At 47.0% G+C, this 144,179-nt stretch overlaps 1 protein-coding gene across 1 annotated transcript; it reads right to left on the bottom strand.

Annotated features, from left to right (window-relative positions):
- Positions 1 to 33,750: 33,750 nt before the first annotated feature.
- On the bottom strand, positions 33,751 to 109,406 carry LOC143292152 (retinoic acid receptor beta-like). Its single transcript, XM_076602339.1, has 8 exons — positions 109,121 to 109,406; positions 94,297 to 94,466; positions 81,850 to 81,991; positions 76,199 to 76,383; positions 74,002 to 74,175; positions 71,753 to 71,957; positions 69,219 to 69,377; positions 33,751 to 33,859 (listed from the first exon to the last, which is right to left on the bottom strand). The coding sequence occupies exons 1-8, from the start codon at positions 109,404 to 109,406 to the stop codon at positions 33,759 to 33,761; spliced, it is 1,422 nt and encodes a 473-aa protein (XP_076458454.1). The 3' UTR covers positions 33,751 to 33,758.
- Between the last annotated feature and the right edge of the window lie 34,773 nt (positions 109,407 to 144,179).

Genomic DNA, 144,179 nt, shown 5'->3' with positions numbered 1-144,179 from the left:
TCACACACACTGTGCACCACCTCATCTCAATCAATTCACACACATTGTGCACCACCTCATCTCAAACAGTTCACACACACTGTGCACCACCTCATCTCAAACAGTTCACACGCATTGTGCACCACCTCATCTCAAACAGTTCACACACACTGTGCACCACCTCATCTCAAACAGTTCACACACACACAGTGCACCACCTCACCTCAAACAATTCACACACACACACACACACACACACACACACACACACACACACACACACACACAGACACACAGTGCACCACCTCATCTCAAACAGTTCACACACACTGTGCACCACCTCATCTCAAACAGTTCACACACACACACACACACACACACACACACACACACACACACACACACACACACACTGTGCACCACCTCATCTCAAACAATTCACACACACACACACACACACACACACACACACACACACACACACACACACACACACACACACACACTGTGCACCACCTTATCTCAAACAGTTCACACACACAGTTCGCCTTCTCTTTCCTCACACAGATCTGTACATGTTGTTTTTATGGCATGATTGTCATGAAGGTTATGGTGGTTATTGATCCTGATCAGTATGTTGATGGCGGAGGGGGTGTGGGGAAGAAAGAGTGGAGGAGGAGAGGGAGGGAGGTGAGGGTGGAAAGAAGAGGAATGGAGAGAACAGTAATAATCCTCCGTGTGACTTAATGAGATATTAATATTCCCATTGTAATCAGGTTACAGGGGAAGAAGGGGCGGCAGTGCCACGTGAAGCATGGGTTAAACCCACAACTTTGGTGCGTGAAGGGAGACATGGGAGGGGGTGGGTGGGTGAAGGAGGTGGATGGAGTGACATGAATAAGAGATTAGAGGTGGGGGGGAAGGAGATGGATGGAGTGACATGAATAAGAGATTAGAGGTGGGGGTGAAGGAGATGGATGGAGTGACATGAATAAGAGATTAGAGGGGGGGGTGAAGGAGGTGGATGGAGTGACATGAATAAGAGATTAGAGGGGGGGGGTGAAGGAGGTGGAGTGACATGAATAAGAGATTAGAGGGGGGGGGGGGGGTGAAGGAGGTGGAGTGACATGAATAAGAGATTAGAGGTGGGGGTGGTGGTGAAGGAGGTGGAGTGACATGAATAAGAGAGATTAGAGGTGGGGGTGGTGGTGAAGGAGGTGGAGTGACATGAATAAGAGATTAGAGGGGGAGGGGGGTGACGGAGATGGATGGAGTGACATGAATAAGAGAGATTAGAGGGGGGGGGGGTGAAGGAGATGGAGTGACATGAATAAGAGAGATTAGAGGGGGAGGTGAAGGAGATGGATGGAGTGACATGAATAAGAGAGATTAGAGGTGGGAGGGGGGGGGTGAAGGAGGTGGAGTGACATGAATAAGAGAGATTAGAGGGGGAGGGGGGTGACGGAGATGGATGGAGTGACATGAATAAGAGAGATTAGAGGGGGGGGTGAAGGAGATGGAGTGGCATGAATAAGAGAGATTAGAGGGGGAGGTGAAGGAGATGGAGTGACATGAATAAGAGAGATTAGAGGGGGGGGGTGAAGGAGATGGAGTGACATGAATAAGAGAGATTAGAGGGGGGGGGGGTGAAGGAGATGGAGTGACATGAATAAGAGAGATTAGAGGGGGAGGTGAAGGAGATGGATGGAGTGACATGAATAAGAGAGATTAGCGGTGGGGTGGGGGGGTTGACGGAGATGGATGGAGTGACATGAATAAGAGAGATTAGAGGTGGGGGGTGGGGGGATGAAGGAGATTGATGGAGTGACATGAATAAGAGAGATTAGAGGTGGGGGGCGGGGGGATGAAGGAGATTGATGGAGTGACATGAATAAGAGAGATTAGAGGTGGGGGGTGGGGGGATGAAGGAGATTGATGGAGTGACATGAATAAGAGAGATTAGAGGTGGGGGGTGGGGGGATGAAGGAGATTGATGGAGTGACATGAATAAGAGAGATTAGAGGTGGGGGGTGGGGGGATGAAGGAGATTGATGGAGTGACATGAATAAGAGAGATTAGAGGTGGGGGGTGGGGGGATGAAGGAGATTGATGGAGTGACATGAATAAGAGAGATTAGAAGCCAGAACCCAGGCCATGCTGGCACTAACGTGGATTGACAAAGGCCTGCTGCCAGATCCTCGTTAACATGCAGTCTCAGCAGCACATGAAATCCATTTCTCTCGTTTTTCATTTCCCCTCTTCTTTATTTCCTTTTTCCTCTTTCATTCCCCTCTTCTTTATTTCCTTTTTCCTCTTTCATTCCCCTCTTCTTTATTTCCTTTTTCCTCTTTCATTTTCCTTCGTGTTTATTTTGTCCTCTTGTTATGTGACAGTTTTCTTCTTGTTTTCATGACGTCGTTCATGTCGGGTGGATGTGGTCAGGTTTTTAAGGGTGGAAGCGGTTGGCTGTTTGTTGTGGTGTTTTGGGGTGTTTTTTTTTATTGTGTTGTTTTCTTTTATCTATGTTTTGTTGTGCGTGCGTGTATGTGTGCGTGCATGCGTGCGTGCATATGTGTGTGCGTATGCGACAGAGATAGAGAGGGGGGGAGGCAATGTAGATGGTGTTGGAGGATCACCTTTACATTTGTGCTTTTATTCCTCACCCAATGTCTGGAGGCTGTGTGGCTGTGAGGGCAGCACACTATATCGTCACTGAACGGCCGGTGGACGAAAAGAGAGACCTTACCCCCACTCCCACCCCGCACCCCCTCTGTTTTGCTGTGTGGGTTGTCTCCCTTCTCTTCCTCTCCTGCTGAATCAAACCAACAGCTGACCAGCAATGCACACACTTCAAAATGGAGCAGACTGTTTATGGGCTTCCCCCAAAACAACAACAACAACAAACAAACAAAAAAACAACAAACAAACAAACAAAAGAACAACAAACAAACAAACAAAATAACAACAAACAAACAAAAGAACAACAGCAAACAAACAAAAGAACAACAGCAAACAAACAAAAGAACAACAGCAAACAAACAAAAGAACAACAGCAAACAAACAAAAGAACATCAACAAACAAAAAGCAAACAAAACGAGAACAAAGCACAACAACAACAACAAACAAAACACCACCTGACTGTAGAGGCATGCTGCTTTCCCTTGTGACCTAAAGGAGGTGGACTGATGTGCTTGTGATCACAGTGGTCAAACTGTGTGTGTGTGTGTGTGTGTGTGTGTGTGTGTGTGTGTGTGTGTGTGTGTGTGTGTTCGTGCGTGCGTATGTATGTGTATATATATATGTGTGTGTGTGTGTGTGTGTGTGTGTGTGTGTGTTTGTGCGCGCGCGCGCACGTGTGTGTGAGACGTAGAGGTGAGTGCAGTGCGACACAACTCCATACAATGCAAGACAAGACAAGACAACATGATATAACACAACACAGCATCAGAACTACAACTGGTTGGTGTCTCCTTCATTGATATGTGGAGGAGTATTATGGGCTTATATTACTTCGGAACAGGCTGAGTTTTCGTATAGTACGACCATCTTGTGTGATATTGTTTGAGTGTTGATCAACCAGATTTTTTTTTCTGGAGAAACTGACACGTTCTCCTGACTGGAATATTAAGGGTATTGGTTTGATCAGAATTCTTCTGCAATTTAATGTCATTATATTGGCTTAGGATTATTGGGTGGGGGGCGGGGGAAGGCCGGGGGGGTGGGGGGGGGGGGGGGGGGGGGGGTGGAAGGGGGGGGGGGGGGCGACAAAATGCTGATGGTAGTTTTTACAAAACTTCTGTTGCGAAAACTCAATTGGTATTCAGGCTTTGGGTTTCCTGATAGCTGTGGGCAGAATTATGCATGTGGTGACGTCACTATGACACGTGACCACGGCCCCTATTCATGTCAGCTTAAGAAGAAAACAGCACGTGATTAACAGTTACAGATAATTAGTGTCATGACTAATGAACTGATTGCACAGGTCACAATAAGAAGAGAGAGTGTCATTACTCATGAACTGATTGCACAGGTCACAATAAGAAGAGAGAGTGTCATTACTGATGAACTGATTGCACAGGTCACAATAAGAAGAGAGAGTGTCATTACTGATGAACTGATTGCACAGGTCACAATAAGAAGAGAGAGTGTCATGACTAATGAACTGATTGCACAGGTCACAATAAGAAGAGAGTGTCATTACTAATGAACTGATTGCACAGGTCACAATAAGAAGAGAGAGTGTCATTACTGATGAACTGATTGCACAGGTCACAATAAGAAGAGAGAGTGTCATTACTGATGAACTGATTGCACAGGTCACAATAAGAAGAGAGAGTGTCATTACTGATGAACTGATTGCACAGGTCACAATAAGAAGAGAGAGTGTCATTACTGATGAACTGATTGCACAGGTCATAAGAAGAGAAAGTGTCATTACTAATCAATTGATTGCACAGGTCACAATAAGAAGAGAAAGTGTCATTACTAATGAACTGATTGCACAGGTCACAATAAGAAGAGAGAGTGTCATTAGTAATGAACTGATTGCACAGGTCACAATAAGAAGAGAAAGCGTCATGAATATCAACTGATATCACAGGTGACAATAAGAAGAGAAAGTGTCATGACTAACGAACTGATATCACAGGTGACAATAAGAAGAGAAAGTGTCATGACTAACGAACTGATATCACAGGTGACAATAAGAAGAGAAAGTCTCATGACTAACGAACTGATATCACAGGTCACAATAAGAAGAGAAAGCGTCATTACTAATGAACTGATTGCACAGGTCACAATAAGAAGAGAAAGTGTCATTACTAATGAACTGATTGCACAGGTTACAATAAGAAGAGAGAGTGTCATTACTGATGAACTGATTGCACAGGTCATAAGAAGAGAACGTGTCATTACTAATCAATTGATTGCACAGGTCACAATAAGAAGAGAAAGTGTCATTACTAATGAACTGATTGCACAGGTCACAATAAGAAGAGAGAGTGTCATTAGTAATGAACTGATTGCACAGGTCACAATAAGAAGAGAAAGTGTCATGACTAATCAACTGATATCACAGGTGACAATAAGAAGAGAAAGTGTCATGACTAACGAACTGATATCACAGGTGACAATAAGAAGAGAAAGTGTCATGACTAACGAACTGATATCACAGGTGACAATAAGAAGAGAAAGTGTCATGACTAACGAACTGATATCACAGGTGACAATAAGAAGAGAAAGCGTCATTACTAATGAACTGATTGCACAGGTCACAATAAGAAGAGAAAGCGTCATTACTAATGAACTGATTGCACAGGTCACAGTAAGAAGAGAAAGTGTCATGACTAATCAACTGATATCACAGGTCACAATAAGAAGAGAAAGCGGCATTACTAATGAACTGATATCACAGGTGACAATAAGAAGAGAAAGTGTCGTGACTAACGAACTGATATCACAGGTGACAATAAGAAGAGAAAGTGTCGTGACTAACGAACTGATATCACAGGTGACAATAAGAAGAGAAAGTGTCGTGACTAATCAACTGATATCACAGGTGACAATAAGAAGAGAAAGTGTCATGACTAACGAACTGATATCACAGGTGACAATAAGAAGAGAAAGTGTCATGACTAACGAACTGATATCACAGGTGACAATAAGAAGAGAAAGCGTCATTACTAATGAACTGATTGCACAGGTCACAATAAGAAGAGGTGTCATGACTAACGAACTGATATCACAGGTGACAATAAGAAGAGAAGGTGTCATGACTAACGAACTGATATCACAGGTGACAATAAGAAGAGAAGGTGTCGTGACTAACGAACTGATATCACAGGTGACAATAAGAAGAGAAGGTGTCGTGACTAACGAACTGATATTACAGGTGACAATAAGAAGAGAAGGTGTCATGACTAACGAACTGATATCACGGGTCACAGTAACAGAAACTGACTGAACACCCGATGTACAAACGTCCAACAAGTGGAAGACTGGAACAAACGAAGTCTTCAAATATGAAAAAGAAAAGAAGAAAAAAACAACAATAATTTTTTGGTGGTTCTAATTTTTTTTAAACATGTTTTACCTGATGAGGTTTCTGACTGGTTTCTCTGATTGAATATCTAATAATTCAGATATAAATGCTGTTGAAATTCCACGTAATCCTGCTCACATATTCGCTCTCGTGGGCATGCAGCGTCTTATTTATTTCCTTCCAGTATTTCTGAAAGAATTTCCGATATAATGGCTGTGTATTTAGTGGTGGTGTTGGAGTTTGTTTTTGTTCTTCTTGGTCTTCTTGGCGATGTCGTCATAGTTGTTGGTCTTCTTGGCGATGTCGTCATAGTTGTTGGTCTTCTTGGCGATGTGGTCAGAGTTGTATGTCTTCTTGGCGATGTGGTCATAGTTGTTGGTCTTCTTGGCGATGTGGTCATAGTTGTTGGTCTTCTTGGCGATGTGGTCATAGTTGTTGGTCTTCTTGGCGATGTGGTCATAGTTGTTGGTCTTCTTGGCGATGTCGTCAGAGTTGTTGGTCTTCTTGGCGATGTCGTCATAGTTGTTGGTCTTCTTGGCGATGTGGTCATAGTTGTTGGTCTTCTTGGCGATGTCGTCATAGTTGTTGGTCTTCTTGGCGATGTCGTCAGAGTTGTTGGTCTTCTTGGCGATGTCGTCATAGTTGTTGGTCTTCTTGGCGATGTGGTCATAGTTGTTGGTCTTCTTGGCGATGTCGTCAGAGTTGTTGGTCTTCTTGGCGATGTCGTCATAGTTGTTGTTGTTTATGTTGCTGTTGTTCCTGTTGTTGCTATTGTTGTTGTGAGCAGTTAATGTTGTTGTTTTTGTTGTGAGCAGTTAATGTTGTTGTTGTTGTTGTTGTGAGCAGTTAATGTTGTTGTTGTCGTTGTGAGCAGGTAATGTTGTTGTTGTCGTTGTGAGCAGGTAATGTTGTTGTTGTTGTTGTGAGCAGGTAATGTTGTTGTTGTTGTTGTGAGCAGTTAATGTTGTTGTTGTTGTGAGCAGTTAATGATGTTGTTGTCGTTGTGAGCAGTTAATGTTGTTGTTGTCGTTGTGAGCAGTTAATGTTGTTGTTGTTGCAGCATGGACGGTTCTCTTTGATTTGCCCTTTTTATGATAGATTTATTTTATTCATTCATTCATTCATCTGTTTACTTCTGTATTTTTGTCTATCAGTCTATCTGTCAATGTATGTCTGTCTGTCTGTCTATATAGGTACCAATTAATCATTCACACTCTGTACAATCAGCACAGACGATGTCTATATAGGTACCAATTCATCATTCACACTCTGTACAATCAGCACAGACGATGTCTATATAGGTAACAATTCATCATTCACACTATGTACAATCAGCACAGACGATGTCTATATAGGTAACAATTCATCATTCACACTCTGTACAATCAGCACAGACGATGTCTATATAGGTAACAATTCATCATTCACACTATGTACAATCAGCACAGACGATGTCTATATAGGTAACAATTCATCATTCACACTCTGTACAATCAGCACAGACAATGTCCATCATTCACACTGTGTACAATCAGCACAGACAATGTCCATCATTCACACTGTGTACAATCAGCACAGACAATGTCCATCATTCACACTATGTACAATCAGCACAGACAATGTCCATCATTCACACTGTGTACAATCAGCACAGACAATGTCCATCATTCACACTATGTACAATCAGCACAGACAATGTCCATCATTCACACTATGTACAATCAGCACAGACAATGTCCATCATTCACACTGTGTACAATCAGCACAGACAATGTGCATCATTCACACTGTGTACAATCAGCACAGACGATGTCTATATAGGTAACAATTCATCATTCACACTCTGTACAATCAGCACAGACGATGTCTATATAGGTAACAATTCATCATTCACACTCTGTACAATCAGCACAGACGATGTCTATATAGGTAACAATTCATCATTCACACTGTGTACAATCAGCACAGACGATGTCTATATAGGTAACAATTCATCATTCACACTCTGTACAATCAGCACAGACGATGTCTATATAGGTAACAATTCATCATTCACACTGTGTACAATCAGCACAGACAATGTCCATCATTCACACTATGTACAATCAGCACAGACAATGTCCATCATTCACACTATGTACAATCAGCACAGACAATGTCCATCATTCACACTATGTACAATCAGCACAGACGATGTCCATCATTCACACTATGTACAATCAGCACAGACAATGTCCATCATTCACACTATGTACAATCAGCACAGACAATGTCCATCATTCACACTATGTACAATCAGCACAGACAATGTCCATCATTCACACTGTGTACAATCAGCACAGACAATGTCCATCATTCACACTATGTACAATCAGCACAGACAATGTCCATCATTCACACTATGTACAATCAGCACAGACAATGTCCATCATTCACACTGTGTACAATCAGCACAGACAATGTCCATCATTCACACTATGTACAATCAGCACAGACAATGTCCATCATTCACACTATGTACAATCAGCACAGACAATGTCCATCATTCACACTGTGTACAATCAGCACAGACAATGTCCATCATTCACACTGTGTACAATCAGCACAGACGATGTCCATCATTCACACTATGTACAATCAGCACAGACAATGTCCATCATTCACACTATGTACAATCAGCACAGACAATGTCCATCATTCACACTGTGTACAATCAGCACAGACAATGTCCATCATTCACACTATGTACAATCAGCACAGACAATGTCCATCATTCACACTATGTACAATCAGCACAGACAATGTCCATCATTCACACTGTGTACAATCAGCACAGACAATGTCCATCATTCACACTATGTACAATCAGCACAGACAATGTCCATCATTCACACTATGTACAATCAGCACAGACAATGTCCATCATTCACACTGTGTACAATCAGCACAGACAATGTCCATCATTCACACTGTGTACAATCAGCACAGACGATGTCCATCATTCACACTGTGTACAATCAGCACAGACGATGTCCATCATTCACACTCTGTACAGTCAGCACAGACAATGTCCATCATTCACACTATGTACAATCAGCACAGACGATGTCCATCATTCACACTATGTACAATCAGCACAGTCTAACACAGAGAGGAAAGCCAGGTCTGACGACACGGGAAGTGTGACGTCAGCAGACAGGGTGGAAAAACCCAGAGAAACTGGGGGATGGAAGGGTTACCTCCCTGTCACTGGGTTATGCCACTTCCATTTTTTTGTTTGTTTTAGTATCACGGTGGTTCATCTAACACAGTATGTAAAAGAAATAGAGGTGTGTGGAGGTAGGTAGGAAGTGGAGGAGACTTTCGCAAAAGACGATGACATCATTATCAACACTGAGTTTTTGCGGTGGTGGTCTGGTTTTATTTATTTATTTATGTACGCTGATATTTGACTTCATCAAGTTTTTGCGCCTTATACATATTATTATTATTATTAGTAGTTCTTTTTTTTGTGCATTTATCTATCATTTATTTACTCTCTTTTTTCTCAAGGCCTGATTAAGCGCGTTGGGTTACGCTGCTGGTCAGGCATCTGCTTGGCAGATGTGGCGTAGCGTATATGGATTTGTCCGAATGCAGTGACGCCTCCTTGAGCTACCGAAACTGAAACTGAAACTGTCTTGGTGAATTTTATTATCTCTGTCTGTCTCTCTTTCACACACACACACACACACACCACACCACACCACACCACACCACACCACACCTATAGAACAGGGACTAGCTGAACGCTAAAACAGGTGGATATGATGAAGAAATGACAGGTATAATGACTGAGATGTCTTGAGGTGCAAATCGATTTGTGGCACGGTGTGAGACTGAAGGTTTATTCACGGCAGCATTAAACGTTCCCCTGAGTGAATGATGGCCTGTCAGCAGGGAAGTGTCACCATTGTTCTCTTTATCCACGGCTGTTTTTTGTCTGCCACAAGACGATCCAGTATTAAGGTTTGATGGTGTGTGTTGTGTGTGTCCATGATTAAAAACCCATTACTTCACACCACGCTAGCTGCTGCTTTCTTGTTCAAAGCCTCGTTGTGTTTTTGACCTCATTGGAGGTTTTTGTTGTGGCGCACGTGGACATTTGTCTTTCTTCCTTTTTTGTCATTGACGTAAGTTGTTTTCTTTCCATCTTTTATTCTGTGTGAACCTTTCTCTCCGTCTTTCCTTCTTCAGTTAGTTCCCCCTTTTCTTCTTTTTTGTCCTGATTATTTTCTGTCTTTCTTTCCGATATCTTTCTTCCTACATGTTTTTTCTTGTAATTTGTTCAGTTATTGGTCACCCTTTCCGTTCCAATCACTGTTTCAATCTTTCTTCTTATTTTAAAAAAAATATTTTTTATCTTCTTTGCTTTTTTGTCTTTCTTTATTCATTTTTCCCCCCTGTTTAATGTCTGTCTTTATTTATTTCTGACTTTTTTGCTTGTCTTTATGTTTTGATTCTTTCTTCATGCATTTTTCTTTTTTTTTTCTGTTCATGTCTTTCATCAATCTTTTCTTCTTTCTCTTTATTTCTTTTTCTTTAAATGTGTCTTTATTTATTTCTTACTTTGTTTTTTGGGTTTTTTTTTTTTTGGTAATGTGTTATTCGTTTCTATACTTTCTTTATCTATTATTTTTCTATGATTTCTTTGTGCCTTTATGTATTTCGTTTCTATACTTTCTTTATTATTTTTCTATGATTTCTTTGTGTCTTTATGTATTTCGTTTCTATACTTTCTTTATCTATTATTTTTCTATGATTTCTTTGTGTCTTTATGTATTTCGTTTCTATACTTTCTTTATCCATAATTTTTCTATGGTGCCTTTATGTATTTCGTTTCTATACTTTCTTTATTATTTTTCTATGATTTCTTTGTGTCTTTATGTATTTCGTTTCTATACTTTCTTTATCTATTATTTTTCTACGATTTCTTTGTGTCTTTATGTATTTCGTTTCTATACTTTCTTTATCCATAATTTTTCTATGGTGCCTCTATGTATTTCGTTTCTATACTTTCTTTATCTATTATTTTTCTATGATTTCTTTGTGTCTTTATGTATTTCGTTTCTATACTTTCTTTATCCATAATTTTTCTATGATTTCTTTGTGTCTTTATGTATTTCGTTTCTATACTTTCTTTATCCATTATTTTTCTATGATTTCTTTGTATCTTTATGTATTTCGTTTCTATACTTTCTTTTATCTATTATTTTTCTATGATTTCTTTGTGTCTATGTATTTCATTTCTATACTTTCTTTATCCATTATTTTTCTATGATTTCTTTGTGTCTTTATGTATTTCGTTTCTATACTTTCTTTATCTATTATTTTTCTATGATTTCTTTGTGTCTTTATGTATTTCGTTTCTATACTTTCTTTATCCATTATTTTTCTATGATTTCTTTGTGTCTTTATGTATTTCGTTTCTATACTTTCTTTATCTATTATTTTTCTATGATTTCTTTGTGTCTTTATGTATTTCGTTTCTATACTTTCTTTATCTATTATTTTTCTATGATATCTTTGTGTCTTTATGTATTTCGTTTCTATACTTTCTTTATCTATTATTTTTCTATGATTTCTTTGTGTCTTTATGTATTTCGTTTCTATACTTTCTTTATCCATTATTTTTCTATGATTTCTTTGTGTCTTTATGTATTTCGTTTCTATACTTTCTTTATCTATTATTTTTCTATGATTTCTTTGTGTCTTTATGTATTTCGTTTCTATACTTTCTTTATCTATTATTTTTCTATGATTTCTTTGTGTCTTTATGTATTTATTTCCCCTTCCCTTTTTTCTTCTTCTTGCTTCACGTTGGTCTGTGTTCTGACACAGCATGGATGACTGCACACAGCCACACCACACAGCATGGATGACTGCACACAGCCACATCACACAGCATGGATGACTGCACACAGCCACCACACAACATTGATGACTGCACACAGCCACATCACACAGCATGGATGACTGCACACAGCCACATCACACAGCATGGATGACTGCACACAGCCACATCACACAGCATGGATGACTGCACACAGCCACCACACAGCATGGATGACTGCACACAGCCACATCACACAGCATGGATGACTGCACACAGCCACCACACAACATTGATGACTGCACACAGCCACATCACACAGCATGGATGACTGCATACAGCCACATCACACAGCATGGATGACTGCACACAGCCACATCACACAACATTGATGACTGCACACAGCCACATCACACAGCATGGATGACTGCACACAGCCACATCACACAGCATGGATGACTGCACACAGCCACATCACACAGCATGGATGACTGCACACAGCCACCACACAACATTGATGACTGCACACAGCCACATCACACAGCATGGATGACTGCACACAGCCACATCACACAACATTGATGACTGCACACAGCCACATCACACAACATTGATGACTGCACACAGCCACATCACACAGCATGGATGACTGCACACAGCCACATCACACAGCATGGATGACTGCACACAGCCACATCACACAACATTGATGACTGCACACAGCCACATCACACAACATTGATGACTGCACACAGCCACATCACACAGCATGGATGACTGCACACAGCCACATCACACAGCATGGATGACTGCACACAGCCACATCACACAGCATGGATGACTGCACACAGCCACATCACACAGCATGGATGACTGCACACAACCATCACACAGCATGGATGACTGCACACAGCCACACAGCATGGATGACTGCACACAGCCACCACACAACATGGATGACTGCACACAGCCACATCACACAGCATGGATGACTGCACACAGCCACCTCACACAGCATGGATGACTGCACACAGCCACCTCACACAGCATGGATGACTGCACACAGCCACCTCACACAGCATGGATGACTGCACACAGCCACCTCACACAGCATGGATGACTGCACACAGCCACATCACACAGCATGGATGACTGCACACAGCCACATCACACAGCATGGATGACTGCACACAGCCACATCACACAGCATGGATGACTGCACACAGCCACATCACACAGCATGGATGACTGCACACAGCCACATCACACAGCATGGATGACTGCACACAGCCACATCACACAGCATGGATGACTGCACACAGCCACATCACACAGCATGGATGACTGCACACAGCCACATCACACAGCATGGATGACTGCACACAGCCACATCACACAGCATGGATGACTGCACACAGCCACCTCACACAGCATGGATGACTGCACACAGCCACCTCACACAGCATGGATGACTGCACACAGCCACCTCACACAGCATGGATGACTGCACACAGCCACCTCACACAGTATGGATGACTGCACACAGCCACATCACACAGCATGGATGACTGCACACAGCCACCTCACACAGCATGGATGACTGCACACAGCCACCTCACACAGCATGGATGACTGCACACAGCCACCTCACACAGCATGGATGACTGCACACAGCCACATCACACAGCATGGATGACTGCACACAGCCACATCACACAGCATGGATGACTGCACACAGCCACATCACACAGCATGGATGACTGCACACAGCCACCTCACTGACATCATCTGCCACTCCAGATCAGTCAACACGGACCGACGGACGCACGCCCCAATAAAAAGACACAGTCACACGTACACACACAAATAAATTCACACACACGGACTGACACGTGCATGCAGATAGATATATAGACACATATATATATATATATATATATATATATATAGAGAGAGAGAGAGAGAGAGAGAGAGAGAGAGAGAGAGAGAGAGATAGATTTACCAACTGATAAACACAAATTCATTGTGTCATTTTAATCACGGGACTTTATTCATGAGATAAGAAATAACCGTTTTGTATTTGTAACGCCAGCATTTCAAAAACTCTGTACATGCAAAAACAAATTGGGAACAATACCGGAGGCCGTTATTTCCTTGCACAGCAGTCAGCTGCACCACTTGGAAACTTGCACTCACAACAGCTAAAAGAAAAAGCAGCAACATGCACACTGATCCTGTCCCTGCTAACTGTCATGCCTCGCTTTGTGATCCCTCTCTGAGAAGAAGAGACAAGTCTACCATCCTGCCTACATACGTTCCTTTAACGTTTTGTGGTATAGTTGGTGGTTTTTGTTGTTTGTTTTTAAACACACAGACACATCAGTCACACACATATACACCAAACCAAACAGTGGCAGGATAATGTTTAACCATTGACATACGTTTGTTTCGGGACAAGGTGGCGGTAATTAACGATGTAGATATGAACAAACTGTTTCCATGACGTCATTGACATACGTTTGTTTTGGGACAAGGTAGTGGTAATTAATTAACGATGTAGATATGAACAAACTATTTCCATGACGTCATTGTCATACGTTTGTTTTGGGACAAGGTAGTTGTAATTAATTAACGATGTAGATATGAACACACTGTTTCCATGACGTCATTGTCATACTTTGGTTTTGGGACAAGGTAGTGGTAATTAACGATGTAGATATGAACACACTGTTTCCATATAGTCACTTTAGAGACTTGGTAAATATTGTGATTATTCAGGGTAAGGAGCTGATCTCCATTCCGAATCAGCCAACTGAATTCAGTGTCCAGTTGGTCATGAACGCTGTAAGCATCGTGTGTGTATCGTGGTCAGTCATGAACATCGTGTGTGTATCGTGGTCAGTCATGTCAGTCATGAACACCGTGTGTGTACCGTGTCAGTCATGTCAGTCATGAACACCGTGTGTGTACCGTGTCAGTCATGTCAGTCATGAACACCGTGTGTGTACCGTGGTCAGTCATGAACACCGTGTGTGTACCGTGGTCAGTCATGAACATCGTGTGTGTACTGTGTCAGTCATGTCCAGTCAGTCATGAACACCGTGTGTGTACCGTGTCAGTCATGAACACCGTGTGTGTACCGTGTCAGTCATGTCAGTCATGAACATCGTGTGTGTACCGTGTCAGTCATGTCAGTCATGAACATCGTGTGTGTACCGTGTCAGTCATGTCAGTCATGAACATCGTGTGTGTACCGTGTCAGTCATGTCAGTCATGAACATCGTGTGTGTACCGTGTCAGTCATGAACATCGTGTGTGTACCGTGGTCAGTCATGAACATCGTGTGTGTACTGTGTCAGTCATGTCAGTCATGAACATCGTGTGTGTACCGTGTCAGTCATGAACATCGTGTGTGTACCGTGTCAGTCATGAACATCGTGTGTGTACCGTGTCAGTCATGAACATCGTGTGTGTACCGTGGTCAGTCATGTCAGTCATGAACACCGTGTGTGTACCGTGTCAGTCATGTCAGTCATGAACATCGTGTGTGTACCGTGGTCAGTCATGTCAGTCATGAACACCGTGTGTGTACCGTGTCAGTCATGTCAGTCATGAACATCGTGTGTGTACCGTGGTCAGTCATGAACACCGTGTATGTACCGTGGTCAGTCATGAACACCGTGTGTGTACCGTGGTCAGTCATGAACACCGTGTGTGTACCGTGTCAGTCATGAACACCGTGTGTGTACCGTGGTCAGTCATGTCAGTCATGAACATCGTGTGTGTACCGTGGTCAGTCATGTCAGTCATGAACATCGTGTGTGTACCGTGTCAGTCATGAACACCGTGTGTGTACCGTGTCAGTCATGAACATCGTGTGTACTGTGTCAGTCATGAACATCGTGTGTGTACCGTGGTCAGTCATGAACATCGTGTGTGTACTGTGTCAGTCATGAACACCGTGTGTGTACCGTGTCAATCATGTCAGTCATGAACATCGTATGTGTACCGTGTCAGTCATGTCAGTCATGAACATCGTGTGTGTACCGTGTCAGTCATCTCAGTCATGAACATCGTGTGTGTATCGTGTCAGTCATGTCAGTCGTGAACATCGTGTGTGTACCGTGTCAGTCATGTCAGTCATGAACATCGTGTGTGTACCGTGTCAGTCATGAACATCGTGTGTGTACCGTGTCAGTCATGTCAGTCATGAACATTGTGTGTGTACTGTGTCAGTCATGTCAGATGATGGCCATCGGACCAGCAGAGGGGGCAGCTATCTGGCTAGAATTTGAATTTGTGGACAGTGTCTGTAAGAATGATAATGCAAATGAATATAACAAATAAAAAATACAAATAAATGACGACATACCAAATAATAATAGCAAAATCGCTGACACTAATGGAATTAAAAAAAAAAATGATATAAATATTGACCAATAACCGAATAAAGATAAATATCCTCCATTCACAGTTGATGAATCCAGATCTCTCCCCATGTCATGTACATAAACAATGTGTGACTTTGATCAGTCTTGTGATGATTCAGTGTAAAGAACTATTCTCGATTATCAGCCAGTCATAACTAAAATGCAGTTCAGATTCAGATACGAACAATATGAACATAGCTATGCAAATAAATAGGAGAAGCAAGTAAAACGATAAGAATTTCTCCTATTTCTCAACAGTTTGTGATAATCATGATCATCAGTGGACCATATATTGTCGGCCAAGGTCATTCGTGAAATATCCAATCTGTCTGTAGTGTGTATATCACGACAGGACCTCAAGTCAGACTTTTCGTTGTCCTGTGGAATTCATTGCGTTGGTATTGTGACATTTTGATATAATATACCATTTAAATAAAGAACAGTATAGATTGTGGTCACATTCATGAATAAATCGGTGCTTTTCAGTAATTTCTTTGTTTGAATCGATTTGCTTACTGATGGTTTTATTCCATCGTGACTGACAACAGTGGACATAGGGTGGAGGAGGAGGAAAAATGTTGGTTTTAACCAGTTCATCCCATCTGTACACACTGGACAGATACACTGGTCACACACACACACACACACGCGCGCGCACGCGCACGCACGCACGCACGCACGCACGCACACACACACACACACACACACACACGTATGGCAATGGTGACCCACACAAACAGCTAAGGCGCCGACATGCCCCCACCCCCATCCCCCCATCACATGTCTCCCCACCCCCACCCCCACCCCCATCACATGTCTCCCCACCCCCACCCCCATCACATGTCTCCCCACCCCCACCCCCATCACATGTCTCCCCACCCCCACCCCCACCCCCACCCCCCATCACATGTCTCCCCACCCCCACCCCCACCCCCCATCACATGTCCTCCCCACCCCCACCCCCACCCCCACCCCCCATCACATGTCTCCCCACCCCCACCCCCACCCCCCATCACATGTCTCCCCACCCCCACCCCCACCCCCCATCACATGTCTCCCCACCCCCACCCCCACCCCCCATCACATGTCTCCCCACCCCCACCCCCACCCCCACCCCCATCACATGTCTCCCCCCCACCCCCACCCCCACCCCCATCACATGTCTCCCCACCCCCACCCCCATCACATGTCTCCCCACCCCCACCCCCATCACATGTCTCCCCACCCCCACCCCCACCCCCATCACATGTCTCCCCACCCCCACCCCCATCACATGTCTCCCCCCCCATCACAAGTCTCCCCACCCCCCCCCCCACCCCCCACCACATGTCTCCCCACCCCCACCCCCACCACATGCTCCACCACCCCCACCCCCATCACATGTCTCCCCACCCCCACCCCCCATCACAAGTCTCCCACCCCCAACCCCCACCCCCCATCACATGTCTCCCCACCCCCACCCCCATCACATGTCTCCCCACCCCCACCCCCACCCCCCATCACATGTCTCCCCACCCCCACCCCCCATCACATTTCTCCTCACCCCCACCCCCATCACATGCCTCCCCACCCCCACCCCCACCCCCATCACATGTCTCCCCACCCCCCACCCCCCACCCAGCCCCCACCCCCCCCATCACATGTCTCCCCACCCCCACCCCCACCCCCATCACATGTCTCCCCACCCCCACCCCACCCCCCATCACATGTCTCCCCACCCCACCCCCACCCCCCATCACATGTCTCCCCACCCCACCCCACCCCACCCCCCATCTCCCCCACCCCCACCCCCATCACTGTCTCCCCACCCCCACCCCCACCCCCATCACATGTCTCCCCACCCCCACCCCCACCCCCATCACATGTCCTCCCCACCCCCACCCCCTTCACAGGTCTCCCACCCCACCCACCCCCACCCCCCATCACATGTCTCCCCACCCCCACCCCTCCATCACATGTCTCCCCACCACCCCCCCCCACACATGTCTCCCCACCCCCACCCCTCCCCCATCACATGCTCCTCCCACCCCCCCCACCCCATCACATGTCTCCCCACGCTCCACCCCCACCCCCATCACATGTCTCCCCACCCCCACCCCCCATCACATGTCTCCCCACCCCCACCCCCACCCCCCATCACATGTCTCCCCACCCCCACCCCCATCACATGTCTCCCCACCCCCACCCCCACCCCCATCACATGTCTCCCCACCCCCCACCCCCACCCATCACATGTCTCCCCACCCCCACCCCCACCCCCCATCACATGTCTCCCCACCCCACCCCCATCACATGTCTCCCCACCCCCACCCCCACCCCCCCATCACATGTCTCCCCACCCCCCACCCCCCATCACATGTCTCCCCACCCCCACCCCCACCCCCATCACATGTCTCCCCACCCCCACCCCCCCATCACATGTCTCCCCACCCCACCCCCACCCCCCATCACATGTCTCCCCACCCCCACCCCCATCACATGTCTCCCCACCCCCACCCCCATCACATGTCTCCCCACCCCCACCCCCACCCCCACCCCCATCACATGTCTCCCCACCCCCACCCCCACCCCCATCACATGTCTCCCCACCCCCACCCCCACCCCCACCCCCACCCCCACCCCCCCATCACATGTCTCCCCACCCCCACCCCCACCCCCATCACATGTCTCCCCACCCCCACCCCCACCCCCATCACATGTCTCCCCACCCCCACCCCCACCCCCATCACATGTCTCCCCACCCCCACCCCCACCCCCATCACATGTCTCCCCACCCCCACCCCCATCACATGTCTCCCCACCCCCACCCCCATCACATGTCTCCCCACCAAATATCAAATATTGAAAACTATCTAAAAGGTTTATTTTATGTTCAGTTTCCGTGTGAAAGCCTTGGAGAGACAGCTGCATGTCCATAATTATGCACTTTGTTTTCTGGGTGTACGATATGGGTTCACTGAAGTATTCTGCCTTGCAAAGAATTCATTTCTTTACAAGCGTCAACAAACTAAAAAAAAACCTCATCTTATTGCATCGAACATTCTCTGCTTCATCAACAGTGTCAGACGTTAGCAATCAGTGTGACATTTCCCCCAACAGTGTCAGACGTTAGCAATCAGTGTGACATTTCCCCCTGCAGTTGTGTGCTTCATCAACAGTGTCAGACGTTAACAATCAGTGTGACATTTTCCCCTGCAGTTCTCTGCTTCATCAACAGTGTCAGACGTTAACAATCAGTGACATTTCCCCCCGCAGTTGTGTGCTTCATCAACAGTGTCAGACGTTAACAATCAGTGTGACATTTCCCCCTGCAGTTGTGTGCTTCATCAACAGTGTCAGACGTTAACAATCAGTGTAAGTTCTCTGCTTCATCAACAGTGTCAGACGTTAACAATCAGTGTAAGTGCTCTGCTTCATCAACAGTGTCAGACGTTAACAATCAGTGTAAGTTCTCTGCTTCATCAACAGTGTCAGACGTTAACAATCAGTGACATTTCCCCCCGCAGTTGTGTGCTTCATCAACAGTGTCAGACGTTAACAATCAGTGTAAGTTCTCTGCTTCATCAACAGTGTCAGACGTTAACAATCAGTGACATTTCCCCCCGCAGTTGTGTGCTTCATCAACAGTGTCAGACGTTAACAATCAGTGTAAGTGCTCTGCTTCATCAACAGTGTCAGACGTTAACAATCAGTGTAAGTTCTCTGCTTCATCAACAGTGTCAGACGTTAACAATCAGTGTGACATTTTCCCCTGCAGTTTAAAGTCATACAGACCGTGGTTTTGTCAGTGTGTGTGGAAAACACGTGAGTCCGCTCCTGAGAGATTGTAAAAATGGGCGTTGGACGAGGAAAGAGAGTTCACAAGACCGCGCCATAATTTCACAAACACAGTGTGTGAATATTCAGTGGTCCCGTATGTTTTTACGGCCAGTGGGGCAGTTGGTTTGTTCAAGTTGGCCGTGCTCGGGGCTGGACATGGGAAAGCGGGTACTGTGAACTAAAGGAGACTGGTGGCTGTACTACTGTGAACATCGACAGTCAGGCCAATGTGTGACTGTTGGAAACACCAAATTTCCCGAAGCACGGACAGGGTAACTCAACATTGTGAGCGGTGTGAAGATCCCTCCCAACTGTGTACCAGTGCACAGCCTGTCTTGTCTATGTTTGCAAAGGAGGCCGTCATTACACAGTGTGTCTGTTTTACAGCCTGTCTTTGTTTGCAAAGGAGGCCGTCATTACACAGTGTGTCTGTTTCACAGCCTGTCTTTGTTTGCAAAGGAGGCCGCCATTACACAGTGTCTGTTTCACAGCCTGTCTTTGTTTGCAAAGGAGGCCGTCATTACACAGTGTGTCTGTTTCAAAGCCTGTCTTTGTTTGCAAAGGAGGCCGTCATTACACAGTGTGTCTGTTTCACAGCCTGTCTTTGTTTGCAAAGGAGGCCGTCATTACACAGTGTGTCTGTTTCACAGCCTGTCTTTGTTTGCAAAGGAGGCCGTCATTACTCAGTGTGTCTGTTTCACAGCCTGTCTTTGCAAAGGAGGCCGTCATTACACAGTGTGTCTGTTTCACAGCCTGTCTTTGTTTGCAAAGGAGGCCGTCATTACACAGTGTCTGTTTCACAGCCTGTCTTTGTTTGCAAAGGAGGCCGTCATTACACACTGTGTCTATTTCACAGCCTGTCTTTGTTTGCAAAGGAGGCCGTCATTACACAGTGTGTCTGTTTTACAGCCTGTCTTTGTTTGCAAAGGAGGCCGTCATTACACAGTGTGTCTATTTCCCCACTCCCTTTTGTTCAGAAAGAAGTCTGTGTTCATGTGTTTTTCTGACCGGAGTTTGTTCAGAAAGAAGTCTGTGTTCATGTGTTTTTCTGACCGGAGTTTGTTCAGAAAGAAGTCTGTCTTCATATGTTTTTCTGACCGGAGTTTGTTCAGAAAAAAGTCTGTGTTCATGTGTTTTTCTGACCGGAGTTTGTTCAGAAAGAAGTCTGTGTTCATGTGTTTTTCTGACCGGAGTTTGTTCAGAAAGAAGTCTGTGTTCATGTGTTTTTCTGACCGGAGTTTATTCAGAAAGAAGTCTGTGTTCATGTGTTTTTCTGACCGGAGTTTGTTCAGAAAGAAGTCTGTGTTCATGTGTTTTTCTGACCGGAGTTTGTTCAGAAAGAAGTCTGTGTTCATGTGTTTTTCTGACCGGAGTTTGTTCAGAAAGAAGTCTGTCTTCATATGTTTTTCTGACCGGAGTTTGTTCAGAAAGAAGTCTGTCTTCATATGTTTTTCTGACCGGAGTTTGTTCAGAAAGAAGTCTGTCTTCATATGTTTTTCTGACCGGAGTTTGTTCAGAAAGAAGTCTGTCTTCATGTGTTTTTCTGACCGGAGTTTGTTCAGAAAGAATTCTGTCTTCACATGTTTTTCTGACCGGAGTTTATTCAGAAAAAAAGTCTGTCTTCATAGTTTTTCTGACCGGAGTTTGTTCAGAAAGAAGTCTGTCTTCGTGTGTTTTTCTGACCGGAGTTTGTTCAGAAAGAAGTCTGTCTTCATGTGTTTTTCTGACCGGAGTTTGTTCAGAAAGAAGTCTGTCTTCATATGTTTTTCTGACCGGAGTTTGTTCAGAAAAAGTCTGTCTTCATGTGTTTTTCTGACCGGAGTTTGTTCAGAATCTACATGGGTGTTTCTGACGCAGTTTGCTTTATTAAGAATCGGCAGTGTAAAATATTTGACTGAGTTTGATATGAAAGAAGTTCGATCTTTATTATTTTTTGACAGGAAAGTATGTACAAAACAAAAGTTGTGTTCATTTTGTTTGTTGCCGAAGATTTCTTTCAGAAGAGATAATCTCTTACCCCTGTTGTTTCCGGAGGAAATGGGAGAAATAGAAGTCAGCCTTGTTTTTCTGAACGGATTGCTAAAAGAAATACTGTTTCACGATGTTTTTTGCGGGGGGTTGTGAAAGAGGTCTGTCATTCATGTCTTTAAAAAAGGAAACCCGGGGAGTTCAGAAAGAGAGTCTGAGGTAACAAAAGAGAATTTTGAGACGTTAGTTTGTTCAGAAGGAAATATTATATTATGGTATGTTATGAAACCCATGTTTGTTCAGAAATAATAATGTGTTCAGTTTTTTTGACGGCTTTGTTCAGAAAAACAGGATCATGTGTTGTTTCGACCGAGTTTCCCTTCATGAGAAAGAAGTCTGTCTTAAATGTGTTTTTCTGTCCAGTTAGTAGAAATAGAAGTCTTGTAAAAGTATTTTTATAAGACTGGGAAAACATTTGTTAGAAACAAGTGGGCTTCATGAAAGGAGTGACCAGTTTGTTCGAAAGAAGTCTGTCGTCATTGTGGTTTTCATGACACGAACTTTGATTCAAAAAAGAAAAGAACAGCCAAGACGTTTGTAACCATTTGTTCAGGAAATAAGACTATCAAATCATATGTTTTGCCCAGACCGAGAAGAGTGAGTCAGGAAAGAAGATGTGATGTGTTTTTTGACCGGAGTTTATTCAGAGGGAAGTCGTGTTATGTGTTTTACTGACCGGAGTTTGTTCAGAAAAAAGTCTGTCTTATATTTTTTCTGAAGGAGTGGTCAGAAGAGAATTCTGTCTTCAAAAATGTTTTTTGACCGGAGTTTATTCAGAAAGAAGTCTGTCCTTCATATGTTTTTCTGACCGGAGTTTGTTCAGAAAGAAGTCTGTCCTGTGTTTTTCTGACCGGAGTTTGTTCAGAAAGAAGTCTGTCTTCATGTGTTTTTCTGACCGGAGTTTGTTCAGAAAGAAGTCTGTCTTCACATGTTTTTCTGACCGGAGTTTGTTCAGAAAGAAGTCTGTCTTCATATGTTTTTCTGACCGGAGTTTGTTCAGAAAAAGTCTGTCTTCATGTGTTTTTCTGACCGGAGTTTGTTCAGAAAAAGTCTGTCTTCATATGTTTTTCTGACCGGAGAAAGGGGTATTTTCTGCACAGTTTCACAAGAGACAACTTTTGTTGCCTTCGGATCTTTAACAGTGTGCTTCCGGCATGGTGCTCCTTTCCTTGGACGAGGGCAGCATGAAGAAAGCCACACAGTGTGTAACCCTCGTTAACAGAGTTGTCTTGTCGTGTGTCAAATCACCTCCGTCTCCAGCAAAAAAACAAAAACAAAACATACATGGCGTGCTTAGCTCGACAGTCACACGTGTGTGCTCATTTAAGAACAGGCAGGCATGTAAACAAATATTTGAAACATGAATAAGATATATAACATATGAAAGATACGTTAACAAAAGATCAAATTTATTATTTTTTAAAGAAAAGTAAATGAACAAAACAAACAGCGGTTGAAATGCTATACCATTTTAGCTGAAGTGTTGCACGAACATGATTCATCTTGTGAGAGAGAGAACAATAAATCCTGACCCCAGTGTCAGTTTCCAGGAGGAAGGGGAGAAAGCGTCAGAAGTCAGCCTAAAAAAACAACTGATTTGCACGATGTGTGTGTGTTGGGGGGGGGGGGGGAGGGGGGGACGAGGGGGCCCGGGGGGTGGGAGCAGGGGGGGGGGCAGGTTTGGGATCGTCAGTTAAAAGAGACAGAGACACACGGAGAGACACAGAGAGAGAGAGAGAGAGAGAGAGGGGGGGGGGGGAACGAAATAAAGAGAATTTTGAGAAACGATTTAAAAAAAATCTAACCAACTGTTGCAAGACAGCGCAAATAATAATAATATGGTAATGGTAATGATACCAATTTATGATAACAACAATAATAATGATGATAATAACAATAATAACACACACGGCCTTGAACAAAGGCCTCTTGTCGTGCTGAATACAGGACAATCAATGTTGTTTCACTGTTACCACTGGTCATGGAGACCAGCAGAAAAGCCAACAAATCACTGACTAAACCCCTCTGCCTCCAGTTAGAGATATAAATAGAAACACTGTCTTCGTAAAACGTATTTTATATAAAGATGGGAAACAAAACATTTGTGGAAAACAAGTGGAGGAAAAATACAAGAAATGAAAAAGGAAGTGAAAGCGAAAATCATCGTTGATGACTGACCTCGTAAACTGCAAGACGTGTCTTGTGCACACTTGTTTTGGATGGGTTTCGGCCTCCACAGAAGCACAAACATAAATCAGCCATGAACAAACAAACAAACAAACAACAAAAACAACAAAAAAAGCCCCCCCAAAAGAAACGATTTGTAAAACATTTTGTTCTGGAAACCTACGAACATAAATCAAAAACGAAAGATTGTAAGCAATGCGACTAGAGAGAGAAAGAGTGAGTGAATGAATGAATGAATGAATGAATGATTTTTTAAAATATTTTCTGAGGGTAATAGATTCAGCATATATGCTGTTTTACATCAGCCCTCGAAAACAAACAAATAAACAACAGCAAAAAAAGAACAATAACAATGATTTTTTTTTTTAAAGAAGAAGAAAAAGGAAAAGTGAAGAAGAGAAAAATCACAGAAAACAATAATATCAAAGACGAGAGAAAAAAGGAGATAGCTGGACAGTGACACGCAGACAGACAGGCAGACAGATACAGACAGACAGACAGAGAGGGCGGATCGTTCCCATATTTGTTCATTTTACATATACGGTACATGTACGCTTACTCAAAAGATATATGTTGAAACTGATATCGAGAAGTTCATGGAGAATAAGAAAACTTGGTCTGTGACACATGTTTGAGAGAGAGAGAGAGACAGAGGCGAGGGGCGAGCCCACAAACACATGGACGCATGCACACATACACCTTCCTCTCCTTCAACACACAGACGCGCGCGCGCGCACGCATTGGTTTTTGTTGTATTTTTGTTTTGTTTTATTGTTGTAATTGTTTGCTTTTAAAATATCTTTGACATCAATGTACCTATTATGTTAAGTTGGTTTCTTTATTCATTTACATTTTTGTTTATTGTTTTCATCTCTCTCTCTCTCTCTCTCTCTCTCTCTCTCTCTCTCTCTCTATATATATATATATATATATATATATTCTGGTGTGTATATATATCATAATGAAATAAAGACGACCTTGCACAGTGTTTATTTTAAAAAAAGAAGAAGATGATTTCATGCACATTTTTGGAATTTGGTAGGTTTTGTTTTATAAAGTACTGCTGTCTACCTTAGCTTATTTCAGAACTCTTTGTTTCAAACAGGTGCGGTGCAGCGTATATGGATAAGTCCACACGCTTTGACGCCTCCTTGAAACTGAAAAAAATGTTGTTGTTTTTTTAAAGTTGCTTATTTAAAAAAAAGAAAAAAAAAGGATGTGACATATTTCCAACTGGATTCGTACATCGGTGAAGGAAAGAGAGAAAGAACGATAATTCATATACATTTGACATCATGGCTCCGAAACAGTCATTGTAGCGAAAGATCCACAACGAACGTGACAACAGACCAGTCAAACAATGAAATAAAAAAAGGAAATATTTCAGCATTTTGCTTGTCCGGCTGACGTGAAACAGTGTTCACACGTGTTCATAGCTTATACCTCCCATGTCACTTAAAAATATAAACCACTGTTCACACGTGTTCATAGTTTATACCTTCCCTGTCACTTAAAAGTATAAACCACTGTTCACACGTGTTCATAGTTTATACCTCCCCTGTCACTTAAAAATGTAAACCACTGTTCACACGTGTTCATAGTTTATACCTCCCCTGTCACTTAAAAATGTAAACCACTGTTCACACGTGTTCATAGTTTATACCTCCCCTGTCACTTAAAAGTATAAACCACTGTTCACACGTGTTCATAGTTTATACCTCCCCTGTCACTTAAAAATGTAAACCACTGTTCACACGTGTTCATAGTTTATACCTTCCCTGTCACTTAAAAATGTAAACCACTGTTCACACGTGTTCATAGTTTATACCTCCCCTGCCCTCTCCTGAAACAGTTGATATAAATGTAGTTGAACACACTCTGGTGAACGATATGGAACAGCTTACTCCCTTTTTAAAATCATGTCATTTGAAGCAAACTTTTTAAAAGCTCCAAAGAAATATTTGATGGAAAAAAAAAGATCCCTTTTATGTTTTGTCATGATTCTCCTTTGCCTCTGATGTTCCTGTCTGTTATGTATCCGTCTGTTTGGTATTTTTTCAGTCTGCTGACTCCAACCTTTTTTTCCCTTCCTTTCTGAACTTGTCCTTTTATCAGTTCTGTCTGTCTGTCTGTCTTCAGTTTATCTCTCGTTCTCGCCCCCACTGTCTCTCTTCCAAAATATCTTGTTAATGACGTAATGATGCTGCTTTCGTGTGTATGATTGTGTCGACGTCATGTATATAATTATGTTCATTTGCTGTTTGTCCGTATACTGTTTTTCCCCATAGAATTTGTGTCTTATCGCGCTGATTTTTCATGTGATACTCTTCCTACCCACCTCCCTATTTTCTTCCATTTTCTTGTGGTTTTTTTTTTTCCTTTTTTTTCTTTTTTTTCTGAGGGCAGGATGAAAAAAAAGCTGCACAAACTTATTCTTTTACCCTCAATACAGATCATTTTGACTTGATTTCACACACACACACACACACACACACACACCACACACACACACCACATACACACACACACCACACCACACCACACACACACACACCACCACATCACACCACACCACACAATTAACTATTCAACTCAATGAACACACCGAAATACCACTTGCTTAGAAAACGAGATAATACTTGCTCAAAAACACCGAGATAATGCTCAGAACACAAGATTATGCTCCTCAGAACACCGAGATAATGCTGAGATAATGCTCAGAACACCGAGATAATGCTCATTCACCGTTTCCAGTTATCGCATGTTGCTGGCAAACCAGCATTCATAGCTACCTTGGCCATCGTGGCTGATGATTCAAAAACAGTCAGTCAATAAACACAAATACATAAACCGTAACTTGCTCACCAAAGAGCAAACTCCAAGAAAACGATGATGACACATATCCAAGAAAACGATGATATGACACATATCCAATACCGCAGGCTGAGCTTCAGTAACGAAACAACTACACACTTTAGTCCTGATCCAAAACTGAACATACATTGAGTAAAAGCATGGCAAGGACAAAAAAAAAGTCTTTTCACCCACAATCTAAAACCAACTAGAAAATTTCAAACAAAACCCAAACATGGCACTGTAATACACACCCCAGTTTCTTATTGCTGCAAAACCTGGTGGTGTTGAAACTGTTCACATCTAAAGCAGCTAGCACTGATCCAGTCCTGACGTCCCTAACAGGGGCCTCGTGCCGTCCGTTGCTGTAATGTCCTCACACACAACGTGCTGTCAGTTGCTGTAATGTCCTCAACGGGCTGTCTGTTGCTGTAATGTCCTCACACAACGTGCTGTCTGTTGCTGTAATGTCCTCAACGGGCTGTCTGTTGCTGTAATGTCCTCACACAACGTGCTGTCTGTTGCTGTAATGTCCTCACACAACGGGCTGTCTGTTGCTGTAATGTCCTCACACAACGGGCTGTCTGTTGCTGTAATGTCCTCACACAACGTGCTGTCTGTTGCTGTAATGTCCTCAACGGGCTGTCTGTTGCTGTAATGTCCTCACACAACGGGCTGTCTGTTGCTGTAATGTCCTCAACGGGCTGTCTGTTGCTGTAATGTCCTCACACAACGTGCTGTCTGTTGCTGTAATGTCCTCACACAACGTGCTGTCTGTTGCTGTAATGTCCTCACACAACGTGCTGTCTGTTGCTGTAATGTCCTCACACAACGTGCTGTCTGTTGCTGTAATGTCCTCACACAACGTGCTGTCTGTTGCTGTAATGTCCTCACACAACGTGTCTGTTGCTGTAATGTCCTCACACAACGTGCTGTCTGTTGCTGTAATGTCCTCACACAACGTGCTGTCTGTTGCTGTAATGTCCTCACACAACGTGCTGTCTGTTGCTCTAATGTCCTCAACGTGCTGTCTGTTGCTCTAATGTCCTCAACGTGCTGTCTGTTGCTCTAATGTCCTCGCACACAACGTGCTGTCTGTTGCTGTAATGTCCTCACACACAACGTGCTGTCTGTTGCTCTAATGTCCTCAACGTGCTGTCTGTTGCTCTAATGTCCTCACACACAACGTGCTGTCTGTTGCTGTAATGTCCTCTCACACAACGTGCTGTCTGTTGCTGTAATGTCCTCACACAACGTGCTGTCTGTTGCTCTAATGTCCTCTCACACAACGTGCTGTCTGTTGCTCTAATGCCCTCACACAACGTGCTGTCTGTTGCTGTAATGTCCTCACACAACGTGCTGTCTGTTGCTCTAATGTCCTCTCACAAAACGTGCTGTCTGTTGCTCTAATGTCCACTCACACAACGTGCTGTCTGTTGCTCTAATGTCCTCACACAACGTGCTGTCTGTTGCTCTAATGTCCACTCACACAACGTGCTGTCTGTTGCTCTAATGTCCTCACACACAACGTCCACTGCTCACAAAATGGCGGAATAACTGAACGCAGAACTCAGCGAGTCGGGGTTTTCCTGGCCTGACTAACACTTGAGACGTGGTGTTGGCTGGGAGATGAATTGGGGGAGATAGGGAGAGTTGGGGGAAAAGGGAGCAGCCTTTCTAGGGGAGAGAGGGGCACGGGGGATGGAGGGTGGGGGGCGGCAGTGATCAGCCAGGTACCACCACTTCCACAATTATTGACCGCCCCCACACCCACACCCACACCCACCATCAACACAGTGAAGAGGAAGGCTCCACACACAATGCACGGAGAACCCAGACCTGCCTTTTCTGAACAACAAATCAACATGTGTCATGTTTGTCACCGTGTGTCCCTGACACAACAAATCAACATGTGTCATGTCTGTCACCGTGTGTCCCTGACACAACAAATCAACATGTGTCATGTCTGTCACCGTGTGTCTCTGACACAACAAATCAACATGTGTCATGTCTGTCACCGTGTGTCTCTGACACAACAAATCAACATGTGTCATGTCTGTCACCCTGTGTCTCTGACACAACAAATCAACATGTGTCATGTCTTTTACCGTGTGTCTCTGACACAACAAATCAACATGTGTCATGTCTGTCACCCTGTGTCTCTGACACAAGTGGCACCGAAATTCAAACAGTACACTCCAGTCATCACCATCATTTTCAGTCAGCAGTAGTGGTAGTAAGAGATACTTTCCAAAAAGGCATGCACAGTAAATATAATAACGAGCTGCAACAGTTGGCACACACACACACACACACACACACACACACACACACACACACACACACACACACACACACACACACACACACGAGACTACATCACAACAATTCGCCAGTTTCACCGTCGAAGCCAGAAACAGGATTGATGCTGTATCATTAAAAAAACAACAACAACAAAACAACCGGAGCCAATATCATAACGTTAATGGTTGACTTATTAACAAACGTGTGGTCGCATTGTCTGGCATGTGAGAACAGTGTCACCTGGTGTCACAAGACAACAGCTGGAGGAAGGTTTGCAACAAGAAGCATTGTCTGGCATCAGACACAGGGGGGTTATTTTGAATGTGTGGAAATGACCCAGTTCTACATCAACACACAGGGATAGCCCTCAATGTGTGGAAATGACCTAGTTTTAAATCAACACACAGGGTTAGCCCTGAATGTGTGGAAATGACCTAGTTTTAAATCAACACACAGGCATAGCCCTGAATGTGTGGAAATGAACTAGTTCTACATCAACATACAGGGAGAGCCCTGAATGTGTGGAAATGACCTAGTTCTACATCAACACACAGGGTTAGCCCTGAATGTGTGGAAATGACCTAGTTTTAAATCAACACACAGGCATAGCCCTGAATGTGTGGAAATGAACTAGTTCTACATCAACATACAGGGAGAGCCCTGAATGTGTGGAAATGACCTAGTTCTACATCAACACACAGGGTTAGCCCTGAATGTGTGGAAATGACCCAGTTCTACATCTCTGTACCAGTAATGACACAGTGCTGATGGTGAGGAATTCACTACTGTACCGGTCATGACACAGTGCTGATGGCGAGGAATCCACTACTGTACCAGTCATGACACAGAGCTGATGGTGAGGAATCCACTACTGTACCAGTCATGACACAGTGCTGATGGTGAGGAATTCACTACTGTACCGGTCATGACACAGAGCTGATGGCGAGGAATCCACTACTGTACCAGTCATGACACAGTGCTGATGGTGAGGAATTCACTACTGTACCAGTCATGACACAGAGCTGATGGCCAGGAATCCACTACTGCATTCCAGACCACAGTGAACACCCCTTTTCTGATGCTCTGTGGGTTTCATTCAGTCTGCCAGAAAGTCATGTTTTGTGGCAGTGTTTCAGCGACAGAACACCACAGACCACACCCCAACGCCGTCTTCGTGCTCGTGAAAAACCAGCACCCGATCCATCTTGAACTTCTGAAAAATCAACACGTGGTCCATCTGAAAACCAGCAAGTGATCCATCTTGAACTTCTGAAAAATCATCACGTGATCCATCTTGAACTTCTGAAAAACCATCACGTGATCCATCTTGAACTTCTGAAAAACCATCACGTGATCCATCTTGAACTTCTGAAAAACCAGCACGTGATCCATCTTGAACTTCTGAAAAATCAACACGTGATCCATCTTGAACTTCTGAGAAACCAGCACGTGATCCATCTAAAAAACCAGCACGTGATCCATCTTGAACTTCTGAGAAACCAGCACGTGATCCATCTAAAAAACCAGCACGTGATCCATCTTGAACTTCTGAAAAATCAACACGTGATCCATCTTGAACTTCTGAGAAACCAGCACGTGATCCATCTAAAAAACCAGCACGTGATCCATCTTGAACTTCTGAAAAATCAACACGTGATCCATCTTGAACTTCTGAGAAACCAGCACGTGATCCATCTAAAAAACCAGCACGTGATCCATCTTGAACTTCTGAAAAATCAACACGTGATCCATCTTGAACTTCTGAGAAACCAGCACGTGATCCATCTAAAAAACCAGCACGTGATCCATCTTGAACTTCTGAGAAACCAGCACGTGATCCATCTAAAAAACCAGCACGTGATCCATCTAAAAAACCAGCACGTGATCCATCTTGGACCTCCACATCTCCCCTGCCTCGTCACCTGGTCCTTACAACAAGACGCCCGACATCTGATTACATTTTTAACCAAATGGATTTTTAAGGACAAAATAAAAACCAACTGGGGATGAAAGAGCTCTTCACTCCACACACACCAAGCACAGCCTGTTTCTGAGGGCGGTGACCAACAACACGACACACACACCAAGCACAGCCTGTTTCTGAGGGCGGTGACCAACAACACGACACACACACCAAGCACAGCCTGTTTCTGAGGGCGGTGACCAACAACACGACACACACACCAAGCACAGCCTGTTTCTGAGGGCGGTGACCAACAACACGATACACACACCAAGCACAGCCTGTTTCTGAGGGCGGTGACCAACAACACGACACACACACCAAGCACAGCCTGTTTCTGAGGGCGGTGACCAACAACACGACACACACACCAAGCACAGCCTGTTTCTGAGGGCGGTGACCAACAACACGACACACACACTGTGATGTCATCTGCCAGTCTGGCTCTCTGAGATGGTCAGATGTGGACTGATCAATCCTCGTTATGGTTTGTTCTGCATGACCCTGCTGCCTTGAGGCAGATGGTGCTGAATGATGATTGGAACAGTCCTTCAGTCACTGCTCTGTGCAGGTGAATGATGATGACGTCACTCTCCTTCAGTCACTGCTATGTGCAGGTGAATGATGATGACGTCACTCTCCTTCAGTCACTGCTCTGTGCAGGTGAATGATGATGACGTCACTCTCCTTCAGTCACTGCTCTGTGCAGGTGAATGATGATGACGTCACTCTCCTTCAGTCACTGCTCTGTGCAGGTGAATGATGATGACGTCACTCTCACTCTCCTTCAGTCACTGCTCTGTGCAGGTGAATGATGATGACGTCACTCTCCTTCAGTCACTGCTCTGTGCAGGTGAATGATGATGACGTCACTCTCCTTCAGTCACTGCTCTGTGCAGTTCAGTCACTGCTCTGTGCAGGTGAATGATGATGACGTCACTCTCCTTCAGTCACTGCTCTGTGCAGGTGAATGATGATGACGTCACTCTCCTTCAGTCACTGCTCTGTGCAGGTGAATGATGATGACGTCACTCTCCTTCAGTCACTGCTCTGTGCAGGTGAATGATGATGACGTCACTCTCCTTCAGTCACTGCTCTGTGCAGGTGAATGATGATGACGTCACTCTCCTTCAGTCACTGCTCTGTGCAGGTGAATGATGATGACGTCACTCTCCTTCAGTCACTGCTCTGTGCAGGTGAATGATGATGACGTCACTCTCCTTCAGTCACTGCTCTGTGCAGGTGTTGGTGCTGTGGAAGGCTGATGTCAGACAGTGAGGCAGCACACTCAGGGCTGCTTGTGCAGTGCACGTGCACCACAGCTTGGCACAGAATGGCTAAACCCTGGCACAGAATGGCTAAACCCTGGCACAGAATGGCAAAACCCTAAGAAAAAGTAGAAGGCTTGTTGGTGAGGCCCTGCACTGAAGTGGCAGTGTCCGAGAAGAGCACTTTCCCAGTGGCAGTGTCCGAGAAGAGCACTTTCCCACAGAACGGCTGAAAACAGCTTGGTGCTCCTGAGCTGAAGTGGCAAGAAAAGGCAGGACCAGGTGTCTTCTTTGTACCTGTGTTTTTCTGACATCCCTGTAGCTGTTTTCCTGTGGTGTCTGAAACATGGCAGACAGAACACAGACATGCAGAGTCCTGGCTGACCCAAAACGTTGATGCAGAGTGCAGGGAGCTCTGTCCTGCTGCTGTACAGAGATGGTCCATCAGATGTTGCTGTGACACAGAACAAAACCTGCTCCTGCATGACTCCAACACGCTGTGACAGAACAAAACCTGCTCCTGCATGACTCCAACACGCTGTGACACAGAACAAAACCTGCTCCTGCATGACTCCAACACGCTGTGACACAGAACAAAACCTGCTCCTGCATGACTCCAACACGCTGTGACAGAACAAAACCTGCTCCTGCATGATCCAACACGCTGTGACACAGAACAAAAGCTACTCCTGCATGACTAATACGTTGCTAGAGCGGGGAAGCGGTCCATTTCTGCCTGACCAAACCCTGCAGCGTGCAGAGGGCCCGTTCAGCGTACCCCTCAGGACTGGTGGCGGCACTGAGAGAGGCTCAGTCCCACACAGGGCCCGGGGAAGAGTGAATGGTGTGGTGGGGGATGTCGTGGTTGTGGTGGCGATCTGGCAGTCTGTCAGTTCCCGGTCCTGGCAGCAGCAGCAGTCACCGGCGCCGGTAGCCAGAATGGTGGTGGTGGTGGTGGGGAAGAAGGAGGGTGGATGCAGAGGGGAGGGTGGGTGCCAGGGGAGAGGGCGGGGGTCAGGGGATGTAGACGTTCTCATGGCGGTCCAACATCTCTATGACGAGCGGGGGCAGCTCTCCGGGCACCTCCAGCCTTAAGTGCAGCACCCACTCTGCACCTGTTGGGACAGCAAACCACAGTGCCCGTCACTGCCCGGCCCTCACCCCCACCCCCACCCCCACACCACACTGACCAGTCACTGCCCCACCCCCACCCCCACACCACACTGACCATTCACTGCCCCCACCTCCACACCACACTGCCAAGTCACTGCCCTCACCCCCACCCCCACACCACACTGACCATTCACTGCCCTCACCCCCACCCCCACACCACACTGACCAGTCACTGCCCTCACCCCTCACCCCCACACCACACTGACCAGTCACTGCCCTCACCCACCACACCACACTGCCACCCCCACCCCACACCACACTGACCAGTCACTGCCCCACCCCCACCCCCACACCACACTGACCATTCACTGCCCTCACCTCCACCCCCACACCACACTGACCATTCACTGCCCTCACCCCCACCCCCACACCACACTGACCATTCACTGCCCTCACCCCCACCCCCACACCACACTGACCAGTCACTGCCCCACCCCCACCCCCACACCACACTGACCATTCACTGCCCCCACCTCCACACCACACTGCCAAGTCACTGCCCTCACCCCCACCCCCACACCACACTGACAGTCACTGCCCTCACCCCCACCCCCACACCACACTGACCAGTCACTGCCCTCACCCTCACCCCCACACCACACTGACCAGTCACTGCCCTCACCCCCACCCCCACACCACACTGACCATTCACTGCCCTCACCCCACCCCCACCCCACACCACACTGACCAGTCACTGCCCTCACCCCCACACCACACTGACAGTCACTGCCTCACCCCCACCCCCACACCACACTGACAGTCACTGCCCTCACCCCCACACCACACTGACAGTCACTGCCCTCACCCCCACCCCCACACCACACTGACCATTCACTGCCCTCACCCCCACACCACACTGACCATTCACTGCCCTCACCCCCACCCCCACACCACACTGACCATTCACTGCCCTCACCCCCCACCCCACACCACCCTGACCAGTCACTGCCCTCACCCCCACCCCCACCCCACACCACACTGACCAGTCACTGCCCTCACCCCCACACCACACTGACAGTCACTGCCTCACCCCCACCCCCACACCACACTGACTAGTCACTGCCCTCACCCCCACCCCCACACCACACTGACCATTCACTGCCCTCACCCCCACCCCCCCACACCACACTGACCAGTCACTGCCCTCACCCTCACCCCCACCCCACACTGACCAGTCATTGCCCTAACCCCCACCCCCACACCACACTGACCAGTCATTGCCCTAACCCCCACCCCCACACCACACTGACCAGTCATTGCCCCCACCCCCACCCCCACACCACACTGACCAGTCACTGCCCCCACCCCCACACCACACTGACCAGTCATTGCCCTCACCCTCACCCCCACACCACACTGACCAGTCACTGCCCTCACCCCTACACCACACTGACCAGTCATTGCCCTCACCCTCACCCCCACACCACACTGACCAGTCACTGCCCTCACCCCCACACCCTTCCCTCCACTCCATCCCATCTTGACCAAAACATCGCCCAGTCAACTCTGACACGTCAGACAAAAAGAATACAAAATAAAAACGATTCTTAAAAAGCGGACATACTATATTAAAAAAAAAGAACGGTTTTGTTAAAAGGAGGTAAAATAAAAGTAAATTGAAATACCATGAAAATAATAAAAACATTGATTAATTTGCATCATAGTAGTTCAGTAAAGGTGAAAAAGCACAGGTAAATTTCCCCCGTCTTCTTTCCAAAAAAAGAAAAAAGAAAAAGAAAGCTGCCTTTTAACAGAATTTTCAAATTTTAATTGGATGTTATTACTTCCAACAAAGGGTGTGTGTGTGTGGGTGGGGGGGGGGAGTACATTTAAATACCTGGGCAAACACTCATGCACGCTCACTTGCACGACATATATATATCGGGTGTCCGCAAAAAAAGTGAACCACTGGTTGACAAGTATTTTCTCAGTGATAGAGAAATCGAATTCATTGAAAATTTTCGCACAGAAACCGTAGGGTATCATCAACAAGTCTGCAAAATATCTAAAAGTTCGAACGCAAATTATGCTAATACTGTCAAATTCAAAACAGCATGTCAAACAATCCAATATCAGAGCTGTGCAATGTGACCTTCATCATGTTCATGCCAGCTGCCAGGCGTTGACATCTGTCAATCAGTGTCAGCCTAAAAATCTGTCAAGTCTCTTGGGTTTTTTTTAAATTTTATTTTATTGTCGTCTGTATCCAAAATCAGTTCTGTCCAAAGTTTCAGTTTGGAAGGATCAACCATGCCTTTGAGTGAAAGTGATAAGGTTACCATTGAAAACTGTTTCAAGGAGAAAGGTTGGGGTGGAAGAAAGATCATAAAGGAATTCCCAGGCAAGGGGTGGAGTCATGTCACTGTAAATAGACTTATCGCTAAAATACGCACTACAGGGTCAGTAGCACGTAAAATTGGCAGTGGGAGACCCAAGACTGCATGTTTGGAGGAGAACAAGGACCGTGTTGAGGAACTGATTCAATCCCAGGAGGAGAACCCAGGGACCCACAAATCTCTTAGAGAAGTCGCAAGCGATTTACAAGTGAGCAAGTCTGTGCAAAGAATGGCGAAAGAACTGGAGCTGAAGCCCTTCAAAAGGATATGGGTATCAAGGAGGGACCAAAATGTTAGAGGAAAAAGAAAAACTCGCTGCCGTAACTTGAATGACTGCTACTCGGTCACTGATGTGAAAAGGATCATTTTCACAGACGAGAAAGACTTTAGAGGATAGCTAAAAACCGCCAAAACAATCGCGTTTATAGGAAACGGAAACGAGAAATTCAGTCATCTCTCCTCTATCATGAGACTTCTAGATTACATTCATTTTATTGACACTGATAGAGCCAAAGTTAATAGTGAAAGCTACATTTAGTTATTGGATGACAATCTTCTCCCGGATTGTAGGCGTCTTTATCCTAGAAACAATTACGTATTTCAGCAAGATGGGGCTCCTTCACACACAAGTAGGGCAACGCAGGCCCATCTGGAGGAGGCTACGCCAGAATTCATCAAGAAGGATGAATGGCCTCCACAAAGTCCTGACTGTAACCCAGTGGATTATGCCATATGGGACTCTCTGAAGGAGAAAGTTTACCGCCTGGGGGTGGGGGTGGGGGGGTGTGAGAGACAAAGCTGAGCAGGCGTTAAAGGACAGGATAATAATGTCATGGGAGGAGAGATATCGGTGGAAGAAATACTTAAAAGCATTTCTGCTTGGAAGAAACGGCTTCGTTTAGTCGTGTAGGAAGATGGAGGCCACATTGAGCATAAACTGAAATAAGTGAGTTTTCCTCTGATATTGGAGTTTTCGACATGCTGCTTTGAATTTGACAATACATAATTTTTATCCGAACGTTTAGATATTTTGTAGACTTGTTGATGATACCCTAAGGTTACTGTGTAAAGATTTTCAATGAATTCGGTTTCTCTATCACTGAGAAAATACTTGTCAACAAGCGGTTCACTTTTTGGGGGACACCCGATATTATTATTATTATTTTAGTCTTATTTTCTTCTTCTTTTTTAATGCGTGTGCACTTGCCTCTGTGCACTTGCCTCTGTGCACGTTCAGCTTGGATGATTTCCTGGATGTGGAAGCTGTTATTTATGTACCACCCTCACGTCTAACGTTCAAGAAAACACAACGCATGCATCCGTTTCACTTTCGAACGCGAATGTTCCGCACTAAACTCCCCAACAACAACAACAGCAAACAACAAACAAAGCAGAAACTTCATTCACGACTTGAACTGACAAGTTAAATAAAAAATTAAGACAGCGCTTTGCAGGTCAGGTCATGTGTTGGTCACCCTTCTTTCATCCACTCCTGTGTTTGAAATGAGGCGGTGTTCTATATGGGTCACTCCTGTTTCATCCACTCTCTGTGTTTGAAATGAAGCGATGTTCTATATGGGTCACTCCTGTTTCATCCACTCTCTGTGTTTGAAATGAGGCGATGTTCTATATGGGTCACTCCTGTTTCATCCACTCTCTGCGTTTGAAATGAGATGAGGTCCTATGTGGGTCACTCCTGTCTCATCTCTGCGTTTGAAATGAGATGAGGTCCTATGTGGGTCACTCCTGTCTCATCCACTGTCTGTTTCACAATGAGAGGAGGTCCTATGTGGGTCACTCCTGTCTCATCCACTCTCCATGGTTTAAAGGAGATGAGGTCCTGTGTGGGTCACTCCTGTCTCATCCACTCTCCATGGTTTAAAGGAGATGAGGTCCTGTGTGGGTCACTCCTGTCTCATCCACTCTCCATGGTTTAAAGGAGATGAGGTCCTGTGTGGGTCACTCCAGTCTCATCCACTCTCCATGGTTTAAAGGAGATGAGGTCCTGTGTGGGTCACTCCTGTCTCATCCACTCTCCATGGTTTAAAGGAGATGAGGTCCTAAGTGGGTCCCTCCTGTCTCATCCACTCTGTCTCGCAATGAGATGAGAGATGTTTAGGATGTGTAGTTGGCGATGAACTGATGGCCTCCAATATTTCTCGCCCACTGCTGACACGTGCAAGGGACTAGAAGGCAGGGTATTCACAACGCCCGATGAACACTGCCTGGAAGGGTTCTGTCACCATCACTGGAGAGAACAGGCCTCCAGAAAACACCGTGACAGCCTCAGCTGGCATCTTCAGACCAAGAGTCACACAGCATGTTTCTGACCATCAGCACAGCACAGCCAGTGCCTGTGGTGTCACACACCAGTCGTCATGTCCCAGTCCACATTCAGAAACACTGCTTTCCGACATGTCTGCGGAGGAAGATGTTGGTGTGGATTTCCCTGATAGCCGTTCAACACTTTCTGGCCAACCTTTCTTTCCACTGATGTTGTATCATCACCGTCAGTCTGACACGTACTTCACTGAACATTCATGAGATCATCTTTTCTTTTTTTCCAGTGTCATTTTCTGCTAAGTTTGTGGGGATTCCCCTGTTGTCATCTTTCTCTGTTGTGGGGATTCCCCTGTTGTCATCTTTCTAAGCATCAAAGGAGAGCTCACTATTCAGACGATGACACAGTTAAGACAGACAGACAAACAGTGGAGACAGACCTCACTTGTCAGACGATGAACAGTTTTAAGACAGACAGAACTAACGATGGAGACAGACTCACTTGTCAGAGAATACACATCAAGACAGACAGACAACAATGGAGGACGAGCTCACTTTTCAGACGATACACAGCTACGACATACAGACAAACAATGGTACAGAGCTCCCCAATAACTTGTCCAGACGAAGACACAGTTAAGACAGACCAGACGACACTGGAGACAGACCTCACTGTCAGACGATACACCATTTAAGACAGACAGACAAAACCAATGGAGACAGACCTCAACTTGTCAAAGATGACACGAGTTAGAGACAGACAGACAAACAATGGAGTACCAGACCTCACCTTGTCAGACGATGACACAGCTAAGACAGACAGACAAACAATGGAGACAGACCTCACTTGTCAGACGATGACACAGCTAGGACAGACAGACAAACAATGGAGACAGACCTCACTTGTCAGACGATGACACAGCTAGGACAGACAGACAAACAATGGAGACAGACCTCACTTGTCAGAGGATGGAGTGAGACAGCTCCCTGATTGTGAAGGCATTCTTTGGAATGAACTTCCTCTTTCACTTCGTCAGGTCTCCGCACTCAGCTCTTTTAAGTCTGGCCTTAAAACCCACCTCTTCCCAAGATAGCCTCCCTCCCCTGCCTCTTCTTCGTATTCAGCTTCTCCAGTTTTACAGTTATGCGAGCTTGTGAATGACTGGTGTGAAAGCGGTTTGATTTGTCTCTGCACAAGGTTCAGCGCTATATAGACACTATTATCATATTACTCAGTGCCTTGACTGCCTTTTACGTCCATCGACATGGGGGTGTCTTTTTTTTCAAACGTTCAGGTTTCCTTCCATAGACAGTTCATAATACATGAGTGATATCTAATTAACGCAGCAACTGTAACCACTGACGATAATGCCATAACGTTGATAATTCTGTTGTTGGTGCGGGCGATGAAAATGATGTGCAATTAAAGACAATTCAGAATTCAGATGAGCATCTACGTTACGTAATTCTGTCGTCAGATACTCACCTAATCTTTACTAATCCGACTGGGTATCACACATGGATGTGCGTGCATACGTGTGTTTGTTTTTGTGCACCTAAAATGTAACATGTTCGTGTGAGTGTGTGTGTGCGTGGCTGAGACCTGATTGAATGACGCAGGAAACGAATGATGAGAACCCAATAACAGCTGTCAGACGCTCAGTCCAGGTAGGGAGCTTGAGATGGAATGGGGCTATAGAAGTATCCATGTAATCCCCCCTCCCCAACCCCCCACACATACAAAAATGTATGCGCGCGCGCGCGCGCGCGTGTGTGTGTGTGTGTCCCCGAATTGAGAAAATACGACTGACAGTTGTTTGAGCGAGGAGCCGGATGTTTGACAAAATGAGAACGAGAGACCTTTTTTTTCGAACTTTTAAAGGAAACAACAGAACGACAGTCTCAAAAGAGCAAGTGTAGGGTGAGAAAGACACGTTGGACGCCTGTGGTGTGACGGGGTGGGGTGGGGTGGGGTGATGCGGGGTGAGTGTGTGTGTGTGTGTTGGGGGGTGGGGGGAGGGGGGGGGGGTGGCGTTCAGACTACCGTGGGACACGTCAAACAATCATAAACATCAGGCCCGGTGTCATGCCCAGAATGACCCCACCCAAGTAAACCCTCTGGACATTCTGAGGACGGCATGAAAGACTCCACTGGTGAGTCCGCCCGGTAAGACGAACCCTGAGATGACTGCACGCCCCTTAACACGTTGTACCAAATTAGTTAGATAGAATATAATAGGATAGAACTTGTTGAACAAAAAGGGTGGAGTTAATTCGGGACATCCCCCAACACATTCCAGTCGTGGAACGGAAAGCCGTGTGTGATGGGTCAGTGTGGACTGCTGTCTGTTCCCTCCACACCATTCAGTGGTGGTATGGAAAGCAGTGTGTAGGTCAGTGTGGACTGCTGTCTGTTCCTCCACACCATTCAGTGGTGGTACATAAAGCAGTGTGTAGGTCAGTGTGGACTGCTGTCTGTTCCTCCACACCATTCAGTGGTGGTATGGGAAGCAGTGTGTAGGTCAGTGTGGACTGCTGTCTGTTCCTCCACACCATTCAGTGGTGGTATGGGAAGTAGTGTGTAGGTCAGTGTGGACTGCTGTCTGTTCCTCCACACCATTCAGTGGTGGTACATAAAGCAGTGTGTAGGTCAGTGTGGACTGCTGTCTGTTCCCTCCACACCATTCAGTGGTGGTACATAAAGCAGTGTGTAGGTCAGTGTGGACTGCTGTCTGTTCCCTCCACACCATTCAGCGGTGGTACATAAAGCAGTGTGTAGGTCAGTGTGGACTGCTGTCTGTTCCCTCCACACCATTCAGTGGTGGTACATAAAGCAGTGTGTAGGTCAGTGTGGACTGCTGTCTGTTCCCTCCACACTATTCAGTGGTGGTACATAAAGCAGTGTGTAGGTCAGTGTGGACTGCTGTCTGTTCCTCCACACCATTCAGTGGTGGTACATAAAGCAGTGTGTAGGTCAGTGTGGACTGCTGTCTGTTCCCTCCACACCATTCAGTGGTGGTACATAAAGCAGTGTGTAGGTCAGTGTGGACTGCTGTCTGTTCCCTCCACACCATTCAGTGGTGGTACATAAAGCAGTGTGTAGGTCAGTGTGGACTGCTGTCTGTTCCCTCCACACCATTCAGTGGTGGTACATAAAGCAGTGTGTAGGTCAGTGTGGACTGCTGTCTGTTCCCTCCACACCATTCAGTGGTGGTACATAAAGCAGTGTGTAGGTCAGTGTGGACTGCTGTCTGTTCCCTCCACACCATTCAGTGGTGGTATGGGAAGCAGTGTGTAGGTCAGTGTGGACTGCTGTCTGTTCCCTCCACACCATTCAGCGGTGGTACATAAAGCAGTGTGTAGGTCAGTGTGGACTGCTGTCTGTTCCTCCACACCATTCAGTGGTGGTACATAAAGCAGTGTGTAGGTCAGTGTGGACTGCTGTCTGTTCCTCCACACCATTCAGTGGTGGTATGGGAAGCAGTGTGTAGGTCAGTGTGGACTGCTGTCTGTTCCTCCACACCATTCAGTGGTGGTACATAAAGCAGTGTGTAGGTCAGTGTGGACTGCTGTCTGTTCCCTCCACACCATTCAGTGGTGGTACATAAAGCAGTGTGTAGGTCAGTGTGGACTGCTGTCTGTTCCCTCCACACCATTCAGTGGTGGTACATAAAGCAGTGTGTAGGTCAGTGTGGACTGCTGTCTGTTCCCTCCACACCATTCAGTGGTGGTACATAAAGCAGTGTGTAGGTCAGTGTGGACTGCTGTCTGTTCCCTCCACACCATTCAGTGGTGGTACATAAAGCAGTGTGTAGGTCAGTGTGGACTGCTGTCTGTTCCTCCACACCATTCAGTGGTGGTACATAAAGCAGTGTGTAGGTCAGTGTGGACTGCTGTCTGTTCCCTCCACACCATTCAGTGGTGGTACATAAAGCAGTGTGTAGGTCAGTGTGGACTGCTGTCTGTTCCCTCCACACCATTCAGTGGTGGTACATAAAGCAGTGTGTAGGTCAGTGTGGACTGCTGTCTGTTCCCTCCACACCATTCAGTGGTGGTACATAAAGCAGTGTGTAGGTCAGTGTGGACTGCTGTCTGTTCCTCCACACCATTCAGTGGTGGTACATAAAGCAGTGTGTAGGTCAGTGTGGACTGCTGTCTGTTCCCTCCACACCATTCAGTGGTGGTATGGGAAGCAGTGTGTAGGTCAGTGTGGACTGCTGTCTGTTCCCTCCACACCATTCAGCGGTGGTACATAAAGCAGTGTGTAGGTCAGTGTGGACTGCTGTCTGTTCCCTCCACACCATTCAGTGGTGGTACATAAAGCAGTGTGTAGGTCAGTGTGGACTGCTGTCTGTTCCCTCCACACCATTCAGCGGTGGTACATAAAGCAGTGTGTAGGTCAGTGTGGACTGCTGTCTGTTCCCTCCACACCATTCAGTGGTGGTACATAAAGCAGTGTGTAGGTCAGTGTGGACTGCTGTCTGTTCCCTCCACACCATTCAGCGGTGGTACATAAAGCAGTGTGTAGGTCAGTGTGGACTGCTGTCTGTTCCTCCACACCATTCAGTGGTGGTACATAAAGCAGTGTGTAGGTCAGTGTGGACTGCTGTCTGTTCCCTCCACACCATTCAGCGGTGGTACATAAAGCAGTGTGTAGGTCAGTGTGGACTGCTGTCTGTTCCTCCACACCATTCAGTGGTGGTATGGGAAGCAGTGTGTAGGTCAGTGTGGACTGCTGTCTGTTCCTCCACACCATTCAGTGGTGGTACATAAAGCAGTGTGTAGGTCAGTGTGGACTGCTGTCTGTTCCCTCCACACCATTCAGTGGTGGTACATAAAGCAGTGTGTAGGTCAGTGTGGACTGCTGTCTGTTCCTCCACACCATTCAGTGGTGGTACATAAAGCAGTGTGTAGGTCAGTGTGGACTGCTGTCTGTTCCCTCCACACCATTCAGTGGTGGTACATAAAGCAGTGTGTAGATCAGTGTGGACTGCTGTCTGTTCCCTCCACACCATTCAGTGGTGGTACATAAAGCAGTGTGTAGATCAGTGTGGACTGCTGTCTGTTCCCTCCACACCATTCAGCGGTGGTACATAAAGCAGTGTGTAGGTCAGTGTGGACTGCTGTCTGTTCCCTCCACACCATTCAGTGGTGGTACATAAAGCAGTGTGTAGGTCAGTGTGGACTGCTGTCTGTTCCCTCCACACCATTCAGTGGTGGTACATAAAGCAGTGTGTAGGTCAGTGTGGACTGCTGTCTGTTCCTCCACACCATTCAGTGGTGGTACATAAAGCAGTGTGTAGGTCAGTGTGGACTGCTGTCTGTTCCCTCCACACCATTCAGTGGTGGTGCCTGTTGAACGTCGCATGTGTGCAGTGTATTCAGGGCCAGCCAAAAATATTTGGGTCATTGGGGGCAGAGCTCCCTGCCCTAAAATGACTCCCTTGGGAGAGTTTCATTCCAGTGGAGTCAAAATAGTGGTGGGGGCCATTTCCAGGCGACACACCGGCACGTGACCGGAAGGATGGAGGAAGGGAAGCGAGACAGCGCCCCCTATCAAGGGAAAGATAACCCTTTATCTCTAACTGGCCACAGCACGAGGCAACCCGTCTACCGTATTCCCCCCGAAAAACCATTTGAAATGGAAGAAACGATGCGATTTCTTTTCCCCGGTTACACAAGAAGAAGACGGAAACATTGTAGTGTGTTGGTCGGTTAAGGGGAGAGGGAGAGAGAGGGAGAGGAGGGAGTTGAAACGACATGATAAATTGTGATTGTGGATAATGAAATAAGGTAAACAAGTGCTAATTTCTATTCTAGACATACAGAACAAAGTGGCATGCAGTGAGCGAGAGACAGAGACAAGTGAAGAAAGAAAGAGACAGAGAAATGTCATTTCCATGCAGTCACAAAAACAGCAGAAAGGCGCGCACGCACGCACGTACACACTCACACACACACACACACACACACACGAGCGCGCGCGCGCACACACACACACTCACGCAACTCATACACACTCACACACACTCACGCACACACTCACGCACACTCACGCACCCACTCACACACACTCACGCACCCTCACGCACACGCTTTATGTAGTTGACAATGACGGTAGGTAAGCTCAGATGGAATTAAAAAACAACAACAACAAACAAAACAACAACAAAACAGCTGCCCAGGTATCACCTGGGTCCAGCACCACACAGTCAGCGGGTTCACCAACAAATCAGACGAATAAAACAAACATACAACAACAAATACAACAATAAAAAGAAGAAGAATGAAATGATGAACGTCATCATCATCAACAAAAAGCCCATGATACACAGCAAGACCCAGCAAAGGGCACCACAATCACCACGCTGTTTACAAGCTTTATTCACTTATTCATTTTTAGTGCATGTTAAAGGACCCAAGGCAACATTTTTTGTCCCTGTAAAAAAACAGCACAGAAAAGTCCACTTTGCATATTGAAGATAATTATAAAAGCAAACAAGCAAACAAATAAAAAAAAGAGGAATTTCACTTTAAAAAAATTATGACGCTGAACTGAGGTGACGCATTGCTTTTCTCCAGTGGGACTTGTTAAAGTATTACGTGTGCGTGCGTGTGTGTGTGTGTGTGTGTGTGTGTGTGTGTGTGAGAGAGAGAGAGAGAGAGAGAGATACTTTTGAATCCCAGGTGTGGATGACAACGAAACCCTTGGTACTTTCCATTTGTGGCAAGTTGTATGACACATGGCAACAAGATAAAACCAGAATGTTATTCCCCCCCACCCACCCCCCACACACCCCTTCTTTCTCTGTCTCTCGCACAATAGAGTGTATCAGTATGTGCACGTGAGCGTACACACACCCCTTCTTTCTCTGTCTCTCGCACAATAGAGTGTATCAGTATGTGCACGTGAGCGTGCACACACACCTTCTTTCTCTGTCTCTCGCACAATAGAGTGTATCAGTATGTGCACGTGAGCGTGCACACACACCTTCTTTCTCTGTCTCTCGCACAATAGAGTGTATCGGTATGTGCACGTGAGCGTGCACACACACACCTTCTTTCTCTGTCTCTCGCACAATAGAGTGTATCAGTATGTGCACGTGAGCGTGCACACACCTTCTTTCTCTGTCTCTCGCACAATAGAGTGTATCAGTATGTGCACGTGAGCGTACACACACCCCTTCTTTCTCTGTCTCTCGCACAATAGAGTGTATCAGTATGTGCACGTGAGCGTGCACACACACCTTCTTTCTCTGTCTCTCGCACAATAGAGTGTATCAGTATGTGCACGTGAGCGTGCACACACACCTTCTTTCTGTGTCTCTCGCACAATAGAGTGTATCAGTATGTGCACGTGAGCGTGCACACACACCTTCTTTCTCTGTCTCTCGCACAATAGAGTGTATCAGTATGTGCACGTGAGCGTGCACACACACCTTCTTTCTCTGTCTCTCGCACAATAGAGTGTATCGGTATGTGCACGTGAGCGTGCACACACACACCTTCTTTCTCTGTCTCTCGCACAATAGAGTGTATCAGTATGTGCACGTGAGCGTGCACACACCCCTTCTTTCTCTGTCTCTCGCACAATAGAGTGTATCAGTATGTGCACGTGAGCGTGCACACACACCTTCTTTCTCTGTCTCTCGCACAATAGAGAGTATCAGTATGTGCACGTGAGCGTGCACACACACCTTCTTTCTCTGTCTCTCGCACAATAGAGTGTATCAGTATGTGCACGTGAGCGTGCACACACCCCTTCTTTCTCTGTCTCTCGCACAATAGAGTATCAGTATGTGCACGTGAGCGTGCACACACACCTTCTTTCTCTGTCTCTCGCACAATAGAGTGTATCAGTATGTGCACGTGAGCGTGCACACACACCTTCTTTCTCTGTCTCTCGCACAATAGAGTGTATCAGTATGTGCACGTGAGCGTACACAGATGAGGAGGTTCAGACAGAGACTGTGTACAAGACACGGGGAGTCAACTAAATCAGTAAATGTCTGTGTGTACAAGACCACCAATGACAAGTAAAGGTTAAACTAGTTCCACACAGCAATTCCAGACCAAATGAAAAGCAATGGATCAAGAGCAATTTTGATCATGTATGTCTGTCTGGATGTTGTTGTATTTACATCATAAGGATCGAAAGTTGTAAATGTTTGTTTGTTTTTTTAAAGCATTGGAACAATCATTGCCTCAAGCATGATTGGCTACATTTGACAACACACACACACTCAGTTGTGATAGGGAACCGTCAAATCACTTTTATCCAGAGACATACACCCTGGTTCATCATTCGGCATTGTGTGTGCGCGTGTGTGCGCGCGTGTGCGTGTGTGTGTACCAAGTTATGTATTCACAAAAACACATTCGCGCGTTCCTGAAAGAAAAATGTCTGACAAGAACTCCGCGAAATTGATGAAAGCAGTTTATTTGGCTGAACTGGAAACATGCTACTATAGTAATCGGTAGAAAACGTGTGGAGCAGTCTATTTTGCTCGCTTTTGTTTATCGGCCACAGTACAGGCAGCTAAGCCTGATTACATATATATATATAGTGTGGGGTGGGTAACCTAAAAACAAGTCTGGCAACAACTTAAGTTGTAAAGGCCCTTTTACTTTTTTCCTTCGTCTTAACCCCAGAGAGAACTGAGGTCTGACTTTTCTTTCTTCCTTCTCCATCCTCACACCACTGTTGTTGTCCTAAAATATGTTGGTTTTTTTTCCTAGATTTCATTAATTTGTAATAAATCATAAGTCGATGTTTTCTTCACCAATACCAATGCTACTGACCTCATATTTTCATATTCAGTAGTTCTTATTTAGTTATATATATATATATATATTAAAAAAAGGAAAAAAGCTACAGAATAAGACAGAATAAAATAAACAAATCTAGTCAGTCAATACACCATCAAATACAGCCACGGTGATCAATCACAATATTTACAAACAGAATGTCAAAACATGGGAAGTAACTCATGCACTGTTCAAACAAAACAAGAGTTTCACAACCGCATGTGAATAATTTTGTCCAGTGGAAAAAAGATGCAAACAGAATTTTTAAAAAGAATGTTTTGTAACACAGACTTGAAGTTGTCAGTTTTGTGACAGAAAAGAAAGTTCTGAAACACTGACTTGAAGTTGTCAGCTTTGTGACAGAAAAGAGAAAGTTCTGAAACACTGACTTGAAGTTGTCAGTTTTGCGCGACAAAAGAAATCCTTCCCACTTTCCATGGCGGCTGAACTTTCAGTCTCATCACCAAATGTGAATGTAACTGAATACATTTAATAAACCCAATGTAACTGAATACATTAATAAAAGTCAAAGAAGCCAGGATTCACCCCCTCTGACTTGGAAACCTTCACAAGACTAAGACCACAAGACTAAGACCACATTACTAAACAACATCGCCTTAAGGATTCCAACCCCTCAACATGGCCTTGATCAAGGATTCCCCCCCCCCCCGCTAACAAGGAACAACATGGCCTTAATTAAGGATTCCCCCCCCCTCTAACAAGGAACAACATGGCCTTAATTAAGGATTCCCCCCACCCCCCCTCTAACAAGGAACAACATGGCCTTAATTAAGGATTCCACCCCCTCTAACATGGCCTTAATTAAGGATTCCACCCCCTCTAACATGGAACAACATGGCCTTAAGGATTCCAACCCCTCTAACGAGGAACAACATGGTCTTAATTAAGGATTCCACCCCCTCTGACGAGGAACAACATGGCCTTAACGATTCCACCCCCTCTAACAAGGAACAACATGGCCTTAATTAAGGATTCCACCCCCTCTAACAAGGAACAACATGGCCTTAATTAAGGATTCCACCCCCTCTAACAAGGAACAACATGGCCTAAAGGATTCCACCCCCTCTAACAAGGAACAACATGGCCTAAAGGATTCCACCCCCTCTAACAAGGAACAACATGGCCTTAATTAAGGATTCCACCCCCTCTAACATGGAACAACATGGCCTTAATTAAGGATTCCACCCCCTCTAACATGGAACAACATGGCCTTAAGGATTCCACCCCCTCTAACATGAAACAACATGGCCTTAATTAAGGATCCCCCCCCTCTAACAAGGAACAACATGGCCTTAATTAAAGATCCCCCCCCCTCTAACAAGGAACAACATGGCCTTAATTAAGGATTCCACCCCCTCTAACAAGGAACAACATGGCCTTAACGATTCCACCCCCTCTAACAAGGAACAACATGGCCTTAACGATTCCACCCCCTCTAACAAGGAACAACATGGCCTTAACGATTCCACCCCCTCTAACAAGGAACAACATGGCCTTAAGGATTCCACCCCCTCTAACAAGGCCTAAAGGATTCCACCCCCTCTAACAAGGAACAACATGGCCTTAATTAAGGATTCCCCCCCTCTAACAAGGAACAACATGGCCTTAATTAAAGATCCCCCCCCCCCTCTAACAAGGAACAACATGGCCTTAATTAAAGATTCCACCCCCTCTAACATGGCCTTAATTAAGGATTCCACCCCCTCTAACATGGAACAACATGGCCTTAAGGATTCCAACCCCTCTAACAAGGAACAACATGGCCTTAATTAAGGATTCCCCCCCCTCTAACAAGGAACAACATGGCCTTAATTAAGGATTCCACCCCCTCTAATATGGCCTTAATTAAGGATTCCACCCCCTCTAACATGGAACAACATGGCCTTAATTAAGGATCCCCCCCCTCTAACAAGGAACAACATGGCCTTAAGGATTCCACCCCTGTAACAAGGAACAACATGGCCTTAATTAAGGATCCCCCCCCCCCTCTAACGAGGAACAACATGGCCTTAATTAAGGATTCCACCCCTCTAACAAGGAACAACATGGCCTTAATTAAGGATCCCCCCACCCTCTAACAAGGAACAACATAGCCTTAATTAAGGATTCCACCCCCTCTAACATGGAACAACATGCCTTAAGGATTCCACCCCCTCTAACATGAAACAACATGGCCTTAATTAAGGATTCCCCCCCTCTAACAAGGAACAACATGGCCTTAATTAAAGATCCCCCCCCCCTCTAACAAGGAACAACATGGCCTTAATTAAGGATTCCCCCCCCCCTCTAACAAGGAACAACATGGCCTTAATTAAGGATTCCACCCCCTCTAACATGGAACAACATGGCCTTAAGGATTCCACCCCCTCTAACATGAAACAACATGGCCTTAATTAAGGATTCCACCCCCTCTAACAAGGCCTAAAGGATTCCACCCCCTCTAACAAGGAACAACATGGCCTAAATTAAGGATTCCACCCCCTCTAACAAGGAACAACATGGCCTTAATTAAAGATCCCCCCCCCTCTAACAAGGAACAACATGGCCTTAATTAAGGATTCCACCCCCTCTAATATGGCCTTAATTAAGGATTCCACCCCCTCTAACATGGAACAACATGGCCTTAAGGATTCCAACCCCTCTAACAAGGAACAACATGGCCTAAATTAAGGATTCCACCCCCTCTAACAAGGAACAACATGGCCTTAATTAAGGATTCCACCCCCTCTAACAAGGAACAACATGGCCTAAATTAAGGATTCCACCCCCTCTAACAAGGAACAACATGGCCTTAATGATTCCACCCCCTCTAACAAGGAACAACATGGCCTTAATTAAGGATTCCCCCCCCCCTAACAAGGAACAACATGGCCTTAATTAAGGATTCCACCCCCTCTAACAAGGCCTAAAGGATTCCACCCCCTCTAACAAGGAACAACATGGCCTAAATTAAGGATTCCACCCCCTCTAACAAGGAACAACATGGCCTTAATTAAAGATCCCCCCCCCCCCTCTAACAAGGAACAACATGGCCTTAATTAAGGATTCCACCCCCTCTAATATGGCCTTAATTAAGGATTCCACCCCCTCTAACATGGAACAACATGGCCTTAAGGATTCCAACCCCTCTAACAAGGAACAACATGGCCTTAATTAAGGATTCCACCCCCTCTAACAAGGAACAACATGGCCTTAATTAAGGATTCCACCCCCTCTAACAAGGAACAACATGGCCTAAATTAAGGATTCCACCCCCTCTAACAAGGAACAACATGGCCTTAATGATTCCACCCCCTCTAACAAGGAACAACATGGCCTTAATTAAGGATTCCCCCCCCCCCCTAACAAGGAACAACATGGCCTTAATTAAGGATTCCACCCCCACTAACATGGCCTTAATTAAGGATTCCACCCCCTCTAACATGGAACAACATGGCCTTAAGGATTCCAACCCCTCTAACAAGGAACAACATGGCCTTAATTAAAGATCCCCCCCCCCCTCTAACAAGGATCAACATGGATCAACATGGCCTTAATGATTCCACCCCCTCTAACAAGGAACAACATGGCCTTAACGATTCCACCCCCTCTAACAAGGAACAACATGGCCTTAACGATTCCACCCCCTCTAACAAGGAACAACATGGCCTTAATTAAGGATCCCCCCCCCTAACAAGGAACAACATGGCCTTAATTAAGGATTCCACCCCCTCTAACATGGCCTTAATTAAGGATTCCACCCCCTCTAACAAGGAACAACATGGCCTTAAGGATTCCAACCCCTCTAACAAGGAACAACATGGCCTTAATTAAGGATTCCACCCCCTCTAATATGGCCTTAATTAAGGATTCCAACCCCTCTAACAAGGAACAACATGGCCTTAATTAAGGATTCCACCCCCTCTAACAAGTAACAACATGGCCTTCATTAAGGATTCCACCCCCTCTAACAAGGAACAACATGGCCTTAACGATTCCACCCCCTCTAACAAGGAACAACATGGCCTTAAGGATTCCACCCCCTCTAACAAGGAACAACATGGCCTTCATTAAGGATCCCCCCCCTCTAACAAGGAACAACATGGCCTTAATTAAGGATTCCACCCCCTCTAACGTGGAACAACATGGCCTTAAGGATTCCACCCCCTCTAACATGAAACAACATGGCCTTAATTAAGGATTCCACCCCCTCTAACAAGGAACAACGTGGCCTAAAGGATTCCACCCCCTCTAACAAGGAACAACATGGCCTAAATTAAGGATTCCACCCCCTCTAACAAGGAACAACATGGCCTTAATTAAGGATTCCCCCCCCCTCTAACAAGGAACAACATGGCCTTAATTAAGGATCCCCCCCCCCCTCTAACAAGGAACAACATGGCCTTAATTAAGGATTCCACCCCCTCTAACGTGGAACAACATGGCCTTAAGGATTCCACCCCCTCTAACATGAAACAACATGGCCTTAATTAAGGATTCCACCCCCTCTAACATGGAACAACATGGCCTTAAGGATTCCAACCCCTCTAACAAGGAACAACATGGCCTTAATTAAGGATTCCACCCCTCTAACAAGGAATAACATGGCCTTAATTAAGGATCCCCCCCTCTAACAAGGAACAACATGGCCTTAATTAAAGATCCCCCCCCCCCTAACAAGGAACAACATGGCCTTAATTAAGGATTCCACCCCCTCTAATATGGCCTTAATTAAGGATTCCAACCCCTCTAACAAGGAACAACATGGCCTTAATTAAGGATTCCACCCCCTCTAACAAGTAACAACATGGCCTTCATTAAGGATTCCACCCCCTCTAACAAGGAACAACATGGCCTTAACGATTCCACCCCAACAAGGAACAACATGGCCTTAAGGATTCCACCCCCTCTAACAAGGAACAACATGGCCTTCATTAAGGATCCCCCCCCTCTAACAAGGAACAACATGGCCTTAATTAAGGATTCCACCCCCTCTAACGTGGAACAACATGGCCTTAAGGATTCCACCCCCTCTAACATGAAACAACATGGCCTTAATTAAGGATTCCACCCCCTCTAACAAGGAACAACGTGGCCTAAAGGATTCCACCCCCTCTAACAAGGAACAACATGGCCTAAATTAAGGATTCCACCCCCTCTAACAAGGAACAACATGGCCTTAATTAAGGATTCCCCCCCCCTCTAACAAGGAACAACATGGCCTTAATTAAGGATCCCCCCCCCCTCTAACAAGGAACAACATGGCCTTAATTAAGGATTCCACCCCCTCTAACGTGGAACAACATGGCCTTAAGGATTCCACCCCCTCTAACATGAAACAACATGGCCTTAATTAAGGATTCCACCCCCTCTAACATGGAACAACATGGCCTTAAGGATTCCAACCCCTCTAACAAGGAACAACATGGCCTTAATTAAAGATCCCCCCCCCCTCTAACAAGGATCAACATGGCCTTAATGATTCCACCCCCTCTAACAAGGAACAACATGGCCTTAACGATTCCACCCCCTCTAACAAGGAACAACATGGCCTTAACGATTCCACCCCCTCTAACAAGGAACAACATGGCCTTAATTAAGGATCCCCCCCCCTAACAAGGAACAACATGGCCTTAATTAAGGATTCCACCCCCTCTAACATGGCCTTAATTAAGGATCCCCCCCTCTAACAAGGAACAACATGGCCTTAATTAAAGATCCCCCCCCCCCCTAACAAGGAACAACATGGCCTTAATTAAGGATTCCACCCCCTCTAATATGGCCTTAATTAAGGATTCCAACCCCTCTAACAAGGAACAACATGGCCTTAATTAAGGATTCCACCCCCTCTAACAAGTAACAACATGGCCTTCATTAAGGATTCCACCCCCTCTAACAAGGAACAACATGGCCTTAACGATTCCACCCCCTCTAACAAGGAACAACATGGCCTTAATTAAGGATTCCCCCCCCCCCCTCTAACAAGGAACAACATGGCCTTCATTAAGGATCCCCCCCCCCCCCCCTCTAACAAGGAACAACATGGCCTTAATTAAGGATTCCACCCCCTCTAACGTGGAACAACATGGCCTTAAGGATTCCACCCCCTCTAACATGAAACAACATGGCCTTAATTAAGGATTCCACCCCCTCTAACAAGGAACAACGTGGCCTAAAGGATTCCACCCCCTCTAACAAGGAACAACATGGCCTTAATTAAGGATTCCCCCCCCCCCCTCTAACAAGGAACAACATGGCCTTAATTAAGGATCCCCCCCCCCCTCTAACAAGGAACAACATGGCCTTAATTAAGGATTCCACCCCCTCTAACGTGGAACAACATGGCCTTAAGGATTCCACCCCCTCTAACATGAAACAACATGGCCTTAATTAAGGATTCCACCCCCTCTAACAAGGAACAACGTGGCCTAAAGGATTCCACCCCCTCTAACAAGGAACAACATGGCCTAAATTAAGGATTCCACCCCCTCTAACAAGGAACAACATGGCCTTAATTAAGGATTCCCCCCCTCTAACAAGGAACAACATGGCCTTAATTAAAGATCCCCCCCCCCCCCCTAACAAGGAACAACATGGCCTTAATTAAGGATTCCACCCCCTCTAATATGGCCTTAATTAAGGATTCCAACCCCTCTAACAAGGAACAAAATGGCCTTAATTAAGGATTCCACCCCCTCTAACAAGTAACAACATGGCCTTCATTAAGGATTCCACCCCCTCTAACAAGGAACAACATGGCCTAAAGGATTCCACCCCCTCTAACAAGGAACAACATGGCCTTAATTAAGGATTCCCCCCCCCTCTAACAAGGAACAACATGGCCTTAATTAAGGATCCCCCCCCCTCTCTAACAAGGAACAACATGGCCTTAATTAAGGATTCCACCCTCTCTAACATGGCCTTAATTAAGGATTCCACCCCCTCTAACATTGAACAACATGGCCTTAATTAAGGATTCCCCCCCTCTAACAAGGAACAACATGGCCTTAATTAAGGATTCCACCCTCTCTAACATGGCCTTAATTAAGGATTCCACCCCCTCTAACATTGAACAACATGGCCTTAATTAAGGATTCCCCCCCTCTAACAAGGAACAACATGGCCTTAATTAAGGATCCCCCCCTCTAACAAGGAACAACATGGCCTTAATTAAGGATTTCACCCCCTCTAACATGGAACAACATGGCCTTAATTAAGGATTCTACCCCCTCTAACATGGAACAACATGGCCTTAACGATTCCAACCCCTCTTAACAAGGAAGAACATGGCCTTAATTAAGGATTCCACCCCCTCTAACAAGGAACAACATGGCCTTAATTAAGGATTCCACCCCCTCTAACAAGGAACAACATGGCCTAAAGGATTCCACCCCCTCTAACAAGGAACAACATGGCCTTAACGATTCCACCCCCTCTAACAAGGAACAACATGGCCTTAACGATTGCACCCCCTCTAACAAGGAACAACATGGCCTTAACGATTCCACCCCCTCTAACAAGGAACAAGATAGCCTTAAGGATTCCACCCCCTCTAACAAGGAACAACATGGCCTTAATTAAGGATTCCCCCCCTCTAACAAGGAACAACATGGCCTTAATTAAGGATTCCCCCCCTCTAACAAGGAACAACATGGCCTTAATTAAGGATCCCCCCCCCTCTAACAAGGAACAACATGGCCTTAATTAAGGATCCCCCCCCTCTAACAAGGAACAACATGGCCTTAATTAAGGATTCCACCCCCTCTAACATGGAACAACATGGCGTTAAGGATTCCAACCCCTCTAACAAGGAACAACATGGCCTTAATTAAGGATTCCACCCCCTCTAACATGGAACAACATGGCCTAAAGGATTCCACCCCCTCTAACAAGGAACAACATGGCCTAAATTAAGGATTCCACCCCCTCTAACAAGGAACAACATGGCCTGAATTAAGGATTCCCCCCCCCCCTCTAACAAGGAACAACATGGCCTTAATTAAGGATCCCCCCCTCTAACAAGGAACAACATGGCCTTAATTAAGGATTCCACCCCCTCTAACATGGAACAACATGGCCTTAAGGATTCCACCCCCTCTAACAAGGAACAACATGGCCTTAATTAAGGATTCCACCCCCTTCTAACAAGGAACAACATGGCCTAAAGGATTCCACCCCCTCTAACAAGGAACAACATGGCCTAAAGGATTCCACCCCCTCTAACAAGGAACAACATGGCCTTAATTAAGGATTCCACCCCCTCTAACAAGGAACAACATGGCCTTAAGTAAGGATTCCACCCCCTCTAACAAGGAACAACATGGCCTTAAGGAAGGATTCCACCCCCTCTAACAAGGAACAACATGGCCTTAATTAAGGATTCCACCCCCTCTAACAAGGAAACTTTCACAACAACATGACCCCAGCAAAATGACAAAGAAAAAAGCTGTTCCAGAAAATACCTGACCCTTGTGTACACAACATCGTATTATAAAAACCATCAACATGCAAAATGATAACATCAATTCTAAAGAGTAAAACGGATAAAACTCTACCTGTAAAACTATTTTTAAAAACGTAAAAGAGACAAGTTAAACATGTATAACACATGTCTTCTGCATAGATTGAGACTTGGTTAAATATGTGGAGATTTTAAAAATTCTAAACAATATGAAAATACATAAAACAAGAAAAGAAATTTACACTTTATTTGTTGAACAAAAAAGTACATTCAATTTTCTATTACAAGAATCTGTATACTGCATACACATAATGTTCGGGATTCTAAAATCCCCTTTTCTGATACGTTCCAGAAAATATAATTATGAACCATTAAACCTAATCGAACAGTGATCAGCAAACTTGTGATTTGAACCAAACACCAGAGTACACCCTCAAAAAAGAAAATATCCAACCAGACTGTTATAACAGATCACACTGGGAAAGTAAAACCAAAACAGCTTCTTTTGTTTAGGCTCCGGTTCGCGACACTGAAATTCCCACATACCACATCAATGTTCATTTGAATTAGCTCGCCGCTCTTCAGGTTGAAACAATACCCCGATTTTGAGGTTAGAAATGGACCGATTCTGAGGTTAGAAATGGACCGATTCTGAGGTTAGAAATGGACCGATTTTGAGGTTAGAAATGGACCGATTCTAACGGTTTTTCCCCAAGAGTTGTTTTGGATCAACACTGATACCTTGCATTGATATTCTGATGCATTCTGAGTTTTCAGTTTTCATTTTGGGAAGAATTACGAAGCTGCACATTTTCTCCAACTCGGGGAGTGCTGTGTCATGTTGGTTCTCGGGTGGTACTGACGCTCAGCATCGTGACTGTGTGCCCACTTCAAAACACGTGACGTTAGTGACAGAACACAGCATCATGAGACTGTGTGCCCACTTCTCCAAAACACGTGACGTTGGTGCCAGAACACAGCATCATCACTGTGTGCCCACTTCTCCAAAACAAGTGACGTTAGTGACAGAACACAGCATCATCACTGTGTGTGCCCAGTTCTCCAAAACACGTGACGTTAGTGACAGAACACAGCATCATGACTGTGTGCCCACTTCTCCAAAACACGTGACGTTGGTGACAGAACACAGCATCATCACTGTGTGCCCACTTCTCCAAGACACGTGACGTTGGTGACAGAACACAGCATCATGACTGTGTGCCCACTTCTCCAAAACACGTGACGTTAGTGACAGAACACAGCATCACACTGTGTGTGCCCAGTTCTCCAAAACACGTGACGTTGGTGACAGAACACAGCATCATCACTGTGTGCCCACTTCTCCAAAACACGTGACGTTGGTGACAGAACACAGCATCATGACTGTGTGCCCACTTCTCCAAAACACGTGACGTTAGTGACAGAACACAGCATCACACTGTGTGTGCCCAGTTCTCCAAAACACGTGACGTTGGTGACAGAACACAGCATCATGACTGTGTGCCCACTTCTCCAAAACACGTGACGTTGGTGACAGAACACAGCATCATCACTGTGTGCCCACTTCTCCAAAACACGTGACGTTGGTGACAGAACACAGCATCATCACTGTGTGCCCACATCTCCAAAACACGTGACGTCGGTGACAGAACACAGCATCATCACTGTGTGTGCCCACATCTCCAAAACACGTGACGTTAGTGACAGAACACAGCATCATCACTGTGTGTGCCCACTTCTCCAAAACACGTGACGTTGGTGACAGAACACAGCGCGTGGTGGACGGGACTTGGCCCAGAAAATGGCTGTTCAGTTCCATGCTGTGAATCATTTCTGTTCCTCATCTTTGTCTTTCCTTTTGATTCTTCGTTTGTCCAGAATGATACATCACATTCAGGTAAAGGGCGACTTCGCAATACAAGAATAAAAACAAAAAGGGTTTAATTCGTAACGGCTGTTTTCTTTCACAGGCTTTGGACTTTAGATCAGAAAAGACAAAGACAATAGTTGTTGCGTGCTGCACACTTCTCAGTATCGATTTACAGTTATTGTTTGTTTGTTTTTAACCAGAGAGCCTGGAGAAATGACAGGAAAACACGTGACACTATCGATCTCCAGCTGTCAATCATTGTGAACAGCTGACGTAATTTCCTTTACGATGGCAGGTCCCATGGTGGGGAGGGGTACACAATAAACATGAAATTCAACATAAAGACCCAAAACCACGCCAGTACAAGTTGGTTTCTTAACGCTCTACTGGTTCAGAATCTAAGCACCATGATGATGAACATGTTTCCTGGAGTATTCTTGGCACACAGTATGTCTTTGACAAACGATTATGGCGACGGCTCACATTCCAACTGTTTGTAAAGATACCAGCAAATGGAAATGTCATCCAATGACACTAACTATTTGTTAAGATACCAGCATTTGGAAATGTCATCCAATGACACCAACTATTTGTTAAGATACCAGCATTTGGAAATGTCATCCAATAACACCAACTATTTGTTAAGATACCAGCAAATGGAAATGTCATCCAATGACACTAACTATTTGTTAAGATACCAGCAAATGGAAATGTCATCCAATGACACCAACTATTTGTTAAGATACCAGCAAATGGAAATGTCATCCAATGACACTAACTATTTGTTAAGATACCAGCATTTGGAAATGTCATCCAATGACACCAACTATTTGTTAAGATACCAGCAAATGGAAATGTCATCCAATGACACCAACTATTTGTTAAGATACCAGCAAATGGAAATGTCATCCAATGACACCAACTATTTGTTAAGATACCAGCAAATGGAAATGTCATCCAATGACACCAACTATTTGTTAAGATACCAGCATTTGGAAATATGATAGCTGTATTTGAAAAAATGTAGATTAAAAAAGAAAAAAGAAAAAAAAAGACATTTTATTTAGAAAAGAAACTAGTTGATTAAAAAAAAGACAAATTCTATAGCTCTGTGACATAGTTAACCATAGCGCATCAAACATTCCGTGTATAGCATAGTTCAGCATGACAACACTTCAGGCAGGAAAGGCCCATGGTAAACGGAGCTATCTACAGTGATCATGCACCGTCAAGAAACGGAGTGGGAGAGGTTACAGGCCTTGGTATATTTCATACAAATATATAAAGGCAGTCTTTACACAATATAAAAACAACAAAAAACACCGCAAGTCAATAAAAATGAAAAATGGTTCCAAGATGACTTCCTATCGCTAACCACCTTCCAAGATGACTTCCTATCGCTAACCACCTTCCAAGATGATTTCCTATCGCTAACCACCTCTTCCAAGATGATTTCCTATCGCTAACCACCTCTTCCAAGATGACTTCCTATCGCTAACCACCTTCCATGATGATTTCCTATCGCTAACCACCTCTTCCAAGATGACTTCCTATCGCTAAACACCTCTTCCAAGATGATTTCCTATCGCTAACCACCTCTTCCATGATGATTTCCTATCACTAACAACCACCAGTATAATTCTCTGGATGAAGACACTGCTACAACTGATGTATAGAAAACAACATGATCGCTGAAAGAAACAACATCCACCCGATAAAAGCAAGAACCAGTATGCATCCAATGTTTCTCCACACCTATACACACACTAAGCAGTCAGCGAGTTCACCGGGTGAGCTTTAGGTACTTCCATCATTTCAAAAGAATAAGCAACATACAGGCCTATCTCGGTCATAACAATGCACACAAAAGAACAAAAGCTCGCACCAAAAATATTGTCAGGAAAATAATAACCTTCAACCGGGTGAACATTTTGTGTTGTTTTAGAATCTTGGGTACAGCGACAATGTTTAACATTGGTTATAAAAAATATAGCATATGATTTTCTCATCAATTAAACACACACACACACACACACACACACACACACACACACACACACATGTAAACAGGATATATACTGGTGTCAGGGCATTACTTAAGAGCGTCAAGCCATAGTAACAGTCTTTTTTTTCTGAGAGCCCACGACATTTATACACACATACACTGCATCTTTGTCTTTTCTGTTTAACCTGTGCATCGGCTCTCTCTCTCTCTCTCTCTCTCTCTCTCTCTCTCTCTGTGTGTGTGTGTGTGTGTGTGTGTGTGTGTAAAGCGCTTAAATCCCTATCTAGTATGCCAGTATAAATTGGCATTGTTATTCTCCTCCTCCTCCTCCTTATCGTTATCATCATATCTTCCTCATTACACTCAGCAATTGTATCCATAGCATAAAGTTAACAAACTGAAACAAACCGGTAAAAGAGAAGAATGCTTCTTGTAAAAACCCCAAAAAACTGGTACATTTCAAGAACAAACTGCACATAGACAAAGAAAAGAACTTCAATGTGTGGTACGCAGTGCATCATGTTTTGTCAGCTGTTCAGGCATCCGTCATGTGGACGTCTGAATCCTGCATCACCTTTGGCATCTGCAGCAAGGTGGACAGGTGCTTCCCTAGACAGGAGGGAGGCTACACACATACACACACACACACGCACACACACACATACGCGCGCGCGCGCGCGCGCGCGCGCGAGCGAAGACAAGCATACAGTCACACCATTAATGATCTGAATCCATTAGTGTGAACAGAACAAAGTGTGTAACACTGAACAAGCCTGGTGTGTAATACGAGGCGAGTACTACACAGCAACGAGTGGTTTCAAACTGTATGTATGTACGTATATGTATATACACAGTGACCGCAACTACTTGAAAATATACAACTACTCAACTTGCTCAACAACAAACCAATGGAACAGTTCAATAACCGGGAAATGAAAAATAGAAGGTTTTAGAAAATGTTTATGTAGATATATATATGTATATATATGCATGGTTTCAATATACAACTGCATCATCAAAACTTTTCCAGCTGCTGAGGAATGCTACACAACAGCTGGTGACAAACTGTGTCCATCCCAAATACCGACATTTCTCAGCAAAGCCAATGCAGTTCATCACTGAGAACTGACCTCTGGCTGTCAAAAGAGTAGGAAGAACCCGTACACACAGCTCCCAGTTGATGTCACTAAGGGCTGAGCACAGTCACACACAGCTCCCAGTTGATGTCACTAAGGACTGAGCACAGTCACACACACAGCTCCCAGCTGATGTCACTAAGGACTGAGCACAGTCACACACACAGCTCCCAGCTGATGTCACTAAGGGCTGAGCACAGTCACACACACAGCTCCCAGTTGATGTCACTAAGGACTGAGCACAGTCACACACACAGCTCCCAGCTGATGTCACTAAGGACTGAGCACAGTCACACACACAGCTCCCAGTTGATGTCACTAAGGACTGAGCACAGTCACACACACAGCTCCCAGCTGATGTCACTAAGGACTGAGCACAGTCACACACACAGCTCCCAGCTGATGTCACTAAGGGCTGAGCACAGTCACACACACAGCTCCCAGTTGATGTCACTAAGGGCTGAGCACAGTCACACTAACACAGCCAACAGTCAGGGGACACCTATCCCTCTTTCCTTCACCTGCCTTATTCATTGCTCCACGCTTTTTTTGAGAAAAGGGGGGGGGGGGGGCTGGAAGATGTGTCTACTGTCTTTAAAAAAAAAATCAATTTTATTGTTGTTATCATTCTGACAGCAAAATATAAACGGATGGACTAATGATACAGCAGGATGACATGTTAATGCAACGACTACATGTTGTATACTTAACATTGTTAAGATCATTAATTGTTAATTATCATAATGACATACTCTTTTAATGCTGTTCCAGTCACTAATCTGAAGCGGAGAGAGAACAATCACTCCAAGACAGAACAGGGTTGGCTCTGATAGACGACTGACTAGCAAAGCCAAGTCACTGTCCACTCTCACTTTGTCGTTTAATGGTTTTATCTGTAATTCTCGTCTTACTAAAGCTATTTCCTAAAAGGAGGAGTTTGTATTATACTCCATGTTTGATGGTACATATACTTACCATGTCAAACTGAAGCAAACTAGGCCTATCGGTTTGCTCTGCTTGGCCAAATTTCACGCGGCTAACAGTGAAAGGCGATCCGTCTTGCCCGGTCCGCTCTTAGCCAATCAAACGCCTCTAAAAGCTATAAGTGCTGAATCATTCCATGGCCATCGAGAAAAATGTCCCATGAGAACCACGGCAGAGACGCAGGGACGGACGGGTGGGCATTCGACTTTGACATGGTAAGTATATTATCACCAAACATGGAGTATAATACAAACTCCTTCTTTTGGTGTCATATACTGTACCATGTCAAACTAATGCAGAATTTAAAGCAAATGGAGGAGGGCAACGCCTACTGGTTCGTATGGGGAGCCCTTGTAACTGAGACGGCAGTGTTAGCCGCGACAAAGGAAATCCCCTTGGAACCGTCAGCCCTGGTCATACGGAAATCCCTGAGGTAGAAGTTGATGAAGGGATTCTCAGACCGCCAGAAGGCTGCCTCCAAGACATGCTGCAGTGGCACCGAGTGCTGGAAAGCAGCCGAAGTAGCTATGGCCCGCACTTCGTGTGCTCTGGGATTAAGACAGCTGATATCCCTGTGAGCATGAGAGTAGGCTCTACGAATGACTTGGGAAACCCAGCGGGAAATGGTGCCTGCAGCGATGTCTTTCTTGTAATTCTCATTGAGGGAGATGAGCAGACGCCTCTGAGAAGAACGCCTATGGCGAGACCTATCCCAATAGTATTTGAGACACCGAACAGGGCAGAGATGCCTATCCTCATCGTCTTCAGTTTTACCCCAAGTGTTGGTCATGTCTATGTTGCTATGTCTTCCTACCATCATGAGGACTGTATTCACTTTTTCCCTAAGTGGTGGCATGCTGTGAATGCAAACCACGAATCGTAGAAAGACTGCATCAAACATCCAACAGGAGAATGCAGCCAAAACAAGGCGGCGATTTTTTTTTTTTTTTTTTTTTTTTTTTTTTTTTTTTTTTAGCGACAAACTGCTCAAACGGCATATGTACAAAAACGTGACAACGTTTCTTGGTGCTGCCCCGTCATCGGTTTTCCCAATTGCATTCACATAGAAAATCGCACTTTCGAACATTCAAATACATTCATTGGATAACTGCTATAAAGAATGATATAAAAAGGTACACACATGACTTGAAATATAAAGTACACACATGACTTGAAATATAAAGTGCATAAAGTGGGGCAACAGCAGAAAATAGTGCTCGCTCATGATGCGGGTTTTAACAAGGTCAAGGTCAGTTTGACTGACCATGTCAGTGTCTCACCACTCGACTTACCGGGATTGGTTTAATTAAAAAAAATCCGTGAAACGAGAAAGGCTTCAACATGAAGTTATAAGACACAACGGAATGACACGTGGGTTTATTACCTTCACCCACCTGTTACAACCAACAGAACTATACCTTCACCCACCTGTTACAACGAACAGAACTATACCTTCACCCACCTGTTACAACGAACAGAACTATACCTCCACCCACCTGTTACAACGAACAGATCTAATATGATGCACTGATCACCACTGAGTCAGCTTTCAACACCAACACCAGTGTGACAGGATCAACACCAGTGTGATAGGATCAACACCAGTGTGATAGGATCAACACCAGTGTGACAGGATCAACACCAGTGTGACAGGATCAACACCAGTGTGATAGGATCAACACCAGTGTGACAGGATCAACACCAACACCAGTGTGACAGGATCAACACCAGTGTGATAGGATCAACACCAACACCAGTGTGACAGGATCAACACCAACACCAGTGTGACAGGATCAACACCAACACCAGTGTGACAGGATCAACACCAGTGTGATAGGATCAACACCAGTGTGACAGGATCAACACCAACACCAGTGTGACAGGATCAACACCAACACCAGTGTGACAGGATCAACACCAGTGTGATAGGATCAACACCAACACCAGTGTGATAGGATCAACACCAACACCAGTGTGACAGGATCAACACCAACACCAGTGTGACAGGATCAACACCAACACCAGTGTGATAGGATCAACACCAACACCAGTGTGATCCTCGGAAACATCTAGACAGTGTTCTCTCCAAAGAAAAGTGTACTCCCCAAACCCAAAGAAGAAAACTGTTCTCCCTACAGAAAACTGTTCTAAAAAACCCTCCAAAAAAACTGTTCTCCCCCCCAAAAAAGGTGTTCTCCCCAAAGGAAACTGTTCTCCTCAAAGGAAAACTGTTCTAAAAAAACCCAAAAAAACCTGTTCTCCCCCCAAAAAAAAGGTGTTCTCCCCAAAGAAAACTGCGGCCCTTTAGTAGTTGTGTCCACAGTGCCAGGCACGACGTTTCAAGTCGGCTCTCTGTCTGCACGTGTTCGGACACGTTTCTGAACGAACCCACAATTACAGTGAAATAAAACTTGTGCTGAGTATCATCCATTTCATGGAAGTCACACAGCCTTTAGTTTTAGCCGCTGACGCACACACACAGTGTTTTGTTGTTGTGTTTTTCTTTGCTGTTCTTTGGTGGTGGTTTTTCTGGAGGTGATTTATTCCTCCCACACTGAGTCATACTTCTGATGTACAGTCTTTCGACAGAAGTGGAGGAAAGCGGTTTGGAACAGTCAGACATGTCTCCTCTTTCCCCTCACTCAGTTCTCTCTCTCTCTCTCTCTCTCTCTCTCTCTCTCTCTCTCTGTGTGTGTATCTGTCTCTTTCACTGTCACACAGATCGAGGAAGGAATACTTAATATTCGTGCCTTCCTTTCCAAACTGAAAATACACAGGCAATGGACAAGCATAACAAAAAATACATAGATTAATACGCAGCAAAAAAAGTGAACTATCATTTACATCTCATCCAATCAAAACAGCATGAAGCAAACAAAACATAAAAAGAAAAACAAAAATACTAGCACATGATTAGAACCGAGTGTCAGCTAGACGTGAGATACAACCATACAAGAACAAAATCCAGAAAAAACCAGGATGGACAGCATTCTGAGGTAGTGTGTGAGTGGGGTGGGGGTGGGGGGTAAAGACCTGAGGTAGACTGAGCACAATGGAAATGGAGTCCCTGAGAAATGGCCACAGGCTGCCGTCCTGAGCAAGTCGTGGAACATGACCGGTAATTCATTCACCCCCCACACCCCTTCCCTCCCCCCTCCACGCCCCCCCCCCCTTCTTCACCCAACCCTCCCCCAACCCTCACCCACAAGTCACACAGTTCATGTTCTGTTCGTCAGCCTTGAAAACCCCAACACTTATTCCTTGACAACCCATTATGTCTGGGTTCAGACACCAACACTTATTCCTTGACAACCCATTATGTCTGGGTTCAGACATTTCATGTTCAAGTCACCACTGGCTGCCTAAAATAGACATACGCAAAAGAACCGAAAAAATCAAGAACAAATCGGCCGCTTTTTCTAACTGATTAAAAAAAAACAACTTTTTTCAAATACACGCACCAGTGACTACTTAATTATTTTATTATGAAAAATATTTCTCCACTTTTCAAGGCTGACGAACAACAACCCCAAACATTTTGCCCGTCAGGAACACCCCAGGTTGGTGTCCACGATGAATGTCACAGGAAGGGTGACAGCTGATTGGTCACGCCCTTCCCTTATCTGGGCAGGAGGGGAGAGGTGGTGAGTGTGTGGGGGGAGGGAGGGGGGGACGGCAAGTGTGACAGCACACTGCAGAGTGCCGCTCTGTCCGGTCCCGTCCTGCACACCACGTCCACTGTCAGTCCTTTCTGTGCTGGAGGTGACAAAGTGTTCCTGTGTATCTGTCCACAGCCGTGCTGACGTCACCACGTGCTGACCACGTCACGTGCACACAGACAGCACTCAACCTCCGCCGTCAGTCAGTGAGGGAGGTGGACATGAAGGGGGTGGGACACAGACAAACCACCTCCCTCCCCACCCACCTCTCCCACCCCCCTCAGTGGGCGTCATAGTTGATCCAGTCCCCGGGCTCCATCTTCATGGCTCCGCCGATTAGCTGGCCGATGGACAGAGGGTTCGAGTCTGACCCCTGGCTGTGGACCGCGGGCTGCTCCAGGCCCTGGAGGCCCTGTGACGTCATCGGGGAGGCCGTGCTGTGGGCCTCGCGGACCTCCAGGCCTCTCCAGGCAGACGGGCCTGCCCCCAGCGGGCCGTTAGATCCGCTGCTGGAGCTGGTGCTGGTGATGCCCGGGTCATACAGCTGGGAGGGGGTGTGGGGAGGGGCGGCCCGCAGAGAGAGGGAGGAGGGGAAGGCGGGGCTGGACACGGGAGGGGGGTACCCCCCTCTCCCCCCGCCGTACAGGGCCACCCGGTCACCGTGACCCCCGCCCCCCTCCCCTCCCGCTCTCGGGTCAAAGTGACCCTCCAGGTCCCCCGTGGGGAAGAGGGAGGAGGAGGGGGTGGAGGAGGAGGGAGACTCCGACTTGACGTGGAGGAGGGAGGGCGGGGGGAGTGAGGAGGTGTCCCTGGAAGTAGGTGGGGGGAGGGCGGAGAGGAGCGCCCCCTGGGGGCTAAGAGAACCGTCTGCCTTGTACTGCATGGCCCGCTGTAAGCCCCGCATCAGCACGGCCCCCCCGCCCCCAGCGTCCCCAGAGTAGTGTCTGGCCCGGGGGCCCACGTCACTGAGGGTCTGCCTGCCTACATCACTGAGGGTCTGCCTGCTCACGTCACTGAGGGTTTGCCTGCTCACGTCACTGAGGGTCTGTCTGCCTACATCACTGAGGGTCTGCCTGCCCACGTCACTGAGTGTCTGCCTGCCCACGTCACTGAGTGTCTGCCTGCCCACGTCACTGAGGGTCTGTCTGTCTGGCGTGAGGGCCTGCCTCATGGAGTACGACATGAAGTAGGCAGGCGGCGCGGGGTCGGTGGGCAGCTGATCGCCCAGGAAGGAGGAAGTCGCTGCCTGCAGATCACCGGAGGAAGAAGATCCGGCAACGCCGAAAAAGGAGGATGGGTGGTGGTGGTGGAGGAGTCCCTGGCTGTTGGGGGAGGGGGTGGTGTGGGTGGTCATGGCGCCGCTAGGTCCCGCCACCTCCACCTTGCCCCACACCCCTCCCCGCCCCTCCTGCCGCACGTCGCTCTTGACGGGGTCCAGAATGCTGCTAATGCAGTCCAGGGCAAAATGCAGCACCTGCTTTTCACCTAGATGCAAAGGACGGAAAGCAGTAAGCCAGGCGGGGAGCAAAGCAACACATCTTTCTTCACACACACACAGTCCACAGCGCCACCCTCACTAACTCAACAATATACAAAGCTCTCTTTCTTCAAGCAGTGCAAAACAAACATGGCTGTGTGTCAAGTGGCAAAGAAAACCAAAGGAAATAAGTTACTGTGTTGTACACGTCAAGCACTTTGAAAGCTTGCAGCGACATCACACTCAAGCTAGGGGCTGTGCAAAAACTGAAGTGTTGAACATGAACTGGTATCAGCAAGGTAGCTTTACACAAATCGAGTGTAACCAGCATTCTTAAAATAGATGCAAAGGCAACGAACGAAAACAATGCAGCATGCCACGTCCACAGACATTCTTTGTTTTGGCAAGCAGTGTGTGTGTCGCATGAAAATAGCAACTGAAATTTACAGACGGGAGAGTAAAACAAACCCTGTTCATTTCCAATCCAGTGCACCATTCCACCAAACACAGTAAATAACAGAACGAAACGGAGAACAAAAATATGAAATTCAAGGTTGCATGTTAAGCAAACACCCCTTGTAAACAAACAGCAAGTGAATATTTTCTGGACATGCATCCCAGAATATGAGCAACAAGCGACACGTGAGCACAATGACCGACACAACAGACACGGCACACCAAGAGGCAGACCACGTGACCAGTGACAAACACAACAGACGGAAACCAAGGACACGGGGCTGAGGACACAGCACACCGCAGAGATGCAACGACACATGGAGGACACACTACTCAACACATGGACGACACACTCAACACATGGACGACACACTACTCAACACATGGACGACACACTACTCAACACATGGAGGACACACTGCTCAACACATGGAGGACACCCAACACACTGCTCAACACATGGAGGACACACTGCTCAACACATGGACGACACACTGCTCAACACATGGACGACACACTGCTCAACACATGGACGACACACTACCCAACACATGGTCGACACACTGCTCAACAAATGGACGACACACTGCTCAACAAATGGACGACACACTGCTCAACACATGGACGACACACTACCCAATACATGGACGACACACTGCTCAACACATGGGGGACACCCAACACACTACCTAACACATGGAGGACACACCACAACACATGGAGGACACCCAACACACTACCTAACACATGGAGGACACACTGCTCAACACATGGACGACACACTGCTCAACACGTGGACGACACACTGCTCAACACATGGACGACACACTACCCAACACATGGAGGACACCCAACACACTACTCAACACATGGAGGACACCCAACACACTACTCAACACATGGAGGACACACTGCTCAACACATGGAGGACACTCAACACACTACTCAACACATGGACGACACACTGCTCAACACATGGACGACACACTGCTCAACACATGGACGACATACTACCCAACACATGGAGGACACACAGCTCAACACATGGAGGACACACAGCTCAACACATGGAGGACACCCAACACACTGCTCAACACATGGAGGACACCCAACACACTACTAAACACATGGAGAACACACAGCTCAACACATGGAGGACACTCAACACACTACTCAACACATGGACGACACACTGCTTAACACATGGAGGACACACAGCTCAACACATGGAGGACACCCAACACACTGCTCAACACATGGAGGACACCCAACACACTACTCAACACATGGAGGACACACTGCTCAACACATGGAGGACACACAGCTCAACACATGGAGGACACCCAACACACTGCTCAACACACGGAGGACACACTACATGGAGGACACACTGCTCAACACATGGACGACACACTACATGGAGGACACACTGCTCAACACATAGACGACACACTGCTCAACACATGGACGACACACTGCTCAACACATGGAGGACACACTACATGGAGGACACACTGCTCAACACATGGACACACTACATGGAGGACACACTGCTCAACACATGGAGGACACACTACTCAACACATGGACACACTGCTCAACACACGGAGGACACACTGCTCAACACACGGAGGACACACTACATGGACGACACACTGCTCAACACATGGACGACACACTACTCTACACATGGACGACACACGACACAACACATGAAAGACACACTGCTCAACACACGGAGGACACACTACACAACACATGGAGGGGAGGACACACTGCTCAACACATGGAGGACATACTGCCGAGCACACGGCGAACACACTGCTCACCTTTGACGCTGATGCTCCGGAGGTCGGTCAACTTGATGAGGACCTTGGCGAAGATGTGGGGCCGGTCGGGGCGGCGGGAGCGGATGTGGTGTTTGAGGGCCTCCAACAGAGGCTCCTGCATCTGCTCGATCTTCTCCACTTCCGTCAGGCCGGACCGGTCTGTCAGACACACCCACCATGGTGATGAGGTCAGTGATGGTGAGGAGGATGGTGATGTGATCAGTAATGATGGTGAGGATGATAATGATGACCATGGTGATGTGATCAGAAATGGTGATGTGATCAGTGATGGTGATGTGATCAGAAATGGTGATGTGATCAGTAATGGCGAGGATGATGGTGATGATAATGACCATGGTGATGTGATCAGTAATGGTGATGTGATCAGTAATGGCGAGGATGATGGTGATGATGATAATGACCATGGTGATGTGATCAGTAATGGCGAGGATGATGATAATGACCATGGTGATGTGGTCAGTGATGGTGATGTGATCAGTAATGGCGAGGATGATGGTGATGATAATGACGATGGTGATGTGGTCAGTAATGGTGAGGATGATGGTGATGTGATCAGTAATGGCGATGATGATAATGATGACTGTGGTGATGTGATCAGTAATGGTGATGATGGTGATGTGATCAGTAATGCCGAGGATGATGGTGATGATGAAGATGGCAATAAAAAATCAAAACTACTACAACAACTACTCTTCTTATTATTACGATGATGATGGTAATAGTAATAACGTTGATGCTAATAATGATGATTTTTAAAAAAAACAACCACCAACCTCTGCTAAGACACATATCATACAATCATGAGCATACTGAATCAATAAATATGGGGTTACATGATTTCCTCAACAGCAGATATCAATCAGTTATTATTGTACAACCTATTATCATCAAATCAAGTTATCCGCGTTTGTGGGGTGGGTGGTGGGGGAGGAGGGGCTGTGGTGCGGGTGTGTGCTGATTATCTGGTTGTGGTTTTCCGCAATTCATCTTTATTCTTATCTTGTCTGTCTATTATAATCAATGTGCAGTATAGTAGGCTATGTTTATAATTATATTCAAATAATGTTTCTTAATTCTTTCTGTTTTTACATTAAGAATACTAGTTATTACCTGCAGTGTGTGGATGTATGTATGAAACGATGTATGTGATATTTTTTACGTTTGTATCTTCGTAATATTTGTAGGGGCTGTAGTTGGCTTTTACAGTTATGGTCCCCATGTTGTTTACTTGTCTATGTTGTGATAATGCACCTGACCAAATTTCTCCAGTTGGAGATAATAAAGTTATTCTTTTCTTATCTTATCAACATCGTTTTCATTATTTTGTTAATAACTAAATGCGAACTATTGACCATCTGTCTTAACCCAAAACCGAAGCTATTTTTTCTTACCAACCAAGGGGTAACAGGATAAACCAGAGACAGGGGATAAACCAGAGACACAAGGATAAACCAGAGACACAAGGATAAACCAGAGACACAAGGATAAACCAGAGACACAAGGATAAACCAGAGACACAAGGATAAGCCAGAGACAGGGGATAACCCAGAGACAGGATAAGCCAGAGACAGGATAAGCCAGAGACAGGATAAACCAGAGACAGGGGACAAGCCAGAGACAGGATAAGCCAGAGACAGGGGACAAGCCAGAGACAGGGGACAAGCCAGAGACAGGATAAACCAGAGACAGGGGACAAGCCAGAGACAGGGGACAAGCCAGAGACAGGATAAACCAGAGACAGGGGACAAGCCAGAGACAGGATAAACCAGAGACAGGGGACAAGCCAGAGACAGGATATACCAGAGACAGGGGACAAGCCAGAGACAGGACAAGCCAGAGACAGGATAAACCAGAGACAGGGGTAAACCAGAGACACAAGGATAAACCAGAGACCGGGGATAAGCCAGAGACAGGATATACCAGAGACAGGGGATATACCAGAGACAGGACAAGCCAGAGACAGGGGATAAACCAGAGACAGGATATACCAGAGACAGGGGACAAGCCAGAGACAGGGGACAAGCCAGAGATAGGACAAGCCAGAGACAGGATAAGCCAGAGACAGGGGATAAGCCAGAGACAGGACAAGCCAGAGACAGGACAAGCCAGAGACAGGGGATAAGCCAGAGACAGGATAAGCCAGAGACAGGGGACAAGCCAAAGACAGGATAAGCCAGAGACAGGGGATATACCAGAGACAGGACAAGCCAGAGACAGGGGATAAACCAGAGACAGGGGATAAGCCAGAGACCAGGGATATACCAGAGACAGGGGATAAGCCAGAGACAGGATAACCCAGAGACAGGGGACAAGCAAGAGACAGGGGACAAGCCAGAGACAGGATAACCCAGAGACAGGGGACAAGCAAGAGACAGGATAAACCAGAGACAGGATAAACCAGAGACAGGATATACCAGAGACAGGGGATAAGCCAGAGACAGGATATACCAGAGACAGGATAAACCAGAGACAGGGGACAAGCCAGAGACAGGATAAACCAGACAGGGCCCCACCTCCGCTGATGAGGCAGATGGCCGACAGAAGGGCGAACTCTGTCTCATCAGAGTCCATGACCTTCAGGGACCTGGCAAAGCTGAAGATGGTGGAGGTGAGCGGCCCGAAGCCCCCCTGCTCCAGGTCCTCCCGGTTCAGCCACGTGCCGTTGGAGAACTGGATCATGTCCTTCTCCGGGTTGTAGCAGTAACATATCCGTAATATCTGTCAACACGACACACCATCCGTAATACCTGTCACACCAAAGCACCATCCGTGATATCTGTCACTACAACACACCGTCCATCATGTCACCACAACACACCATCCGTGATATCTGTCACCACAACACACCATCCGTGATATCTGTCACTACAACACACCGTCCGTGATATCTGTCACCACAACACACCATCCGTGATATCTGTCACCACAACACACCATCCGTGATATGTCACCACAACACACCGTCCATGTCACCACAACACACCATCCGTGATATCTGTCAACATGACACACCATCCGTGATATCTGTCAACATGACACACCATACGTGATATCTGTCAACATGACACACCATCCGTGATATCTGTCACTACAACACACCGTCCATGTCACCACAACACACCATCCGTGATATCTGTCAACATGACACACCATCCGTGATATCTGTCAACATGACACACCATACGTGATATCTGTCACTACAAGACACCGTCCATGTCACCACAACACACCATCCGTGATATCTGTCACCACAACACACCATCCGTGATATCTGTCACCACAACACACCATCCGTGATATCTGTCACCACAACACACCATCCGTGATATCTGTCACCACAACACACCATCCGTGATATCTGTCACTACAACACACCGTCCATCATGTCACCATCCGTGATATCTGTCACCACAACACACCATCCGTGATATCTGTCACCACAACACACCGTCCATCATGTCACCATCCGTGATATGTCACCACAACACACCATCCGTGATATCTGTCACCACAACGCACCATCCGTGATATCTGTCACCATTGCGACATTAAAAATGAAAATATGAATGCACTGAAGACACACCCTTGACACACTGAGGACATTTAAAGAACTCTGTCACAACTGGAGCATACTGCATGCCTGTGCAGCATACATGGAATTGATTATATCATTCATCATTTCTGTGGACTTCTGGTGACTTACTGCTGGTGTCGAACGCTTTTTTGTAATCAACAAAGTTATTTCAACATACATTCCTCCCCGCCCCCCACTTTCTTTTCTTCTTTCTTCTTTTTTTTGGTCCAGTTTTCTTTATCACTGAAACTAGTGTCAAGATGTCATCGTTTCACTGTTCATATTCTGGTTTTGTTCCTTTGAAGATAGGCTATATAGTTTAACATTTCTAGCAATGAAGACGCCCGTCACATAGTAAAGATGTAGATATACAAGGACAGGGTACAAAATGTTCTTCTTGTTCTGTCTGTCAGGCATCTGCATAGCAGATGCGGTGTAGCGTATATGGATTTGTCCGAACGTGACGCCTCCTTGAGAAACTGAAACCTTTCACAAGGTTGCTGTTGTGGTGAACTGGTCTTCAACCCACTTCCGGAGACGCTGTGTTCACCAGTCATGTCACATCTTACAGACATACTGAACACACCTGGCTTATTTTCCTTTCCTTTTAAACAAAGGTGTTATTGTACATTTCCTGCAAATCTGCGTTGTTTCGCCAAGTTTATCAAATGGCTTTGTCAAAAGAGGGGTGAGTAAACTCTCCGTTCATTTCAAAAATTCTCCGCACACTTTGCCTGGGTCAGACTTTTTACACATTATCCAGTTCCTAATACTTCGGCTGGAGAGAGAGAGAGAGAGGAAGAAGAAGAAGAAGAAGAGATAAAGACAAGAGCAGACAAATTCATTAACAGGGCATAACAGCAAAAGCTCAAGTGGCCGTTTTGCAAGCCGCCCTCGACGGAGCAAAGAAGAAACAGCAGCACGTCATATATTACACAGACAACGAAAACCAACAATACACACACTTCACATTAATTGGGGTGAAGGAGGAAAAAACAGGCAGAAGACATACAGATGGACACACACACAGAGGTGGAAAGAAAGAAAGAGTGAGAGAGAGAGAGGGAGAGAGAATAATGGCGGGGGACGGGGGGCCAAACTATCAACAAGGCAGATGGAGACCGCATGAAAAAGACGTCACGCACGTTCACAAGAACACACACACACACACACACAGAGGCTACTGACCATGATTTCTAAGCACGCTGCCTTGAGAAGAGTGATTTGATCTGAGGTAGATAGTGTGAGAAAGCCGGGCAACTTCTTGGCGAAGTCCACAATCTTCATGATGCCAGCGGACGACAACTCTGTGACCTTCTCCCACAGGAAGCCCGCTGACTCCCCCTTGTTCCCTGCTGGGTCCTGCACAGAACATCGTCATCCCCGTCATCATTGTCATCGCTGATCTCCTGTGTCATCATCTTCATCTGAATATCATCTCCATCATCACTTTCATCTGGTTATCATCTCTGTCATCACCTTCATGTAATCATCATCTCCATCATCTGGTTATCATATCCATCATCTGATGATCATCTCCATCATCTGGTTATCATCACCATTATCATCATCATCACCACTGTCAACAACACAACACAACCCAAGCCAACAACCCAACCCAAGCCAAAAACACAACCCAACCCAAATCAACAACCCAACCCAACTCAACAACACAACCCAACCCAACAACAGAATCCAAGTCAACAACACATCCCAAGCCCACAACACAACCTAAGTCAACAACACAACCCAACAACATAACCCAAGCCAAGCCAACAACACAACCCAAATCAACAACCCAAATCAACAACCCAAACCAACCCAAGCCAAGCCAACAACACAACACAACACAAGCCAACAACCCAACCCAAGCCAAGCCAACAACACAAGCCAACAACACAACAACCCAAGTCAACAACACAACCCAACCCAACAACACAACACAACACAAGCCAGCAACCCAACCCAACCCAAGCCAACAACACAACCCAAGCCAACAACACAACACAACCCAAGCCAACAACACAACCCAAGCCAACAACACAACCCAAGCCAAGCCAACAACACAACCCAAGCCAACAACACAACACAACCCAAGCCAGCAACACAACCCAAGCCAACAACACAACCCAAGCCAAGCCAGCAACACAACCCAAGCCAACAACACAACACAACCCAAGCCAGCAACACAACCCAAGCCAACAACACAACCCAAGCCAACAACACAACACAACCCAAGCCAGCAACACAACCCAAGCCAACAACACAACACAACCCAAGCCAGCAACCCAACCCAAGCCAACAACACAACACAACCCAAGCCAGCAACCCAACCCAACCCAAGCCAACAACCCAACCCAAGCCAGCAACCCAACCCAACCCAAGCCAACAACCCAACCCAAGCCAACAACACAACCCAACCCAAGCCAGCAACACAACCCAACCCAAGCCAGCAACCCAACCCAACCCAAGCCAACAACCCAACCCAAGCCAACAACACAACACAACCCAAGCCAACAACCCAACCCAAGCCAACAACCCAACCCAAGCCAGCAACACAACCCAACCCAAGCCAGCAACCCAACCCAAGCCAACAACCCAACCCAAGCCAACAACACAACCCAACCCAAGCCAGCAACACAACCCAACCCAAGCCAGCAACCCAACCCAAGCCAACAACCCAACCCAAGCCAACAACACAACACAACCCAAGCCAACAACCCAACCCAAGCCAACAACACAACACAACCCAAGCCAGCAACCCAACCCAAGCCAACAACACAACACAACCCAAGCCAACAACCCAACCCAAGCCAACAACACAACACAACCCAAGCCAACAACCCAACCCAAGCCAACAACACAACACAACCCAAGCCAACAACCCAACCCAAGCCAACAACCCAACCCAAGCCAGCAACCCAACCCAAGCCAACAACCCAACCCAAGCCAACAACCCAACCCAAGCCAGCAACACAACCCAACCCAAGCCAACAACCCAACCCAAGCCAACAACACAACACAACCCAAGCCAACAACACAACCCAAGCCAACAACACAACCCAAGCCAACAACACAACACAACACAAGCCAACAACACAACACAACACAAGCCAACAACACAACACAACACAAGCCAACAACACAACCCAACCCAACCCAACCCAACAACCACCCAAGCCAGCAACCCAACCCAACCCAAGCCAACAACACAACCCAACCCAACCCAACAACCCAACCCAAGTCAACAACACAACCCAACCCAACCCAACCCAACAGCACAACCCAAGCCAACAACCCAAGTCAACAACCCAACCCAAGCCAACAACCCAAGTCAACAACCCAACCCAAGCCCTGCCCAGAATGCAGTGCAGACATGACGTACCCCGGGTGAGAGTTGAGGCGGGGTGTGGGTGTCGGGGTGGGAAGGGGAGGTGGTTCTGTGAGCCTCCAGGACCTGGCGGATCAGCTGGTGCTCGTCCTCTGTCACCTCCTCACTCCCCCCTCCACTGCCCACACTGCTCTCCGCTCTCTGCGGCTTCCGCTTCTTGTTCCGGTCATTCCGCACAGCTACACACCACACGGAGCACACCACACATAGCACACACCACACACACCACATAGCACACCACACATAGCACACACCACACAGAGCACACACCACACACACCACATAGCACACCACACATAGCACACCACACACACCACATAGCACACCACACACCGCACACCACCACACCACACACACACAGAGCACACACACACACACACACACACCACAAACACACACACACACCACAAACACACACCACACACACACACACCACAACACACACACACACAACACAAACACACACCACAAACACACACACACACAACACACACACACAACACAAACACACACACACAACACAAACACACACCACACACACACACAACACAACACACACACACAACACAAACACACACACACCACACACACACACACCACAACACACACACACACAACACAAACACACACCACAAACACACACACACACAACACACACAAACACACACACCACACACACACACACACACCCGACAGAGTTGTCATGATCATCATCATAACAATGGTGTTTGTTATAATAATGATAACACTTCAAACAGTAATTAAAAAAAGAAGTAGAACTGGGGGTTGTGGTAGCAATAGTAGTTGTAATATCAATGATAATAATACTGGTTTAGTCATGTACATGTCTCTAGTGTATACAATCACAACAACAATAATAATAACAACAACATGATGATGACGATGATAATGATGATGATCACTGTAAGTTTCAATGTTATAATTTCTCGTGAGAAATTAACATGTAGCATAGCTCACTAAACAAACCAGAGACAGAAAGAGCAGATGATTTGTGTTTGGGTTGCATGGTGGTTTTCCAAATCTCATCACTCCTGACAACTGACCGGAAACAGTCATAAAAGCAGAGAGAAACTTGGTACAGCTCGTCATACATTGATTTACTTATTTCTTTGACATCAGACATTGATTTACTTATTTCTTTGACATCAGACATTGACTGACTTATTTCTTTGACATCAGACATTGATTTACTTATTTCTTTGACATCAGACATTGATTTACTTATTTCTTTAATATTATACATTTATTTACTTATTTCTTTTAGATTATTTCATTTAGTATTCAAAGAGATCATATTAAAATTACATTGAGATCACGTTAAAATTACATTGATCCATATGAGAACATTTTATATATTTCAGAACAATTAACAGTTATCAACATCATCATCATCATCATCATCATGTCATGGCTTCAGCCAGAACAGGTGTTGCTATTCTTTTTTCTTTTCTTTTTTCGTTATAATTAATTATTGACCTAGATTAAAATGGACATACAAGGGCCCGGAAGGTAATACGTATTATATTTCTGTGAATATTACGGACAAAGACCTATGATAATCTTGTGTGACATGACCAAGATAAAGGAGATTTTTATCGTGACCTGCAAAACATAAAATAAAATAAGATAAAATAAAACAATATAAAACAAAAATAAAGCTGGCATTGGAAACAATCTTGGTGGTGACTGAACTCGTGTCATGTATACGTCATGACCTGTGACATTTCTACACATTAATTATGGATAGTGAGTAAGCAGGAGAGCACATGAATATGATAAAAGGTCTTAGTTCTGTGAAAACAATTATACACACACACACACATATATATATATATATATTTTTTTTTTTTTTTTTTTTTTTTTTTTACATCGCAATAAAGAGATTTATATAGGGCAAAGAAACAAACTACTCCAGCAAAGATTGAATCAGTTCTCAATATTTGATCTTTCACCAACAAGTGACGGTATCAAGACTGGCTACATCACGTATCATTCCATCAACACACTAACTTTAACACAGGAATTGTTTTAAAAACAACAACAACGTGAAACAAGCAAACAGAAAAAGAGAAGGCATTATGCAAATGCAGCACTTGATGTCTCCAAGAGAAACTGTTGAAGGTCTCCAGGATGCAAGAAAAGGTGGAACAGACGATAAATAAGGATTAAGCACAACGCCTTTCAACCGCGATAACTTCATGAAAAAAACCCATTAAAAAACGAACACATCTTGTCATTTCAAACCAATTACTTTTATAAGATTGATTTATTATGAAGATTAAACACTGATGTTCAGAAAAAAGAATAAAGCTAAAAATAAAAAAAAGAACATAAAAAAGATCTTTAAAAATAATAACAAAAACCCTATCTCCCTGTCTCTCTCTTTCCCTCTCTCTGAGTGAGCGCGGTTGTCTTCCCCTTGTTTTGTTTGTTGAAAATTAACTAAAAATCGAAGCATGTAAAACTTCAACTGATGAAACTCATGGAATAGTATTCTGTATTAACATTTGTAATTACAAAAATACTATTAACTGAAATCGACACTGCGTCTTTGAAAATGAAGTAAACCTGTTACACGAAAAGTCGAGCAGTTAAAAATCATTCTTTTGGAGGAGAAAACGAAAACAATTGACAATCGTTATGAACAGAGACAGAAAAGACATACAGAGACTGACAGAAAGACGGAGTAAGAGACAGAGATAGGGGGTGGTGGGAGGGATGAGGATGACACTTGATTTTGTGAGTACCGGTACTTCACAGTAGATTCGGTCTGTATTTGTGAGTACCGGCACTTTACAAGCTGAGTAGATTCAGTCTGTTTTTGTGAGTACCGGCACTTTACAAGCTGTGTCGATTCGGTCTGTATTTGTGAGTACCGGTTCTTTAAATGCTGTGTGGATTCGGTGTTTTTTGTGAGTGCAGGTACTTTAAATGCTGTGTAGATTCGGTGTTTTTTGTGAGTACTGGTACTTTAAATGCTGTGTAGATTCGGTGTTTTTTGTGAGTGCAGGTACTTTAAATGCTGTGTAGATTCGGTGTTTTTTGTGAGTGCAGGTACTTTAAATGCTGTGTAGATTCGGTGTTTTTTGTGAGTGCAGGTACTTTAAATGCTGTGTAGATTCGGTGTTTTTTTGTCTTTTTTTCAACCACAGGTAGCTCTTGGTTGAAACTCCAATTTAGGAGTGAGCTTTTATGTGAATGGCCGTTTTTACCCCGCGCGTTTAGACAGGCAGCCACACTCCGTTTCCGGAAAGAGATAGTGGAAGTGAAGGGGTCTGTCCATCCACGGACTACTTCCCCCCCACCCCTCTCCCCCCTACACACGGCGCCCTGTCCACACATCTCGTCAATAAATAAATTAAAAAAACCAAACCTAAACAAAACAATAATCCCCCCTCTCTCCTGACATGTGCACGTTCTGTCTCTACAGTTCAGCTGTGGGCACAATTCTCGTCGCCTTGCTTTCTTTGGGGACTGAAAATACATGCTGCACTTTGTGTGTGTGTGTGTGTGTGTGTGTGCGCGCGCGCCTCCAACAGGGTTTGACAAAAAAGAAAAAAAAAAGAAAACCGAAATACACATCCTAAATAAAATGGAAGACAAAGATCTCCATGTTTGTTTGTTGTGGTTGTTTTCTTTTTTCTTCCTTTCGGGGGATTTCATCTCTGCTTCATAACACCGGAACAGTTGGAGTTTGCGGAAAACAAGTAAAGAAAAATCCTTTCAAAATGTGTGCCCCCCCACCCCCCACCCCAGGCCTAAGAGCTGCCAATCTGACGGGGGCTTAAAACCTCATTAAGTCACCCGATTCCCGCTCCCCGCCCCTCCCCCACCACCCAACCCACACAGCAACAAGCTCCTCCCCCTCCCTGGCATCAGCCAATGGGAGACAGGCTGACATGATCTTTTCTAGTCGGCGTTTCGTTTGCACCACCACCACTTCTCCCAATGCTCTGCTGGGACAGAAAGAGAGAACACAACAGCGAGGAGGACGAGTGAAGGAGAAGGAAGGGGGTGGGGGGAGGGAGGATATTTTCAATATAACAAATGCAGTGTGCATGAAGTGTGAAGCGAAGAAGCCAGGCAAACCCCGATGGCAGTGACATGACTGATGCTGTGAATGATGGCCAATCGCCTTCTGTAAAATACATCAGCCGCGGGAATTCCAGTGTGTGGAAAATCCAAAATCCCCAACCCCCTCCCCGCCCTCCACGCTTTCTATAGGAACCACATAAATTATCAACTTCTAACCCCAAACAGGACGCAGCTGAAATGGTAACATCCCTTCCCAAACTGCCATCAATTCCGAGGGAGATTTTTGGGCCTTCTTTTCTTCTTTCATTTTTTTCAAAGTAAACCATTTGCTTGGGGTTTTCCAGCACTTTGTGACTGCGTTGTGTCGTTCTGACAGCTCAGAAGTTTGTGTCGTTCTGACAGCTCAAAAGTTTGTGTCGTTCTGACAGCTCAAAAGTTTGTGACTGCGTTGTGTCGTTCTGACAGCTCAAAAGTTTGTGTCGTTCTGACAGCTCAGAAGTTTGTGACTGCCTTGTGTCGTTCTGACAGCTCAAAAGTTTGTGACTGCGTTGTGTCGTTCTGACAGCTCAAAAGTGGAACTTGGGGAAGTGTTCTTCTGTGACAGCCGCGGACAGCAGGCTGACATCAGTCACGTTCTGATGCTGTCTGTCATGGCGGGTTGATGCTGGAGGTTGATCCCACGGTCTGCCGGCTGAATGGACAGCTGCTGGCTTGCTTGGTTGCTTGCTTGTCTGCTTGGTTGAATCCCCCCCCACCCCCCATCACCCCTTCCGCCCTACTCCTTCACATCCTGTTCTATGAACTGGTAGTGGTGACGATGGTGGTGACGGTGATGGTGATGATGATAATGATGGTGGTGGTGACGATGGTGGTGACGATGATGATGGTGGTGACGATGATGATGATGATAATGGTGGTGAAGATGATGATGATGATAATGATGGTGGTGACGATGATGATGATGGTGGTGGTGGTGATGATGATAATGATGGTGGTGACGATGATGGTGATGATGATAATGATGGTGGTGACGTTGATGGTGATGATGATAATGATGGTGGTGACGATGATGATGATGGTGGTGATGATGATAATGATGGTGGTGGTGAGGATGGTGATGATGATGGTGGTGGTGACGATGGTGATAATAATAGTGGTGGTGAGAATGATGGTGACGATAATGATGATGGTGGTGACGATGATGGTGATGACGATGATAATGATGGCAGCGACGATGATGGTGATGATGATAATGATGGTGGTGGTGGTGATGATAATAATGATGGTGGTGGTGGTGACGATGGTGATGATGATAATGATGGTGGTGGTGATGATGATGATAATGATGGTGGTGGTGACGATGATAATGATGGTGGTGGTGACGATGATGATAATGATGGTGGTGGTGACGATGATGATGATGAACATAAAGATGACGACACATACTTATTTTCATTTCCTCTAATGCATACATACAGACTTTCTTACACTAATATTGACAAGCATGCCCTCTCTTTCATCCACTGTCTCTCTTCTTTCCGTCTAACAACACTTCCAGTGAACAGACGTCAAACTGATGACAGACGTACCTTCCTTGGACATGCCGGAAGCCAGGCATTTCTGCAGCCGGCAGTACTGGCACCGGTTCCTGGTGACCTTGTTGATGGGGCAGTTCTTGTCCTTGTGGCACGTGTACTGCATGTTCTTCTGCACGCTGCGCCGGAAAAAACCCTGTGACACACAACACACGTGTACTGCATGTTTTGCTCAGGACAAAAGGCTAAGACTAGACAGGAGAGGACAGGGACAGACTAGACATGAGAGGACAGGGACAGACTAGACAGGAGAGGACAGGGAGAGAGGCTAGACAGGAGAGGACAGGGACAGACTAGACATGAGAGGACAGAGACAGACTAGACAGGAGAGGACAGGGAGAGAGGCTAGACAGGAGAGGACAGGGACAGACTAGACAGGAGAGGACAGAGACAGACTAGACAGGAGAGGATAGGGACAGACTAGACAGGAGAGGACAGGGAGAGAGGCTAGACAGGAGAGGACAGGGAGAGAGGCTAGACAGGAGAGGACAGGGACAGACTAGACAGGAGAGGACAGGGAGAGAGGCTAGACAGGAGAGGACAGGGACAGACTAGACAGGAGAGGACAGGGACAGACTAGACAGGAGAGGACAGGGAGAGAGGCTAGACAGGAGAGGACAGAGACAGACTAGACAGGAGAGGACAGGGAGAGAGGCTAGACAGGAGAGGACAGGGAGAGAGGCTAGACAGGAGAGGACAGGGACAGACTAGACAGGAGAGGACAGGGAGAGAGGCTAGACAGGAGAGGACAGGGACAGACTAGACAGGAGAGGACAGGGACAGACTAGACAGGAGAGGACAGGGAGAGAGGCTAGACAGGAGAGGACAGAGACAGACTAGACAGGAGAGGACAGGGAGAGAGGCTAGACAGGAGAGGACAGGGAGAGAGGCTAGACAGGAGAGGACAGGGAGAGAGGCTAGACAGGAGAGGACAGGGACAGACTAGACAGGAGAGGACCCATGACGAAAGAATACAACGACACTTTTGTTTTCTTTCTTAATCCAGTCAATCATGAAAGTAAACAAAACCAAAATTCTTTGCACCAGAATCCAACCATTCATGATAAACAAACCATTTACAAAACACATAATCAGAGAGAGAGAGACAGAGAGAGAGAGGAAGAAGAAGTGACGGCGAGCCAGAAAGCTAAAAGGATCTGATAGTTATCACTCCAGCTTTTTTCCCGATGAATGCAACAAGAGGATACCAAATGCCACGTGTTATATTTCTCCATCAACACTGGAAGCCCCAGCCTGTGTGAACCTCACGATAGGATGAGAGACATGATGGAATCTTTACATCATAGATATATCATCATGGCCGGGAAATTTCCCGTGAAGAAAGTTCTTTTCGTGAAATGTTTTCAGCAGATAATTGACAGGAACAACTGTGGCAGAGGATCGAATAGATAAGCCAAAACTGAAAGAATCCAACAAAAAGAGCAAGAAATAATAATAAACACACCAAACAAAAATGCTCTTGTTCAAAATCTTATCCTGCGATCTCCATAACATGTGTCCCAAACTTTGACGAGTCGACACTGTTATCTGCATTCAGCCAATGGCCGCCATGAACCACGTGATCCAAGAAGACGTATGACGTAGCTTCAACCAATCACAGGTCGCGCCTTGCAACACCAGCCAACCATTGTTCCGGCGAGAAGCTTCTCCCTCAACTCGCACAGAACTGTTCACCACACCCCTCCAGGTCTGCTGGTTGTGTGTCAAAGCCTGGGTCTCTGCACGTGGTTTCCCTGTCCATTCCGCAATGCTCATTCTGGTCAAGCTGCTTCTCTCGAAACGTTTATACCGGCCGCCCTGTCATAGTTTCATTTCCAAATATTTCCTTAACTGAGCAACAGGTCCAGTCTGTATCTGACGACCCGATGACGAGACAGCGCAAATGGCTATTTCGTCAACGTCGTAGCTGCTGTAATGAAGAAAATGGAGACGTTGGTTTTGAATGGGACAGAGGCAGAAGAAAGAGGAAGAGAGGAGCACACAGCGGAGAGATGGGGGATGGTGGGGTTGGGGGGGGGGGTAAGAAAGAAGGACGTGAAAACAGTGAAATGAAAAGACAGAAAGACAACCGGCTGTCGTTGTCCCCCCCCCCCCCCCCCCACACACACACACACATGTATCAAGGTCTTTTCCTCCTCCTTCCCCCAAGTTTATGAACAAGTCAGACACTTGCTGCTTTTCTTCTTCTTCCGTTTCCAGCAGCACATGTCGTGCGGCAGGTATGAACCAGTCCTCATACATGTCGTGCGGCAGGTATGGACCAGTCCTCACATGTGATGCGGCAGGTATCAACCAGTCCTCACACATGTCGTGCGGCAGGTATCAACCAGTCCTCATACACATGGTGCGGCAGGTATGAACCAGTCCTCACATGTGGTGCAGCAGGTATGAACCAGTCCTCACATGTGATGCGGCAGGTATGAACCAGTCCTCACACATGTGGTGCAGCAGGTATGAACCAGTCCTCACATGTGGTGCAGCAGGTATGACCCAGTCCTCACATGTGGTGCAGCAGGTATGACCCAGTCCTCACATGTGGTGCGGCAGGTATGAACCAGTCCTCCCACATGTGGTGCAGCAGGTATGACCCAGTCCTCCCACATGTGGTGCAGCAGGTATGACCCAGTCCTCACACATGTGGTGCAGCAGGTATGACCCAGTCCTCACATGTGGTGCAGCAGGTATGAACCAGTCCTCCCACATGTGGTGCAGCAGGTATGACCCAGTCCTCACATGTGGTGCAGCAGGTATGACCCAGTCCTCACATGTGGTGCAGCAGGTATGACCCAGTCCTCACATGTGGTGCAGCAGGTATGACCCAGTCCTCACATGTGGTGCAGCAGGTATGACCCAGTCCTCACACATGTCGTGCGGCAGGTATGAACCAGTCCTCACATGTGGTGCAGCAGGTATGAACCAGTCCTCCCACATGTGGTGCAGCAGGTATGAACCAGTCCTCCCACATGTGGTGCAGCAGGTATGAACCAGTCCTCCCACATGTGGTGCAGCAGGTATGAACCAGTCCTCACACATGTGGTGCAGCAGGTATGAACCAGTCCTCCCACATGTGGTGCAGCAGGTATGAACCAGTCCTCCCACATGTGGTGCAGCAGGTATGAACCAGTCCTCCCACATGTGGTGCAGCAGGTATGAACCAGTCCTCCCACATGTGGTGCAGCAGGTATGAACCAGTCCTCCCACATGTGGTGCAGCAGGTATGACCCAGTCCTCACATGTGGTGCAGCAGGTATGACCCAGTCCTCACATGTGGTGCAGCAGGTATGACCCAGTCCTCACATGTGGTGCAGCAGGTATGAACCAGTCCTCACACATGTGGTGCAGCAGGTATGAACCAGTCCTCACACATGTGGTGCAGCAGGTATGACCCAGTCCTCACACATGTCGTGCGGCAGGTATGAACCAGTCCTCACATGTGGTGCGGCAGGTATGAACCAGTCCTCACACATGTGGTGCAGCAGGTATGAACCAGTCCTCACATGTGGTGCAGCAGGTATGACCCAGTCCTCACACATGTGGTGCAGCAGGTATGACCCAGTCCTCACACATGTCGTGCGGCAGGTATGAACCAGTCCTCACACATGTGGTGCAGCAGGTATGAACCAGTCCTCACATGTGGTGCAGCAGGTATGAACCAGTCCTCACACATGTGGTGCAGCAGGTATGAACCAGTCCTCACACATGTGATGCGGCAGGTATGAACCAGTCCTCACACATGTGGTGCAGCAGGTATGAACCAGTCCTCACATGTGGTGCAGCAGGTATGAACCAGTCCTCACACATGTGGTGCAGCAGGTATGACCCAGTCCTCACTCGGACACCGCCCTGATACTGAACCTGAACCTGCACACTGCTCCATTGTCAACCTCCATCACAATTCATCCTGTCCATGTGGTGTACTGAACCTGAACCTGCACACTGCTCCATTGTCAACCTCCAGCACAATTCATCCTGTCCATGTGGTGTACTGAACCTGAACCTACACACTGCTCCATTGTCAACCTCCAGCACAATTCATCCTGTCCATATGGTGTACTGAACCTGAACCTGCACACTGCTCCATTGTCAACCTCCAGCACAATTCATCCTGTCCATATGGTGTACTGAACCTGAACCTGCACACTGCTCCATTGTCAACCTCCAGCAGAATTCATCCTGTCCATATGGTGTACTGAACCTGAACCTGCACACTGCTCCATTGTCAACCTCCAGCAGAATTCATCCTGTCCATGTAGTGTACTGAACCTGAACCTACACACTGCTCCACTGTCAACCTCCAACAGAATTCATCCTGTCCATATGGTGTACTGAACCTGAACCTGCACACTGCTCCATTGTCAACCTCCAGCACAATTCATCCTGTCCATATGGTGTACTGAACCTGAACCTGCACACTGCTCCATTGTCAACCTCCAGCACAATTCATCCTGTCCATATGGTGTACTGAACCTGAACCTGCACACTGCTCCATTGTCAACCTCCAGCAGAATTCTTCCTGTCCATGTGGTGTACTGAACCTGAACCTGCACACTGCTCCATTGTCAACCTCCAGCACAATTCATCCTGTCCATGTGGTGTACTGAACCTGAACCTGCACACTGCTCCATTGTCAACCTCCAGCACAATTCATCCTGTCCATGTGGTGTACTGAACCTGAACCTACACACTGCTCCACTGTCAACCTCCAGCACAATTCATCCTGTCCATGTGGTGTACTGAACCTGAACCTGCACACTGCTCCATTGTCAACCTCCAGCACAATTCATCCTGTCCATGTGGTGTACTGAACCTGAACCTGTATACTGTTCCACTGTCAACCTCCAGCACAATTCATCCTGTCCATGTGGTGTACTGGGGGGGGGGGAGAAAGAGAAGGTGAAGTGGGTGATGAGAGAGAGAGGGGGGGGGAGAGAGGAGGGTAGAGAGGGAGAGAAAGAAATCGAAATCGAAACTTTTTATTGAGGGAAAAGGAATAGGCACTTATCGGCCTGTTTTCATCCTACCCTCGTAAAGAAAACGTATAAACTGATCTAGGAAATACAAGAAGACTGAAAAAAAGGAGGAAAAAACCACATTGCATGGCAACAACAACCAGAACAAATAAATGGCATAGAAAATACAGTTCCCCACAAAGTAACACAGTATGCTTTTGTGTGAAGGACAGAGGGAAGGAAGAAGGTAAGGGAGGAAGAGATACGAAGAAGGAGAGAGAGGAAAACTGTTGAGAGAGAGAGGAAAAGGAAGAGAGGGAGGAGGGGGGAAGGAGGAAGGTAAGGGAGGAAGAGATACAAAGAAGGAGAGAGAGGAAAACTGTTGAGAGAGAGAGGAAAAGGAAGAGAGGGAGGAGGGGAGAAGGGAGGAAGGTAAGGGAGGAAGAGATACAAAGAAGGAGAGAGAGGAAAACTGTTGAGAGAGAGAGGAAAAGGAAGAGAGGGAGGAGGGGGGAAGGAGGAAGGTAAGGGAGGAAGAGATACAAAGAAGGAGAGAGAGGAAAACTGTTGAGAGAGAGAGAGGAAAAGGAAGAGAGGGAGGAGGGGAGAAGGGAGGAAGGGAGGAAAGAAGATAGACAAGTAGACAAGGATATTGAGAATACATCATTTGTTTATCAGTCTCAGTAATTCCAAGGATTCGTAGAACTTAGCTCTGACATTAGATGTTTATGATAATTATAGTCTTTTGAAGACACTGAGACTGGAGTTTATATTAAGTGTAGATGAAATAGAATTCCATAAATATCCACCAGAGTATGTGAGACTTGTTTTATAAAGATCAATTCTTGGCCGAGGCAAGGTTATTTTATGTGTGTGACGGTGACTGTTTACTGGAAAATTACTTATGAGAGAGGGTGGGGAATAACCTGATAATATTTTGAACATAAATATGGCTTTATTATATTTCAGTTTAATTTTCAATGGCAATATATCAAGTTCTTTGTTATCAGAAAACATATTAAGAGGAAGATTTTAGAATAACTAATTTAAGAGCACGCCTATGAAGACTTAGGAGTGGTTTTAGGATGTTATCACTCGCTGAATCCCAGACAGTTGAGGCATAGTTTATATAAGATTCAATGTAGGCGTGGAAAAATATTTTTCGAGTATGTATATTTAAGAAATGTTTTATTTTAGAAAGTTGATACACCTTTTTGGAAATAGTTTCACATAACATTGATATGTGATCAGACCAGATCAAGTTGTTATCAATAATTACCCCAAGAACCTTGTGACTGTCGACTTCAATGATTTTGCCATTTAGAGGAGGAGAGGGAGGGAGGGAGAGAGAGGGTGGAGAAAGAGAGACAGGGGGGAGGGAGGGAGGGAAGAAGAGAGGAGAGGAGGGAGGGAGAGAGAGAGACACTCAGAACTTTTAATGCAAGGTCACTGACTTGTATATATATATGGCTGCATGTGTTGTAAACAGACACACACACACATACACGCGCGCGCGCGCGCGCACACACACAATCTCTCTCTCTCTCTCTCTCTCTCTCTCTCTCCCTCTCTCTTGCACTTTTAATGCTTGTGTCTTATGGAAAGTATTGTATTTGTCTGAAATGTATTTTCTTCTGGTTCGTTGTTCGTTTTCCTCATGGTGTGTATGTATCAACAGTAAACGCCGTTACACATGGAAAAGACAGAATAATGGCAACAGCTTGTCCAGTGTGCTGTGCTCATTTTGGACTCACTTGTGTAAACAAAGTGAGTCTCTGTTTTAACTCGGTGTTCGGTTGTCTGTGTGTGTGTGTGTGTGTGTGTGTGTCCGTGGTTAACTTTAACATTTTCTCTGCAAATACTTTGTCAGTTGACACCAAATTAGGCATAAAAATAGGGAAAAAATTCAGTTCTTTCCAGTCATCTTGTTTAAAACAATATTGCACCTCTGGGATGGGCACAAAAAAAATTAAAAAATGAAGCCTAATTATATGCAAACTGCATTTACTGTTATATTTATATTTTTTTTTGTATTCTCTAAACTTGGCACTTTGATCTGATATTCTGACCCAACAACAAGAGCAGTCATTATTATCATTTTTTGTTCAAACAGGAATTTCTTTTGCTAAGCATGGAAGTTTTATTTATTTTGCAAACGTTTGGTGCAGATAGTGAAAAAGGGAAAATACTCTGTAATTAATGCTAGGGGACTTAATTTGCTTTAAACTGATCTTTCTCATCTTAAACATTACATTTTGAAATTATACAATATACAAAAAAAGCTTGGATTTTTTTTTAAAAGTGTATCACAAGTGAGTCTCTTGTTTTCTCTGCTATCGCTGTGTGACTGCCCCAGTGTGCTGTGTTACTGAAGTTCTCTGCTATCGCTGTGTGACTGCCCCAGTGTGCTGTGTTACTGAAGTTCTCTGCTATCGCTGTGTGACTGCTCCAGTGTGCTGTGTTACTGAAGTTCTCTGCTATCGCTGTGTGACTGCCCCAGTGTGCTGTGTTACTGAAGTTCTCTGTTATCGCTGTGTGACTGCCCCAGTGTGCTGTGTTACTGAAGTTCTCTGCTATCGCTGTGTGACTGCTCCAGTGTGCTGTGTTACTGAAGTTCTCTGCTATCGCTGTGTGACTGCTCCAGTGTGCTGTGTTACTGAAGTTCTCTGCTATCGCTGTGTGACTGCTCCAGTGTGCTGTGTTACTGAAGTTCTCTGCTATCGCTGTGTGACTGCCCCAGTGTGCTGTGTTACTGAAGTTCTCTGTTATCGCTGTGTGACTGCCCCAGTGTGCTGTGTTACTGAAGTTCTCTGCTATCGCTGTGTGACTGCTCCAGTGTGCTGTGTTACTGAAGTTCTCTGCTATCGCTGTGTGACTGCCCCAGTGTGCTGTGTTACTGAAGTTCTCTGCTATCGCTGTGTGACTGCTCCAGTGTGCTGTGTTACTGAAGTTCTCTGCTATCGCTGTGTGACTGCTCCAGTGTGCTGTGTTACTGAAGTTCTCTGTTATCGCTGTGTGACTGCTCCAGTGTGCTGTGTTACTGAAGTTCTCTATCGCTGTGTGACTGCCCCAGTGTGCTGTGTTACTGAAGTTCTCTGCTATCGCTGTGTGACTGCTCCAGTGTGCTGTGTTACTGAAGTTCTCTATCGCTGTGTGACTGCTCCAGTGTGCTGTGTTACTGAAGTTCTCTATCGCTGTGTGACTGCTCCAGTGTGCTGTGTTACTGAAGTTCTCTGCTATCGCTGTGTGACTGCTCCAGTGTGCTGTGTTACTGAAGTTCTCTATCGCTGTGTGACTGCCCCAGTGTGCTGTGTTACTGAAGTTCTCTATCGCTGTGTGACTGCTCCAGTGTGCTGTGTTACTGAAGTTCTCTATCGCTGTGTGACTGCCCCAGTGTGCTGTGTTACTGAAGTTCTCTGCTATCGCTGTGTGACTGCTCCAGTGTGCTGTGTTACTGAAGTTCTCTATCGCTGTGTGACTGCCCCAGTGTGCTGTGTTACTGAAGTTCTCTGCTATCGCTGTGTGACTGCTCCAGTGTGCTGTGTTACTGAAGTTCTCTATCGCTGTGTGACTGCCCCAGTGTGCTGTGTTACTGAAGTTCTCTATCGCTGTGTGACTGCTCCAGTGTGCTGTGTTACTGAAGTTCTCTATCGCTGTGTGACTGCCCCAGTGTGCTGTGTTACTGAAGTTCTCTATCGCTGTGTGACTGCCCCAGTGTGCTGTGTTACTGAAGTTCTCTGCTATCGCTGTGTGACTGCCCCAGTGTGCTGTGTTACTGAAGTTCTCTGTTATCGCTGTGTGACTGCTCCAGTGTGCTGTCTTACTGAAGTTCTCTATCGCTGTGTGACTGCCCCAGTGTGCTGTGTTACTGAAGTTCTCTGCTATCGCTGTGTGACTGCTCCAGTGTGCTGTGTTACTGAAGCTCTCTGCTATCGCTGTGTGACTGCCCCAGTGTGCTGTGTTACTGAAGTTCTCTGCTATCGCTGTGTGACTGCTCCAGTGTGCTGTGTTACTGAAGTTCTCTGCTATCGCTGTGTGACTGCTCCAGTGTGCTGTGTTACTGAAGTTCTCTGCTATCGCTGTGTGACTGCTCCAGTGTGCTGTGTTACTGAAGTTCTCTATCGCTGTGTGACTGCTCCAGTGTGCTGTGTTACTGAAGTTCTCTGCTATCGCTGTGTGACTGCTCCAGTGTGCTGTGTTACTGAAGTTCTCTATCGCTGTGTGACTGCCCCAGTGTGCTGTGTTACTGAAGTTCTCTGCTATCGCTGTGTGACTGCCCCAGTGTGCTGTGTTACTGAAGTTCTCTGTTATCGCTGTGTGACTGCTCCAGTGTGCTGTGTTACTGAAGTTCTCTATCGCTGTGTGACTGCTCCAGTGTGCTGTGTTACTGAAGTTCTCTATCGCTGTGTGACTGCCCCAGTGTGCTGTGTTACTGAAGTTCTCTGCTATCGCTGTGTGACTGCCCCAGTGTGCTGTGTTACTGAAGTTCTCTGCTATCGCTGTGTGACTGCCCCAGTGTGCTGTGTTACTGAAGTTCTCTGCTATCGCTGTGTGACTGCCCCAGTGTGCTGTGTTACTGAAGTTCTCTGCTATCGCTGTGTGACTGCTCCAGTGTGCTGTGTTACTGAAGTTCTCTATCGCTGTGTGACTGCCCCAGTGTGCTGTGTTACTGAAGTTCTCTGCTATCGCTGTGTGACTGCTCCAGTGTGCTGTGTTACTGAAGTTCTCTGCTATCGCTGTGTGACTGCTCCAGTGTGCTGTGTTACTGAAGTTCTCTGCTATCGCTGTGTGACTGCTCCAGTGTGCTGTGTTACTGAAGTTCTCTGCTATCGCTGTGTGACTGCCCCAGTGTGCTGTGTTACTGAAGTTCTCTATCGCTGTGTGACTGCTCCAGTGTGCTGTGTTACTGAAGTTCTCTGCTATCGCTGTGTGACTGCTCCAGTGTGCTGTGTTACTGAAGTTCTCTATCGCTGTGTGACTGCTCCAGTGTGCTGTGTTACTGAAGTTCTCTGCTATCGCTGTGTGACTGCCCCAGTGTGCTGTGTTACTGAAGTTCTCTGCTATCGCTGTGTGACTGCTCCAGTGTGCTGTGTTACTGAAGTTCTCTATCGCTGTGTGACTGCTCCAGTGTGCTGTGTTACTGAAGTTCTCTGCTATCGCTGTGTGACTGCTCCAGTGTGCTGTGTTACTGAAGTTCTCTGCTATCGCTGTGTGACTGCTCCAGTGTGCTGTGTTACTGAAGTTCTCTGCTATCGCTGTGTGACTGCTCCAGTGTGCTGTGTTACTGAAGTTCTCTGCTATCGCTGTGTGACTGCTCCAGTGTGCTGTGTTACTGAAGTTCTCTATCGCTGTGTGACTGCCCCAGTGTGCTGTGTTACTGAAGTTCTCTGCTATCGCTGTGTGACTGCTCCAGTGTGCTGTGTTACTGAAGTTCTCTATCGCTGTGTGACTGCCCCAGTGTGCTGTGTTACTGAAGTTCTCTGCTATCGCTGTGTGACTGCCCCAGTGTGCTGTGTTACTGAAGTTCTCTGCTATCGCTGTGTGACTGCTCCAGTGTGCTGTGTTACTGAAGTTCTCTATCGCTGTGTGACTGCCCCAGTGTGCTGTGTTACTGAAGTTCTCTATCGCTGTGTGACTGCCCCAGTGTGCTGTGTTACTGAAGTTCTCTATCGCTGTGTGACTGCTCCAGTGTGCTGTGTTACTGAAGTTCTCTGCTATCGCTGTGTGACTGCTCCAGTGTGCTGTGTTACTGAAGTTCTCTGCTATCGCTGTGTGACTGCTCCAGTGTGCTGTGTTACTGAAGTTCTCTATCGCTGTGTGACTGCCCCAGTGTGCTGTGTTACTGAAGTTCTCTGCTATCGCTGTGTGACTGCCCCAGTGTGCTGTGTTACTGAAGTTCTCTGCTATCGCTGTGTGACTGCTCCAGTGTGCTGTGTTACTGAAGTTCTCTGCTATCGCTGTGTGACTGCTCCAGTGTGCTGTGTTACTGAAGTTCTCTGCTATCGCTGTGTGACTGCCCCAGTGTGCTGTGTTACTGAAGTTCTCTGCTATCGCTGTGTGACTGCTCCAGTGTGCTGTGTTACTGAAGTTCTCTGCTATCGCTGTGTGACTGCTCCAGTGTGCTGTGTTACTGAAGTTCTCTATCGCTGTGTGACTGCTCCAGTGTGCTGTGTTACTGAAGTTCTCTATCGCTGTGTGACTGCTCCAGTGTGCTGTGTTACTGAAGTTCTCTGTTATCGCTGTGTGACTGCTCCAGTGTGCTGTGTTACTGAAGTTCTCTGCTATCGCTGTGTGACTGCTCCAGTGTGCTGTGTTACTGAAGTTCTCTATCGCTGTGTGACTGCTCCAGTGTGCTGTGTTACTGAAGTTCTCTGCTATCGCTGTGTGACTGCTCCAGTGTGCTGTGTTACTGAAGTTCTCTGCTATCGCTGTGTGACTGCTCCACACGAATCTGGGGTCTGGGTTTGTATGTTTTGTTTTTTGTTTGTTTGTTGTTGTTGTTTTTTAAATGTGGGGCCGGTTCCCAAAGCCGACGTGTGGATGTGTATCACGGGTTTTTCACAGAATTCCGACGCCGTCTGGTGCCGCTCCCCTCCCCCCCCCCTTTCAATAAAGCCCCCCCCCCCCCCCCCCCCCCGGAAGGAAGTGGCGGGGCTGACTGACAATTTGTATCTGCCACACTTCGTCAGCTGACATGGGTACAGGGGGGGAGGAAGCGGGAACAGGCCTCGGATTGGAAAGATACACCATGACTGCTCCTCTCTCTCTCTCTCTCTCTCTCTCTCTCTCTCTCCTCTCTCTCTGTGTAAAGTACACCTCAATGAAAAGACAAGGGGGATGGGGGGGGGGGGGTTGGGGGCGGGGCGGGGAGAGGAGTGACAGAAGGGACAGGAACAGCAGGGAGAGAGAACAGAGAAACTGAAGGACACAGTGACTGCTGTACAGACAGACAATAATTATACAAAACAATTATGTCTATGAGAGAAATTGTTGACAGACGAACATGTAGACAGACATACAGGTAAACAGGCAGACGGGCTTACTGACAGACACAGGGACATACAGACAGACGGACAAATAGGCATATCCACAGACAAATGGAAAGACACATACCGGCAATCATTCAGACAGACAGACAGACATACAAAGGGGCACACAGGCGGACATACAGACATGCAGACGACCACATCGACAGACACGTCACAATAAAAAATATATTTAAAAGAGAAACTGCTGACATGTGGACATGCTGTCAGGCAGACTTACACACGGACAGACATACAGACGGACAGACATAAATATTGACAGACATAAAACCAGATACACAGACACACAGACGGACGGACAGGCATACAGACAGACAGACGTAGAGAGATATACAGACAAAAAGACAGAGATATACGCAAAGAAACAATCACGGACAGACAGAGGAACACACAGACAGACAGACAGACAGACAGGCAGCCCTCACCTTGCAGCCCTCACAAGAACTGACGCCGTAGTGGTACCCCGAGGACTTGTCGTTGCAGACGACACAGGGTTTGTACACCCGGGGTGGGGGCGGGGGGGAGATGCCGTGTTCCATCCCTGACGGACTGTGTAGACCCCCGTACATCCCCCCATGGCTGTCGAACAGTGACCCTGTAACACCGAGTAACACACGTTACACTGACCCTGTAACACCGTCATAATAACATTACTCTCACTGCTCAGACAGAGACAAACAGGCTGTCGAACAGTGACCCTGTAACACCGAGTAACGAGTGTTACCCTGACTGCTTTAACACAGGCTGTCCAACAGTGACCCTGTAACACCGAGTAACGAGTGTTACCCTGACTGCTTTAACACAGGCTGTCGAACAGTGACCCTGTAACGCCGTGTAACACACGTTACACTGACCCTGTAACGCCGTGTAACGAGCGTTACCCTCACTGCTTTAACACAGGCTGTCGAACAGTGACCCTGTAACGCCGTGTAACGAGCGTTACCCTCACTGCTTTAACACAGGCTGTCGAACAGTGACCCTGTAACGCCGTGTAACGAGCGTTACCCTCACCGCTCAGAGACACAGGCTGAGGAACAGCCAGCCCGAAAGGACTCTAAGCGCCGTGTTGACTCCATTGGAGTCAGTCCACATACATTTCCTTGGAGGTTTTTTATTTTTATTTATTTTATTATTTTTGTTTTTATCAAACTCCATCCCATACTGCTTGGAGTATTTCTAACGGGTTTTGTTCCTGTATGAATATCTGTAATGAAAAAGGTGTTTTATATATTGCACTTTATCACAATGACGACACATCCTGAGGGGGGCACTTGGGGCACAACCAGAACACACCACCCACTGTCCCCAAAAGACTCCGTGCAGTTATTTCAGGATCATCGGCACTGTACCTTCATCCTGGTTTGTGTGTGTGTGTGTGTGTGTGTGTGTGTGTGTGTGTGTGTGTGTGTGTGTGTGTGTGTGTTTGTTTTTTTATTGTTTTTGTTTTGTTTCGTTTTCTGTGATATACTCGCTTGTACTTTGAGATGAATCTGATTACATTTGACTCTGAATGGCCAAAAACCACTTCAGGACAAGGGTTGGGGTTTTCCCAGCTCCCTCCCCCACCTACCCCCCTCTGGAGTCTTTTCAGGCCTTCCACAGAATGACTATGGGGATACCCTGGGGGTGGGGTCATTCTGGGATAGGACACCGGCGGTGTAGCCAGAAAGAGACACGTACCCTCCGTGGTGAGGCCACAGGCAACCTCCCCCCCCCCCCTCCCCTGTGAACCCCGTGCTTTAGCAGGGCAAACACAGACCTGCACTGCACTGCAGTCTATCGTCATTTTTATTTATTTATTTATTCTTCTTTTTTTTCTTTTTTTTCTCAAGGCCTGACTAAGCGCGTTGGGTTACGCTGCTGGTCAGGCATCTGCTTGGCAGATGTGGTGTAGCGTATATGGATTTGTCCGAACGCAGTGACGCCTCCTTGAGCTCCTGAAACTGAAACTGAAACTATCGTCAGCCCTGTCTGACCCAAGGGGGACTGGGGCTGTCGCTGTCACGAGAACTGAAGTCTACAGAGGTGACCTGGTCTGGGTGTTGTACGGGCTTGGAGCAACTGTCTGAATGTTGTGCGCGCTCCACTCGGTGACTCTTTCTCCCGAAAACTCTGTGCGTGCGAGGGCGCGCGCGCGCGCGTGTGTGTGTGTGTGTGTTTATGCACGCACACGCGTGCGTGTGTGTATGTGCGTGCGTGTGTGCCCCCCTTCCTCCTCTGGCCGTCCGTCGCCCCCCCTCCACCCTCTCTCTCTCTCTCTCCCTCTCTCTCCCTCTCTCTCTCTCTCTCAAATTTGGGAACCACATGGATTGATGAATTCCAGTCCAGTCTTTCTCACGAGTGGCTGCTTGTGGAATGAAACGTTACCAACTCAAAGCCAACACGGTTAAAAGCATGTCTGTCTTTCAAAACACATGTCCTGCGTATCTCATGGAAAATCTGTAAATGTGCTTGGTGTTGTTATGAATATATAATGCAGAAAAAATTATCATTAATATTGTGTTTATGCATTTCTCTCCAGCTCTCTCTGCGTCTGTCAGTCTGTCTGTCTGTCTCTTTCTGTTCTTTTCTTTCACTCCGTGTCTTTCTCTCTCTCTCCCTCATCACTCTATTGTCTATTCATGTGCTAGTTCCATGCATATATGCTTATTAATGCATATGAATATGTGATATCAATGTTAATTTTTTTTTCGTATTTTTGCTATCGTGAATAATTTTTTTATAATTTTTATGTATTATGTGAAACCCATGTGTTGGGTGTTGTTTTTTGTTGTTGTTTTTTTGTTTGTTTGTTTTTTTTGCTATCGTCGTTGTGTGTGTGTGTGTGTGTGTGTGTGTGTGTGTGTGTGTGTTGGGTGTTCAGTTGAAGTTATTGGCATTGTCACCAGCAGTGTCAAAGGCGGATTACCGTCATCACATCTGTTCCAGTGCTTCGGGCTGATCCCCTCTCTGTCTCCCTGCATTCTATCTGTCAGTCATTTCCATGCGTGGAGTGACATGGCAGTTGGATCAGTTATTATCAGCAGCAAGTTCACCGAATTCGTCATAAGCCTAAAGCTGTGATCATCGTGAAGAAAAAGCAAACTGCCAGCTTTGGGCAGCGGGCAGTCCTGTCGCTCCGCTCCCCATTGCTTCATTGTCAACTGTGCAGGGTGGTTGAGACATGGGGCAGACTCCTGAGGAAGATGATTTCCTCAACAATGGCGCGCGCACACACACACACACACACACACACACAGCAAATGGCCTGCACACACACTACAGCAAATGGCCTGCACCTCTCATCACCACCAACACAGTCACAGACAGACAGACGCACCCACTAACAACACAACCCACAGACTGATGAATTACGACTAACAACAGACCCCTAAGCAGACGAAATAACACAACAAAGACTAATAAACTAAACCAACAACAGACCCTAAAACAGACGAAATAACACAACAAAGACTAATAAACTAAACTAACAACAGACCCTATAACAGACGAAATAAATACACCACACACTGATGAATTATAACTAACAACAGACCCCTAAAACAGACGAAATAAACACACCACACACTGATGAATTATAACTAACAGACCCTAAAACAGACGAAATAAACACACCACACACTGATGAATTATAACTAACAGACCCTAAAACAGACGAAATAAACACACCACACACTGATGAATTATAACTAACAGACCCTAAAACAGACGAAATAAACACACCACACACTGATGAATTATAACTAACAGACCCTAAAACAGACGAAATAAACACACCACACACTGATGAATTATAACTAACAGACCCTATAACAGACGAAATAAACACACCACACACTGATGAATTATAACTAACAACAGACCCTAAAACAGACGAAATAAACACACCACACACTGATGAATTATAACTAACAACAGACCCTAAAACAGACGAAATAAACACACTACACACTGATGAATTATAACTAACAACAGACCCTAAAACAGACGAAATAAACACACTACAGACTGATGAATTATAACTAACAGACCCTAAAACAGACGAAATAAACACACCAATAAACTTATCCTGTGAACAGCGGAGCGAACAGCAGCAGCTGGTCAATTTTTTGTCAAGAACGGGGTTCAAAATGGAGGAGGGGAAAGAAAAAAGTCCCAAGACAGGAATCCATTTCATTCCCTTGAATACAGCGACTGATTAAACGGTGGCTGACTCTCCATCTGTGACGCATACGTCCATAATTTTCCACCCGGTTGAACTGCGGGGATGCAACATGGCCACATGGACATCAATGCCTTCACCTTACAACCCCCAGAACTGACAGGTGCTCTCCAGGTATCAATGGTGCATGATTGATAACTGGTAAGGATGAACATCCCCCATGGCCTAAAAAAAAGGTGCAAAAAAGGTAACAAAAGGTGTAATAAAGGTATCAATGGTGAATATTAGTGACAGCTACAGGCGTTCATCCTTCATGGCTAGGAAAAAAGGTGTAATAAAGAGAGCAACCGTGACATATGAATAACAGGTAGAGGGCTAACCAAGTAGAACACGGGAGGAGGGAGGGAGACAGTGGGGAAGGGGGGGATGGGGAGGGGGGGGCAGACAGAAAAAGGGAGGGAGACAAGGAGGAAGGAGACAGAGACAGGTGGGGGAGACTGAGACAGGTGGGGGAGACAGAGACAGGTGGGGGAGACAGAGACAGGTGGGGGAGACAGAGACAGGTGGGGTGAGACAAAGACAGGTGGGGGAGGGGGGGGGGGAAGAAAGATTAACAATGTAGTCCGGTTGCCAAGTGACGATTTTGGGCTTGACCTAAACAAATTGGTCCCAAAATGTCAGCGGTTTTGAGCTCTCCCAAGATCACATATCCAACAGATGATATATATATATATGCATATGTATATATGTATCTGTGTGTGTGTGTGCGTGTGTGTGTGTGTGTGTGTGTGTGTGTGTGTGTCCATGACATCAGCACACTATCAGCACGCATCACAAAACGTATCTCCCAGTGTGGACGGCCCGCCTATCTTGGCAGATGACACCTTTAATTACTGAGCTCCAATCTTATATCAAACTATCTCTCTCTCTCCCACCCCATCCCTCCCTCTTTCTCTTTCTCTCCCTCCCTCCATTTCTTTCTCTTTCAGTCTCTTTCTCTCTCTCTCTCTCTTTTTCTCTCACTTTCACACACACACACACACACACACACACACACACACACACACACACACACACACACACACACACTCACTAACACTAACACACACACAGGTCAGGTCTGAAGAGCAAGAGACTGTCAACAGTGTCAAGGTGGAATTCACACCTGTCTGACGTCACAATAATCAGGTGACGACAGAGGCCAAATGAACACGTGACCTAGCGGGCCACGGCAAAGAATGGGGGTGGGGGTGGGGGAGAGCTGGGGAGGGGAGGAGGAGGACATACACATGGTTCGCTTAGTTTTCCTTAGTTTCTCACCATTGGTACTCCCGGTACAGGTCGTGTGTGTGTGTGTGTACAGGTTCTATGTGTGTGTATGCGCGCGTGTGTGTCTGTGTGTGTGTGTGTCTGTGTGTGTGTGTGTCTGTGTTTGTTTCTAAGTGTTTGTCTTTGGGATGAGAACACAAACCAAGGTCACATGCGCAGCATGCTCACTGCGCACGAAAAGAACATTCGGTAATGCAAGGCAATACAATACAACACAATACAATACAGTACATTACACTACATTACAACACAATACAATTCATTTCAACGCATCACACCAAACTCCTTAGCACACCCCGCATCACACCAAACTCCTTAGCACACCCTGCATCACACCAAACTCCTTAGCACACCCTGCATCACACCAAACTCCTGGTGTCAGGCCACACCCACACACTGTCAAGTTATCAGACAGATGGTGTGGGTACTATGGTGTCAGGCCACACCCACACACTGTCAAGTTATCAGAGATGGTGTGGGTACTATGGTGTCAGGCCACACACTGTCAAGTTATCAGAGATGGTGTGGGTACTATGGTGTCAGGCCACACCCATACACTGTCAAGTTATCAGAGATGGTGTGGGTACTATGGTGTCAGGCCACACACTGTCAAGTTATCAGAGATGGTGTGGGTACTATGGTGTCAGGCCACACTCACACACTGTCAAGTTATCAGAGATGGTGTGGGTACTATGGTGTCAGGCCACACTCATACACTGTCAAGTTATCGGACAGATGGTGTGGGTACTGTGGTGTCAGGCCACACCCACACACTGTCAAGTTATCGGACAGATGGTGTGGGTACTGTGGTGTCAGGCCACACCCACACACTGTCAAGTTATCAGAGATGGTGTGGGTACTATGGTGTCAGGCCACACACTGTCAAGTTATCAGAGATGGTGTGGGTACTATGGTGTCAGGCCACACCCATACACTGTCAAGTTATCAGAGATGGTGTGGGTACTATGGTGTCAGGCCACACACTGTCAAGTTATCAGAGATGGTGTGGGTACTATGGTGTCAGGCCACACTCACACACTGTCAAGTTATCAGAGATGGTGTGGGTACTATGGTGTCAGGCCACACCCACACACTGTCAAGTTATCAGAGATGGTGTGGGTACTATGGTGTCAGGCCACACCCACACACTGTCAAGTTATCAGAGATGGTGTGGGTACTGTGGTGTCAGGCCACACTCACACACTGTCAAGTTATCAGAGATGGTGTGGGTACTATGGTGTCAGGCCACACTCACACACTGTCAAGTTATCAGAGATGGTGTGGGTACTATGGTGTCAGGCCACACCCACACACTGTCAAGTTATCAGAGATGGTGTGGGTACTATGGTGTCAGGCCACACACTGTCAAGTTATCAGAGATGGTGTGGGTACTATGGTGTCAGGCCACACACTGTCAAGTTATCAGAGATGGTGTGGGTACTATGGTGTCAGGCCACACCCACACACTGTCAAGTTATCAGAGATGGTGTGGGTACTATGGTGTCAGGCCACACTCACACACTGTCAAGTTATCAGAGATGGTGTGGGTACTATGGTGTCAGGCCACACTCACACACTGTCAAGTTATCAGAGATGGTGTGGGTACTATGGTGTCAGGCCACACCCACACACTGTCAAGTTATCAGAGATGGTGTGGGTACTATGGTGTCAGGCCACACACTGTCAAGTTATCAGAGATGGTGTGGGTACTATGGTGTCAGGCCACACCCATACACTGTCAAGTTATCAGAGATGGTGTGGGTACTATGGTGTCAGGCCACACACTGTCAAGTTATCAGAGATGGTGTGGGTACTATGGTGTCAGGCCACACTCACACACTGTCAAGTTATCAGAGATGGTGTGGGTACTATGGTGTCAGGCCACACCCACACACTGTCAAGTTATCAGAGATGGTGTGGGTACTATGGTGTCAGGCCACACACTGTCAAGTTATCAGAGATGGTGTGGGTACTATGGTGTCAGGCCACACTCACACACTGTCACGTTATCGGACAGATGGTGTGGGTACTATGGTGTCAGGCCACACACTGTCAAGTTATCAGAGATGGTGTGGGTACTATGGTGTCAGGCCACACACTGTCAAGTTATCAGAGATGGTGTGGGTACTATGGTGTCAGGCCACACCCACACACTGTCAAGTTATCAGAGATGGTGTGGGTACTATGGTGTCAGGCCACACTCATACACTGTCAAGTTATCTTCTTTTTTTTCTCAAGGCCTGACTAAGCGCGTTGGGTTACACTGCTGGTCAGGCATCTGCTTGGCAGATGTGGTGTAGCGTATATGGATTTGTCCGAACGCAGTGACGCCTCCTTGAGCTACTGAAACTGAAACTGAAACTATCAGACAGATGGTGTGGGTACTATGGTGTCAGGCCACACTCACACAATGTCAAGTTATCAGAGATGGTGTGGGTACTATGGTGTCAGGCCACACACTGTCAAGTTATCGGAGATGGTGTGGGTACTATGGTGTCAGGCCACACTCATACACTGTCAAGTTATCAGACAGATGGTGTGGGTACTATGGTGTCAGGCCACACCCACACACTGTCAAGTTATCAGAGATGGTGTGGGTACTATGGTGTCAGGCCACACTCACACACTGTCAAGTTATTAGACAGATGGTGTGGGTACTATGGTGACAGGCCACACCCACACACTGTCAAGTTATCAGAGATGGTGTGGGTACTATGGTGTCAGGCCACACTCACACACTGTCAAGTTATCAGACAGATGGTGTGGGTACTATGGTGTCAGGCCACACACTGTCAAGTTATCAGACAGATGGTGTGGGTACTGTGGTGTTAGGCCACACCCACACGGTCAACTGATCCGCCTCGGGTGGAGAATTGTCCGGGGGGGAGGTGGGGGGGGGGGGTTGTGGGGGATAACGAGGGCAGGGGGTGGGAGTATCAAATAACCAGCAAACAATACGAAACAAAACAACAAATTACGCGCATTTTATGATTTCTATCACTCATCTTTCACTCTAAGCTAGTCCATAAAAAAAACATAATCTCCTCTACAAGGCCCCTCCCAATCCACACAACTCCCAGTTCATGTGTCCATGACATCACCTGTCAATGCTCTCCCCACCCCCTCCCCCACCCCCACCCACGGCCTGTTTTCAAAGCCGACATGAGGCCGGAGCACAGGTGAGCGGGGTCAAACGGTCAGCCTGACAACTGACCGACACGACCTAACGGGCCGGACACAGGAAGGCCTGAAAAGTGACCACCCATCCACTGTGTGCTGGCCACGCGGTCAGTCAGCCCGCTACTGGTGTACCACGTGCTGTGGGCTTCACTGGGCTGTCAGTCAGCCTGGTGTACCACGTGCTGTGGGCTTCACTGGGCTGTCAGTCAGCCTGGTGTACCACGTGCTGTGGGCTTCACTGGGCTGTCAGTCAGCCTGGTGTACCACGTGCTGTGGGCTTCACTGGGCTGTCAGTCAGCCCGCTACTGGTGTACCACGTGCTGTGGGCTTCACTGGGCTGTCAGTCAGCCTGGTGTACCACGTGCTGTGGGCTTCACTGGGCTGTCAGTCAGCCTGGTGTACCACGTGCTGTAGGCTTCACTGGGCTGTCAGTCAGCCTGGTGTACCACGTGCTGTGGGCTTCACTGGGCTGTCAGTCAGCCTGGTGTACCACGTGCTGTAGGCTTCACTGGGCTGTCAGTCAGCCCGCTACTGGTGTACCACGTGCTGTGGGCTTCACTGGGCTGTCAGTCAGCCTGGTGTACCACGTGCTGTGGGCTTCACTGGGCTGTCAGTCAGCCTGGTGTACCATGTGCTGTAGGCTTCACTGGGCTGTCAGTCAGCCTGGTGTACCACGTGCTGTAGGCTTCACTGGGCTGTCAGTCAGCCTGGTGTACCACGTGCTGTAGGCTTCACTGGGCTGTCAGTCAGCCTGGTGCCTTCACTGACTGCCTGGTGCCTTCACTGAATGCCTTCACTGACTGCCTGCTGCCTTCACTGACTGCCTGCTGCCTTCACTGACTGCCTGCCTGCTGCCTTCACTGACTGCCTGCTGCCTTCACTGCCTGCCTGCTGCCTTCACTGCCTGCCTGCCTGCTGCCTTCACTGACTGCCTGCTGCCTTCACTGCCTGCCTGCTGCCTTCACTGCCTGCCTGCTGCCTTCACTGACTGCCTGCTGCCTTCACTGGCTGCCTGCTGCCTTCACTGACTGCCTGCTGCCTTCACTGACTGCCTGCTGCCTTCACTGACTGCCTGCTGCCTTCACTGCCTGCCTGCTGCCTTCACTGACTGCCTGCTGCCTTCACTGCCTGCCTGCTGCCTTCACCGACTGACTGGTAAAGGGACATCACTGTGCTGACTGATGGTAAAGGGACATCACTGTGCCTTCACTTTAACCTGCATCCCGTACTTCTGTGTACATTCAAATGACGTGATATTGCTGACCAAAGCTTAAATGTGATCCCAAGAGGAACAAGTCCAAATAAAGCATGGCGACATATCCTGACCTGTCAGTAAGTTGACAACCCTCCTCTGAAAGCAGCCTCCTTAACATCGGTCAGGGGTCAATCCCTTTCGTGTGTGTGCGAACAGGTACAAAAGTTCAACAGCGCGTTAAAGAGCCACCGCGTAATCCGTGTCAGTGTCCAGTGGGTTATGGAAACACGAACATACCTTTGTCATGCACACACCCCGAAAACAGAGTATGGCTGCATACATGGCGGGCTTTAAAAATAGGTGACACAAGTAAAAATATCACTGGAATGCATGAGTGAAGGTGGGATATTATATTGTATTGTACAGTATTATACTGTATTGTGTTGAATTGTACTGTATTGTATTGTACTGTATTGTACTGTATTGTATTGTACTGTATTGTGTTGAATTGTACTGTATTGTATTGTACTGTATTGTGTTGAACTGTACTGTATTGTATTGTACAGTATTGTACTGTATTGTATTGGATTGGATCATAGTGTATTGTTCTGTATTATGCTGTATTGTATTGTATTGTATTACTTTTCGTCATAACATATATCTCGGTGTGAAATGTGAACTGCTCTTTTTTCTGTGTCGTCAAAGTGCATGCTGCACACGCAGCCTGCTTTATCGCCCCATCAGAATGACTAGCACCCAGCCCACCACTCACAGAGGGGGGACTAAAACTCCTGGTCCCAGCATGGGACTGGAACCCGAGGACACTAGTTTCCTAGCTGGATGACTGACCACTGGGCCCCCGCTACATCTATCTGTAGAGATTTGAACACAGTGATAAGGGAGGGGAGTGTGGCAGCTTGGCCATTGTCAGACACAGGAATGGAGGGGGGTGTGGCAGCTTGGCCATTGTCAGACACAGGAATGGAGGAGGGGGGTGTGGCAGCTTGGCCATTGTCAGACACAGGAATGGAGGAGGAGGGTGTGGCAGCTTGGCCATTGTCAGACACAGGAATGGAGGAGGGTGTGGCAGCTTGGCCATTGTCAGACACAGGAATGGAGGGTGTGGCAGCTTGGCCATTGTCAGACACAGGAATGGAGGAGGGGGGTGTGGCAGCTTGGCCATTGTCAGACACAGGAATGGAGGGTGTGGCAGCTTGGCCATTGTCAGACACAGGAATGGAGGAGGGGGGGGTGGCAGCTTGGCCATTGTCAGACACAGGAATGGAGGAGGGGGGGCAGCTTGGCCATTGTCAGACACAGGAATGGAGGGGGGTGTGGCAGCTTGGCCATTGTCAGACACAGGAATGGAGGGGGTGGCAGCTTGGCCATTGTCAGACACAGGAATGGAGGAGGGGGGGGTCATGTTGACAGCCACCCCTGGCCATGTCAGCTAAGTTCTGAAGTTCTGAAACAGAGAGGGGAGAGAAAGAGAGAAAGGGGAGAGAGACAGACAGACAGAGAGAACGAGACACAGAGAGAGACAGACAGACAGAGAGAACGAGACACAGAGAGAGACAGACAGACAGAGAGAACGAGACACAGAGAGAGACAGACAGACAGAGAGAACGAGACACAGAGAGAGACAGATACAGAAACAGAGACAGAGAGAGACACCGACAGACAGAGACAGAGAACGAGACACACAGATTGACAGATACAGAGACAGCGAGAGACACAGACAGACAGACAGAGAGACACAGACAGAGATGTGGATGGTACAACAATTTGGCGATGTTTTCCCGCAGAGAGCAGCCCGAAGTTCACAATATATATATATATTGTGTGTGTGTGTGTGTGTGTGTGTGTGTGTGTGTGTGTGTGTGTGTGTGTGTGTGTGTGTGTGTGTGTGTGTGTGATCTCCAGTCCTTCAAGTGCCGGTGCTGGGCAGTCCAGTTTATCAGGATCCGTCCAGAACTTTGACAACTGATTGGGCCAACCTGTTTTCCTTGGGGTCCATCCGTAAAACTCGTGTCCACAAACAACGCAGTTCTTCACTACAATGATCACTGTCACAACATCCCACTTGTTTACCACCCAACTTCTAAATACATGTCATGTTTCTATCATATCAACAGCGCTATCGCCACTCTCTAAACTCGATGGCGTGGGTTTGAGAAGCCGCCTTTCAAAACTCGCGCAATTCTGTGAAAGCAGTGCTTTGAAAGCATTATTCGTCCCGAAAATATCAATGAAAAATACCTAAAAGTTCAAATAACTGGATAGCCGAACTGAGGCGTGACTGAATTTGTAGTGCATAAATATCAACTTAATCTGCTGAATCTTAATAATAAGAAGAAATGATTTTAGTTTAGTCTGTATCATTCTATGAATGTTAACATTTTTTTTAAAGAAATAAAACACACACGTTATACATGATAATCATGGAGATAGCGGAGAGGTGTGTGCGCCATTCCTTCAACTGCTGTCAAGCAGGCTTTTAATATTTATATTCTCACTCTACATATCCATCGCTACAAAAAAAAAAGAGAGAAATTTCCATCAGACAAATGTGACTTTTCACCTCAGATTTTCCTCCAGTGGGATTTCTTCAGTACACAGCGAATGTGCGTGCGTGTGTGTGTGATAGACAGATCGGAAGATAGACATACAGATATACAGGGAAAATAACACATGAAAGTAAAATGTCGACCACAAAGCTGTAATAATAATAATAATAATAGATAAAATAAAATAAATCAAAACAAAAGAAAAGCTATTCAAAATACAATTACACGAACAACTTTATCCCCATTCGCATAAGATTTTTTTTTTTTTTTTAAACCGGTTCACCATGTTTTTTTTCTTAACTAAAGCCAATAACCTCGGATTCTGAAGCAAGATATCTTTCAGCTAAACGATCATTTCTGTTATCCATACAGGACACATATCTTTCAGCTAGATAATCATTTCTGTTATCCATACAGGACATATGTCTTTCAGCTAAAAGGAGGAGTTTGTATTATACTCCATGTTTGGTGTTTACATATACTTACCATGTCAAACTGATGCAAACTAGGCCTATGGTTTGCTCTGTTTGGCCAAATTTCGCGCGGCTAACGGTGAAAAGACGCCCCTCTTAGTCTGGCCCGCTCTTAGCCAATCAAACGCCTCTAACAGCTATAAGCGCTGAATCATTCCATAATAATCATTTCTGTTATTCGTTCATCGACAAACGAAGGTGCGGAGGGTATTTGTAGATATAAAATCAACATACAAGACATATATCTTTCAGCTAAATAATCATTTCTGTTATCTGTCATCAAACGAAGGAGCGGAGGGTAATTGCAGACAGATACAGGACACTCCAACAACGCCTTTTTTTCGGATAAAATGTAAAGGGGACCAAACGACATCCACAATCTCTCCCTCCCCCCCCCCCTCCCTCTCTCCACAGAACGACAGTAAACCTCTTGGAGTAATGGAGTTCCTGGAAACGACACGTCTCCACCACTACCTGCTAATGGAAGTGTTAGCGCCGTTCCATTGACATCGTTTTTTCCCTGTTGGTTTCAACAAATTCATTAACTCTTAGGAACAGCACAGCACAAAGCGCTGCAGCCCTGACGCCAAACTCCTGGCTTCTCTGTACACTTCATTCATTGTAAATGGTTTCGTTTTATCACAGACCTTTGTCGGTTTTTAGGAATTATTTTTCAAAGAATAAGATTATTTTGTCCTTTGTTGAAGATTATTTTTCAAAGAATAAGATTTTTGGGAGTCCTTTTTTGACTTGTTTTGGTAAGAAGTGGTGTGATTTGTGTTGTGTATGACTTAACCCTATCAGCCTCTCTGTATGACTTAACCCTATCAGCCTGTCTGTATGACTTAACCCCTGTCAGCCTCTCTGTATGACTTAACCCCTGTCAGCCTGTCTGTATGACTTAACCCTATCAGCCTCTCTGTATGACTTAACCCCTGTCAGCCTGTCTGTATGACTTAACCCCTGTCAGCCTGTCTGTATGACTTAACCCTATCAGCCTCTCTGTATGACTTAACCCTATCAGCCTGTCTGTATGACTTAACCCCTGTCAGCCTGTCTGTATGACTTAACCCCTGTCAGCCTGTCTGTATGACTTAACCCTATCAGCCTGTCTGTATGACTTAACCCCTGTCAGCCTGTCTGTATGACTTAACCCTATCAGCCTCTCTGTATGACTTAACCCCTGTCAGCCTCTCTGTATGACTTAACCCCTGTCAGCCTGTCTGTATGACTTAACCCTATCAGCCTCTCTGTATGACTTAACCCTATCAGCCTCTCTGTATGACTTAACCCTATCAGCCTGTCTGTATGACTTAACCCCTGTCAGCCTGTCTGTATGACTAACCCCTGTCAGCCTCTCTGTATGACTTAACCCCTGTCAGCCTCTCTGTATGACTTAACCCTATCAGCCTCTCTGTATGACTTAACCCCTGTCAGCCTCTCTGTATGACTTAACCCCTGTCAGCCTGTCTGTATGACTTAACCCCTGTCAGCCTCTTGCTCTCTGTGCTCTCACTGCCTTCCTGCATTGTCACCACCAGGCTATATCTTCTTTCCCACACAATGGCAGCTCAAAATAACTCGAACTGTATATACCCTGCAGAGTGTTCCTTTTCAAAAGCCAAGACACTGATGGTGAGTTTGGAAACAGAGAAGTTTGGCCCACAACTGAAAACACACCTTTCTTATACATGTCCGTGAATAATACCTGCGCAGTCGTGTGGGTGGGTGTCTGTGTGTGTGTGTGTGCGCGCGCGTGCGAAAAGAGAGAGAGAGAGAGAGAGAGAGTGTGTGTGTGTGTGTGTGTGTGTGTGTGTGTGTGTGTGTGTGTGTGTGATGGATAGACAAGGCATCAAAGAGCACATCAAAGCACACACAAACCAGATCAAGGTCGGATAAGAACGCTGACACACAAAGACACAAAGCTCAAAACAAAGCAACAACGCCACAGACAGCAAAAAGCCAGGGAGATGGGGGAAGGGAGGTAAGGCAAAGGAAAAACGACCACCCCACTCCCCCGAAATATTAATTCCATGAATGAGGAACTCTATCAACAATAACGCGATGAACCACTCACTCAGCAGACCAGAGCAGTTACAGAGTATGGGAGGGGGAGTTTCAGTTTCAGTTTCAGTAGCTCAAGGAGGCGTCACTGCGTTCGGATAAATCCATATACGCTATGCGTTCGGACAAATCCATATACGCTTGGGAGGGGGAAAGAGTGGAGAGGTGCCGACTTGACAGCACGGCAGCTGACATGGAACAGATGCCGGTCACACGGAGGACCTACAGTATGGCCACACACACACACACGCACACACACACACACACGCCCCCACCGACCTGTGAAGAACATCTCCTCAGTGCCCTGCAGCCCCCGGCAGCAGGAGAAGCCGGCAGAGGAGGGAGACACATGCACGCCCTGCATGGCCGTCACGCCCTCAGGGTCCCCGCTGTAGTAGGCCCCGCTCCCGCACCCGCCGCCGCTGCTGTACCCGGGGTACTGCTGGCCGTAATACCCGTTGTTCTGGGGGGTGCCCATGGCGCCCCCACCTCCTCCCCCTCCCCCCCAGCCGCTGCAGTCGAACCACTCCATCTTGCGCATGCGCGGAGTGGCGGAGGGCAGCATGGGGAGCGGTGGTCGTCACGTCTTCACTTGTGGCGGGATCCACCTCACACCCTCACTTCTACTAGATCAACCTGACCTGCCCTCAATTCTGGTAGGGATCCACCTCACACCCTCGATTCTACCAGGTCGGACCTCACCTGCCCTCAATTCTGGAAGGCCGATCTCACTCACACCCTCAATTCTGGTAGGCTTTTATCACACACACCCTCAGTTCTGGCCAGATGGTCCTCACGCCCCCAGTTCTAGCAGGTTGGACGTCACGCTCTCCACTCTGTCTGGCTGATCCCAGCTCACTCTATTCTGTCTGGCTGATCCTAGCTCACTCTATTCTGTCTGGCTGATCCCAGCTCACTCTATTCTGTCTGGCTGATCCCAGCTCACTCTATTCTGTCTGGCTGATCCCAGCTCACTCAGTTCCGTCTGGCTGATCCCAGCTCACTCTATTCTGTCTGGCTGATCCTAGCTCACTCTATTCTGTCTGTCTGATCCCAGCTCACTCTATTCTGTCTGGCTGATCCCAGCTCACTCTATTCTGTCTGGCTGATCCCAGCTCACTCTATTCTGTCTGGCTGATCCCAGCTCACTCTATTCTGTCTGGCTGATCCCAGCTCACTCAGTTCTGTCTGCGTGGACGTGACGTCAGTGGTGCTGTGTGTCCAGGACAGGGCCCCTCGTGGTGCCTCAACTCCGTTCTGCTGCCGACCACCAGGGTCCCCGACTCACTGTGCTGTGTGTCCAGGACAGGGCCGACCACCAGGGATCCCGGTCCTCACTGCCTGGGTGGGCACTGACCTCTGGCTGTCTGCACCACTCCCCGAACACCACTCCACTCCACTCCCCGAACACCACTCCACTCCACTCCCCGAACACCACTCCACTCCACTCCACTCCCGCTGTTCTCTGTGACGTCTCCTCACACTGCTGTCACCTGCTTCACTCACACACTTTCCTTCCTCCACATATCGACACAGAATGCTCCTTTTTGCGTGAGGTCCCGCCCTACCTGTTTTTACCGCTTCGTTAACTGTTGCACGTGACAAGACAGCGCATGCTCACCGTGCTGAGCTTCTCACGGGCTTTGTACGGTCCTCAGTCCACGGGCTGAAAGAACCGTCTTGGTGAAGCAGCCCGGACACCTTCCATTCGCTGTGTCTGCCAGTCAGCGTGTTGAAGGCTGGTCCTCAAGTCAACCCTGCAGCCTTCACTGAGCAGCCGCCGAAGGGGAAATGACAATCAATCATTGCGCAACAAAACGCTGCACGTGCCGAGACAGTTCACTTCAGCCTGGGCGGAAGAAGGAGGAAAAAAGTCTACAAAATGTCAAAGTTCAAACGTGCGTAGGAGCAGACTAGAAATAATGATGAAACTCAGGACATGTGTGACAGGTTAACGCACAAAGTGATAACCAACTTCGTTTGGGTTTTTTGTGGGTTTTTTTTCTTTCAAGACAAAACAAGGCAACGTCAGACTGTAGCGGTCTGAAGGCAAAGAGGAGAGGCCAGGAGAAGGAGGGGGTGGGGGGGGGGGGTTGATGCACGATGATTGGTCCTGAAGGCAGCGTCCTGAATGGCTGCCTAGCGAGGGGCCCGGATACGTCACACCCACCCCTCACACAACACCCCACCCACACGTGTCCCGGGCTGGTGGGCAGTGAAGCGGAAATCCAGGGGAGGCTTCCACAGGCTGTAGCCTGAAGAGGACGCTCAACGAACCGCCCTGACTGTCGGCTCCGTGTGACAGCGATCAATCAATCAATGCGCCACTGCCGCCACAACTCGCTCTTCTCTCACTCGCTCGCCACGCCGTGGTTTTTCTTTCTTTTGTTGTTGTGTTGTTTTCACTTTGCTGATCCGTCGATGTCGTTCTTAGCGCCACATCCCCAAGAAGTTGCTGTGAAGGTTTGCACACCTGTGTGTGACGAGGGCTGTGTGTGACGAGGGCTGGGACAGAGAGAGATGGCAGGGCGTGATGACGGCTGTGTTTCACGTGCTGACCACCAACACACCAACACATCAACACAGGCCTGTAGCCAACAACCAGGTCCACAGCACGGGCAGTACAAGGTTAGTTAGAGAGGCAGCGTCAACAGGCACACTGCCAACTGTCACTAACGGTACTGTCACACCAGTCCTGTCCCTACCAGATACCATGGCCACTTCAGACTGTGGATTTACCAGTCACCTTACCCATCACTCACTGCAGGATGTGGGGGCTTTTGGAGCTGTTTCAATTTTTTTTAGTTTTTCGTTTCTTTGATATCGCTCCTATAGATGTGCATGGTTAGGATTTCTGCCCTCCGTCAGAGTTGTCTGACCATCAGATATAGTTATGTTCTTCCTTACCCCTTCCTTCCACGTGAGAGAGAGAGAGAGAGAGAGAGAGAGAGAGAGAGAGAGAGAGAGAGAGAGAGGAATACTACCCTCACGTCCAAACAGAACTAAAATCAAAGCAAACGTGGCATGGACAGAGATAGATGAAATCTCTGCACAGACCCTCCAGTGACAACCCCAGTCCTCACGGAAACAACCATTCTATCAACCCCATTCCTCACGGAAACAACCAACCATTCTATCAACCCCATTCCTCACGGAAACAACCATTCTATCAACCCCAGTCCTCACGGAAACAACCAACCATTCTATCAACCCCATTCCTCACGGAAACAACCATTCTATCAACCCCATTCCTCACGGAAACAACCATTCTATCAACCCCAGTCCTCACGGAAACAAACAACCATTCTATCAACCCCAGTCCTCACGGAAACAACCATTCTATCAACCCCAGTCCTCACGGAAACAACCATTCTATCAACCCCATTCCTAAGAGGGTATCCCTGTCAGTCCGCCGTTCTAAGAGGGTATCCCTGTCAGTCCGGTCACCTTAAAGGGGTGTCGACGGTTGACGCTAAACCCGAGCTGTAACTAACGGTGATCACTTGGGGAGATTCTAGCGGTGAGATCACGCTAACCAGCTATAACTAACGGAGATCACTTGGGGAGATTGTAGTGACATGACGCTAACCAGCTATAACTAACGGAGATCACTTGGGGAGATTGTAGTGACATGACGCTAACCAGCTATAACTAACGGAGATCACTTGGGGAGATTGTAGTGACATGACGCTAACCAGCTATAACTAACGGAGATCACTTGGGGAGATTGTAGTGACATGACGCTAACCAACTATAACTAACGGTGATCACTTGAGGAGATTCTAGCGGTGAGATCACGCTAACCTAACGGTGATCACTTGAGGAGATTCTAGCGGTGAGATCACGCTAACCTAACGGTGATCACTTGAGGAGATTCTAGCGGTGAGATCACGCTAACCTAACGGTGATCACTTGAGGAGATTCTAGCGGTGAGATCACGCTAACCTAACGGTGATCACTTTATTTCGTACTTACCTTTTACTTCGTACTTGCCTTTCCCAAATTTGCCTTTAATTTGGTACTGACTTAGATTTGGTACCTGCCTTGAATTCGGTCGACAACACGTATGTCAGTTCTACTGTCATAAAGACAGAGAGGAAGAGAAAGAAAGGAAAGAAAGACAACCAATCTGTGACAGTGTCAGACCATCAAACTGAAGGGATCGGGTTCGAATCCCGACAGCAGGTGGTAGGTGAATGCTGACGACTTTTCTCCTCTCCCCGCTCACACAGTCCACTAGCTTCATGTCCTTTCACACACGTTAAAGATCCACAAATCGCATATATATATATATATATATATATATATATATCCTAGTTCGGTGATCCAGGGGGATACAAGAAAAAAGCATGTAGCAAACTAGACAGAATCCTCCACAAACTGATGCTGACCGCGTCTCAATAAGGAAGGAAGGAAAGAAAGGAAGACAGCGTCTCAATAAGGAAGGAAGGGAAGAAAGGAAGACCGCGTCTCAATAAGGAAGGAAGGGAAGAAAGGAAGACCGCGTCTCAATAAGGAAGGAAGGAAAGAAAGGAAGACCGCGTCTCAATAAGGAAGGAAGGAAAGAAAGGAAGACCGCGTCTCAATAAGGAAGGAAGGGAAGAAAGGAAGACAGCGTCTCAATAAGGAAGGAAGGAAAGAAAGGAAGACCGCGTCTCAATAAGGAAGGAAGGAAAGAAAGGAAGACCGCGTCTCAATAAGGAAGGAAGGAAGGAAAGAAAGGAAGACAGCGTCTCAATAAGGAAGGAAGGGAAGAAAGGAAGACCGCGTCTCAATAAGGAAGGAAAGAAAGGAAGACAGCGTCTCAATAAGGAAGGAAAGAAAGGAAGACCGCGTCTCAATAAGGAAGGAAGGAAAGAAAGGAAGACCGCGTCTCAATAAGGAAGGAAAGAAAGGAAGACAGCGTCTCAATAAGGAAGGAAAGAAAGGAAGACCGCGTCTCAATAAGGAAGGAAAGAAAGGAAGACCGCGTCTCAATAAGGAAGGAAAGAAAGGAAGACCGCGTCTCAATAAGGAAGGAAGGAAGGAAAGAAAGGAAGACAGCGTCTCAATAAGGAAGGAAGGAAGGAAAGAAAGGAAGACCGCGTCTCAATAAGGAAGGAAGGGAAGAAAGGAAGAACAAATAATCCAATGCACCTTATACACCACAGCTACAAATTCCCAATTGTCCTATATTAATAACCTTATACACCACAGCTACAAATTCCCAATTGTCCTATATTAATAACCTTATACACCACTGCTACAAAATTCACAATTTTCCTATATTAATAACCTTATACACAACAGTTACAAAATTCCCAATTTTCCTATATTAATAACATTATAACCACTGCTACAATATTCACAATTTTCCTAAACTGATAACCTTATACACCGCTGCTACAAAATTCACAATTTTCCTATACTAATAACCTTATACACTACTGCTACAAAATTCACAATTTTCCTATACAAACCTTATACACCACAGCTACAAATTCCCAATTTTCCTATACTGATAACCTTAGACACCACTGCTACAAAATTCCCAATTTTCCTATACTAATATTTACTAATACCCAGTTTATTCATAATGTACTATGTACTGACGTTGTTTTCGAAGTCGTCATGACAATAATGCATTTTAAGATAAATTCATCGCCAAAATGTATTCCGTGTTACCTTGTCTCGCTGTGTGAAAGAGAGACAGACAGACAGACAGACAGAGGCTGAAACAGACAAAGAGAGCCAGAGAGATAAAACTCTGTCGTGTATGTGACCTAAACTGGGTTTCACACTTTCGCCCGAAGACCGTTCCTCAAGAGCGCGCATTTGATTCCTCAGAGATTATCAGTGATTCAGTATCCATAATTATAGTCTGCAGTAACCAGTATACAGTCCGTTCCACTCCTCAGAGATTATCAGTAATTCAGTATCCATAATTATAGTCTGCAGTAACCAGTATACAATCCGTTCCACTCCTCAGAGATTATCAGTAATTCAGTATCCATAATTATAGTCTGCAGTAACCAGTATACAATCCGTTCCACTCCTTAGAGATTATCAGTAATTCAGTATCCATAATTATAGTCTGCAGTAACCAGTATACAATCCGTTCCACTCCTTAGAGATTATCAGTAATTCAGTATCCATAATTATAGTCTGCAGTAACCAGTATACAATCCGTTCCACTCCTCAGAGATTATCAGTAATTCAGTATCCATAATTATAGTCTGCAGTAACCAGTATACAATCCGTTCCACTCCTTAGAGATTATCAGTAATTCAGTATCCAGAAAGTCTGCAGTAACCAGTATACAATCCGTTCCACTCCTCAGAGATTATCAGTAATTCAGTATCCATAATTATAGTCTGCAGTAACCAGTATACAGTCCGTTCCACTCCTCAGAGATTATCAGTAATTCAGTATCCATAATTATAGTCTGCAGTAACCAGTATACAATCCGTTCCACTCCTTAGAGATTATCAGTAATTCAGTATCCATAATTATAGTCTGCAGTAACCAGTATACAATCCGTTCCACTCCTCAGAGGTTATCAGTAATTCAGTATCCAGAAAGTCTGCAGTAACCAGTATACAATCCGTTCCACTCCTCAGAGATTATCAGTAATTCAGTATCCAGAAAGTCTGCAGTAACCAGTATACAATCCGACAGATCAGAAGTCTGCAGTAACCAGTATACAATCCGTTCCACTCCTCAGAGGTTATCAGTAATTCAGTATCCAGAAAGTCTGCAGTAACCAGTTTACAGTCTGTCCCAGACTGAAGCATCACTTGTCTTCCTTAATCAGCACGAAAAAAAATATTTTAAACATTTTCTTAAAAAGAAAGATTCATGTCTGAAGTACACTTATCTCGGTACTTATCTCTGTACTTTAAACATGACTCGCATCCTACGCTCACTCTAAGAAGTTTCCTGTCAAACGACACCACACAGATTTATGAAAGGAGAATATTCTTTTGTTCTAGCCCCCCCCCCCCCCCCCCCAGCCCCTGTCACTATGACAACCAGAGTGGAGACACATGAAAGCCGACACAACAGGCAGAAAAAACCCAAACAACCATCACCTATTTATAGAACAGTCCGTTGAGTCGGCCAAAAACTGTTGATGCCTTTCAAGAGATCGGCACAATCTTTAAAAAAGAAAAATCTTAAAAAAGGATCCTCCGAGTTGCAGACTGTGGGGTCACATGACATCAAACATCCCCCAACACCTGTGGAGGGAGGGAGGGGGAGGGGGTCACGTGGGTGGACACTGGGAACTTCACTAACTTGTCCCCCTTTTTTTTTCTTTTTCTTTTTTTCTTCCAGTAGATTTCTGAGAGACTTGCAAACTTTGAAGGTGTCCACGGAAAGCCACTCACTTGACAGCTCACAGCAACAAGTCTTGAAGAAAATAAATGAACAAAAAAAAACACAAAGGAATAAAAACAAATCGATGAACAAGATAAAATAATAACAATAATAATAATAATAATAAAAACGGCGGGCACTCACCACGGATATTTCTTTATTTTCTTTGATTATTTTGATTTATTTCTGTCTACCAAAAACCCAACCACGGAAATGGTCAATCCCGAAACCTCAGGAAGGTTGTGTCAACACTGACGGAGCACAGTGCTTGAAAGAAAAGCTCAACGTGGTGCCGACAGCTGACTGCTCACAACGTGATGCACACACTCCACCAAGTCTCTCTCTGTGTCTCTCTCTCTGTCTCTCTCTGTCTCTCTCTCTGTCTCTCTCTCACCTTCGTCGTCTTGAGCACTGTCTACTTTGGCCACCACCACCACAAACTCCAGCCAACGGCCCCAACTGGCATGCACGCCCCCCCCCCCCCCCCACCACCACCACACCCCTCCCCCACCACACATGCAGGAGTAGAAAGAGTGGAAAGAGGGGGGGCCTGGGGGTGAGGAGGGGGTGTGGGCACGAGAGGAAGACAAATATGAAAAAATGAAAACAAAAGAAGGCAGCAAGCTGCAAGCGCAGAGGTGGCTGTCGCGCGCGTGCACACATGCACACCCACACCGTTCGTTCACACACACACACACACACACACACACCGCCCCTCCCAGGCCCAGTGCAGACGACCAATAAGTGACGCCCCTCACAGCCTATCACACTGCAGCATGGGTCGTGCTGTGTGCCACACACCGGACGTCATGCTTCACTCAGGGCTGTCCCAGCTTCTCTCTCTGTCTGTCTCTCTCTCTTTCTCTACAACTCTCTCTCTCTGTCTCTGTCTCTCTCTCTCTCTCTCTCTCTCTCTCTCTCTCTGCGTGTCACATATCAGCAGCACTCTGTAGACAGTCAGCCTATCCCGCTGTGTGGCAGTGTGAGTGGTCCTTCACACACACACAGAGGCGGACCGTGCGACAAACAGGTGACACCCCCACACCCACACCCCACCACACCCACACTGCAGACCCCTCCCACAGGTAGCAACGGCCCACAGACATGGAGGGGGCGGGGGGCCGGGGGGAGGGGCATGGTGCCCGGTTGTTGCACTCTCTATCTCTCACACACACACACACACACACACACACACAGGGCTGGCGGCGGTCCAAAGAACGCTCATTTGGTGCAGTGGGCTATCTATCTGGGATACAGCACAACCATTTTGCCTTCCTCTGCACCGCCCCCCAACCTCCCTCTCCCCTCCCAGCATCGTCCCCTGATATGAGGTGGATGTCTAGTAATGCCGGTCACTCCCTCCCTCCCCCTCCCCCCCCTCCCCGCATCGTCCCCTGATGTGGATGTCTAGTAATGCCGTGATGTGGATGTCTAGTAATGCCGGTCACTCCCTCCCTCCCTCCCTCCCCCCTCCCCGCATCGTCCCCTGATGTGGATGTCTAGTAATGCCGTGATGTGGATGTCTAGTAATGCCGGTCACTCCCTCCCTGGCTGGTGTCGGGGCTGAACAAAAAACCCTGAAAGGAAAGGTCCTTAACTGCTTCTCTCCCTTCTTCTCCTCCTCCTCTGCCTTCAACCGCTTTCTACACGTCTACATTCTTCACTCCTCTGCCTTCAACCGCTTTCTACACGTCTACATTCTTCACTCCTCTGCCTTCAACCGCTTTCTACACGTCTACATTCTTCACTCCTCTGCCTTCAACCGCTTTCTACACGTCTACATTCTTCATTCCTCTGTCATCCTAGTTCGCTGTGTATGTACTGCCACTACTACTACCACCGTCAGCAATGAGATAATAGTATAAATAGTTCTTTAAAATAATGACGGTAATAATAATCCACCCTCCTACCCTCTCTGTCTGTCTGTCTGTCTGTCTGTCTGTCTGTCTGTCTCATATCTGTCTGTTGAACACATTACATGCAGATACTGATGTACCGCAAAGTCACACAGAGGGTGCCAGTCAAAACAAATGTTCACCACACACACACACACACACACACACACACACACACACACACACACAGAGAGCGACACAAACACACACACACACACACACACACACACACACACACACACACACACACACACACACACACATTCCTGGCCCGCCCCCCTCACTGACAATCCAACCAGGGGTCGATAACTCGTGACAAACTTTGATCTCTCCCTGGAAGCCACACGGGCGGAGGAGGAGAAGGGGGGTGTTGGGGGTGGGGGAAGGACAAGGGGGGTGGGGGTTCAGAAGGAGAGAGAGGGGGGTGGGGGTGGGGTGCAGGACAAAGGGGCTGGATGTTCAGAAGGAGAGAGAGGGGGTGTGGGGGGTGGGGTGCAGGACAAGGGGGGTGGAGGTTCAGAAGGAGAGAGAGGAGGTGTGGGGGGTGGGGTGCAGGACAAGGGGGGTGGAGGTTCAGAAGGAGAGAGAGGGAGGGGGTGAAGTGACTGACATCCAGTGACAGCCAAAAGGCCTAAGGCCGACACGGTATGAATGTTGGTTTTTATTGTTCGGGCACAAGGTGTGAATGCTGGTTTTTATTGTTCGGGCACAAGGTGTGAATGCTGGTTTTTATTGTTCGGGCACAAGGTGTGAATGCTGGTTTTTATTGTTCGGGCACAAGGTCTGAATGCTGGTTTTTATTGTTCGGGCACATGGTGTGAATGCTGGTTTTTATTGTTCGGGCACAAGGTGTGAATGCTGGTTTTTATTGTTCGGGCACACGGTGTGAATGCTGGTTTTTATTGTTCGGGCACACGGTGTGAATGCTGGTTTTTATTGTTCGGGCACAAGGTGTGAATGCTGGTTTTTACTGTTCGGGCACAAGGTGTGAATGTTGGTTTTTACTGTTCGGGCACAAGGTGTGAATGCTGGTTTTTATTGTTCGGGCACAAGGTCTGAATGCTGGTTTTTATTGTTCGGGCACATGGTGTGAATGCTGGTTTTTATTGTTCGGGCACAAGGTGTGAATGCTGGTTTTTACTGTTCGGGCACAAGGTGTGAATGCTGGTTTTTATTGTTCGGGCACAAACAGAAATGATCACGCCATGACACCATCTCTCTTTACCGATTTCAGAAAAAAAAAGTCATCCATTACCAAATTAGATGAGTTTAATTTGTGGCGTTTGCGTCTAAGTCAAGCCGTGGATTCAAGAAAAAATGAACTATCATCAATTCAAAATAAATTCAGTGAAAAGCAAGATACGTAATAAGATTGTATGATATACTCTGAGCACTCCCGTGAAAACAAACATTTTGCAACTTGTTTCACACGATTCATATCAGCAGTGTCTGCAGTCACATAGTGAAAACCTTCACCAACATGAACCACACGATTCATATCAGCAGTGTATTGCAGTCACACACTGAAAACCTACACCAACATGAACCACACGATTCATATCAGCAGTGTCTGCAGTCACATAGTGAAAACCTTCACCAACATGAACCACACGATTCATATCAGCAGTGTCTGCAGTCACATAGTGAAAACCTACACCAACATGAACCACACGATTCATATCAGCAGTGTCTGCAGTCACATAGTGAAAACCTACACCAACATGAACCACACGATTCATATCAGCAGTGTCTGCAGTCACATAGTGAAAACCTACAGCAACATGAACCACACGATTCATATCAGCAGTTGTCTTGCAGTTACATAGTGAAAACCTACAGCAACATGAACCACACGATTCATATCAGCAGTGTCTGCAGTCACATAGTGAAAACCTACAGCAACATGAACCACACGATTCATATCAGCAGTTGTCTTGCAGTTACATAGTGAAAACCTACACAACATGAACCACACGATTCATATCAGCAGTGTCTTGCAGTTACATAGTGAAAACCTTCAGCAACATGAACCACACGATTCCACAATACTGAATATGACCTTGACCCTCTTCACACCACCTTAAAATCCATGTTGATCAGAAGCAACAAAGGTATCATTAATGCCTAAAAGAATTTTTAAAACACTGAACTTATGTTCGAGACAAGATTTGTATTTGGGGTTATTTTATTCATGGAATATGCAAAACAACGCATTCATGACCAAAATGTCATTAACTCGCTACCGTAATGGAGACAGACATTTCGTGATTTGATATATCGGTGGCGATTTGATATATCGGTGGTGATTTGATCACATGGCGAGAAGGGAAAAACGGAACCATTGGTTCTATGTCAGGGTACAATAGAAACGACCCAACCTTAAGAAGGGAAAGGCAGGCACCATTTAAACATTGGTTCTATGTCACTGGTTCACTGACATCCTGACCTGTAAGCTGTGTCTGATCTCTGTGAGGTGACAGCCCTTCACTGACATCCTGACCTGTAAGCTGTGTCTGATCTCAGTGAGGTGACAGCCCTTCACTGACATCCTGACCTGTAAGCTGTGTCTGATCTCAGTGAGGTGACAGCCCTTCACTGACATCCTGACCTGTAAGCTGTGTCTGATCTCAGTGAGGTGACAGCCCTTCACTGACATCCTGACCTGTAAGCTGTGTCTGATCTCAGTGAGGTGACAGCCCTTCACTGACATCCTGACCTGTAAGCTGTGTCTGATCTCAGTGAGGTGACAGCCCTTCACTGACATCCTGACCTGTAAGCTGTGTCTGATCTGTGTGAGGTGACAGCCCTTCACTGACATCCTGACCTGTAAGCTGTGTCTGATCTCAGTGAGGTGACAGCCCTTCACTGACATCCTGACCTGTAAGCTGTGTCTGATCTCAGTGAGGTGACAGCCCTTCACTGACATCCTGACCTGTAAGCTGTGTCTGATCTCAGTGAGGTGACAGCCCTTCACTGACATCCTGACCTGTAAGCTCTGTCTGATCTCTGTGAGGTGACATCCCTTCACTGACATCCTGACCTGTAAGCTGTCTGATCTGTGTGAGGTGACAGCCCTTCACTGACATCCTGACCTGTAAGCTGTGTCTGATCTCTGTGAGGTGACAGCCCTTCACTGACATCCTGACCTGTAAGCTGTGTCTGATCTCAGTGAGGTGACAGCCCTTCACTGACATCCTGACCTGTAAGCTGTGTCTGATCTCAGTGAGGTGACAGCCCTTCACTGACATCCTGACCTGTAAGCACTGTCTGATCTGTGTGAGGTGACAGCCCTTCACTGACATCCTGACCTGTAAGCTGTGTCTGATCTCAGTGAGGTGACAGCCCTTCACTGACATCCTGACCTGTAAGCTGTGTGTGATCTCTGTGAGGTGACAGCCCTTCACTGACATCCTGACCTGTAAGCTGTGTCTGATCTCAGTGAGGTGACAGCCCTTCACTGACATCCTGACCTGTAAGCTGTGTCTGATCTCAGTGAGGTGACAGCCCTTCACTGACATCCTGACCTGTAAGCTGTGTCTGACCTCAGTGAGGTGACAGCCCTTCACTGACACCCTGACCTGTAAGCTGTGTCTGATCTCAGTGAGGTGACATCCCTTTACTGACATCCAGACCTGAAAGCTGTGTCTGATCTCTGTGAGGTGACAGCTCTTCACTGACATCTTGACCTGTAAGCTGTATCTGATCTCTGTGAGGTGACAGCCCTTCACTGACATCCTGACCTGTAAGCTGTGTCTGATCTCAGTGAGGTGACAGCCCTTCACTGACATCCTGACCTGTAAGCTGTGTCTGATCTATGTGAGGTGACAGCCCTTCACTGACGTCCTGACCTGTAAGCTGTGTCTGATCTCAGTGAGGTGACAGCCCTTCACTGACATCCTGACCTGTAAGCTGTGTCTGATCTCTGTGAGGTGACAGCCCTTCACTGACATCCTGACCTGTAAGCTCTGTCTGATCTCAGTGAGGTGACAGCCCTTCACTGACATCCTGACCTGTAAGCTGTGTCTGATCTCACTGAGGTGACAGCCCTTCACTGACATCCTGACCTGTAAGCTGTGTCTGATCTCAGTGAGGTGACAGCCCTTCACTGACATCCTGACCTGTAAGCTGTGTCTGATCTCTGTGAGGTGACAGCCCTTCACTGACATCCTGACCTGTAAGCTGTGTCTGATCTCAGTGAGGTGACAGCCCTTCACTGACATCCTGACCTGTAAGCTGTGTCTGATCTCAGTGAGGTGACAGCCCTTCACTGACATCCTGACCTGTAAGCTGTGTCTGATCTCAGTGAGGTGACAGCCCTTCACTGACATCCTGACCTGTAAGCTGTGTCTGATCTGTGTGAGGTGACAGCCCTTCACTGACATCCTGACCTGTAAGCTGTGTCTGATCTCTGTGAGGTGACAGCCCTTCACTGACATCCTGACCTGTAAGCTGTGTCTGATCTGTGTGAGGTGACAGCCCTTCACTGACATCCTGACCTGTAAGCTGTGTCTGATCTCAGTGAGGTGACAGCCCTTCACTGACATCCTGACCTGTAAGCTGTGTCTGATCTCTGTGAGGTGACAGCCCTTCACTGACATCCTGACCTGTAAGCTGTGTCTGATCTCAGTCAGGTGACAGCCCTTCACTGACATCCTGACCTGTAAGCTGTGTCTGATCTCAGTGAGGTGACAGCCCTTCACTGACATCCTGACCTGTAAGCTGTGTCTGATCTCAGTGAGGTGACAGCCCTTCACTGACATCCTGACCTGTAAGCTGTGTCTGATCTCAGTGAGGTGACAGCCCTTCACTGACATCCTGACCTGTAAGCTGTGTCTGATCTGTGTGAGGTGACAGCCCTTCACTGACATCCTGACCTGTAAGCTGTGTCTGATCTCAGTGAGGTGACAGCCCTTCACTGACATCCTGACCTGTAAGCTGTGTCTGATCTCAGTGAGGTGACAGCCCTTCACTGACATCCTGACCTGTAAGCTGTGTCTGATCACAGTGAGGTGACAGCCCTTCACTGACATCCTGACCTGTAAGCTGTGTCTGATCTCAGTGAGGTGACTGCCCTTCACTGACATCCTGACCTGTAAGCTGTGTCTGATCTCAGTGAGGTGACAGCCCTTCACTGACATCCTGACCTGTAAGCTGTGTCTGATCTCAGTGAGGTGACAGCCCTTCACTGACAACTCGTTAGCATCAGTCAATACAAACAACTGGCAAACAAGCACACAAAAAAGTCTGATGATCTTCACGAAGTCTGTCGGCCACTAAACAGCCTGGCACTGACCAAAGTCTGTGGCCACTAAACAGCCTGGCACTGACCAAAGTCTGTGGCCACTAAACAGCCTGGCACTGACCAAAGTCTGTGGCCACTAAACAGCCTGGCACTGACCAAAGTCTGTGGCCACTAAACAGCCTGGCACTGACCAACTGTTTTTTCAAACCAAAAGGGCAAAAAGGAGGAGCATAGAAATCAACAGCAGACACCGCGTGGTGCTCTGTTCTGACACACCCTGCACTGTGAGGGCTGCACGACATCAGGGACACACACACACACACACACACACACACACTCACACACACACACAAATACACACACACACACACACACACACACACACACACACTGAGACAGTCACACCCCTCCCCGCCCCTAGAGGCGAATCGTGACGCCACCATCCAAGAAAACAACACTGCACTTCATTCAGAAGACGTTAGGTTCCACACCCTCCCCCCCTCTGTCTCCTCCCCCTCCCCTTCCCTTGCCGTCAATCCCTGCTAATCACGCTTACACGCCTCCCTTTTCTTCCAGCCTTTCTCTTCCTGAAGCTGTCAAAGAAAAACCCGAAACAAAACGATACCAGGACAAAGGAAAGCAAGGCATGTGGTGCTGGCCTCAATTTATACACGCGTGCTTCGTGCTTATTTTTTCGCCCGCATGCCCGCGTGAAAACACACACACACACACACACACACACACACACACACTGTCAAAGACAGCTTTGTACAGGTGACTGAGGGTGGACAGTGACCCATCAGGCCTGAAGAAGGGGGTAATAATAGCTGGGGTGGGCACCATTGATTCCAACATTCCATCAACTAACATAGTCCTTCATCAGCCACCACGACCTCTCACAGACCTCAGTGCCATCAGACACCGGATCTGGCACAGCGTCCCACTGAGACTGCACTGGTCAGGACAGCACTGGATGACAGACAGACAGACAGACAGACAGACAAACGAACCCCCTACACACCCCTTCACAAACAGGACGTGAATTCTACACCACTGCAGACCACAGTCAGAAACTACCAATGACTATGAATGTCCATTCAGATGGACACACTGCAGACACTGGTATCTCTCATTACTTCTCTTTTAACTTGATCAGATTCCAAAGCGAGGCGGGGATGAATGGGAGGAGGACGAGAGACAGACAGACAGAGAGACAGAGACAGACAGACAGACAGACAGACAGACAGACAGAGCGGCCAGTCGCTGAAGCCATAAATGATGCAGCACACCGTCCTGCCAGCCCATCACAGCGGACAGCAGAAGCAGCGGACAGCAGATGACCAGTGTTGGCTGAAGGACGGCCCGCCATCACCACCTCCCCTCACCGGAAACCCGCTACCAGGGGAGGGCACTCCTCCTCTTCCTCTCTCTGTCCCTCTCCTTCTTCTCTCCCTTGTCCAAGGCCACTGACTTGTTGTTGCTCCGTTTCCTCCTCTTCACTGTCAGCAGTCCGCCTCCCTTACCGACCAGGCTGGACTTTGATCCCCAAGATGGAGGACTACACTCCCCTCCCTACTCCTCCAACTGCTACTCCCCCACACCCCCACCCCTGTCCCTCCTCCACCTCCTGTCTCAATCCCCCTCCCCCCCTCCTCCTCCTGTGTCATTAATGACGTTGAGGAAGGGCCTTCATTTCGGGCAGGGGCCGCTAGCTGCAGCCTCAGTGATGGGGCCTGGCAGGGGTAATTCGATTGGCTGTGTTGACCACTGATGCCTCGCTGTGAGGTCCGGCCGGCTCATCAGTGCGGTCCGGCAGTGGCAATTAGCACAGTGCCATGGCCAACCCCGCACCCGCCCCTCCGCCACACACGCACGTGCGCGCCCACAGAAAGGCTGTGAATGGAGCCAGTGCCCTTCGGACAGCACGCGGCGCCGGCCTCTTTGTGTCGGAATGTGACGTCAGTTCCGCTCCGCCAGGTCAGTGGCGGTGACCACACCTCCCCGGGAGGGAGGGGGCGGGGGGAGAAGGTGGGGCGTTCTGGAAAGACGGTCAGGTCTTTCTGTCTGCTCCTCTGTTTGTTTGCAGGACCTGGTTAGTGAGAAGGGGAAGTCTGAAAGACCCTGTGTGCTGTGTGTGTGTGTGTGTGTGTGTGTGTGTGTGCCATCGTCTTACACAACAGCGAGGCCACTGGTCTGACCTTGAAGAGAAAGGAAGGAAGGAAGACAGGGGGCTGGGGGGGGGGCATTTTTTTCCTTGGCCATGACAGGACTCAACATGGCCACGACACAACGTGGCCATGACACAACGTGACCATGACACAACGTGGCCATCACACAACGTGGCCATCACACAACGTGACCATGACACGACGTGACCATGACACAACGTGGCCATGACACAACGTGGCCATCACACAACGTGACCATCACACAACGTGGCCACTACACAACGTGACCATCACTCACTCAACGTGGCCATCACTCAACGTGGCCATCACACAACGTGGCCATCACTCAACGTGGCCATCACACAACGTGGCCATGACACAACGTGACTATCACTCAACGTGACCATCACTCAACGTGGCCATGACATAACGTGACCATCACTCACTCAACGTGGCCATCATACAACGTGGCCATGACAACGAGACCATCACTCAACGTGGCCATCACTCAACGTGGCCATGACATAACGTGACCATCACTCACTCAACGTGGCCATCACTGAACGTGGCCATGACACAACGTGGCCATCACACAACGTGACCATCACATAACGTGACCATCACAACGTGGCCATCACACAACGTGGACATCACACAACGTGGCAACGTGGCCATCACACAACGTGACCATCACACAACGTGGCCATCACACAACGTGGCCATCACATAACGTGACCATCACACAACGTGGCCATCACACAACGTGACCATCACACAACGTGGCCATCACATAACGTGACCATCACACAACGTGGCCATCACTCAACGTGGCCATCACACAACGTGGCCATCACACAACGTGACCATGACACAACATGACCATCACTCAACGTGACCATGACACAACATGACTATCACTCAACGTGACTGACACAACGTGGCCATGACACAACATGACTATCACTCAACCTGACAATGACACAACGTGGCCATGACAACGAGACCATCACTCAACGTGGCCATCACTCAACGTGGCCATGACATAACGTGACCATCACTCACTCAACGTGGCCATCACTCAACGTGACCACCACATAACGCGATCATCACACAACGTGGCCATCACACAACGTGGCCATCACACAACGTGGCCATCACACAACGTGACCATCACACAACGTGACCATCACACAACGTGGCCATCACACAACGTGACCATCACACAACTTGGCCATCACACAACGTGACCATCACACAACGTGGCCATCACACAACGTGGCCATCACACAACGTGGCCATCACATAACGTGACCATCACACAACGTGACCATCACATAACGTGGCCATCACACAACGTGGCCATCACACAACGTGGCCATCACACAACGTGACCATCACACAACGTGACCATCACACAACGTGGCCATCACACAGCGTGGCCATCACACAGCGTGGCCATCACATAACGTGGCCATCACACAACGTGGCCGTGCAGGAGGGAGGTGGAGGCGAGACGTGTGGAGAGGGGCCCGCACTGAAAGGTGCATGTCCTCACTGTGTAATGAGCGGAGGGTCTGGATAAACACAGGGCTCTGATGCCGCTCTTTTCACCATCTCATTTAACACCCCCCTCCCCCTCCACCCCTTAATTATCAGCAACACTTCCGCTGGGCATAAAGTACAGGCCAGGTCCCAGTGAAAGAAGACTGGCTCTTCCCTCCACAGGCCTGGCTGTACACACTGGTGGGGCTGGCTAGACACTGTTGGCACCGCTTCACTTCATCGCTCTCTCCATCCTAACCCACACCATCCGTCTGTCTGTCGGTCTGTCTGTCTGACCAACGGAAGTCTTGAAGAGTTCATTTAATACACGCACAGAGACAGAGACAGTGACAGGGAGACAGAAACAGAGGGAGACAGAGACAGAGCGAACAGACAGAACGACAGACAGACAGACAGACAGAAGGACGGAGGGTGTAGCAGAGCCATGAAGCATCCTGTGAGACAGCCGATGGGAGAACAGTCAGAGAACGACAGACAGACAGACAGACAGACAGAAGGACGGAGGGTGTAGCAGAGCCATGAAGCATCCTGTGAGACAGCCGATGGGAGAACAGTCAGAGAACGACAGACAGACAGACAGACAGACAGAAGGACGGAGGGTGCAGCAGAGCCATGAAGCATCCTGTGAGACAGCCGATGGGAGAACAGTCAGAGAACGACAGACAGACAGAAGGACGGAGGGTGCAGCAGAGCCATGAAGCATCCTGTGAGACAGCCGATGGGAGAACAGTCAGAGAACGACAGACAGACAGACAGACAGACAGAAGGACGGAGGGTGCAGCAGAGCCATGAAGCATCCTGTGAGACAGCCGATGGGAGAACAGTCAGAGAACGACAGACAGACAGACAGACAGAAGGACGGAGGGTGCAGCAGAGCCATGAAGCATCCTGTGAGACAGCCGCGGGGAGAACAGTCAGCGGGAATCCCACCCCTGGGTCAGTGCTGCGCTCTCTTCAACACTTGAAGTACGTCCCTTCAATTCCTTGCCTTCTGCTTTCCAGAACCTCCTCTGTCCATCACTGCCTTCAAGACCTCCAGTCCTTCATCGTCATCGTCATCATCATCATCATCATTATCCTCTGTCCATCACTGACCTCCAGTCCATCATCATCATCATCATCATCGTCATCGTCATCCTCTGTCCATCACTGCCTTCAAGACCTCCAGTCCTTCATCGTCATCGTCATCATCATCATCATCATCGTCATCCTCTGTCCATCACTGCCTTCAAGACCTCCAGTCCTTCATCGTCATCGTCATAATCATCATCGTCATCGTCATCGTCATCGTCATCCTCTGTCCATCACTGCCTTCAAGACCTCCAGTCCTTCATCGTCATCGTCATCATCGTCATCGTCATCGTCATCTTCATCATCATCATCATCGTCATCGTCATCCTCTGTCCATCACTGACCTCCAGTCCATCATCATCATCATCATCATCATCATCATCATCATCATCGTTCACGCCATTCACTCCACGACGGCGTTCTACCTCTACCATAACAAAGTACGTCACAAGCCAGTACCTCTTCATACCTCTACCATTACAAAGTACGACACAAGCCACTACCTCTTCATACCTCTACCATTACAAAGTACAACACAAACCACTACCTCTTCATACCTCTACCATTACAAAGTAAGACACAAGCCACTACCTCTTGATACCTCTACCATTACAAAGTATGACACAAGCCACTACCTCTTGATACCTCTACCATTACAAAGTATGACACAAGCCACTACCTCTTCATACCTCTACCATTACAAAGTATGACACAAGCCATTACTTCTGATACCTCTACCATTACAAAGTACGACACAAGCCATTACTTCTGATACCTCTACCATTACAAAGTACGACACAAACCACTACCTCTTCATACCTCTACCATTACAAAGTACGACACAAACCACTACCTCTTCATACCTCTACCATTACAAAGTACGACACAAACCACTAACTCTTCATACCTCTACCATTACAAAGTACGACACAAACCACTAACTCTTCATACCTCTACCATTACAAAGTACGACACAAACCACTAACTCTTCATACCTCTACCATTACAAAGTACGACACAAACCACTAACTCTTCATACCTCTAACACAGCCAATACGGTGTGCAGTTCGCGCCATCTGATCTCGTCGTATTTATTTATCCGACATGAGATTCTCATATTTTTGTGCAGGTGACAGTGTGAGAAACCCTGAAAACATGGAGCAAAAACCAACATTTTCTTGCAGTTACTTTTGGTATTTTCGTAATTTTCTCAGACTACAAAGAAACATGTAGAAGAGAATCGTAGGGGGTGGGGGGGGGGAGGAAACGCTTGCCCTTACCTTCCCCCCACACCCCCCGCCCTCTCCGCCCTTCCCCCAAGCCGCCCCCCCCCCGTGTCTCCCCCCCCCCAAGCCTCCCACCCCACCCACCCACATGTCAGCCGACACAAGCCAGACTCGGGCAGGTGGGGAGGGGGGATGAGGGGGGATGAGGGGCAGAGTGCTGCCAAACAAGGGGCCCTGTATTGCACACTGCGCGGTGCAGGCCGGGATATATCGGGGTCTCCGCCGTCAGGGGGTCCTTCGGTGCGTGCGGGTCATGCCGTCCGAGCTCACTGACCTGCACACCCCGACATACACACGTGCAAGTGTACGCCGCGCGCCTGCATTCCAAGGTGAAGGTTACGTTTTTCTGCTGCGGTTTTCCGTGAGGTAAAGTGCACTTCCGGTGCTTTTCCTCATCCTCTGCGATAACTGTCATGTGTGGAGATAGACAGACATCTCTGTGGAGACAGACATCTCTGTGGAGACACGACAGACAGACATCTCTATGGAGACAGACATCCCTGTGGTGACAGACAGACATCTCTGTGGAGACAGACATCACTGTGGAGACAGACATCCCTGTGGAGATCGACAGACATCTCTGTGGAGACAGACATCTCTGTGGAGACAGACATCTCTGTGGAGATAGACATCTCTGTGGAGATAGACATCTCTGTGGAGATAGACATCTCTGTGGAGACAGACATCCCTGTGGAGATAGACAGACATCTCTGTGGAGATAGACATCTCTGTGGAGACAGACATCTCTGTGGAGATAGACATCTCTGTGGAGACAGACATCCCTGTGGAGATAGACAGACATCTCTGTGGAGATAGACATCTCTGTGGATACAGACATCTCTGGGGACAGACATCTCTGTGGAGATCGACAGACATCTCTGTGGAGATCGACAGACATCTCTGTGGAGACAGACATCTCTGTGGACAGACATCTCTGTGGAGACAGACATCTCTGGAGACAGACATCTCTGTGGAGACAGACAGACATCCCTGTGGAGACAGACAGACATCTCTGTGGAGACAGACAGACATCTCTGGGAACAGACATCTCTGTGGAGACAGACATCTCTGGGTACAGACATCTCTGTGGAGACAGACATCTCTGGGTACAGACATCTCTGTGGAGACACATCTCTGGGTACAGACATCTCTGTGGAGACAGACAGACATCTCTGGGAACAGACATCTCTGTGGAGACAGACATCTATGGGTACAGACATCTCTGTGGAGACAGACATCTATGGGTACAGACATCTCTGTGGAGATCGACAGACATCTCTGTGGAGACAGACAGACATCTCTGTGGAGACAGACATCTCTGTGGAGACAGACAGACATCTCTGTGGAGATCGACAGACATCTCTGTGGAGACAGACAGACATCTCTGTGGAGACAGACAGACAGCTGGACACAGAAACACACTGACGTACACACTGACTACCTCACTGGCAGTCTGACCGACTGAACAGATTAGACAGGGTGACATACAGACAAGAGCGCACTGAGAACATTACTTGGGATAAATGAAAAGAAAATGACTTTCACCATCGTCTGGTCTGAGCAGGTGGAAGGGTTTGTGCTGAAAGTGTCTCTTGGATCCGAAAGTAGATTAGGTTGTCCTAAATAAAAGAAAAGAAAATCAATCAGTAAAAGCGATTCTTTCTGATGACGTGTCGAAATGGACGGGGGTTGAATATGGTTTGGTGTTTTGATTATGAGGCTCATCCTGCTGTACTGAAAATAAAGTAAATATTAATAAATAAATAAACAAAAAAATAAGAAGATAAATAAATAGATAAATAAATAAAAACGTTCTTTTCTGCCAAGAGTCACTGAGGAGCTGTTAAAGGAGTCATGATACCAGGCATAACAACTCGCCCCCAGCATCAACCACCTTCCATCATCACACACCCCACCTTCCAGGCCGGGTGGACTTCAACACACCCACCCCAGCATCAACCACCTTCCATCATCACACACCCCACCTTCCTGGCCGGGTGGACTTCAACACACCCACCCCAGCATCAACCACCTTCCATCATCACACACCCCACCTTCCTGGCCGGGTGGACTTCAACACACCCACCCCAGCATCAACCACCTTCCATCATCACACACTCCATCTTCCAGGCCGGGTGGACTTCAACACACCCACCCCAGCATCAACCACCTTCCATCATCACACACCCCATCTTCCTGGCGGGATGGACCTCAACACACCCACCCCAGCATCAACCACCTTCCATCATCACACACCCCACCTTCCTGGCCGGGTGGACTTCAACACACCCACCCCAGCATCAACCACCTTCCATCATCACACACCCCATCTTCCTGGCCGGGTGGACTTCAACACACCCTAAAGGGGGTGGTGGGGGAAGGGGAAATAAATAGATAAATAAATAAAAACGTTCTTTTCTGCCAAGAGTCACTGAGGAGCTGTTAAAGGAGTCATGATACCAGGCGTAACAACTCGCCCCCAGCATCAACCACCTTCCATCATCACACACCCCATCTTCCTGGCGGGATGGACCTCAACACACCCACCCCAGCATCAACCACCTTCCATCATCACACACCCCATCTTCCAGGCCGGGTGGACTTCAACACACCCACCCCAGCATCAACCACCTTCCATCATCACACACCCCATCTTCCTGGCGGGGTGGACTTCAACACACCCACCCCAGCATCAACCACCTTCCATCATCACACACCCCATCTTCCTGGCGGGGTGGACTTCAACACACCCACCCCAGCATCAACCACCTTCCATCATCACACACCCCATCTTCCTGGCCGGGTGGACTTCAACACACCCACCCCAGCATCAACCACCTTCCATCATCACACACCCCATCTTCCTGGCCGGGTGGACGTCAACACACCCACCCCAGCATCAACCACCTTCCATCATCACACACCCCATCTTCCTGGCCGGGTGGACGTCAACACACCCACCCCAGCATCAACCACCTTCCATCATCACACACCCCATCTTCCTGGCCGGGTGGACTTCAACACACCCTAAAGGGGGTGGTGGGGGAAGGGGAGAGTAGAAGGGTAGGAGGAGGGGTATGGAGGTGGAGGAAGCCAGAACAAGGCTGAGCAGGGAGGGGTGAGCGACAGGAAGGGGGTGGGGGTGGGAAGGGGCAGTGGGGAGGAGTGGGGGCAGTGCGGGGGTGGAGTGGGGGCAGTGGGGGTGGGGGGGGCAGTGCGGGGGTGGAGTGGGGGGCTGCAGGGCCTGGAGGTGACAGGCAACGTGACGACACAGTGCGGGGCATGGCTTCCTTCCCCCTGCAGACAGCTGTTCATATCACACAGCCCACCACCATCCCGCCCTATCTCCTCACAGCCACCACCATCCCGCCCTGTCTCCTCACAGCCATCACCCTCCCTCTCTCTCTCTCTCTCTCTCTCTCTCTCTCTCTCTCACACACACACACACACACACACACACAAATATATGTATGTATATATACACCCATTCACTCTCTCTCTCTCTCTCTCTCTCTCTCTCTCTCTCTCTCTCTCTCTCTCTCTCTCTCTCTCTCTCTGTGTCTCCCTCCCTCCGTCATTGATAAGAATACTCATGCGACCAGAGACAGCAGGGTCGAATAGGCGAGGAAAGAGAGGGGGGGGGGGTCAGACAGACAGACAGACAAAGAGACACAGAGACAGAGACAGAGAGAGAGGGGTGGGGAGAGAGAAAGATATGTCATCTGAAATGTGGAAATGGACGAGGGGAGAGAGAAAGATATGTCATCTGAAATGTGGAAATGGACGAGGGGAGAGAGAAAGATATGTCATCTGAAATGTGGAAATGGACGAGGGGAGAGAGGAAGATATGTCATCTGAAATGTGGAAATGGACGAGGGGAGAGAGGAAGATATGTCATCTGAAATGTGGAAATGGACGAGGGGAGAGAAGAAGATATCTGTCATCTGAAATGTGGAAATGGACGAGGGGAGAGAGGAAGATATGTCATCTGAAATGTGGAAATGGACGAGGGGAGAGAGAAAGATATCTGTCATCTGAAATGTGGAAATGGACGAGGGGAGAGAGGAAGATATCTGTCATCTGAAATGTGGAAATGGACGAGGGGAGAGAGGAAGATATGTCATCTGAAATGTGGAAATGGACGAGGGGAGAGAGAAAGATATGTCATCTGAAATGTGGAAGTGGACGAGGGGAGAGAGGAAGATATGTCATCTGAAATGTGGAAGTGGACGAGGGGAGAGAGGAAGATATCTGTCATCTGAAATGTGGAAGTGGACGAGGGGAGAGAGGAAGATATCTGTCATCTGAAATGTGGAAATGGACGAGGGGAGAGAGGAAGATATCTGTCATCTGAAATGTGGAAGTGGACGTGACTGTGTGGCTGGCACACGGGGTTGGGTTGGTACAGTTCTTTGTGATGTGACTGCACTCACAGTGTGACGACCAGGGTACAGAACACACATCCACATTTGCCTCTGAGACTGCCAAGCTTCATTTGTGTTTGTCAGTGTGTGTGTGTGTGTGTGTGTGTGTGTGTGTGTGTGTGTGTGTGTGTGTGTGTGTGTGAGGGAAGTTAATTATGTTCACATTTTGTCGAGCCTTGTGGTTGTGGAAGGTCGGCATACCATGTGTGGCTTTCACTTCGGGCTGTTTCAACACTTGCAGGATGCCTGCTAAATTCTGTTTCCTTCTTTGGGGAGAAAGCCAACCTGGTGCTGAATGACAGGTGACAACACGGACCTTTCACAGCACGGTCACTGTGGGCAGTCTGTTTCCTGACTTCACTGGACACTGGTCAGCAGTTACTGACAGGCAACAAAAGATTCCGTAGTCTGATGTTCACGCAGCTAGGACAGACAGACAGACAGGCAGAGAGACAGATGGAGACACAGACAGACAGACAGGCAGACAGACAGGCAGGCAGGCAGGCAGGTAGGCAGGCAGACAGATGGACACACAGACAGACAGACAGGCAGACACGCAGACAAACAGATGGAGACACAGACTGACAAACATAGATGACGGACAGACAGAGAAGATCGGACAGAGATAGACACAGATATAGGCAACAGAGAGACAGAGACAGACACAGATATAGGAAACAGAGAGACAGAGATAGACACAGATATAGGCAACAGAGAGACAGAGACACAGATATAGGAAACAGAGAGACAGAGATAGACACAGATATAGGCAACAGAGAGACAGAGATAGACACAGATATAGGCAACAGAGAGACAGAGACACAGATATAGGCAACAGAGAGACAGAGATAGACACAGATATAGGCAACAGAGAGACAGAGATAGACACAGATATAGGAAACAGAGAGACAGAGACACAGATATAGGCAACAGAGAGACAGAGATAGACACAGATATAGGAAACAGAGAGACAGAGACACAGATACAGGCAACAGAGAGACAGAGATAGACACAGATATAGGAAACAGAGAGACAGAGACACAGATATAGGCAACAGAGAGACAGAGACAGACACAGATACAGGCAACAGAGAGACAGAGATAGACACAGATACAGGCAACAGAGAGACAGAGATAGACACAGATATAGGCAACAGAGAGACAGAGACACAGATATAGGCAACAGAGAGACAGAGACAGACACAGATATAGGCAACAGAGAGACAGAGATAGACACAGATATAGGAAACAGAGAGACAGAGACACAGATATAGGCAACAGAGAGACAGAGATAGACACAGATATAGGAAACAGAGAGACAGAGACACAGATATAGGCAACAGAGAGACAGAGATAGACACAGATACAGGCAACAGAGAGACAGAGACAGACACAGATATAGGCAACAGAGAGACAGAGACAGACACAGATATAGGAAACAGAGAGACAGAGATAGACAGATACAGGCAACAGAGAGACAGAGACAGACAGATACAGGCAACAGAGAGACAGAGATAGACACAGATATAGGCAACAGAGAGACAGAGATAGACACAGATACAGGCAACAGAGAGACAGAGATAGACACAGATACAGGCAACAGAGAGACAGAGATAGACACAGATACAGGCAACAGAGAGACAGAGAGAGACAGATACAGGCAACAGAGAAACAGAGATAGACAGATACAGGCAACAGAGAGACAGAGATAGACAGATACAGGCAACAGAGAGACAGAGATAGACACAGATACAGGCAACAGAGAGACAGAGATAGACACAGATACAGGCAACAGAGAGACAGAGATAGACAGATACAGGCAACAGAGAAACAGAGATAGACAGATATAGGAAACAGAGAGACAGAGATAGACACAGATATAGGCAACAGAGAGACAGAGATAGACACAGATATAGGCAACAGAGAGACAGACACACAAACATACACACAGGTAGACAGAGACACAAAGATACAGACAGATAGACAAAGATAAAGACAGATGGACAGAGACACAGACAAACATGCAGACAAGCAGACAGAAACACAGACAAAGATACAGACAGGATCTGAGGAAGACAGAGACAAAGTGGGAGACGCTGAGTGGTGCAGGAAAAGAGTGAGGAACGTCAGACACAGGAAACACCACACCTCTGTGACTAGGGGAGAGCATGCTGTGACGACGACAACACACACACACACACACACACACACACACACACACACACAGCTACTAACCTGAGTCTTTGTGTCCCTGAGTGAGTTGAGCAATTTTCTGTTCGAACATGGAGGGGTAGTGGCCGTGAGTAGTGTAGCCCTGGGGCGGGAGGGGGGTGGGGGATAGCTGCGGGTGGTGGTACCCCGGGTAGCCAGCCGGCTCTGATACCGGCAGCATTCCTGGCAGGGGGAGAAAAGACAATGAATACAGAAATAAAATAAAATTTTATGATATAACAGTGATGAGAATTTCTGCACTGTTGTGCAATGGCTAACACGTATGGGGTATTATTTGCTACACACTGTGCTCTTTCCAGCTGTCTATAACCAAGGGAAAGCTTTATTTGCTACACACTGTCCTTTTTCCAGCTGTCTATAACCATGGGAAAGTTTTATTTGCTACACACTGTCCTCTTTTCAGCCGTCTATAACCAAGGGAAAGCTTTATTTGCTACACACTGTGTTCTTTCCAGCTGTCTATAACCAAGGGAAAGCTTTATTTGCTACACACAGTCCTCTTTCCAGCTGTCTATAACCAAGGGAAAGTTTTATTTGCTACACACAGTCCTCTTTCCAGCTGTCTATAACCAAGGGAAAGCTTTATTTGCTACACACTGTCCTCTTTCCAGCTGTCTATAACCAAGGGAAAGTTTTATTTGCTACACACTGTCCTCTTTCCAGCTGTCTATAACCAAGGGAAAGCTTTATTTGCTACACACTGTCCTCTTTCCAGCTGTCTATAACCAAGGGAAAGCTTTATTTGCTACACACTGTCCTCTTTCCAGCTGTCTATACCCAAGGGAAAGCTTTATTTGCTACACACTGTCCTCTTTCCAGCTCTCTATAACAAAGGGAAAGCTTTATTTGCTACACACTGTCCTCTTTCCAGCTGTCTATAACCAAGGGAAAGTTTTATTTGCTACACACTGTGTTCTTTCCAGCTGTCTATAACCAAGGGAAAGTTTTATTTGCTACACACTGTGTTCTTTCCAGCTGTCTATAACCAAGGGAAAGCTTTATTTGCTACACACTGTCCTCTTTCCAGCTGTCTATAACCAAGGGAAAGTTTTATTTGCTACACACTGTGTTCTTTCCAGCTCTCTGTAACCAAGGGGAAGCTTTATTTGCTACACACTGTCCTCTTTCCAGCCGTCTATAACCAAGGGAAAGCTTTATTTGCTACACACTGTCCTCTTTTCAGCTGTCTATAACCAAGGGAAAGCTTTCCCTCTAAAGTCTCCGGGGGGGTTGCATGAGCGATCTTAGCACAGCTTTTGCTTAGCGTTCAGAAAAGTCCACGGACTTAGCGCAGAGTTAGGTTCGTTGTGAACGTGTGACCTTCCGCACCAAGTATAACAGTCGTAAAAGAATAAATACTTATACAGTTATAGAAAAAAGACATGATGGGAAAAGACAGTAAGAAAGAATGAATGAAAGAGAGAAGGAAAGAAAGAAAGAAAGGATGGGAAAAGAAAAGAAAAAGAAAGAGAAAGAAAGAGAAGAAGGAAGGAAGGACGTGTTCCATGTCAGTGTCAAGGAAGGACGTGTTCCATGTCAGTGTCAAGGAAGGACGTGTTCCATGCCAGTGTCAAGGAAGGACGTGTTCCATGTCAGTGTCAAGGAAGGACGTGTTCCATGCCAGTCAAGGAAGGACGTGTTCCATGCCAGTCAAGGAAGGACGTGTTCCATGTCAGTGTCAAGGAAGGACGTGTTCCATGCCAGTGTCAAGGAAGGACGTGTTCCATGTCAGTGTCAAGGAAGGACGTGTTCCATGCCAGTGTCAAGGAAGGACGTGTTCCATGTCAGTGTCAAGGAAGGACGTGTTCCATGCGTAGGACGTGTTCCATGTCAGTGTCAAGGAAGGACGTGTTCCATACCAGTGTCAAGGAAGGACGTGTTCCATGTCAGTGTCAAGGAAGGACGTGTTCCATACCAGTGTCAAGGTAGGACGTGTTCCATGTCAGTGTCAAGGAAGGACGTGTTCCATACCAGTGTCAAGGAAGGACGTGTTCCATACCAGTGTCAAGGAAGGACGTGTTCCATGCCAGTGTCAAGGAAGGACGTGTTCCATGCCAGTCAAGGAAGGACGTGTTCCATGTCAGTGTCAAGGAAGGACGTGTTCCATGTCAGTGTCAAGGTAGGACGTGTTCCATGTCAGTGTCAAGGAAGGACGTGTTCCATACCAGTGTCAAGGAAGGACGTGTTCCATGCCAGTGTCAAGAAAGGACGTGTTCATGTCAGTATCAAGGAAGGACGTGTTCCATGCCAGTGTCAAGAAAGGACGTGTTCCATGCCAGTGTCAAGGAAGGAAGGACGTGTTCCATGTCAGTGTCAAGGAAGGACGTGTTCCGTGACGTGTTCTATGCCAACATGTCTGTGAGCAAAGCCCACAGTGCGCGGAAAGTCAGGAGAAGATAACCCAGGCTGGGTCCACAAATGGCGGAAATCACTTGACGAGTCAGGGGAGAGCACCCAATCACTTCACATTAATTGCTTCCAGCAGGCTTTTTGGGCAGCGTTTTAATTTGCATGTTTTAAAACTCCATTCCATTTGTTTCAAACCACATTCCCCGGTCAACGTAACACAGACGCATGATTTTCAGCAATCAAGGGTTGAGTGGTTGGTTGTTTATCTCAATTTCTTGTTGTTTTCTTGCGTACATCTCCGAAACTACAGCTGTGAGAACTTTCTCTCCTTCACAAACAGACTGGTGACGACGACGATAAGAAAGATGATGTGAGATGTGTGTCGGAAGACTGACGACGGTCACACCCCAGGGCAGACTTGCTAAACCTGCATCATTATACCACACAGGCTGGACACTTTAACAAAACCTGCATCATTATACCACACAGGCTGGACACTTTAACGAAACCTGCATCATTATACCACACAGGCTGGACACTTTAACGAAACCTGCATCATTATACCACACAGGCTGGACACTTTAACAAAACCTGCATCATTATACCACACAGGCTGGACACTTTAACGAAACCTGCATCATTATACCACACAGGCTGGACACTTTAACGAAACCTGCATCATTATACCACACAGGCTGGACACTTTAACAAAACCTGCATCATTATACCACACAGGCTGGACACTTTAACAAAACCTGTATCATTATACCACACAGGCTGGACACTTTAACAAAACCTGCATCATTATACCACACAGGCTGGACACTTTAACTAAACCTGCATCATTATACCACACAGGCTGGACACTTTAACGAAACCTGCATCATTATACCACACAGGCTGGACACTTTAACAAAACCTGCATCATTATACCACACAGGCTGGACACTTTAACGAAACCTGCATCATTATACCACACAGGCTGGACACTTCAATGAAACCTGCATCATTATACCACACAGGCTGGACACTTTAATGAAACCTGCATCATTATACCACACAGGCTGGACACTTCAATGAAACCTGCATCATTATACCACACAGGCTGGACACTTTAACCTGCATCATTATACCACACAGGCTGGACACTTTAACCTGCATCATTATACCACACAGGCTGGACACTTTAACCTGCATCATTATACCACACAGGCTGGACACTTTAACGAAACCTGTATCATTATACCACACAGGCTGGACACTTTAACAAAACCTGCATCATTATACCACACAGGCTGGACACTTCAATGAAACCTGTATCATTATACCACACAGGCTGGACACTTCAATGAAACCTGTATCATTATACCACACAGGCTGGACACTTCAATGAAACCTGCATCATTATACCACACAGGCTGGACACTTTAACCTGCATCATTATACCACACAGGCTGGACACTTTAACCTGCATCATTATACCACACAGGCTGGACACTTTAACCTGCATCATTATACCACACAGGCTGGACACTTTAACAAAACCTGTATCATTATACCACACAGGCTGGACACTTTAACAAAACCTGTATCATTATACCACACAGGCTGGACACTTTAACGAAACCTGTATCATTATACCACACAGGCTGGACACTTTAACAAAACCTGTATCATTATACCACACAGGCTGGACACTTTAACAAAACCTGCATCATTATACCACACAGGCTGGACACTTCAATGAAACCTGTATCATTATACCACACAGGCTGGACACTTCAATGAAACCTGTATCATTATACCACACAGGCTGGACACTTCAATGAAACCTGTATCATTATACCACACAGGCTGGACACTTCAATGAAACCTGCATCATTATACCACACAGGCTGGACACTTTAATGAAACCTGTATCATTATACCACACAGGCTGGACACTTTAACGAAACCTGTATCATTATACCACACAGGCTGGACACTTTAACGAAACCTGTATCATTATACCACACAGGCTGGACACTTTAACGAAACCTGTATCATTATACCACACAGGCTGGACACTTTAACAAAACCTGTATCATTATACCACACAGGCTGGACACTTTAACGAAACCTGCATCATTATACCACACAGGCTGGGCACTTTAACGAAACCTGTATCATTATACCACACAGGCTGGACACTTTAACAAAACCTGCATCATTATACCACACAGGCTGGACACTTTAACGAAACCTGTATCATTATACCACACAGGCTGGACACTTTAACGAAACCTGCATCATTATACCACACAGGCTGGACACTTTAACAAAACCTGTATCATTATACCACACAGGCTGGACACTTTAACGAAACCTGTATCATTATACCACACAGGCTGGACACTTTAACAAAACCTGCATCATTATACCACACAGGCTGGACACTTTAACGAAACCTGCATCATTATACCACACAAGCTGGACACTTTAACGAAACCTGCATCATTATACCACACAGGCTGGACACTTTAACAAAACCTGCATCATTATACCACACAGGCTGGACACTTTAACGAAACCTGTATCATTATACCACACAGGCTGGACACTTTAACGAAACCTGCATCATTATACCACACAGGCTGGACACTTTAACGAAACCTGCATCATTATACCACACAGGCTGGACACTTTAACGAAACCTGTATCATTATACCACACAGGCTGGACACTTTAACGAAACCTGCATCATTATACCACACAGGCTGGACACTTTAATGAAACCTGTGTGACGGTGTCATCCACTACAGCCATCTCCACGTCTCATTAACTGGTGAAGGTGTCATCCACTACAGCCATCTCCACGTCTCATTAACTGGTGACGGTGTCATCCACTACAGCCATCTCCACGTCTCATTAACTGGTGAAGGTGTCATCCACTACAGCCATCTCCACGTCTCACTGACTGGTGAAGGTGTCATCCACTACAGCCATCTCCACGTCTCATTAACTGGTGACGGTGTCATCCACTACAGCCATCTCCACGTCTCATTAACTGGTGACGGTGCCATCCACTACAGCCATCTCCACGTCTCATTAACTGGTGACGGTGTCATCCACTACAGCCATCTCCACGTCTCACTGACTGGTGAAGGTGCCATCCACTACAGCCATCTCCACGTCTCACTGACTGGTGACGGTGTCATCCACTACAGCCATCTCCACGTCTCACTGATGGTGAAGGTGCCATCCATACAGCCATCTCCACGTCTCATTAACTGGTGACGGTGTCATCCACTACAGCCATCTCCACGTCTCACTGACTGGTGAAGGTGTCATCCACTACAGCCATCTCCACGTCTCACTGACTGGTGAAGGTGTCATCCACTACAGCCATCTCCACGTCTCACTGATCGTGACGGTGTCATCCACTACAGCCATCTCCACGTCTCACTGACTGGTGAAGGTATCATCCACTACAGCCATCTCCACGTCTCATTAACTGGTGACGGTGTCATCCACTACAGCCATCTCCACGTCTCATTAACTGGTGACGGTGCCATCCACTACAGCCATCTCCACGTCTCATTAACTGGTGACGGTGTCATCCACTACAGCCATCTCCACGTCTCACTGACTGGTGAAGGTGCCATCCACTACAGCCATCTCCACGTCTCACTGACTGGTGACGGTGTCATCCACTACAGCCATCTCCACGTCTCACTGATGGTGAAGGTGCCATCCATACAGCAATCTCCACGTCTCATTAACTGGTGACGGTGTCATCCACTACAGCCATCTCCACGTCTCACTGACTGGTGAAGGTGCCATCCACTACAGCCATCTCCACGTCTCACTGACTGGTGACGGTGTCATCCACTACAGCCATCTCCACGTCTCACTGATGGTGAAGGTGCCATCCATACAGCAATCTCCACGTCTCATTAACTGGTGACGGTGTCATCCACTACAGCCATCTCCACGTCTCACTGACTGGTGAAGGTGTCATCCACTACAGCCATCTCCACGTCTCACTGACTGGTGAAGGTGTCATCCACTACAGCCATCTCCACGTCTCACTGATCGTGACGGTGTCATCCACTACAGCCATCTCCACGTCTCACTGACTGGTGAAGGTGTCATCCACTACAGCCATCTCCACGTCTCATTAACTGGTGACGGTGTCATCCACTACAGCCATCTCCACGTCTCATTAACTGGTGACGGTGCCATCCACTACAGCCATCTCCACGTCTCATTAACTGGTGACGGTGTCATCCACTACAGCCATCTCCACGTCTCACTGACTGGTGAAGGTGCCATCCACTACAGCCATCTCCACGTCTCACTGACTGGTGACGGTGTCATCCACTACAGCCATCTCCACGTCTCACTGATGGTGAAGGTGCCATCCATACAGCAATCTCCACGTCTCATTAACTGGTGACGGTGTCATCCACTACAGCCATCTCCACGTCTCACTGACTGGTGAAGGTGTCATCCACTACAGCCATCTCCACGTCTCACTGACTGGTGAAGGTGTCATCCACTACAGCCATCTCCACGTCTCACTGATCGTGACGGTGTCATCCACTACAGCCATCTCCACGTCTCACTGACTGGTGAAGGTGTCATCCACTACAGCCATCTCCACGTCTCATTAACTGGTGACGGTGTCATCCACTACAGCCATCTCCACGTCTCATTAACTGGTGACGGTGCCATCCACTACAGCCATCTCCACGTCTCATTAACTGGTGACGGTGTCATCCACTACAGCCATCTCCACGTCTCACTGACTGGTGAAGGTGCCATCCACTACAGCCATCTCCACGTCTCACTGACTGGTGACGGTGTCATCCACTACAGCCATCTCCACGTCTCACTGATGGTGAAGGTGCCATCCATACAGCCATCTCCACGTCTCATTAACTGGTGACGGTGTCATCCACTACAGCCATCTCCACGTCTCACTGACTGGTGAAGGTGTCATCCACTACAGCCATCTCCACGTCTCACTGACTGGTGAAGGTGTCATCCACTACAGCCATCTCCACGTCTCACTGATCGTGACGGTGTCATCCACTACAGCCATCTCCACGTCTCACTGATGGTGAAGGTGCCATCCACTACAGCCATCTCCACGTCTCATTAACTGGTGACGGTGTCATCCACTACAGCCATCTCCACGTCTCATTAACTGGTGAAGGTGTCATCCACTACAGCCATCTCCACGTCTCACTGACTGGTGAAGGTGTCATCCACTACAGCCATCTCCACGTCTCATTAACTGGTGACGGTGTCATCCACTACAGCCATCTCCACGTCTCATTAACTGGTGAAGGTGTCATCCACTACAGCCATCTCCACGTCTCATTAACTGGTGACGGTGTCATCCACTACAGCCATCTCCACGTCTCACTGACTGGTGACGGTGTCATCCACTACAGCCATCTCCACGTCTCATTAACTGGTGACGGTGTCATCCACTACAGCCATCTCCACGTCTCACTGATCGTGACGGTGTCATCCACTACAGCCATCTCCACGTCTCATTAACTGGTGAAGGTGTCATCCACTACAGCCATCTCCACGTCTCACTGACTGGTGAAGGTGTCATCCACTACAGCCATCTCCACGTCTCACTGATCGTGACGGTGTCATCCACTACAGCCATCTCCACGTCTCATTAACTGGTGACGGTGTCATCCACTACAGCCATCTCCACGTCTCATTAACTGGTGACGGTGTCATCCACTACA

This window comes from Babylonia areolata, chromosome 18 (assembly GCF_041734735.1).
Source record: "Babylonia areolata isolate BAREFJ2019XMU chromosome 18, ASM4173473v1, whole genome shotgun sequence".
NCBI classification, from domain to species: Eukaryota; Metazoa; Mollusca; class Gastropoda; order Neogastropoda; family Buccinidae; genus Babylonia; species Babylonia areolata.
Note: the sequence above shows the minus strand (reverse complement) of the source record. Positions and strands in the feature narration are given on the sequence as shown.

Excerpts from the sequence above, each read along its gene's own strand:
- LOC143292152 (XM_076602339.1), bottom strand. The coding sequence starts at position 109,406 with ATGCTGCCCTCCGCCACTCCGCGCATGCGCAAGATGGAGTGGTTCGAC. Across the intron at positions 94,467-109,120 it reads TGAGGAGATGTTCTTCACAG|GGTCACTGTTCGACAGCCAT; the intron begins GTCGGTGGGGGC and ends TCGGTGTTACAG. Across the intron at positions 81,992-94,296 it reads GTTCTTGTGAGGGCTGCAAG|GGTTTTTTCCGGCGCAGCGT; the intron begins GTGAGGGCTGCC and ends TGTGTGTCACAG.